At 40.9% G+C, this 144,179-nt stretch overlaps 2 protein-coding genes across 3 annotated transcripts; both read left to right on the plus strand.

Moving 5' to 3' along the window:
• Positions 1 to 19,495: 19,495 nt before the first annotated feature.
• LOC121949071 (arginine and glutamate-rich protein 1-B) lies at positions 19,496 to 30,103 on the plus strand. Its single transcript, XM_042494667.1, has 4 exons — positions 19,496 to 20,045; positions 24,399 to 24,624; positions 27,704 to 27,787; positions 29,341 to 30,103. The coding sequence occupies exons 1-4, from the start codon at positions 19,714 to 19,716 to the stop codon at positions 29,503 to 29,505; spliced, it is 807 nt and encodes a 268-aa protein (XP_042350601.1). The 5' UTR covers positions 19,496 to 19,713; the 3' UTR covers positions 29,506 to 30,103.
• Positions 30,104 to 38,310: 8,207 nt separating this feature from the next.
• Positions 38,311 to 77,693, plus strand: efnb2a (ephrin-B2a). Of its 2 annotated transcripts, XM_042494008.1 has the most exons (6): positions 38,311 to 38,997; positions 39,116 to 39,681; positions 52,851 to 53,134; positions 67,727 to 67,819; positions 70,387 to 70,497; positions 73,364 to 77,693. In XM_042494008.1, exons 2-6 carry the CDS (start codon positions 39,569 to 39,571, stop codon positions 73,768 to 73,770), a joined length of 1,008 nt encoding a protein of 335 aa, XP_042349942.1. In that variant the 5' UTR covers positions 38,311 to 38,997; positions 39,116 to 39,568; the 3' UTR covers positions 73,771 to 77,693. The 2 variants fall into 2 exon arrangements, with proteins under 2 accessions (XP_042349942.1, XP_042349941.1); XM_042494007.1 differs by having other exon boundaries at positions 38,311 to 39,681.
• The last annotated feature ends 66,486 nt before the right edge of the window (positions 77,694 to 144,179 follow it).

A 144,179-nucleotide genomic window follows, 5' to 3' on the forward strand; every position in this document is an offset into this window, starting at 1 on the left:
CTTTCCTGCACAGGTGCTGGAGCTCAGGATCCATCCATCAGGGCTGACTTATTATAAACAGTTTCAGCGTATAAACCTGGGATCTGTGTGTAACAGCCGACCTATGTTGATATGAAGCAGAATACTGAGCATTAATTACCATTGAATTCTGGCCCATCCTCTTATTGAAACAACTGCAGCACAGCCTAGGTCTAATTCTAGAGACACCTGTACATATAGTGTCCACTGCTGTGAGATGCTGGAGCCAGCTACAGCACACAGCCAGCTGTGGGCAACAAAAAAAACTGACGCTGTGTTCTGAAATATGAAGAAAAGCCTGAAACTTAATTAGTCAATTAGGCGCAAAAGGAGGGCAAATTGTGCTGATTTGCCAAACTTTGTGAGCGTGATAGCGCTGGCATATAATTAGTGCTACTTCTTCGGTGGATAGTCCACGAAAAACAGGGCAGATTGGCGATGCTAATTTTACGCAAATCATTGTGCTGTTAGCGGGTGCAATCCATTCTGCTTGGATGTGGCCCTTAGAGCGTAATATGTAGCTGCAGAGGTCCATTGCATAGCAGCAACACATGACGACTTGGGATGAGAACATTTTGGTTTGTGAGTCTCATTCACGCTTGTTGCCATTTCTGTGGCTATTTTTCTGGATCTTGAAAACTTAAAACCTGATTGGCTGAATTAATTTCAGAAAAAAATGAGCACAAACTTAATCACACCCTAAAATCTGACGGGTTGATCTTATGTGAAATAATCTTTCAAAAAAATCCTTGAAAAAGGTCATTAAATATAACTATAAATCTTACTTTGTTTTTACTTTATATCTAAGTTTTAAGTTTACTTCAAATTTAGCTGTATTTACGTAATTTTGTGAAGTTGCTGCAACTTAGACATAAAAATTGGAATTACCTTGCTCTTTATGAGTGTTAGCAATTTCAGTAAATTAATCTGACTTAATTTGGCCATGACAAAGGATTTTGCTGATGATGAAGTTCGGAGATCTGCGAGTTCTGTTTTGTGAATATGTTTAAGAAAATACAAATACGACTGACTTGTTTGCAACCAGTAGAATGCAGATATATAACACAGCAAATTTGGTTTACTGAAGTTGTTAAAATTTAAGAAGATTGATTTGATTAAACTTGTCATTTTTAAGTTACAACAACTGCACAAAATTAACTAACTACTAATTTAACAATTAGATATAAAGTGAACATTAACTAAGATTAGTAGTTATATTTACTTAAATTTTTTAAGGCAATTGGTTTCCTAGATTTTTTTAAGGTGAAATTAACTTGTCAGATTTTACAGTGCAAGTCTAGTCACTGAAAACAATCATGTATGTAAGTGATCTGTGATTGTGTATTATCAGCACCTGTTAGACGTATCCAACAGCACAACCCGACTAAAGGCAGCGACGCTGAGAAAACTGCTGTGATCTGTGAAAATATTTTGCAGTGAAGCACGTTTTCAGCAGAATGCATTGACACAGAGGGTGGTTCCAAATTGATATCGACTCTGACCTCATGCTGACTACGTGATCACAAAATCTTATTTTCCACTCTGCGTCAAAGTTATTTCCTTTTCCCTTTGAGGGGCAGAGACAGATTCACTGCACAAGGCAGGAGATGAAGCCGGCCCGCTCAGCATAAGCAGGTTTATAACAGCAATTGTTGTCGGGCAATCCTGTGAGAGTGTTAATTAAAGAGTGCTTGTTAACTCCTAATTTAACACCTATGGAATGTGCCGGCTGTCTCAGATAAGACCTTATCTGCTGGAGGCTGTAGGAGTGCTGGGCGGTGAACATTCCCCAGAGTCTGAGCAGCTAACCTGAGACATGAAAGTGAGTCAAGGGTCAACAGAGGGCCACATAGTGGGGTACGCAACATGAATCTGTGTGGGTCGTCTTACAGTAGGAGAGGCTTCAACTTGGGGGGCTGAGTGAGTAAAATAGAGGAAGACCACAGGAGGAAGAGCAGGAATCAGAATACGGTGGTGAGAAGTCAACAGCAAAGGTGGCAGAACAGTAGTTTTCCTCACAGCTGGAAATAAAAGAACTTCTTGCTGATTATTAGGCATGGCACAGGAGGTATATGAGAGACAGAGACAGCTGTCCCATGCCTGGCATGCTGCTACCACCTAGCAAGAGGCGATCTGAGGTCACAGAGAAAAGAGAGAGACGCACAGTCACACTCACTCCAGATGGTGAAAATGTATTTACAGTAGCACTGCCTGGCGTGCGATGTGCCTGGAGACTTGGCTTGCTAATGAGATAACTTTGAGTTTGTGTTTGCCAAGAATATACAACAAGAAGTGGCCAAATATGCATTTTTGATTAAAGGCATGTGGTTCTATTTGATTAAGTGTTGAAGTGATAAATGGCTATATTTGTCGAGGAGACAATTGGAATTTTTCAACATTATGTCTTTGTGGAGGCAGGGTAATTGCAGGGCATGCATGAGAAGACTGACTTTGTGACAGTGTGTGTGTAGAACACAGGTGCTCAACTTGTTTTGTGTAGGGGCCACATCGGCAAAATGACAGGAGTCAAGTCAAGTCAAGTCAATTTTATTTCTATTTCTTGGATTCTCTGACATTTCTACCGTTGTAGGACATTTCTAGGATTTTAGGACATTAGGGGCTTAGCTAGGACCTCTGTAGGGGGGTGTGGGGGACCTCCACTGGCACTTTTTTTGAAAACCAGCTCTATGTACCTAATGTATACTGAAAGCTGTGGGGCCATCCATCACCCTATCTGCAGCCAGATTTGGCCTGCGGGCTGTAAATTGGGTATCACTGATGTAGAGTTAAGTTGGAGGTCTGCAAATCATTCAGTGTATGCGTGTGTGTGTGTTTGAGTGTTCGTATGTGGTGGGGTGACTGCGCTAAACACTCTGTGTCACCCAGGAGGTGTCATAGTCATTCCAGTGGGTGTCATAAGGCCAATGGGTGTGCCCAAATCAGGCTCGTACATATAAAGAGCCAGAGTCACACCACTCATTCAGCTCAATACATCTGTCACTCACAGCAGCCCCATTTAAAGAAAGAAAGAGCGAGGGGTTGGCATTGGGAGGTTGGTTTCTGGAGTGTGTAGTACTGGAAGAGGGTGTGATGTGGGCTCGTTGGGTAATACTGATGAATCAAATTCCAGCTCCAAGCTTTGGGATTGGGGACCTTGTCCTGGTGGGGCAGGGGTCCTCTGAGGACTCGTGAAAGGATTGATGACTGCAAGTAAGAGTGTGTGAGAAGCGGATATGTGAGGCACATGAATCGACCAGTCAGTGCTTTCCAGTCTCTAAGGCAGAAAGTGTTATTCTACAGAGTTTGAACTCTGTCAGGAAAACAGTCTCTTCAGAAAGGACTGACAACCTGGCATCAGTGGTTTGGATGTCTCAGCTTTCACCGAGTCTCAGTATCAAACAATCAATGGTGTCTCAAGCCCTTTCCAGACATGGATTATCTAACATTGCTTTTTGCATGTATCCTTCTGTGTCTGCTGTGGATGTTCAGAGAAGCCACTATTGTGATGTCAACACAAGCATGTGGCCAGCTGACGCTGCATGGGGTTTTGTTTAGGCAACACAAACCCATGGCAACCAAAGTCAGAACGTCAAGCAAAGCAAATGCTGGCACTGATGGTTAGGATTAAGCAACAAGGGCACGTGGTAAGGTGAAAGAAAAACAAAAAACAATCAGATGGAAAGCAAACCCTGGTCTCCCGCTTGGTTTTTGCATCCATCCACCCACCAGCCCTTTCGCCCAACCTTTATGGCATGTTTCCATCAGCAGGTTGATATGGTTCAGTTCAGTTTAGTGGCATATATTTTTTTTTGCATTTTCATTGTGAAAAGTTGTGGTTAGTACCTTTAGTACCTTTGGAACCTTCACCATTTTGGTCACCCCTCTGTTTGGTAGCACACTGATCCAGTACTAAAGGGTGGCGCAGACTTCACTCTGTATCACTTGAACAAGGAAATACAGTGAGTATTAGTATAGCAGTAGTATATTGGACAGAGCAGTGAGTGACAACAAACTTGCCCACATGTAAGATTACTGTACCTAAGTACCTTTTTAAAGCTGACACTTTTTGCTCCAAAGGTACTGTACCAAAAGCCTTTGATAGAAATGTGGTTTTAACGACCATTGCGCTCTTTATATTACGTCATTACCAGCTGCATTTTAACCTTACTCCATCCTACCGTGTTTCATGTGGACGTAACAGATTCTATCTAGCCATTTGCAGCCGTATAATAACCATAGACCGTATATAAAGATGGACAACATGTCCCCATTAACCCCCACTATGTGAAGCTAAAGTATCTTGGACCCTGCCAACTTGCGCTGGTGACATCATGGAGAGCCGGAGTCTGCGCTGTAGCGATATCCATAACACCTGTCCGACCAGCCATGAGCAGCCCTAGTGAATCAATTGACTGACAGAGCTGTCAATCATCGCAGAAAATCCCCCTTTTGTATGATTTAATAACTCATTTAAACCGAACTTATCAGAAAAACAAACATCAGGGTGATGAGAACTACCTTCAGTGACAGAAACCATCTTTGGGAAAAATGTATTTAACGTTATTTGAATTTTTAGTTTGGCTTAAGTCCCATTGACTAACATGGAGGGGCGGACTTTATGACCTATACTGCTGCCAGACACCAGATTGAAATCTTACACTTTGTGAGGAACTGTTATGTTGTCTATCTTTACAAACAGTCTATGATGATAACACTGTGACCAATTTTGTTTGGCCACGTTCTCAAGTGACGCCATTCAGCAGCATTTCATGCAGACAGGAAAGGTGGCTTTTGGTGTCATGATCTTATGCCAGCAGCACTGCTAAAGCACCGGTATTTTACGAGTTCAGAATGAGAACGGGCTGGAGGAAGGTTACACTCCTCATCACACACACAGATCTGATGTTTCAGTCTGATTTTTTTCAACTCTGCAGTGGAGTGGATGTTTGAGTTAAATCTGAGTTTCATCTGTGATTTACTTGCCAAGTCTGCTTCTTGTTTTTATTTTTTATTTTGTTTTTATTGATTCATCAACTCTACCTAAGCTATTTCTGGTGTTTTTTAATTAACAAATTGAACATGTGCATAAAAACAGGTGAATGGAAACAAAGATTTGGCCTGACTAAGAAATTTGTTTGCCAGTTTTACAAACTTAAGAAAAAAGTGTGTTGACCTGAGGGAGATCAATACAGTAAATAAAAGCCTCTGGATGTCAGACAGTGGTGCAGGATTTATCTCTTGTGCTTTGACAGCAACTTTTCCGGTGCACTTGTCCCTCAAGACTTTTATACCAGAGTTCACATGGACAGCTTTGATGTTTTGCAAATACCAGATCTAATTAACTTTCCCGAACATCAACATCTTTGGCCAACAATTCTCCAGAGTGGAGTTTTTACAGATTTTCACTTTTCCTTTACCCCTCCAATTAACAGTCTTTACAAGACCAGGAAGGGCCACATACATGACCGCGGGGTTTAGAAGATTTTACACTCGGAGTCAGAGGTCAGCTAAGTTTAGTTGCGCCCTGGAGAGGGAGCGAGTGCTTCACCAGAGACTTTGAGAAAAGAAGCCATCTCTTGCAGGAGCAGGTTGCTCCATATTGAATGTGAATCAGGGCGGGGCCCATCCACCTCTATTGTCTGCATAAAAGAATAGGTTGTCTTTCATGTCCTGATGTTAGCAACCCTCTGGCTCTCCTGCCCTCAGCCCTGCTGATCTCTCTGCTGCTGCAGGGAGGGACTCCGACAAAGCTGCTGCTGCATGATACTGATATGATTATTACCATCAGACTGAGCTCTGTCCGAGCAAAGGCTTGACGAGAAAAGGTTAAAAAAAAAGTAACAAGTATGTAGACCTCTGAAACCTGAGAAAATAATTTCTTTCAAAAACACAGGAAAAATGGCCACAAGGAAATGATATGAAAATTATCTGGGGAAGACTATCAGATAGATATTATCCACTGATATTAAACATGGGAAAAAAAATCCAGAAAGCTTTTTTGTTGCTTTTTCCCACGTAATTTTCTTGTGATTAAAAAAAAAATCTTGCTTATTTATGGGCCATTTCTTGTTTAGTTGCTGCTCACCCTTTTACCAAGTTTTTGAAAGGATTTAAGGTAAACTGCTCTGGTTTCAAATGGTTAAAGAAAGCTTAAAGTAAATTTGCCTCCACAGCCTGCAGAGTGATGACAGTTTGCAAAAGCACCTTTTTTTCCATTTGTCCCTGTCCTCCTGCACTTCACTCTGCACTCTTATGGAACTCATTACCAAGTCTGTCTCTCCACCCATGTTTCCCAAACACACCAGGATCACATACCTTTTGTCAAATTAGTTCTCACATTTTTTTTATTTTTTTTTAACCCGCAGGGAGAAGTAGATGAGGGGAGAACACTGCATCATGACAGCTCTTGTGTGGGGTCGCTAAAAAACTGCCAGAAGGATTTTCAATTGCTTTCCTGTGATTGTCTCAGTACTTGGCACTTGCATTGTCTTCTTTTTTCAGAAACCCCACCCACCTGGAACTTCAGGCAGGTTAAAACAAACATGCAGAATGATGCGAACACCGCAGACACTTTGTGACCCAGCTTTGCTCCTGTTGCTTTTTATATGTTTTCCTGCTTCTTCTTACTCTGAATCCTTCACTGAATCAGTAGCTGCCACCCACTTACAATCTGCTTTAGATTTTGTTTAAATGTAAAGTAGCTAACATGAAAACTAACTCATAGTTCATCGGGTCATGTCCAGGAGGAGCCAGGTTTGTCTGTTGCCTATGTTTTTCTCTTGCATGTCATGAGCACAGAGACAGACACAAGAGGAAACTTCAAATTTATGAATGTGTCATTAATAAGAAGCAGTGGACCTTTTCAGAGCTATCACTTTAAAAATTAAGAAAAGACTAAATCAATAGGTAGGTTTCAATTAACCCTTAAATTGTGCAAATTGAACATCAAAATAAATAATATGCCTAAAGGACACACTTCAATTAAAAATCTCCCATTTATTGCAATAAGTTTCTACACTTGCATGAGGTGGTATTTCAGGTGATTTGAAAAAGCTATTTCTTGCAAAACTGAAATGGAAACACATTTTTGTCTTTTCTAGCTCACATGGTGCTATGGTTATGTGCTTGTTAGCAGGAACTGGCTCCCTCATGATGCAGCAGGAGCTACAAGAGCTGTTATTACATCACATAGCTCTTCAAAAGTTGAGCGGATCATCCAGAAGTTTTTAATCCACAATTCCTCTGTGAAATCGTGGACTATCACCTCCCAGAAATCCCTCATACGTGGCCATATCAATATTTCAAAAATATCCAAGAAGTTTTACACAGATCTATAATGTACTGCATTTCCACATTTATAAGCATGAATTCCACTCATTAATCCTGCACTGTGAACAACACATTCCTGCAAATATTTCATAATTAAATGCCTTATGTCAACAACTGATGGGATTCTGTCAAGAGAGGCATTGTCAAAGGGCTTTTATTTTGAAATGGAAGCAGGGAAGTTTGACTAAAACAGATATGTTTGTATTTCTTCATCTCTGTGATGAATAAAGACATTGAAACTGTAGTAAAAGGTGGTTTCGAGTCAGTATAATTATCAAAATGCCATTTTCACTGTTTCTCTAGATGTGCTGCGGCTGACAAGCAGCTGAGACGCGCCTGACAAGTGCTGCTCATGCAGGCAGTGTGGCTTCTCTAAATTGTCAACATAGGTGCAAATAAACAGGTTTTGACTACGCTCATGCACTGCTTCTGAGTCCAGTGTGAATCTGGTGTAAGATCCAGGTGTAGCCTAAAATTGATGGCACACCAATACACGTCTGAACAAGCCTGTGTATGCAGGCACCTAAATACCAGTAATATCTATAGTATGTGTACTGTACATGTCCGTTTTGGAATTCATCCTGCTCTTCACAAATCTTTAACTACTAAAGATTTGAAAATAAAGATTTAATATTATAATAAATGATCTGTTTGGCTTCATTAACCTTTATTTGTACACAGTAACCTCTAAATATATGCCATAAAAATTGAGTAAAAGAAACACAATGATTACACTGTGACGTGGAAATAGCCAACACAAAGTGACAGGGTTATTTCATATTTCATGCTTACTCTAACAGCACAGGATGAATTAGTCAGATCATCTGTATTGGTATCATTTACAGCTCAGGAGAAAGGTGAAGGGCCATGGAGAGGTGTCACAGAATCCAGCAGACAAATGGGTTTGGGACCTGGCAGCTCAATTCAGGTCCATATAGAGGTCAACCCAGTGACGGTGGGGAGTCCTCAACAAGTTAACCCATCTGTGAACAGGCTTCCTCCAGAGCACAAGGCCTCCATACAGAGCAGGCAGGGCCTCCTGCTGCTAGCTGAGGGCCCTGTAGGAGCGCTCAGGGAGGCTACTGTTTCTGCCACTGTCAGTGAGATGGATGAGGAGGGAAACACAGTGAGAGGGAGAGTCCATTTAGGCCCAGTGACATCTTAGACTGTGTTTGACACGTGAACACATAATCTCACAACCCCCCAAACTTCACTACCACTCACACAATGAACATATGGTGTCCCCAAACACTTAAACACACATGCAAAAGAAATTAGATTAGCACTGACGATGATGACCAAATTACATTTGTCGCACTCTCACATGGGGATAGAGAGTGCTTTCACAGAGGAGGCGGGGAACACACATGCATGCACACACGTGTGCAGCACAAAGAGTGGAATTCTGCACAAAGGAGCACAGGGATAACACCATACTGTGCCACAGACAGACAGAGTGATGGATATGATGGATCAATCACCCTCTCTGTTTAATCAGGACATCAGTCACCAGAATGGATGTGGGGGATGATGGGTACAGAGGGAGAGGAGGTTGGGTTGAGAGGAGGGGGCGGGGGAGAGCCAGGGGCTCTTTATAACAGCATTTAACCCCTGCTAGGAATCTTTATGGGTTGATGGAACAAGCACACGCTGGTCCTATAGAGTGCAGTCCTGTTAACAAGGGGTTAAAAAAAAAAAAAAGGATTCCAGAGTCACAAAGAAGGTTAGCTATACCATTTTTCCTCCAAAATTAGCATGTGTAGCAGGTACATGGAAAAACCCACTAAAAATATGCAGCAGATGAATATGCCTCTCTGTTTATTTATTTATTTTTTTTTTACCATTACTTTTTTTACTGTGTCATCTTCAACATCACCAATGGGCCAGTAAACAGGTGAGTAAACAATAGAAAGCAGCATGGAAGTCAGTGAAAATGTTACGGCGGTTTCTGCTTTTTTATTATCTGTTAAGCCCCTTAACAGGTCACAGGCCTTTCCTGCTCCACAAAACAACCACTAACATTTGGCTTTTTAATGGGAGAGGTGTCCATGGGCATTCACACCCGAGTTCAATGACTCTGCAGTAGTCTCGGGTATTTATCAACTATGGCACCAGTGGGCATTGATGAAAACACAACACCTGGGTGAATGTGTTATTTTTAGCCCCGCTACCAGCAGGTTGCAATAACACACCACCACAAAATACAGTCTGACTCCATCCAAGCAGCATTTAAACATTGTTCCAAATTAGTCTTGACCAACTTTGAAAGAGAGATTGAAGAGATATATAAAAAGAACATTTTCATTGGCCTTCATGCTGCTTTCTTCTATATATTAACATGTTTTCCACCCGTCTGTGATGTCAAACATAACACACCAGGACAACAAAAAACAAAACAAAAAACAGAGGCATTCTCGTCAGCTGCAGAGCTGTGCACACAGGTCTAATCTACTTGCAATGGGATAGACATCTATTGCCTATTTTTAGTGATATATCCCATGTTTAAAACAAAACACTGCACACGTGCTAATTTTAATGGAAAAGGGGGCATTACTTATTCAGTCTCTCTTTCAAACTCTATGCCAACTCATTTGGAATGATTGGAATGATTTGATGTCCAAGCACTGCTTAGATTGAGACAGATGGTATTTTGTTATAGGACGTCATGGCATCACATGAGCAAAGTCCACTACATTTCCATCACTGCAAGTCAGAGTTGAAACCAGTAAATATCCGTGACTGCTGTGTTTTATTTGTGCTGGGAATGAATGCCATTTGTAACTTTTCCCATTGAATAAAAAAAACCAACAAAAAAAACCCCATGTTCTTATCTCAAGTCATCACATGTTGCTACTTTACAGTGGACTTCCACGTCTACATATTACACTCTAAGAATCCTTCTGCATCTGTTGTTTATGCACCGGGATAGTGCTACCATGATGGAAACACAAGCACATAGTGGGATTACGCTGCATGTGGTTATGTTTAGACAACAAAAGCACATAGCAACCAACACCAGGATGTCAAGACATGGACATGCTGGCACAGATGGTTAGAAAAAGAGGCACATGGTAAAGTGTAGAAAAAACATTGCATTCAAACAGGAAGGAACACTGGACTCCTGCACGAAAGTCTGTGCTTTACTGGACCCATCCAACACCCTTCCCGCCTTTTCAACCTGACACAACAGGTGGTCCTTGGCTTCCGGTTCTTACGCTGAAAGCACTGTAAAAACAATAGTATTTGACCACTTCCAAAATGAGAATGGGCTAAAATTACACCAAAAATTGACTGGATTCAGCTTTTAGTAACTTTTATAACTTTTAGAAAATAATATTTAAAATGAGGGCTATTTAGTGTTCGCACTGGAAAGTTGATGTACCTCAAAACATTAACAGACATCTCTTTCACAACCTAAGTCTAAGGGGAAAAGTCTTGATGAGGCTCGTGGCATCACGTGATAATCCTGGAAGTTGCAGTTACACGATTTGACCTGCTTTGTCAAATCAAAGCTAGCTCTGTTCTTGGGGAGGGTCATGACAGGATAAACTGTATGTTGTCTGAGGGGGAAAGTTTTGAGAAAAAGGCCCACAGATTACTCGCTGCACCACTTGCTACTGCTCGTTATGTTTTGTTTCTGCTGCTTTTAGTGAGGAAATCTTCCTTAGACTCTAAAAGTGGAGGGGGCAAACGTAAGCATTTGAAAAATGAGAGAAACATGTGCTTCCAATCCCCAGTGAAAATAACCTTCTTACCCAAGCTTACTGAAGTTAATGTTGGGGCGGTGTTTTTTCACGGCCTCAGCAAACAACCATCTAGCTTCTGTGCTGCAGATAACACCTTTCCCACAGCGCTGAGAGGTGACACACAAACACATCTGCCCTGAACACATGCAGCCCCTCCAGAATCCCTTCTAACAGACCGGACAGAGCACCGTGTGGGTGGATCAGTGAGAGGTGGCATCTTTTCATACTTAACCATCACGGCTGTCGGTGCCTTGTGAGAATGACAGGGCAGCTTCTTTTCACTTGGAGATGACGGAGATGAGAGCTCGCCCGACAAAGAGAGGCATGAACCTGACAAGACCTGAGGGGCACAACACCTTGTTCACTCTGATGTACTTGCTGTTGCTCCAAAGATATCAAACTAATAGAGGGAGTCTGAACCCGTCAGCGCTTGGCGCTTTCATCTGGGTATATGAATAATTATCCCTCCTCTGACCTGATGCTGAATGTACTCCCCGTACCAGTCGAGATGAAGTGATTCTTGAACAGCAGCCAGTGAGTCCATATCTGAGAGGCAAAGCTGTTCCGGCCTGTGAGCAGATAGAAATCACTGCTGTGTGTTTGCACTGTGCTGATTAAACTGAGTCATGCTGTATTCAGAAGCAGCAAACCAGTGAGCTGCACCTCCCTTGTGGAACGTTTGTGTAATGCTAAGATGATGAGTGAGCAAACATATGAAAATTAAATGTCTTGTTGTGCAGGCTTCTGGAGAGAAGCCCTCTGAGCGATGATTGGCTCAGTGGCGCAGTTGCAATAGGTGATATAGGGTACCTTCCTGAGGGGGGCACAACATTTTGCCCAGAAAAGAACAAGTCTGAATAATGCGCGATGTGTGAGTGATGACAGAGGACTATTGTCTCGCTGTTCACCGTAAAAACTGACAAGCTGATCTTACTTAAAATAAACTACATTAGACTGATTTCCTTGTAAAAGGAGAGTACATTTAACTACAAATCTTAATTTATGATTACTTTATATCTAAGTGTTAAGTTTACTTGAAATTTAATTGTATTTACTTAATTTTGTGAAGTTGTTGCAACTTAAAAATGACTATTGAAATTACGTTGATTTTTCAAAGTGTTAGCAACTTCAGTCTGATGTAACTTGATCATGACAAAGAGGATTTAGCAGGAGATCTGAGTTCTGTTTTGTTAATATGTTAAAGAAAATACAAATATGACTGACTAGTTTGCAACCAGCAGAATACAGATATATAACACAATAAACTTGGTTTACTGAAGTTGCACAAATTTTGAAAGATTGATTTAATTAAAGTTGTTATTTTTAAGTTGCAACAACTTCACAAAATTAAGTAAATATAACTACATTTTAACTAAACATGAGATTTAATGTGGAAAAAAAATACTTAGTTATATATACACAGTTACATTTACTTACATTTTTCAAGGCAGTTTCGGTTTCCTTGTTTCTGAACATCCTCATGTTGTGTTCAATATAATGTTATAAAATGTAGCTTTTTGTGAAAAAAATACAGCTGTTTTCACACAAACATGAAATAGATATTAGAGTTGTTAGAGTTGTGATATATCATTAGTAAAACAGCTTTTTCTTTTTTTGAAAAAAAAAAGATGTTTTCAATGTGAAAGGTTATTTTAAAGGTTGTTTCATAACTGTGTATGATTGAATTTTTGCTCATTCAATGGCAGTGTTATGAAGGGCTTAATGAATTTTAAAGTTATTTTTTACAGAGTAGATTGCTTTGTTTCCCTGTTGTAATCAAGATAAACAATAATATAAAAACACCAGTATCAGCTGTAACCAAATTATTATTTGCCTAGGGGACCAAATGTGCTAGAACTGCCACTGGGTTGGATGTTGAGTAAGACCTTGGCTCCTTCCTTTTCACCACTTCTGGAGCTTTCACACACTCTTGCTCATAACGTCATTGTGACCCCAGACTTCAGGAAACATCCATTGTTACATTGGCGAAGAGTGGCGAGCGAGGAGAGTGAATTGTGAACTGTGTGTGTGTTTGGTGGCGGGGGGGGGGGGGGGGGGGGGCATGCTTGTGATGGATATGTGTCTCTTCCTGTTTGTAGTTTCTCAGGAGTGCACTTTCTTCCCATGCTGTGAATCACACACACTTGCTCACACGCACACACTGCCATGCTTTCTCTGCGCATGCTGTGGGAGAAAAAAAAAACGGATGCAAGAAGACAGAGAGGAGGGAGATGAAAGAGTGGCAGAGGTAAATCTCATTCCCCTTGGACCAAAGGATATGCCAAAGACACACTCAGGAGGGCTGGAGAGTCTTTTAAGTCAAATTCTTTATTCCCTCCCTGTTTGGACATGAAGCTGCAGCCTCAACAGTGGAGGTGGTATGCCGGCACACAGTCCAGATCATGTTCCCACCAGTCCTTTGCACCTTTCATGCATCTTTTCAGTCGAGCAATCATGGACCAGTTTTTAATTTCAGCTGATAATTGCTAAACTCAGTTGACTTGCGAATGGCAGGGCGGGGAGGGACCTCCGGGGTGCTGCGCCAAGACGAGAATAGAAGCCCATCTCAGATAAAGATAGAGACAAGAGCTTAACCGGATCAGCTTCCCCACTGGCCAATACTTCAAACCTGACCTTTGACCTTGCTGTTTGGTCTGTCACAATCACCTGTCCTCCTCTCTCTCCTCTTGCCTAGTTCTACCGAGGAAGATGATCCTCAGTGCTGATCAGTGCTCGTCACAAATACCTGGTGGTGACAGCTAAGTTCCCTCAAAGTCTTTTGTCAGAGTTCATCTGTGAAGCTCCTCTAACACTTAATTACATGTCTTAATGGCAAGGGGACATGGCTGTCACATGCGAGGCGGACTCAAGCTCTTTGGCCTTGACACAAACAAATCATCAGGAGGAAGACATTAGGCATATGGTGGTCGCACTGAATGGGGAGCTCTTTTAAGGGTTAGTGAGTCTGAATTGAGGGAATTGTTGGGACGTCCGTTCTTGAGTAATGGTCAGTCAGGGGATGGACATCTGGTCATTGGTTTAATGGAGGATGTTGGGGTCACATGGTAGCCAATAGTGTGTGACGATAAAGGAAAGTGACAGAACAAATCAGACATCAACAGCAGAAGAAGATAAACCATCTCTTTAAAACATTAAACTTTAGGAACAGTTTACATGGCAACGGTTCTTACCTGAAGTGTTAAACTTTTGTTGTAGTTTGTCCTTTTGTTCACACGTCAACAGCATTCAGGGACCTGAAAACATTTGGAGCCAGGTTCCGGAATATAATCTTCTGAAAACGCCACCCCTTACGTTGCTGTATATACTGGCAATGCGTGGATCCTGTGCGGTACAGTGACATCATGGCCATGTCATTGGTGTGTCATTACAAAGTTGCACTGCCAACTACTTGCCTGGCATGCTACAGCGTTTTCGGCTGTTTTTTGCAGATCCATGCACACAACGATCATGGAACATACAACAGATGTCACCATGATATGAAATGCAGTGAGGCAAAGCACTCAGAATCCAATACAACTCAGTTAAAAACCCAACATGATTAAACACCCAACTGCTGATTGGACAAAAAAGCTCAGATCTATTCAATTTGGCCCTCCCAGGAAATATAAACCTCTTGCTTGATGGCAGCATCCAGAACTTTACATGGAGAGGGGATGACCCCTAATTTCCACCAGATCTGTGTTCGGTCTGGCTCTGATCCGCCACGGCAGATGGAGCAAATAGATTACATTCTAGTCTGTGTTTACTTCCACTGGCTTCACTGCGTTGCAAATCAACTCCATCCAAGCTCCAGCAGTCCGGACCCTCCAGATATGCAAGGGGACTATTGTTACTGGATGCCATAGCATTGTGCATCAATATATCCAAATTCAGCACAGAGCAGACAGGAAGTCAGACAGCAGCACAACATTAAAACATCTGGTTAATTTTCAGAATAAAACACTTAATGTTGATATCCGATCGTATTTCAAGTACTAACATCAATAAAACATCACAATGAATGGATCCAGGCCTGGAGTTAACAGGTCAGAGGTTTTCAGGCGTCACTACAACATGGACAAGGAGAAGCTAATTATGGAGGTGGAAAACTATACAGTTACTTATGACTCCACACATCCTTTTGATAAGGCAAACCATAAAAAGGAAATGGTGTAGAACACCATATCAGAAGTTATGGGAGTGTGGGCTGGGGTAAGACTTTTTTAAAATGTAAAATAAACATAAAATACTAACTTTCCAAGTTGTATGTCCCTCACCTGAGCCAAAATTAAAAACACAAGTCCCCTCCTCAATGCTTAATGCCTGAGGAGGGACTTAATTTTTTATGCCTGACCTGTTTTGCAGCACCCCTTCCCCCCTCATTAATAACAGTCCCTAACTACCGAGGGAGGCTGGTGTGGCGACTGGGAGCATGTGCAAAACACGTAGTCTAGTTTAAGTCCAATGGAGGTGTTTACATGACTGAATAACTCGAGTTCCAATCTAATTATGTTGGTGTGTTTGTGTTTGATTCTGAGGAATCTGATTTTGTCAGTCCGACTGAAATTGGACTCACATGTTTAGATGATTTTAAAAGTCTGGTTTTAAGCGGACTAACAATAACTTGACTTTCTCTTAATTTTGTGTAAATGCACTGACCGACAACAGTATTTGTCACCAACAAGCAGCTAAAGTCCAAAAAGTGATACATGCCATTTTTCCTGCATTTTACACTCTTAATCTCAGTACAAATAGCAGAGTTTTCTGCTGTGATGACAATGGCGTACCTGTCACATTCCCTCAGGTATCAGACACGAGACTGGAAAAGTGAACACCTCGAACAATAAGCAGTTTCCATTTAAACCTCAAAAATAAATCTCTCGTCTCTAAGTGAAGGTGACTCAGTAAGCTGTAATGAGGGGTTTATGATTGGTGCAGAGGACTCAGTGTGTATTTCCCAGCTCTCACTGGTCAGTGCTGCAGACTCCCTGCAACTCTCCACTCCACTGACTTCCTAACCCACCTCCTCCCCTCCTCTGCTCCTCATCCTCAATCTCCACCTCCACCATCCTCCCCCTTTGTCTCCCTGTGCTCCTCACCTCTCCGATACCCAGCCCGAGGTGAAAGAACTGTTCTCATTCGGGCAGTGGAGGGGGGGGTTCTTGCTTTCAGGTCTCCTTCCTCAATGGCTCTTTATGCCAGGACCCCTGGGCCATCAACATGACAATGTGACAATGTGGCGGGGCTTTTTAAAAGAGATCCTGTGTTTGTTAAGTGTTTTTCCCCCTGAAGAGCAACCACAGGGCAGGGTCAGGGGATCTGAAAAGTGGTTGTGAAAGAAGAGGGCCAACTTTGATCACACAATGTGAAAGGGATGGACTTTTTGATTAACTTGAGCCGCAGAGCTGAGTTCTGTTTCTTCAGGTTTTAGGGTGAAGTAAATCTGAGTTCTACGGATAATCTACAATTCATCATCATAATTCAATAATTTCATGAAATTTTAAATCACAGGAAACCTTTACAAGTGCAAGGTAGATGTTCTTAAAGAGTACTACCCAGAATATCTTCATGCACGCTGAATACTTATTTGATATTGAGGAAACTATTATTTTTTTCCACACTCAAGAATGCCTTTTGAGTCTCTGTGTGCTGTTATAAATGATGTTGACTGGTGAGATTAAGGTTTAGCTCAGTATTTGGATGTCAAAGGGATCAGTCAAGCTTCCCTCAAATGTTGCAGCATACACTGTCTTTGTAACCACTGCTGCAGCGGTGGATGTGCGTAAAACACAAAGTGGTGAAATCCCATTTTAGTTCATAATGAAATTTATTTAATTTACCCCCTCTTCCACTGCACAAACTGCTAACACAATGCTAATCTGGGTTTGTAATATATATATATATATATATATATATATTATATATATATATTACAATGAAAGAGCTGAGCAGGTTTAGAAATTAATTATTTTTGTGCAGAAATGTGCAATCAGTTTTTTTAATGTACCCTAATTATTATTATCTTCTTAATTCAAACCTGATTCTTTGAAAAGGTAACAGCACAGAGCCATCAATAACACGGAGAGCAGGTGGAATGATTTTATTCAGTCTGTCAGACTCTCACAGCTAAACTGACTCTGATAAATATTGCCCATCACTGATTATGTGATCAATTTAGTCATCATTTGGGCTAAAACTTCTCCCAAAAGGAACAGGTGCTCCTGCGAGGCATACACCTTAAAGCTTTGACTGACATGTGATTATAAGTGACATATCTAAATTGTTTCTCCTGAGATTACCTCTATATGGCATCCTTTTAAAAATGGATTAGAGAAATAATAAACCTGCTCTTTGAACCCCTCTTTAACAACACCATCTCCATTGCTCATGTTATTGCCTCTTCTTTGACACTCACCCCAAACCACCCAAGAGGAACGCAGACAAACTCTGCATTTCTTTCATTTACACATCAACCGCTCCTTCAATTCGACTTCTTTTTTTTTTCCCGCGGAGTCGCACTGGAACTCTCTTCCTCTCCACCTCCATGAAACATTCTCTATTATTCATCAAAAGAAGCTTTAAGCACCTCTCCCTTCCCGTTACACAAGCGAAAAACAAGACATCGCGGGCTCTTTAATGCCAATTCCTCTCATCTGCGGGAGCAGATTTTGTGGATCGTTAAAATAAAACACAACCACTAGTTCGAGAAAATCGATTCTTTGGCTTGGAGCAGAGTGAGAAGAAAGAGCGGGAGGAAGGGCAGATGGGGGGAAGCAGTTCCTGGATGGATGAATCAAGACTTACCCTAAATTTCTAGCACTGAAATCACATAATTTCTCTCTTTGCTTTAATTCAGAGGAAATGTGTATTTCTGTGACTCAATCTGATGATACAGCTCACACATGAATGCACAGTTACCCAACACAAAGGCCCCTTTCATCTGTGAGGGTACCAAAGTGACTCATCTGACAACTCTTAACAGTTTGCAACAACTAAAAGTACTTGATCTACAATTGCAGCTACACACAGCGTGACTCCGAGTGAACAAATTATTGCTTTCCACTAAAATTAGATTGAGAGATGCTAAGAGCTGCAGGTAATTAGAAAAAAAAACTAAATGACAAAAAAATCCTTGTGAAGATGGAGCACTTTCATTTATAGCGTGAGCGTGGTGACCTTTTTGAGGCTGATTCACTGGGCTTTTGAGTTATGTGTTTTTAAATATAGTAATGGCAGTTTATTTCGAGCACAGCACTCCGGGGAGAGTTATCACAATGGCCTCATTTTGCCAGAGTAGGATGGCAATCTTTTAGCGCAGGACTGTGTCATTGTCAAGTTTTTTTGTTTTTTTTTCTGCCTCATTCTGTCTGTTGATTGGTTATCTGATGTTCTTGGCACTATATTTACATGCACTGATAAAAGCATCATTTTAGCCCCTGATAGTGCATGAAAACAATGTTTAAAAATGGACACAGGCAAAGTTAAATATGAGTTAAACAGGGACAAAGGGGAAATCAGTGTAGTGCTGCTCCACTGGCTTTCAAAAAAAGGCAGCAGAGCAACACATGCAAATACCCAACATCTGAACCACTGAGTGTGTCCAGGGAAATATACTTTAACCCTTTGAAATCTGAGCAAATTGATTTGATGTCTTTAAAAAAAAACATAGGGAGAAGGCAACAACAAGACATGGCCCAAAACCTTACAAGAAATTAATGAAAGCTGTCAAGAAAATTACCTGAAAAAAGTGAAAATGACTCCAAAAAGGGCTTAAATTGATAATAACTGTATACATACCTTTTTTTCTGTGATATAATTTTAAATATAATGTCCCATTTAGCCGCTTGTTAACAACTGCCTTTACACACAGTATATACATATATATATTGCAAAGAATGGATAAATGGTCACAATACAGTAAAATGACCTGAAATTAGTGGGAGTGGGATTATTAGATATTATCAAAACCTAGGAAAAAATGTCCACAAATTTCATACAATGCTATATTTAAAATTGTGTGACAGAAGACAAAAAAGTTTTTTTTTCTTTTTTAATGTAATTTTCTTGTTTTCTACTTTTCATTTTTTGCTTAGTATCAGATAATTATCTTGTTGTTTTTTTTTTTTTACCAATTTCTAATTTTGGGGCATTTCACCTAAACTGCCTGTCACCTTTCTCAGTTTTCAAAGGGTTAAAAATGATGATATACTTTCCAAATGTACTCCTTTTGAGAAGGAGAGTTTGGGGATTGTGTGACTGTATGTTTGACCCATAGACTGTGTGGTTTGACCCCTGGCTGCACCGGGCTGCATCAGACTGCAGCTCTCGTCGGACAATCCCGAAGGCCGCCGGAAAATGCCGAAAGCTGCGGTGCCTGCCGGGAAACTACAAACTCGACAAACCGCCATCTTTCTTTATAGAGAGTTAGTAGGACAAAACAACAACCAGTTTTGAATGATTATCTCTCCAAAATACAATCGTTGAAGCAGTTGTTTTTGGTCCGTTGTTGTAAATAATAAGTTAACAGAGGAGCGGGTGAAAGAATTCCAGATATTGGCCACAGATAAGACATAAGACACAGTAGTTTGGTGTGAGCGCTCGACTAGCGGAGGTGGTCACCATGGGCCGATCCCGGAGCCGCAGCTCGTCCCGGTCAAAACACTCCAAAAGCAGCAAGCACAGCAAGAAACGGAGCCGGTCTCGGTCGCGTTCCAGAGACAGGGAGCGGTCCAAGAAGCGGTCCAAGTCCCGAGAATCGAAAAGGAACCGTCGCAGAGAATCTCGTTCTCGTTCCCGGTCCACGACAGCGTCGTCCCGCAGAGACAGAGCAGCCTCGCCGCCGGAGCGCATCGATATCTTCGGCAGGACGCTGAGCAAAAGGAACGCTCTGGACGAGAAGCAGAGGAAGGAGGAGGAGGAGAGAAGGATAGAGATGGAACGGCAGAGGAAGATGTGAGTACATTTTAATATATTACCCGGTACCTAAAATATTACATAACGCAGTTTAACTGCAAGATGTGCTAAGCTAATGCTAGGCTACGCTAGTATGGTTTAGTTGTATGGGTAGCGTTAGCTCTTAGCATTAGCACGCTAGCAGCCAGAGCATGCTAACGTCAGCTAGGCTGTACAGGGCCTGACTACCTGACCAACGTTGCATACACAGGGAGGATTATTCCTTATGCCAGAGCAGAGAGCTGGACCTAGGGATAGCTCACCTGCTAAGCTCCTTCAGCTTAACTGTTAGTTAAACTGTGAGGCCAATCGGAATTCAAATTGCAGATATTAATTCTTTAAAGAGTAAATTAATTTCTTATCAGAACATGGGAAATGGGCTACCCAATGATTCAAATTTTAGTAGGAAATAAAACATTTACAAGAAGGTGAAAATGTGAATTTATCAAAATAAGTGAAATAACGAACATTTCCCATGAAAGGGCAAAATTTAAAAAGAAAAATTGTTATTTTTTGTAATCTAATTCTAAGTATTTAACTATAATACTTCTAAATGCAGTGTAATTGATATTTGTTCTTGCTATTTAGTTTTATAATGATTTTCTTTGTCTTTTAACATAATTTTCAGGTCGTTTTCTTGGCACCTTTAATTTTTTTTGTCATATTTTGTTATTTATTTTCTTTTTTTTCAATTTGCTGTTTAAGGCCAAGTTGTTAATTTTATGTTTTCCCATGTTTTTAATAAAGCCAGTTTGGTCAGGTTTTAAAGGTTAAAATGGGATTAGGCTCATGATGCCCCACATTGCACCAAGGTGTGGTCTTCTTTGAGTTGGACTTTTGGGGAATGCAGCCCAAATTGGGTGGTTAATTCCATCTAGACTAAATACTGTATTGAGACTGGCAACTGTACTGTAAATGCCAACTAGTATCTGTGACAAGTCCCTTTGCAGCATCTTGTTTTAGCAGGAAATGTATAATAATGCAGAATAGGAATATGCTAGCCATTTCATGAGAAATTATTTACATATTGAGTGCATGCAATAGCATGTTATAGTATGCATGCAATAGCATGTTTGTTAATTACCCTTTCAGCAATGTGCAGTATATAATATTGAAACATTGCCTGGCAGTGCATCACTGGTTCTAAACAGTTGCTGCAGCAGAGGAGTTAGTGCTTTAAAAGGTGCTGAAAAAAGTGCAACACTGTCACTTTTCTGCATCTTAAAGCACTGCAGTTGTAGCCACACATTATGACCACAGCCCGTTGATTGTCTGCTGGCAGGATCTGTCTGTTTGACAGGGAAGCGACTATTGTGAAGGTGTGTGTGGTAGCCAGAGGCACGAAGACACCTGAGATCTGAGGCGCTGCCCCACACCTGGCCTCCTGAGTGGCTCTTTTTTATTGCTTAATGGCCACAGGGCCATTTAACCAGGTATACAAACGTAAATGCCACTAAACAGAGAGTGGGTTGATAAGGAAGTACTCAGGCCCGGGCTGGGTAGGGTCTCTGGTTTCCCAGCAGCTGACTGAATGAAATCAGATCCAGGCAGGGTAGCTTGTGTGTTTACAGTTGTGCCAGAAGCAATGGGGCAACACACCTTCCAACTCTTAATAGCTTCCTGTTAAGAGTGGAGAAAAGAAGAATTTAAAAGCGTTTCCAACAGGTAAACAGGATGACAGGTGACCTCCATCAGTGTGCTGCTGCAGGCTCATTCAGGCCAACAGGGTACAAAGCTGCTACAGTTAGGCCAGTTACACATTTTTCCAACACCTGGACTGTGCTGTGCCGTAAGGAGCCCACCCCAAGTTTGGCAATAACATTGGTGATTTTATTCATATTGTATTAAGGGCTTGGTTAAAAGTGTCACACACTTATGATGATATGTGGGAGATTAGAGCTAGTTAGTTAGTTCCCAAGATCCAAACCTTTGAATCCACCCACTCCACAGAGTTCAAGTTGACAAATAAGATTTTTTTTGTTGTAATTTCTATTTTTTAGTTATTTATTGAACCATTTATTCACCATTTAGTGCATACATATAACCAAATACAAAGTCAACAAAGCAATGATATTAGATTAGATATTGGATAAAAATAAGAAAGCAACAACAATAATAAACATAAAGATACATTAAAAAGGAGAAAAAGAAGGGAAAAACAAAAGACAATGAACAAACAAATTAACAAATAGAGCATTGATTGCTTGGGTTTAGTTACTTTTTGTCCTATCCTGAGTTTTGCAGGATAGGTTTGGTTTGGTTGTTAATTCTTTCTGTTCATTTGGCAATATGTCATGAAACAGCGGCTTCTCTGCAAGAAAAAAACCCAAAACATCTAATAAGTCTTATTTCTGATTTCAAGGGCTGGTCCTTGAAAGTGGGAGATTTGAATCATCAGTTAGAGACCCCTCAGATGACTGATATTACTCCAAGTCAAGCAGTCTTTTGCTTGTGAGTGTGCTGTGCAGTGTACTTCTTGGGACATTTTGGTCCCCAGATATTGCTGGCAAGAAGGTGCTCTTTACTTTCACGCTACTTTTTGGTCAAGGGAGTTGCGGACATGCAGGCAGCAGCACAGAGGGAGAGAGAGACTGCACTGTAAGGTGAAGAAGTGGTGAAATTACAGCTCACAGCAAGTTAAAACGATCCAGTCTCTGGCTTTTGTTTGATATCTATTGTCAGCAAAAATGTTGTTGCGCATTTCTGATCCATCGTTAGTGTTGTTAACCTGTTTACTATATTACCTGAATGCTGTTATCACAATGAATACTGAAAAAAAACTCAAATTGTTGAATGTTTGTGTTGCACTGCCAAATATGAGTCGACTGGCATAATTCTGTGTTGGGGACATCACTAGAAAATTCTCTCATATATCAGGCAAAGACAGCCCGACTCAGAATTATTTATGTCTAATCGGATTTGGCTGTTCAATATGAATATTCTACTATTCATTCATTTTTTTCTCATATAGAGTTTGAGAGATTGAACAGGGTGTGGTGTGTTCAGGGTAGCAGTGAGATTCATGAGATATAGTTAAAAAGTCAAGCCTGCCCTCTGAGCTAAAGTGTGCTAACTATGCTAACGACCGATCAGAAATGCTCAACAACATTTTTTGCCGACACTAGATTACAAACAAAAACCACAGACTGTTGTATTCCTGTGAGTTGCTGTGAGCTGCAATTTCAGCACCTCGTAGCAGAAGGCAGAAAATATTGTTATCCCAGAGGCTGACCAGGCAAAGCCTCTCCTCCTCTGGACAACTGCCTTTGTCTCACTCACCCTGGTTCTGGGCCTGCAGCTTCCTGTACTGCAGAGCTGTGTGAAAGTGAAGATTGCTCACTCTTGCAGCTAATTATGGGGACTTCTCGTGTCCCCAGAAGTACACTGCACACTGACTGACAAAAAAGGCCTTAAGGCAACAGTTAACATCAACAGCACAATCCAAAAACCAGACTGTTTCCTGTGTGAACACTTCATACTCAAAACTGCTTAGAAATAGTATGCAGATATAAAGTGATAAAATATTAAATCCACATCACCCACTCTTAGTTTGCTGTCACTGTAACACAGCGACAGACTCAACATCAACCTTGATAGCTCAGCAAAGGAGAGCCGAAACATTTAGGCTCTAACTGTTGGATGAAAGCAAGAACAGAAATGTAGGAATGACACATGCTTTAATGGAACGCAATGTTACTCAGGAGCTACAGTACTCCTGACACCTAAATATAGTGAAGGTTTAAAAAACGGCACTTTGTGTTCAGTTTCCTGCATGAGCAGACATTGAATCAGTTTGTCTGGAGGACAAATGTGGCCTGTGTGGTGCTTCTACGCCCTGACTGAGCGCTCGCATTCAATGGGGAGTGACCACAGGGACCCGCAATATTATGGCCCTGTGGTCGACCCTGCTGTGAGAGCACAGTGGAAATGCAAACAGAGACAACACTCCAGTATGCTACACCAAGCCAGTGGAAAAATGACACTAGACTCACTGTCAATCAAAGTCCAAAATGGTAATTGCAGTGACACCACGTCATTTACATTACAAAGATTGCTAAGATTGATATGAAGAAAAAGTGATGGGGTTCTTTTTCGGGAGTTTTTCCTTGGGTGATGTGAGGGTCTAAGGGCAGAGGGATGTCGTACACTGTAAAGCCCTCTGGGGCAAACCATGTTTTGTGATAATGGGCTCTATAAATAAAACTGACTTGACTTGACTTGATGCAGATTAAGTTTTGAAGAGAATGTGTCTTTGGTATGAGAGCAAATCAGCGTCATGATTTCCTATGACCTGTCCCTCTGTGTATCTCCTCGTATTTCTCCTCTCATGCATTTCCCACCTCTGTCCTGCAGCCGGCAGCAGGAGATCGAGGAGAAGCTGATCGAGGAGGAGACGGCGCGGCGTGTGGAGGAGCTGGTCGCAAAGCGGGTGGAGGAGGAGCTTGAGAAGCGGAAGGACGAGATCGAGCGGGAGGTGCTGCGGCGCGTCGAGGAGGCGAAGCGCATCATGGAGCGGCAGCTGCTGGAGGAGCTGGAGAGGCAGCGGCAGGCGGAGCTGGCGGCGCAGAAGGCCAGAGAGGTAACGCTCGGTCGTTTGGAACGCAGCCCCTCCTTTCCCCTACATGCTCCCCAAACCCCTCAACCCCCTGTCCCCATCTCCCTCCCAGTCGCCTCCTCTGACTGGTGCCTTTAGGGGAGGTGGGGATGGCGGAGGTGAAGGGAACTCCCACCCCCTCCCAATTTACGTTTCAGACTGTAATCTAGCCATGGTACAAGTTTCACTGCAGTGAGGGTATATGCAGGAGGAGCCAGGAAGTGGTTGGCCTTTGGCGAAATAATAAAAAATATAAATCAAAACATAAAGAGCAAGAGGAACCATGTCAGTCTGACAGCCTCCTGACTGAACGTACTTCTGTTCATCCACTGAGCTGCAGCAGCTTAAGTGTCACTGTAACTGTTTATATGTTCATTTTTTACAATTTCATACATGTAAGATGAAAAGTTTGGAACTTTATACAGCATGCCCATGCTCATATCTCCTGCTTCCGCAAAACATCAATTTATTTCGCAGTTACTGAAGCATCTATTAGGGATTATACCAATTAATTGATAAATTCATCAGTCATTCAGAATTTAATAAAACATATTAAATTTAATCAATTAATCGGCTATGAAATGCTTTCAGAATATATGCAATATGTTGCTGTAAGCTTTGACTGAGTAAAAAACGCATTTGGTTTTGTTCAAAATAAGATTTTTTTTTTCAAATAACTATCAATAATAACTAACTATTGATTGTTAATTTTACTGAATGATCAAATAAGGAAAGCGCTTACATTTTGCAACCCTAGCAACAATTTAGTCTTTTTGTAAGGCGACTATCTGTTTCATACTTAAAGGTGGAATGTGAATATAGCCACTGACAATTTTCACGTCACAGGGAATTACCTAACTTGCCAGTGAGAGTTTTGCCATGGTGGGGTTATAAACATTGCATCATCTTTGTCCCTGTTTTGGCTTGATCTTTCACTTTTCATATTTGCAAGCATTTCTGTATGTATGTGTAATAAAGAGCTCCTTTTTTAAAGATGACACTTCTGTTTTACAGCCACTGTCTCAGCACATCATTTCTCAAATTCCTAATATTGACAGCTAGTATATTAACTCTTTTAGAAAATGATTTTTTGAATGTATGGGGCTAGCCAAGCTTTAGTTTGAGCTCTAAGTAGAAGCCCAATTCTGTAGCATTCATTATTATACTTAACGGTCCCTAATCAGACATGTGTAAAGTTAGTCCAAGTCCCTGTGCTCCTTTTATCTTTCTTTTTTGACAGAGTAAGGGCAGACAGCTGTCTGACTGAGCCTGTGCCCCACCTCCCCAGGCTTCATTAAGAAGCGGGGGTTTGTTTACACTACAGTAATGCTGTATTGTGCATGAGAAGCCCAGCAAAAGCCTAGTGACCCTGTCTTGTACAGGGAGCAGCCAGTGGCTCGGTACTAATAGGCTGAGAAATGTTGTCCGAGCATGCCTCCTTCACCTCCGTGCACTTAGTGGGTCACTCCTCTCCCGCCTTATGCTCTGTCTGTACGCTCTCTAAATCTCTCAGTCTGACACGCTGTTTACGGGACAGGTAGAGCTAGTTGTATAACCAAAAGGTCAAGATCAGCCGTAAAGCATTGAGCTGAAGTAGCTTCAGCTACATGTCATAACTCTTGTAGGAGTTTCTGAACCATGAGAGGAGATTTCCTGTCTCTGTTACACTGACGTTTAGCTTGTTGTTCAGAAATGTTAATCACATTTGTTTAATTCACAGACAGTTTGTCCTGCACAGGTTTTCTTTACCTCCCCTTACCTTCTTTTTAACAATCCTTGTTTTGAGAATCTTCTGTTAGATCTGCTCTTGGATACATAATGATGGAGCATCACATTTCCTGTTTCCTGTTTGACAAGGTTACCTATCTCTGGTCTAACCTTTTATCTGTTATTTTTTTTTTATGATTTTATACATTTAAGAGCCTTTTCTCCCTATCAAAACCAAATGTTGTGTGTTTCTGTACTCATGACTTGCTTCTCCTATAGGGTTGCTGCTCAGACTGATATTGTTATCTGTAAATCCATTTGTGTTGTTTTTTTATTTTGGAAACACAACTTCCTAACTAGCACTTGACCCCGAGCTGGCCTGCAGCCTTTCAGCTCAGCCGTGACTCTTGTCCTGTACTGTAAGTGTACCGTGGTGCGGTCCTCCTCGAACACACGCAGACACCACTATGTCCTGTACTCTCCTCCACTCTGCTCCTGTCTCAGTGGGGACCGAGCCACTGTAAAGACAAAAGGAAAAAAACATTAAAAATGAACATGAGCTGTGGCTGCAGGCGCAGGCTAAGCAGTACAGAGATCAGAGTTATAAAGAGGAATGCTGCCGGCGCGGTATGGCAGAATCCCCCCCATACCTACCCCCCCACCCCCCCCCCCCCGGAGCGCCTCTCTGTCTCTGCAGGGGCCACACAGGCCGGACGAGACAGTAAATATTCAACCGTTTAATGCCGAATGCTTTCACCAGTTGTGTAGGTACACAGGCAAGGAAAATGCGTAGGTATACGTGCATTGGTGAGCCAAAACTATTCCCTCCTTTATTTGTATCCTTTTTTCTCTTGCTTATAATGATGTTAAAAATCAGCAATTGTATTTTCCTCTAGATTGTATTGTCTGTCATTTATATCTGTCTTTCTATTTATGAGTGTGATGAGTGGGGTTCCCCCTTTTTCAGTTCTTGTGTTTAAATTTTAATGTCTTTCACAATAATGCCCTAGGTGTGGCTTAGCTTTTAATTTTTTCTACGAGGGTGTTAACAGCAGTAGAGGGAGGGAACAAAAAGTAGCGGGTTCATTTTTCCCCCACAATTTCTTTATGCTTTTTGCCCCCTCTTTGTATTTTTAAACCAATTCAGGCTGACTGCAAAGAATGCCACAGTGTGGTCATGTGCGAGAAGCTAAACAAACTTCTCTGTGGTGTAATGAGTTAGCTGTGTGTGTGTACGCGTGCGTGCTGGTGGCGAGTGTGTGACAATTAGAGGGCAAGCGTGTGTTTGTATGTACATAAAGTGCTCTGTGGCTGTAGCCTGTTCGTGCGCTAACATGGCACCGTGTCACCCGTCTAGGAGGAAGAAAAATCTAAGCGGGAGGAGCTGGAAAAAATCCTGGAGGAGAATAACCGCAAGATCGCCGACGCTCAGGCCAAGCTGGTACGCCCTGCTCTGTGCACAGCACTGCTACTGCTTTGCCAGCTTCTGCACACAGCAAGCCCAAGTCACTCATATTCATAACTGCATTAAAGGGATAATTCAGATTTTTTGAGGTGGGGTTGTTATCCATACACACTATATTAACCCTTTAAAACATTAGCAAATTGGCTTAATTTATTTCAGAAACACAGGAAGAAGGCAAAGGGCACATTTAAAAAGAAATGACCCAAAAATTAGCAAGAAAAACTCAAAAGTACAAGAAAATTACCTGCAAATGAGGGGGGAAGGGAATGAGGGAAAAAAGTGCTTAAAATTATAATTCTGTTACGTTATTTAAACAAACAGAATTTCCAGAGATGACATAGCGACATCGCGTTTCTTTTTCTGCTTTCAGATGCCTTTCACAAGTATTTCAATCTTTGAACCCTGAGCTCATTGAAGTTAGTCGATTTAGAAAGTTGTTTTTAAAAAGCTACGGAAAATAATTAGGGGGAAAAAAGCTTGGGGGGAAAACTAAATATCATATTGAAATATTTAAATTATGTTACAGAAGTACTATCATTTTTAAGCAATTCTTAATTGTTTCCTTATTTATTTGCCTTTTTACTTTTTTGTGCTAATTTTCAGGTAATTTTCTTGTACTTAAACTAATTTCTTGATAATTTGGGGTAATTTATTTCATTGCTCATTGCCCTATCCATGTTTTTTAAAGAGGTCAAACCATTTTTCTCAGGTTTCAAAGGGTTAAACCACCAAGGCCACCAAGGGTTTGGTGGCTAAAATTCGTTTCTTGGTGGCCCTCATCCACTGCAGTAGATCGCCTAGCTTTCACGTCAGACTCAGTGTGCTGACTGCCAGCTGCTTTATGTGATACACTGACTAACTCAATACAACAACCCTTCATCAAAAAATCACAACTATCCCTCTAATTGTTTTTGCATGCTCATCAATCACACACAAAATGACCAAATAGCACTTTTCATCTGCTTTTAATGCAGCACTTCAATGTTTAACGTAACACAAAACTGGCATTTTCTTCCGTGATTTGCTCTTAATGTTTGCATCATATTGATTCCCACTAATTATTTCTTAAATTTAACCATCCTGATCACATCCACCGATAAATAATGTCAGTTTTAAGTGCAGTCAGAAAAACCGACACACGTAACGTCTGGTTTATGTGCTTTTAATGTCACTTATGTGTCTTTAATTCCAAATCTCTGTCCTCTGCTGATTGAGACCTCAAGGCTTTCACCACACCGCAACATGACCGAATAACTTAATAGTCCTCTGGCAGGAACCACTTGTATTGAGTGGCTTTGAATTGATGGTTATCAGCCTTGGTTAGAAATCCAGTGGCTTTTCTTTCCTGTTGGCTGTATACGCTAAAGTCTGGCTAATTTGTAAAGCAGTGTTTATTTGATTCAGGCTTGATTTGGACAAGCTGAGGCAGGAGTAAACAACTGCGGCCAAAAAAAGAGAAGCGGGCGTTTGAATGCTCAAAAGATGATTTTTTTCTGCCCCTGTGTGACCTCACTGTCTTTGTCCGACAGGCCGAGGAGCAGTTGCGTATTGTAGAGGAGCAGAGAAAGATTCACGAGGAGCGCATGAAGCTGGAGCAGGACCGTCAAAGGCAGCAGAAGGAGGAGCAGAAAATCATCCTCGGCAAGGGCAAGTCCAGGCCTAAGCTCTCCTTCTCCCTCAAGGCCGCTGAATAAGACTGCTCCCCCTTCGTCCACATGTCACGCCCTGCCTTCATCCCCATCCAGCTCTCCCTCCTCATCACTCAAACCCCCCACCCTCCTCCTCTGTGGAACGCTCGCTTCGTTTTGGAAGTGCCGAAGGAAGGCCGAGGAAAAGGGACACAACCCGGCGTGTTAACTCCCTGTGAAAGGCCCGCGTTGTCCCTCTCGGCCTCGAAGAGGAGGCAGCTCTTCGCCCTAGAAGGACCTGACTGCTCCCCCCATCCCTTCTCATCCCCACTGCACAGATGATTCTTGTTTGTGCTTTTTTTTTTTCATTTTTAGGGAACTTGAACTTTTGATGTAGAATGCTATAACATGTCCCTGGCCCCATTAAGTCTTAACTCTGGTGTAACAGCGAGTAACTGTGCGCCTGTGCTCTTCTTACATGTCTTCACAGCCAGCAAACCACAATAGAATGCCAGTCCCTGATTTAGGAGAGTGTGTGTGACTTTGTCTAGTTCAGTCTACTGTAAAAGCTCGTGTGCAGCTTGGGAGTTGGCCTGTGGTTTTCCTGTTTTTTTTTTTTCTTTTTCTTTTTGAAATAAGGTTCCTAAAGTGGCTGACGCAGTGGTAACAAATCACAGCCCAGCCTTTAAAAGCACAGTTCACTTCCCGTCCAGCTGACAGCTTTGTGTCTTCCACCTACGTTACTTCCTTTGCCCATAAGCTCCATTCACCATATAAATCTACAGCCTCTTCTCTCCCTGCTCCAGCTCTGTACTCCATGTATATCATTTTTTAACCCTTTGAAACCTGGAGCTGCATCACTTTACTTGTGCTGCTGACACCTTTCACAAGTATTTAAACCTCTGAACTGCGAGCAGATTGGTTTGATTTGTTTTGAAAACTTTGGGGAAAAAGGGGCAATTAGCAACTTGGCAAGAAATGTTCAACAAATTGCAATATCATTATCATAAATTTAGAAGTTTTTTTGTCAGGTTATTTCCCTGTTTTTTTCAACTTTATTTATTTATGTTTTATTCTTTTTTTTGTAATGTCTTTCCAAAACACAAATTATTATGTTCCACAAATTCATACTTAAGGAAAGCTAGTTTTAAAAAAATCTAGGGGAAAATAACTAGGGGGGAAAAGAAAAAGCTAGAGAAAAGTTGTATTTATACCTATCAGAAGTATGGTTTCAAAGTTCTGTTACAAAATTGTTATAACTTTTTTGGCAATTTTCCTGTGTCATTTGTCTTTCTAATTTTTTTTTTGTAAACTAATTTTCAGGTAATATTCTTGAACTTTTTACTAATTTCTGTTTAGGTGTTTCACGTAGAAGAGCAGAGCAGAGTTTTCTTTCGTTTTTTCAAAAATTAGGGAAAAGTGTCAAAGGAAAAAAGAATAAAGCTATGGAAAAAACTATTATCATAATAATATATTTAAAATGATGATACAGAAATATTACAGTGTAAAGCAAGGCTAGTTTGCCATGTTTTAACAATGTTTTCTTTTGTTTTTTTAAACTAATTTTCCTGTGGTTTTTACTAATTTCTTGCTGATTTTGGGTCATTTTCTTTTTTTGCTCATTGCCTTTCTGTGTTTTTTGAAAGAAATCATGCCAGTTTGCTCAGGTTTCAAAGGGTTAAGCGTCAGCAGCACATCGACCTGAGAGAAAAGCTTGTGTTCGATCTGAAGTGGCTACAGCGCAGGTGAACTCAGCCTTGACTCCCGAGCTGCCCATGACTGAACCACAAACCTACAGCAGGATATGCGTGTCGTCTCTGATAAAGGGGGCCTGTGGGTAACGGAGGAGAGAGGACATTTCCTGTATGATGTAATTTTATTAGCCTTGCTGTGATGTGCTGAGTCCCACTCCTCCTCCTCCTCCTCCTTCCCTCCCCCTCCCCGAGTTCTGATTGTGTTATGAAGTGGATCCACAGCAAACAAAAAAGCGTCAGTTATGGTAAATCCTTGAGTTTTGGGAAAACAGTGAAGCGTAGGAACACAGCCGACCATCCAGTCCGTGTTCTGTCCCTGAGTTGTGTCGTAGTAAATTAACTCGCCTGGGAAGTCTTGATTCGTTAGGATGGACAAGTTCAGGTAAGATAAGGTGTGAGGTCAGCAGCGGTGCCAGTGTGTCAGAGTGAATGAGCAAGAATGTGTGTGTATGTTTGTGTGTGTGTGCGTGCGTGCGAGCGAGCGAATGCGTGTGTATGTGTGTGTGCATGCATGTGTGTGTGTCTGTGACGGACAGGCTGACCTCAGGTGGGTATAATGAATTTTTTGTTATGTTGTGGGATTTTGAATTTGTCGTGTAATTTCTCCCCAATTGTCAAGGGACTGAACAGTCAATAAATCCATTGAATGCCTCCGCTGGTGTGTGTGATGCTCTTAATCCTCGTCACATTTTGTTCATCAAGGGTTAAAGCTTTGAAACCTGGATTGACATCACTTTTCTTATGCTTTAAGTCTTTGTAGTGGAGTATTACCAGAAAATATACAAAAATTAAGTTCAGATGAGAACCATAGAAGAAAATTCATTTTTAACAATCATTATGCTCAGCCTACTTACAAGCAAATGACAGTATGTGGTGTCAAACTGGAATTCTTTAGAGAATGACTTATCTATAAATAAAAATAAAATATAAACACCTGTGCTGTAATTAATGTATTAGTTGTGTTGATATGTGTATGTAGCTGCTCTATTTTTAATTATTATAACTACTTGTTTATATTGTGTGCGAATAAATTAGAATAAAATTAATTTCCAAGAGCAGATTACGCTCCACAGAGGGGGTGATGTGGACAGGTTATGTCCGAGAGAGCATTTTTGGATTCACTCCTTAGTGTTATGAGCACATTTTAATAGATCTATATGTTCTATGATGGCTGGAGCCTGATGTCTACACAGCATCTATTTCTATTGTCATTATTGGATTGTAAATAAGGTTGATTTTGTAAATATGTTGTTTGGTGTTTGACTGGCTTTGTAGTTTCACTGTGTTCATTTTGTACTCTTCCAAGGACTACAATAGCCTTGATGCCTTGCTAGTCAAGACTCAGTGACTGACTCAGGTGTTTCGCATTAAGGCTAATCAAGTGATGTTTCCTCAGCTTTTGTTTTCCCAATTACTTTTTACTAATTTTGTTTTAATTTCTGTGTCATATCTTCCTAAATTGCTCATTGTCTTCTTCCCTTGTTTCTAAAAGAACGCAAGCCAATTTGTTCTTAACGTTGAAGTATGAGCAGAGTAAACCCATCTGTTACGATGAACTTCACTTAAAACTGGCTTGATCGAGAGTTCGAGCTCTCACAAATAGGTTCAATTGCTCTCTGCCATGGCCTTAATTCAAACTGAAGTCGCTTAACACAATAGTTTTAAATAAGTAGTGGTTTGACCTGGTCAATGACAAATTTTAATGGCATTTCTGGCACCGTCTCGGATTTTGTCAGCGGGTTATTACACACTGCGATCCATTTTGTCCCCTTGAGCCGTGCGGGACCAATACATCAACGTCAAGTTAACCAAATCCCTGTAATAACAGCATCTAATGAGTTGGCAGCTCCAGTCTGAGACTTGTTCTGTTACTGGTTTGTTTCCAGCTCGTGAAGGCTGTTGTAACAAAGACTGAGATCACTGCTAATTGACTGTTCACCAGGCCTCGTGCTGCTGTTCATGGCATCATTAAGGTGATGTGTGCAAATACACACTGATTTCACTGAAGCAGTTTCACCCTCAATATTCAAATATGCTCTAATCACATTCTCCAGGCCTGGAAAAGTCATGAACTGGTTAAGAAAACATTGGAACTTTTGGAAAAGTCATAAAATTTTGTTGTGTGCACAGAAATTGTTACAGTAATCATCTGTGGATAACCTTCCAGCTTATGTAACATAACAGGAAATTTATATCTGTAGTTGTTGACGTAACATAGTTCTAACCCAGCTAGCAATGTTCGGTTCTAAAAATGTTCTGAGAATGGTGCAATTCAACCAATGCATTGTTTTCAGTGGCAAGTTTTCTTTTAGTTCTCAGAATATTCTTCTAGAAGTTGGGGTAACATTCTATAAACATCAAAAGATTAAAAATGTTTTGTTTTTTTTAGTTTGTTTGTTTTGGTTAACATTACATTTTCATTTTTAAAAAAATGGTCTGTAATGTCAGTCCTCAACAATATTGTCTGAATGTTGCTTTCAAAATGTTCTTCCTTTGTTCTTATGTAACATTGTGGGAAAGTTTTGTAAAAAGAACATTCTATGATCTGCCACCTCTCAACATCACCATAATATTCTCAGAATGTTGCAGTTAGAACATTGCGTCTGAGTCAGTATTAAACCTTACAGGAACATTATTTGAAAAGATAAACATCCCTAAAATGCTCTTTGAACATTATTTAAAATGTTTTTTTTACAACATTATTGCAACTTGTAGGTAATGTTAGCCAATGTTGTGGAAACGCTTCCCTGCTAGCTGGGAATATGCTTTGATGCATGACGTTTAGTTTATCATCCCATACATCTCGTCATGCTCTCCCTGCATTTATCTTTCCATTCATGTGTGCCGTCTGGCTGAAATTATGTTTGAAAAATGTTGGGCAGAAGGAGCAAACAAACAAACAAACAAACAAACATTATAGATCCTTAAAAAAAATTATGTAAAACTTTTTGAAACTTTATCCATGAAAATGTATGGGAACCCTTGATAAAATTAATTCTATTTTGCTAAAAAGTATTACTCGTCTAGCAGGGAAGGTCCCCACAACAACGGCTAACGTTACCTACAAATTTTTATAATGTTTTAAAGAAAGCATTTAAATGTAATGTTTAGAGAACTTTTTAAGGTGTTCATCTTTTCGAATAATGTTCCTGTGAGGTTAAAAGCTATGACGTAACATTTTCACTGCAACATTCTGAGGATGTTTTGGTGATGTTGAGAGGTGACAGAATGTTCTTTGTAAAATGTTCCCACAATATGACATGAGAACAACGGAAGAACATTTTAAAAGCAACATTCAGGAAATGCTTTGAGAACAAAAGAGACTACGCATTTTTTAAATTATTTTTTTAATGAAACGTTCCTGTAATATATGTTTTAAAAAATGTATATATCTATTTTAAGCTATTTTAAGATCATTTATAGATGTAGATACTATAGATAATTACCCTAACTTAAAAAAAAAAATGCATTATTCTCAGAACGTTTTTAGAACTGAACATTGCTAGTTGGGTGGAGACCACCAACCCCAACCACCACCTTGGTGGGTTTGTCCCAGCCAGTGTTGACTCTAGCTACGGCCCTGGATTTAACCACTGTTTGAGGAAACAGTTTGATTTTACATGAAACTTTCAACCAATGAATCCAGTTCTAACTGTTGGCTGCATTTAAACATGCGAGTGAATGAATGATGGATGAAGACATGAATGTTTGAATCATGTAATAAATGGTTAAACTCGGGACCCCAGATTAACCAGTTCACCGAGATCAGAGCGCCAACGCTATTTTCATTCCTTTCTTATTAAATTATGACTCATGTCAACATTTGTGGCTCAGACTGGAGTTTAGAGCTCACCACCGCATTCCATCACCGACAGCCCGGTCGCTGGCTCCGGTGGCTCCGGTGCGCCGTGGAACAAACAGCTCCAGTGTCCGGCGGCCTGTGCTCTGTGTCCCGCTGCTGCTGTTGGTCTCTCCGCGGAGCTCTGCGCAGCTCTCTGCAGTCAGATCCACTCATTAGGAATAAATTTAAGTTAGCTGGTGCAGACAGGAAGCTGGCTTTGGAAACCTCCCCACAAAATAATTTTAGAGATAAAATATAAATGCCTGTATTCTTTCTTAAAATGTGGAATTAGTGAAGCTGAGTTTGTGTTTTTTCTGTCTGTGTTTAAAAAGTTTAAAAGTGGCTGAAAAAAAAGCGCACAATGCATTTTAAATGTTTTTTTTCTCTCCATGAAATATTCCTAAAACATGCCTGTTTTTTCAATTATTTTCTGGCAGAAGGTTTCTTTCTGAGCTGTTAATTGCTGCCTCAAACTCACATAGGCTACTTTAATTTCATGTATAGTTAGTTTTGTGTCATAAATGTATTATTGAGGTGGGAAAAGCTGTGGATGAGAGCGCAGAGGAAGTTTCGAGTTTCTTCATTTTTAAGTTTCTTCCTTTTTCCTCTGCGGGGCTAAAACCAGTCCGTCAGCCCGCCGGCAGCTGCGGAGCGTCATTCCTGAACATCAACCCGACCCTCTCTGTCCCCCTCTCTCTCTCTCTCTCTCTCTCTCTCTCTCTCTCACACACACACACACACACACACACACACACACACATTCACACTCAACTGTGGATCTTTGAGCTTGACACTTGCAAACAGGAAAGTAGTTTGGACAGGACTTTAACTATTGTTGTTCCAACAATGTCAGAAGATAAAGTGGATTACATGGAAATTGTCCCAATGACAGACAGAATAATTCATTTAGAATCAATACTAAACGTTTGAGAGGGGCAATTTGCATTGAAAGTTTTATTTGAAATAACTTGAGAAATATAACAGTGATAAGCTAATAGCTCAAACTATTACAGAAGTTGATTTTACTTTACTGGAAACTGATTGCCCTTAAAAGGGAAAGTAAATATCACTGTTAATCTTTGTTTATTTTATATCTAATTATTATTTTTATTAAAAATGTATCTCTAGTTACGTAATTATGTGAAGTTGTTGCAATTTAAAAGTGAAATGACCTTGTTCTTTTCTAAGTGTTAACAATTTCAGTAAACCAAGTTAGACTAACTTATCATGACAAAGAAGATTTAGCCAACGATGATGTTAGGAGAACTGGTAGTTTTGTTTTGTTAACATGTTTAAGAAGATACTAATGTGATTGACTAGTTTGCAACAACAACAACAACAACACACACACACACACACACACACACACACACACACACACACACAAGAGAATTGTTAGCCAACTTAAAACAATTACTTCAGTCGGTGCCTTACATGAATTAAGCGTCCTCAACTCGGCTTCTAAGCAGTTGTGTTTTAAGCAAACTTAAAGGGTTACTTAGGTTAACAATTCTCTTTTTTTTCACTGCCATATAATGCAGATATAGTACAGTAAACTTGGTTTATTGAAGTTGCTTAAACGTTGGAAGATTAATTGAATGAAATTTGTCATTTTCAAGTTTCAATAACTTCACAAAATTAAGTACATATAACTAAACTTAAGTAAACTTCAGAATGAGATAAAGTCTACATGAATTAAGACTAATGGTTATATTTACTTACATTTTTCAAGGCAATCAGTTTCCTAGACTGTTTTCAAAGTAAAATCAACTTGTCAGATTAGATAGTGTTGCATATTCATCTTTCTAAAACACATTCCAAAGTCCCTACAGAAATATTCTAAACTCTCTGATCTTTGCTCTGCAGCAACTAAAGAAGCCCCTAAATATTTAGAGAAGGTGCAGCGGGCCGTGCGCACAGAGCCGCGTGTCAGTTTTGATAATCTAATCTATTCTCTATAGCTTCCTCTCACCTGTTTTTGGATGGCATTAATCTCATGTTCACACTACTGCAATAAACACGCAGAGTGGTGCAAGCCTGTGCTTTCTCCGTGTTTATTCCAGGCCGGGAGGAGTGCACAGGGTCCGGGATCACCCGGTCCTCCGCCCGGTGCTCCATTAGCCCGATCAACTGCTAAACACACAGCCGCAATCCACAGCGCAGACTCAAACAAAATCGAATTAAGTCGTTAAAAAGTGTCAAAACTTCACACGCTGAATTCAGGCAGTTGACAGAGGTGTCTGTGTTGGTGTTGGTGTTGGTGTGTGTGTGTGTGTGTGTGTGTGTGTGTGTGCGCGCGCGTGCGTTAAATTAGAGGCCATTGACTAAAACTTCAGCAAAGTGTGAATGTGTAACATTTCAATTAGACTGAAGGAACTTTAATGTGCTGTAAAATAATGTTTTAACAGCTCAGGCGGCGCTTATAGCCTACAGCACTGTAATAGGTCTAATAATATAAATAATAATAACTGAATAGTTTTTGTTCGCCAGCCTGCTGTAAAAAATAAAAAATGTAAAACCTGTTTAAACGTCTTTAAAGTTTAAAAAAAAAACATGTGGATTTTACTTTTAACTCTTTGAGACCTGGATCGAGGTCTTGTGCTTTGCTCAGACGTCTTTCACAAGCTGTCTGACCCTTTGAAATATGAGCAAATGTGTTTGATTTCTTTCATAATAGCATTGAGCATTTGGCAAAAAATGTCCCACACATTAAACTGTGACAAGAAAAAAACTTTATTAATTATTTTTAAAGGGGGTAATTAAAATGAAAAAAAAGAAAAAATGTCCAGAAAATATATTCATAATTAGGCCACGCAAAATTATATTTCAAAATTATTTCATTGAATTAAAATACATATTTTTGAACTAAAAGCACTTTTTGGGTCATTTCTTGTTACTTGTTAACCTTTCTTTTTCTTTTTGCTTACTTTTAGGTAATTTTCTTATAACTTACTAATTTCTTGCTCATTCTTGTCCATGTCTTCGGTTGCTCATTGGCCTTCTCCCCGTGCTTTTGCAAGAAATCAAACCAATTTGCCCCGGTTTCGAGGGGTTAAACGACCTCTAAAGTAGGAAAAAACATCTGTTTTGATATTAAATTTAATTTTCTATCATTTGATACATTCCATTTTGTGATTTCTAAGTTTGATTTAAATGTAAATGAAACTCCTTTCGATTGTTTCTGACTGTCCTCAGCTGTGGAGGAAGGCGGCTTTTCCGCTAGTGGGCGCTCGTGCCTTTCGCAAAAAACTTGAGCGATAAAGCGCTGTGAATGGGGAGCCGTGCAGCAGCACTGTGGCTTCACAATACACTCCTGTGTGTATGAGCCTGATGGGGGAAAATGTTTTCTCGTTGCTTTTATTGTGTATTTGGGGAATATTCCGAGCAATTATAAACACGTGAGAAGTGCGCGTAATTCGTTGTTTGAGGGCTGTTAGGAGGAGTTAAAAAACATTATTTCTGAAGTTTGTTCTGTTTTGTGTATGTTTTGTTTTTTAGGTGAGGAATGGTTTAATATGTCTTAATTATAGGGGAATTCGCCTTTATTATCACTTTGCGTCCTATTATTGGACTAGTTATATCTGTTATGAGAATTTTAATCGTTATAATTAAAAATAAAAATTCAGGTTGAAGTTATCTACCTGTCTATTGATAAAAGAATAATTCAACTGTATTTTCCCCCGTTTCGCTCACCACTAGTCACCGTACTGAACCAGTTGCCCCCGCTGACTGACAGCTCAGCTCCGATTGACTTCCCCACCGAGGGACCAATCAGCGGCGGCGGGGGGCGGGGCCTGGGCCAAAGCAGCTCCACCAAATATTATTCCCAGTCGCGCTCCCTTGCAGTTACTTTCCATCCAGGTTTCGGAGCAGCGCTGAGGCATCATCCCCTCCGTCTGTCTGCGGCCGTTTTGGGGACGGGATCTGCAGGAGCGAGCCGCGGCACTTGTTGGGGACCTCTTAGTATGAGAACTTCCATCCCAGCTCCTTTGATTTCTTTCATTCTCATATTTGATCATTTGCTTCATTTTGACCATCCGACCTCATTGTTTCGCCATTTTTCTGCTGCTGTCACCCACAGTTTGTTGCTCACCACCACCAGCAGCAGCAGCACCAGCTGAGAGGAGAATATCTCACCATTCCACCACCAGCCATCTCTGTCCTCTTCTCCGCTGCAGATCTGGATTTTTTTGTTTGGCAATGCTGGACTAGAACGCAGGGGGATTTATATTTGTATTGATTTCCATCCACTTTTTCTCTCTGAGGGATGTATTACAGCGGCGTGAAGTGTGCGCTCTGAACAGGGGAGAATATAAACCCACTGTCCGCTGAATGAACCACTGCCGTGCGCCTTTGGTTTCTGGAGCAGGTCTCTCTTCTGGAGATGCTCTGATCGGGGCTCCGTGCGCACTGGATCGGGATTTAAACTGAAGAAATTGTTTTCTGGAGCGCTTTATTTTTTTGCGTGTGGACATATTTGGTTATTCTGAAAAAGGATTGTGCACCCCACCCGGAGGCGCGCAGCCGGCTAACCATGGGGGACTCGATGTGGAGATATTATTTTGGAGTTTTGTTTATTGCCTTCAAAGTGGACTTGTGCCGTGCGCTCATCCTGGAGTCCATCTACTGGAACACAACAAATACCAAGTAAGTGGAGCGCGAGCCGAGCTGATTACTGGCCCCAGTAACGCCGTCCGTACGCTATCCCCGTGCGGCGGCGAATTCACGCCAGACTCAGTTGAAAAATCACACAATTAAACGTTTGCTTGCCTGCCGCCCGTGGCGCATATGCGTAAAATAACACTAGTCATCATGAGGTAGTTTTACAGAAACAACTCTTGAATTCGGCTCACAGTGAGCGGAACAAAGAGCTCCCAGAGTGGCGTGATCATAAATTTAAATCGATCTTCGCCTATTATTCTTGCATTGCTTTTTCTGCGAAAAACATCTGCGTTTGGAAAGTGAGATTTTGACCAAATAAATGCAGCCAGAGAGCCTTCATGATCGATGTGTACTCCGTCTGCCGCTTCATTCGCACAATTTTGGAGCTGAGTTAAGGTTTGTGTTCTGGGTTAAACGCACGGATAATACACATAAACTAATAAAGCCATCAATCCAAAAAACACACCTGTCAAGATAAAAGACACTGCATTCAGCTCTGCTCGTTGATTTGCTGCTTTAACTGAGAGATTTACTGTTTCGCCGTTGGGGAATATTTACGCGCAGCGGACGGCGAGGGCCCGCTCGGCCGTGCGTTACTGTGCCACTCAAACCCGCCTGAGAATCAAACGACTCATAGTGTGTGTGATCCATCTGTTATTTACTTTTCACTGGCATATTTCTACTAAATTATTCACACCTGTGGGTCATTTTGGCTATTTTCGGTAAATATTTTTTAAACTTTACGCTTCGCGTCCTCGCTCAATAATAACTTGGACTAATAAAAATTCATGAGTCTGTAACAGGTCCGATTCCATTAAAAAGAGCAGAGCTTTGACGCTGTATTGAGCTCATTAACAGGCCCGTTTGTTCCCTCGCAGTTGTGTTTCCACGGAATCACCTATTGGATGTTATTTTTTTTAATCCTCCGTAATGAAGATAATATTAATGAAGCAGAAATGAAGCCTTGTGCTTAACGTGCCGAGGCGGAGGCATCGTGGAGCTGCTGGGACGCACCGCCGGGCCTCTGATGCTCTGCTGCGGTTCCCAACACTTTGTGTTGAAATAAATAAATAACTCACAGAGCAGTGAGCAGTTTTGGGGCGGATTATGCTGAAAATATGCTTCACGAGACAAAAACACGAAATAAACCGTCGTGCGCCCAAACCCGCTGCTCTCCAACCATTTCTGCTCCTGCCACGAGACTGACGTAAAACCCCCAAAACAGCAGAGCTGGCTGCGTCATTATCAGGATGTCCCATACGCTTTTTAGCCCGTTAGAATATCACATTCAGCAGCCTGAAATAATTTACACCCTCCATCTGCCCCCTAAATCTCCCCACAGGCCAAGAAAGGCGGTTAAACTCCTTTCTGCAAATAAAAAAGGTGTCTTTCTCCTCCTCTACACCCCTGGTCTGAGCCCGGCGGGGGGCGCTCCTCTTTGTGGCCGTTTCGTCACGGCCAAACTCGAACTCGCTCAATAATTCAGCTTTTGGCTGGGATGCAGCCAGAGAGCCCCTTTCCTCTCAGTCTCCCGCACCGAAACACGCACAATGGAGACGTTCTGATGCACTAACAGGTGTCTTTTGTTGCGTGGAAATTAATCTTAAATTGCGCTCGGGGCCTTGCCGTCCTCATACCGTGCATTTCAGTGTGTGTGGATGGTTTTGTGGGACAGAGCTCTGGTGTTCTATATGCAGCACACTCGGCCTTCTAGCCTCTTGACTGCCACAGCCATCTGTGTGAATTTGAATCCTGACTGTGCGCGCAATGACGCGCTCATTTATACCTTTAGCTCGGTTCAAGGCACAAAACGGCACTTTGCGCACCTATATTCCAGTACACATGTCGCTGTGTGACCGTATCCCACCCAGTCCTCAGACTGGTGCCCTTTGATGACCATTTGGCCCTAAATAGAGAGGCGGTGATGAGAAACCCCCCCCCCTAAACGCTTGAATCTTAAGTGTTGTGGCATTTTAAGCCAATGTAAAGTTACACATCATAGCAAATATGAACACTGCTTAGAAACTGAAAATATATAATGCTAAGTATGTAGATCAGTTTGATTCCCGATTAGGCTTTGTGACTATTCACGGATCAGCCAACAAGTCATTCTATTCTTTTCAAATGTCTTTCTGCCAGAGCCAGTTCATGATCTTCTGTCCATGTTGGAGCTACAGATTAGTGTGTCATTTCAATTGGCGTGTCTCTTTTGATTTTGAAAAAGAGGACAGAACCAAAAAAAAAAAAAAAAAATCTGTCCAACCTCAGAGCAAGTATAGGCCTTGAGATGCCACAAATGCAGCGGGCATTCCGGTGGAATTAGTGCGTGCATTTGCGCATTCTTTGTCTGGGTGAGGAGTTCAGAGGTAAAAGGCCACAGAGTGATATCATTGTGTGAGCGCGCGCCTCCTTCTCTTTAGGTTAAAGCAGCTCAGTGCGCTTTTTGGAGCAGAGCGAGAACAATAAGTTCAAGTTCTCTGCCTTGAAACTGTTTCATTTAACAAATTTAGGTCATTTCACAGAGACACTGACGTAATTTTTCTCATTGATTCTCCTCATTACTCATTACCACGCAGGAGGAAGAGCACAGTTAGTTAAACTGCTGCACCAGTCACTTGGTGCCTGTGTTTTGTCTTAACAAATGAATTTAACCTCATTATTAATTCTATTAGACATCCCAAACTTCCAAAAGCTGGAAAATTGCGAAAAAAAAAAACATTTAGAAAACATAAAATGTATTGTAAAAATCAATGATTTCAGAGGTTAAAACTATGAAAACACTTTATTATTTGATTTTTTTTTTCAGAACAAACACCTTGAACTAAGGTCATAGCAACAGCTACTTGTATACACACAAAATATCATTTCTCACACGTTATTTAGTCCCAAAATGTTTTGTTAACATAATATTTTGGGACTAAATAACTTGTTAAGAAGGACAGTTTTGCAGTGAACAAGTACTTTGCTTTCACAAAATTGTAAAGAAGTTGGTTTGTACCAGAAAAATGATAAAATGTTTTGATAGTTTTAGCCTCTGAAACCATCAATTTTCACAATAAACCTAACATTTTGCCAAAACTTTGATGGAAAGTCACAGTCTCCCAGGTCTCCTGATGTAGCTTTGGAAAGTTCGGGGTCTCCAATAGAATTAACATGAGCTTCAATGGATTTAAGTAAATGGAAACACAGGAGGTAGAGATTGGTCCAGCCGAGTTTATTAAGGTTTGAGACCATTTTCCAGCCAGCTAATGTCTGATAAATAACTTTGCTGTGAGTGTATTATCCTCTTTCACAGCTTGTTCAAAGTGCCTGTGTGTCACTTATTCCTCCTCGGTAACAGAGGACCCCGAAGCGTGAATATCTTTCTGCAGCAGGTCAGCAATATGCTCAACAGCCCGAGTTGTCCCTGCCTCTGCGTCTCTCTTTGAGTTTGCGTTAGTCCTCCTCTTTGACTATTCAAGGAAGGATGAATGTTAGAAATGTGAAGGCTGTAGGCCAGTCTCATGCCTTTGTGTGTGTCAGCCGGGGGAGAGGATAAAGAAACTCTCTCACTGTGTGTGTGTGCGTTAAAGTGTGTGCATCTATCAGGAAAAAAAAATCCCTCCACAGGGCCCACGGCTGTGTCGATTAAACCTCATTGTTGTTTGCGCTTTACTACTTTACTGCCCTTATGCATGAACCTTCTTTAAAAAAAAAAAAAAAAAAGGACCCCACCAACCCTCCTCCCAGTCCCTGCAACACACACACACACACACACACACACACACACACACACACACACACACACACAACACACACACACACACACACACACACACACACACACACACCTCCTTCTCCTGGTAATCCATTTTGTAGTTGGGAGGGAGAAACAAAAGAGAGGCCTGCTTTACATGGTTTATGTAAAAGGAGCGCTCCCTCTCTTCCACTGCAGTTCATTAAGAGATTACATAGAAGCCCAAAGGCCCTTTGTGACCGGGCAGTGACGGGGGCACCTCTGTGGGTCCTTTTGTGAATGCAGGGGGGGTTAGAGAGAGAGAGAGAGGCATAGAGATGCAGGTCCATGATGAATGAGTGAATGGCCTTGTGCTGAATGTTGTAACCTCCCTCTTCCTCTAGCCATCCCTCCTTACCCAAAAATCCCCTGCAGTGCCTCTTATTTTGCCTTTTTCCTCGTCTTTTCTCTCCACAGCACGGACACAGAAAAGATCAGTTGCTTTAATTTAGCTCCATCGATCGGCGGAGAGGGCGAGGGAAAAATGGAGGGAGAGAAAGTGAAATCCTGCCATGTTCGACAGCGAGTTCACGCTGCCGGGGTTATGGAGGTTGACGTGGCTTTTTAATGATTACTGCCAGGAGAAAAGTTGATGATTAAGATTGTGTAATAAAAGAAGAGGGAGCGAGGAGAACAGGAGAGAAGTGAAACAGAGAGGAGAGAGAGCGTCGAGGCCCCTTGGGGGTAAGGAGGGTAATTATGTCTAGGCCTGCTCAGAACCCACAGGCCTGGATTACTGGATGAAAGGTACGGCTGAGGGCTCGCAAAACCAGGGAGAGGGTGACAGGCGGCGTAAAGACCTCTGTCCCCTCGGCCTACAGAGGGCGAGAGCCGGGGTGCTATGAGGAATCGCGGGGTGGATTAACCCTCTCCATGCCCAGGCTTGGCCTCTTTGTCTGCCGCCTTAATGAATCCTTGCATTGCAGTTGGGATTCAAACAGTTGCTCTCGATCTGCAGCAGAGCAGACCGTTGTTTTCTCATAACTCCGGGGCCACAGGAAAAGACAGGGTGGGATTCGGACCAGGGATTACACCAGGGAGGCCACACATATCCAAGAATCCAGTGGTTTAAATAGAGACAGAGAGACAAGAGGGGGAGACACCCTGTTACATTTTTAGTTCCATGTAACTTTTCAAGTTCTAAGACTAAAATCTGAGTTAACATTACTGAAAAAATTTAGAAAACCTTGCCTTGAAAAATGTACTCTAAGTATATATAACTATTAATCCTAATTTCTGATTACTTTATATCTAAAAACTGAAAATTTACTTATATTTACTGAATTTTGTGAAGTTGTTGCAACTTAAAAATGACAAATTTAATTATATAGTATATAGTCATATTTGTATTTTCTTATGCATGTTAACAAAACAGAACTCGCAGATCACCTAACTTCATCAATGGCAAAATCCTCTTTGTCATAAACAAGTTAAGTTAGACTAACTTAGTTTACTGCAGTTGCAAACACGAAGAAAGAACAAGGTCATTCCACTTGTCATCTTCAATTTGCAATAACTTCACAAAATTCAGTAAATACAGCTAAATTTCAAGTCATGTTAACACTTAGATATAAAGTAAACTAATTAAGACTTGTAGTCATCTTTAATTTCCTCTTTCAAGGCAATCAATTAATACAATTTAAAGCAAGATCAGTTTGTCTGATTTTAGAGTGTATTTGCTTTTTCTTACAAAAAACAACAAAACTATAGTGTTCAGCCTGCCTTAGAATTTTACGTTGACTGAATTTAAGAAGACAAGTTGAGGTCATTTTGTAATGACTTAATTTATCTCCTCAAATTCAGTTAACTTCAAAAAATTAAGGCAGCCTGGACACTAACTTTTAAAAGTTAAAACAAATACTTTATTTTAATAACATCCAGCGGTAGACATTAAAAGGTTAATTATACATAATAAGGCAAATTCTCAAATTCATTCAACTTAAAAATGTAAGGCAGTCTGAACACTAGCTGTTTTAAGTTAAAGCAAATATTTTCTGAAAGCTTCAGACTCACACGAGAACTTTTTTTGTTGTTTTTTACTGACAGATGCAGCGGTCACAACCTCAGGAAGTCTGCAGTCCTCCTCCTTCTTTCCTTTTGCTCCTTTTCCCCCAAACGTTTCCTCTCCCCTCGCCAAACACACACTAAAAAAGACACCAAACGTAAAGGTGAAGAAAGGTGGTTAGAAGATAAATGAGAAAAAACAGATGTCACATGGTTCTTTCAAGTCTCCAGCAGTCACCCAGTGTCGCCCACATGTGTGCTTGACTCAACATGCTTCGTCACGTATGCTGAAGAGACACACACTTGATTTGAAAAGTCCCCTCAACCCTTAAATTTACAACTCCATATTTCACAAAAGATAATTTCACCGTTAAGTGTGTTGCCTTTTAGTGAAAGTTTGCGCCATGGACGTCCTCTCTAAAGAGCAATCACAGGCGCAAGTCATTGCTTTCAAACCTTTTTTTTTCAGAGAAAAGCAGCGAGGGCTCTTTGTGTGGAGAAAATTGCAGCTGTCTGATTTTTGCTGTTTCATTATGAAAACCATCTCAGTATAAAAGGCTTTATTTCTGGCTCTGACAGACGCAGAGATTGTGAGGAGAGAGTTCAGGCACCTGTGGCTGTTCTCACCTTCCCACCAAATGGCCCGACGGTGTGCTTAGAGATGAGAGCAATGAGGCCGGCTTATAGAGCCCGCAGCTCCGCTCGGCTTCTCTCTTAACTCTTCTGCTGGTTCTGTGGGTGCGTTTGTTTGTGGGGGAGGTGGAGGAGGGCAGATAGAGGGAGCAGAGAAGACGAGTGCTACTGTGTGTCTCTGTTGCTTTCTTCTGTCTCTTTCCCGCTCCCATCACCTCCTGTGATTACACATTCTGCCCGAGTGCACTGTTGGAGGAGTGCTGGCCTCATTGTGACAGGGACAAATCTTTTAGACATGACAGAAAACTGTAGCTGCAAATCACAGTGATTTTCGCTTTATATATCTATCCAAGTTAACTATTTGTTTTAAAAAGTTTAAAATTTTAAGTTGACTGAATGTGAGAAACCAAGTTGAGGTAATTTTGTAATGATTTGTCTACTTCCTAATAGTCCAAAATGAGGACTATTATCAGCATAAACACTTAAGGTAGCCAGGACACTATTTTAACTTAAAACAAATGCTTTATTTTTTACAGTGCAATTATTTTTTTTCATGTATTCGATTAATCATATAATTATCAAAATAGTAAAACATGCTCATCACAGAGCTTCAAATTTCCTGTTTAGTGTGAGTCCAAAGACCAAAGATATTCAATTTACAGTTATATAAAACAGACATAAGCCATAAATCCTCAGGAAATTTCAAAAAAGAGAAAAACCCCATCAATAGTTAATTGCTTCTAAAAGTTAGCCCATTCAATGACTAGATTAATCATCTATCTATACTTCAGTGCAGCCAACATGAATACTATTAGATTGATAACTTTTCTGAAGCCATACATGACTTGTTTCTATCTTTTAAAGTAACAGGAACAGCTGTTGAAGTAAAGTTGTTAAATTTTAATAATGATACAAAAGTGTTCTGAATAACCCTGCTCTCCCCCATTTCATTTTACATTTTTATGTAACTTTTCAACTTCCACATACTGCTTTCACTGTAAAAAGACAGCATATGTTTTAACTCACAAAAGTTTGTGTCTGGGCTGCTGTAAAATGTTAAGATGACTGAATTTAAGAAAACAAGTTGAGGGCATTTTGTAATGAATGAACTTGAAATTCAGTCAACTTAAAGATTAAAGGCAGCCAGGCCACTACTTTTTTTTAAAAGTTAAAACTAAAAGTTTATAGGGCAACCAATAGTGTAGATAGTCAGTCCAAGGAAGTAAATGAATGTCTTTACATCACCCCCCAGTTGTTTACACTCAGTCTTTAATGTGTTTAATGCCTGATCTCCAGACTAGCTCACACCGCTGTGATGAAGTGGGCTCAGCTCTTTGGTGCAGGAATATTTATGGTGGGGGAGTCTGACTAAAGAAGGGTTTTTTAGGAGGGGGGACAGGAGGGGTGAAGGGCCAAGTGTGCCTGAAAGCAGAGTGGGGGTGGGGGTCAAATTAATTTACAATCATGAGATGGCAGGGAGAGCTTTTATGTATTTAGAGCTCCCCCCTCCCCTGTATTCATCCTTACTATTTGTGCTGCGTGTATGTGTGTGTGACCTTGTGTACCTGTTGTACCTGGTGCTTGGTTTGACTGGCTGCCACTGGGCAAGGTGTCTGGTATCTGACACACATTCAGCCATCGCAAAACACCGGCAGGGGAGGAGACGGAGCGCGGGAAGGGAGGCGCCCAGCTAATGAATGAGTGTCCGACTTGACAGCCTCCCTGTCTTCATCTCCTCTCTCGTTTATGCCATCTCTCCCTCTCCCTTTGTGTTTTTTTCTAAGAGACAATCCAGAATAGCTCATATTTGCCCTCAATCAGCCTCTTGGCAGCTTATCTTTAAACCCACATTCAAACAGTTTTATTCCTCTTTGTCAGCAGTTATTGAATGCTTTCATTATGCAGCACTTTGCTGTAAATCAGCTGGCGAAAATACAAGAGTGTAACAGAGAGGATGGTGTGTGTTAGTCTTGTTTCTCTTGCCCCTGGCTAAGGCAGATCTCGATTTGGAATAGTAAAGGCAGTGAAAGAACAGGATACAGCCATTATGATAGCATATCTCATATTCAGGGAAGTAAAACACACAGAATAGACACCCGGCGCGTTTGTGTGTGACAGAAAGAGATGAGGATGTTTCCTTTAGCTCCTTCACATCTGTGTGTGTGTGTGTGTGTGTGTGTTATCCAGCTCTCTCTGTGCATTAACATTGTGTAGGTTTTGTTTGATCTCCTGCTAGTCGCCCACTTCCTTTAAAGATAGCGTTCAGGCTGGCAGGGCACAAGTTACGACGCCCTGGATGATAGTATTGTCAGAAAGGTGTTGGCGAAATATGTCATTAGAAAAGACTGGAAATGATTCACCTGTTCACCGTGTATGCGTGTGTGCAGTAGGTGTGGACCTGTGCCTGCTTGTGTGTGTGTTTGTGGGTTGTGTTATATTTTGACTTTTAATCGGTTCATGAGATTTTAAGACACTTTTTATTTTTCTGTTTGAAAAAATATTTATGGTGTGGGTACCTTCATCTTGAAACTGCCCCTCAAACCCATAATTTGTCCTGTGTAAACAAACAACAAGGCTTGGAGGGTATGTAATATTTCAGTTCCATTCAATTTTATATTTAAAACCCATTATGACAAATCCCAATTTATCTTAGAGGGCTTTATAGTATATGATAGTCCTCTGTGGCAAAACCCCCAAAAACCCTATAATGGGGGAAAAAACAAACAAAGAGAAAAATGGTGCAAACCTAAGGAAGAGTGATTGAGGAGGGATCCCTCTTTCAGGATTGAGAGATGTGCAATAGATGTATTTCATCCTAATATTGACAGAAAAAGTGTGTGGAGCTACAACAGCATGTGCGCTATTTACTTTAAGCTTTTCAGACTTACAAACACATGATAGAAACCAACAAAATGTTATGAAAAGTAATATTCTCACAACCATTTTCCACCTATTACCTATTTTACATAGAGAAATACAACTGTACAACTTTAAAAATCAGGTGTCTCTCAGTTACAGAAGTCGGACGAGGCTTTATTGAGTATTGCACTTCATGCAAACTCGACAGAAACAAAATAAGACTATCTTGGTTACTCTTGTTAGTAATTGAGGAAGTAAGTCCACTGTTCCAACAATCACCAACTTAAGTGTAGTTGAAATAAATTCTTAATTCATCAAGTTAGATGTAAAAAAACATGCAGTTATTCCCCATAGTCTCTCGCTGCCTGCTGGCTGCTGGCTGTTTACAGTCCTGTAACTTCTCCCTCCACCATTGGTGTCACTGTGTCTTTCAGCTCAGCTGCCTGTTCCACCAGTAGAGAACAGAGACTAAGCTCTGGTGGTGCATGCTGTGCACCACATACAATGAGCTGAACAGAAAGAGGAGCGCCTTTATTTATGGAGGCATTGAAAAACATACCTTCGGGATTTCTAAATACCCTGGTATACTGTGATACCACCAAATCCTACAAACAACATGCAAATTGTTTGCAGGAGTATATTTTAACCGAGAGCAGGCTGAGTGTTTCAGCATGCCTTTAGCCTTAAAGATAATCCAGGCTGAACCTGTCCTGACTCCAGCATCAAACTTAATGACAGACATGAGACTGGTATCAATTTTAAAGAGCACAGCAGATTCAGAATACAAGCAGCTTTGATACACATGGATCCTGAGTAGCTGAGCATGATGGGACAAGGCGATAAGGCTGCGGAGCTGCAGGATAGGGATCTGCTGTTGTGTTGTCAGCAGAGTACTGAAGCACTTCTAGATTAACCTCTTTAGATAAATAACGGCCACCACAAGCAACACCACGCTACACACACACTGACCGCCGCGCACACACAGACATTTCAAATAAGCACATGCATGCATGCTTTCACCCCTGTATAAACACACATGCCACCTTGCACGCATGAATGGATGCTTCCAACCGTGCTCACACACACACACATACACAAACACACACACACACACACACGTACACAAGGTTAATGCATACACCTACAGCTGCACAGTGTTTGTGTAGAAGCGAAGCCCCCAAGGCTTTTCTAAGGACCTTTCCTCTCTCTCTCTCTCTCTGCTCCAATTCCCCCCTCCCTTCCGATACACACACACACACACACACACACACACACACACACAGCTGATAAGATGATGCCAGATGGCGCTGCAATGCATAGACATATATACCCTTCCTCCATCTCCCTCTCTCTCTCCCTCTTTTGCTCTCTCTCCCTGTGTCCGTCACTGGACACACTGTACCACCGCTGAGTGTGTCCCCAGGGGGCAGAAAAAATATTTTGCTCGGCCTAGTTAGCCACTGCGTGTGCACGTGCGAGATCTGGCGTGTGTTTGTGTGCATATCAGTGTGCTCGCTCGTTCACAAGTGCACGCTGGAAGCAAAGAAGATGATGCACGCTGTTGGGGAAGGAAGGAGAAATAATGTATGTGTCTGCATCTGAACGCTCGAAACTGTGTTTGACAGAGATAGACACAAGAAGAAAAATGCTACTGTGAGAGAACTAGCAGCCAGTATGTTGATTGTATATATATATATGCTTTGAACCCCCCCCCCCCGCTATTTCATTTAGAGCTCTTTGTTAATTATGAACCGACAGTGCCTTGCCACCCGTCCCCTGTGTGAAGGCTCCCCTGCTGCCCTGAGGTGGCTGTCTTTGTAGTCAGAAAAAAAACAAACAAAAAAAAAACAGTAAAAGCTGTATGCCGGTGCTCAGGCCTCAGTATGATGTTTTGGGTCTCATTGCTTTAGTAATGAGATGATCTCAGGCTCTCTTGTGCTTTCTTCCAGGAAAAGAAGTCAGAGTTCACAAGAAAATGTTGATCCTGCGAAAGACTTTTGTACATACAGGATATATGTTAAACATGAGAGTTGAAATGATAATTTATTAAAGTAATCTATTTTTTGACCAATTATTAAATGAATCTTCATCTAATTTGATAATTGATTCTTTATTAACTTAGTTGAGTCAAAATTCTCTGATTCGAGTTCCATACATGTGAATATTATCTGGTTTCATTCTCTTTCTGTGAAAAAAGAGTACTGTTAACCAACTTCAAATGATTACTTCAATCAGTAAAACATAAATTATTTAAGATTATTATTGAATCATGTTTTCAAGTTAGATTAACACAAACTGCTCCGATATCCAGTTGAGAAAACTCAATTTTGTGTTTCCAGCTTATTTAAGTTGGTTGACCATTTTTCAGTGAACTTAATGGGTTGTGGACAAAACAAGACATTTTAGAATGTCAAACGTTGACTCCAGTTAAACTTATTTTGTTAACTTACTGACTTACAGAATTTGTTTACAGGCAACACATTTTACATTTGGCCTTTTAACATTTATTATGGACTTTAGGAAACAGTGATAGAAATTTTTCGCCATTTTTGACATTATACAGATCAAACAACTCATTGATTAATTAAGAAAATAATTGTTAAATTAATCAACAAAGAAAATAATTCTCAGTTGCAGTCGAATTACATTTGTAATTCACAATAGGGCTGTAACTATCAATTAATTTATTTTTAATTTAACAATTATTTTTTCAACAAATCAATTAATTGTTTGGATTGTTACATGGTGCAAAATGTCACATGATAATGTCGTAAAATGTTTTGTTTTATCTGACCAACTGTCAAAAGATATTCACTTTACTATCATATTAAACAAAAGCTGCAAATTTTACCCAGGTAATGTTTGGTGTCCATGCTTGACAAATGACAATTATGTGATCAAAATAGTTTCCATGAAATTTTTCTGTCATTCAACTAATAACTTAATCGATTTAGATGGTGGGTAAAGGCCCATTGTTTTGGTCTTTTGCTCGGAATCTGTCCTATTGTACATACGATCATCACGTTAAAGTGTAACGGTCCCACTTGATATTCCCATCATTTCTAGTAGTCACTTTTAGCAATGAATTCCTGTCTATTTACTGGAACCAGTATTTACAGTCTAACATAAAAAAGCCTCCAGGGCTTCCATGGTTACCATTTCAAATTGTATTCAAGCATCATGGGGCAAATTGGTTTAGCAGATAAATACAAGATTTCACCTCCAACTCGCGCTCCAACTGTGAATGTGTGTGTGCGAGTACGTGCAATCACAGGAGTGCTGCAGGGGCTCACAGCACTCGAAGACTAAATGGCGACATTATTTTACTTTTGGGAAGAATTTAGGGAAATTCAACTCCACTCCCAGACAAACCCCTCCAGGCTCTATGTCTATCTGTGTGCATGATTCTGCTGCTCTTCCTGTTGTTGTGATTTTGCCTCACCAAGCTGGGCTTTTATTGTTTTTTAATTTTCTGTTTTGTATGCCAAAGCTGTTCTGCCCATTTCCTTGGCATCCGGGAAGCGCATCGCCTTCTCCTCATTTATCCGCCTAATTATTCTCTCTTTCCATCGCTGCCACAATGCTGGAGAAAAGCTGTGATTTTATCTTCAGATATGGGGTCACTTTGCACCACATGCGTACACACATATACACACATCACACATTCTGCCATTATCCTTCATCATCTGAAATTAATGGACCCAATCAGTAATTACCACATCAATAATTAAGTCGACTTCTCTTTTTTTTTGAAAGATATGGAGAGGCTCAATGGCAAACACTCCAATCTGCAATGCATAATGAATGATTTGTCATCAGTTCTTCTGCAGCTAACTGATATTCTTCTTCTCCTTGTTCCCCGCCTTCCTGCGTCTCCTTTCAGATTCGTGCCAGGCCAAGGCGTGGTATTGTACCCCCAGATCGGGGATAAGTTGGACATTGTGTGCCCCCGTGTGGATGGCGGGGTCAGCGATGGCGTGGAATACTACAAGGTATACATGGTGCCTAGGGAGCAGCTGGAGAGCTGCACCATCACCAAGGCCGACACACCGCTCCTCAACTGTGTCAAACCCGACCAGGATGTCAAGTTCACCCTCAAGTTCCAGGAGTTCAGTCCCAATCTATGGGGCCTGGAGTTCTTCAGAGGAAGGGACTACTACATCATCTGTAAGTACTTGTCTCACTCTGAAGGGATAATAAATTAGGCCTTGCATAATTAAAGGGGACAAACAGCCTTTTAAACGGTTTTGCAAGGTTTAACAACCTGCTGTTGCTGACATAGCTTGAGTTTGCGGACTGGCTTTGTTGTGTGCTTCTGCATTTTTATTCTTTTAGTCAACAACTGGTCATACATGCACAGTCAAGTGGAGTTATGGCTATAGTTCAAAAAAGCCATATACTTGGACTGCTGTCCTTGTCCCAATATACAATCACTGGAGGAGAATCCATTTATTGACATAAGCATGTCTAACTCCTCCATGGTAGGTAGAGATATGTCCTCTTTCAGCTAGTTGCTGTTGGACCTTCTACTGGTTGGTCTATTAAGTCACATACTAAACAAGTTAGCAAGCAGCAAACAGGTCTCATGTCTCATGTTGGACGGGACCACATGAATAACTTTTTGGTGTTGTACATTTCATATGTTCTCTATGCTGGCTCTATACTTGGTACCTTCGTTTTGTTTTCTTCCCTTCCACTTCATCTTTTGTTTTTCACAGCTTTCTTTTACCATATAAAGTGGACTATGGAAAACCTTGTCCAAATCAAGTCCAGTTGAGGTGTATACATGAACAAATAAATTGAACCTCAGCTGCATTATGTAGGTGTGTTAGTCAAACTTTGAGAAATTCAATTTAGTACAATTTCAGTCAGATTATGACAATAATTTGACTTTTTCTAACATCATGCAAACTTACAGACTGTTGGTCTCTCCACCGACAAGTATACATTCCTTTGGTGGTTTTGATGGACATCCTGAGGAAATAATCTGAAGTTTGGTTTAGACTTTACTGGCAGATAAGTGAGAGAATTCCTTGAACAGCACAAATAGGCTATCTAAAGGATGATTCTTCCCAAGAGATCCTACACTAATGAGTATGTAAGTAAACATTCTAGGTCCATTTGAAATTATGTTAAAAGTCCATTCAAAGGACTGTGTAGTGTTTTCACAGATTATCCCTATGGGGTGTTCTTCTTGTATGAACCAAACATCTAGCAAGATCCACATGAGAGAAATCTTGAAGCCGTGTTGTAGTCCAAGTCCAAGTTGTAGAAAAACTTTGCAAAGAGTAGTTATGACATTTAAACACCTCAGTATACTTCAAACAAAGTTAGATAGATCCTGCAACAGCTTCTGAATACCCCTTATCCCATAGCCTTACCATGTCTACCTTTATATATGGAGGACTCTTTGACTGAACCATTAAAGGAATATTTCATCGATATAAGGAGAGTCCTCACATAAAACTATGCCATCTCTGCAGTAGAAATACGCAAATACTTTTGACATTGGTGCTACATGACCAGAGAAGACAGAGAAAAAAGAATTGAGGCATTACCTTTTGCTTAAAAGGTAGTAAATCAAAAACAACCAGTATGAATCGAACTTTCTGGTGGATGACGTAATGTAACCTCGTTCATTCAACACAATGCTGGCTGACGATATTTCATATTACACTTAATTGTAAGCTTTGAGGTGAGAAATTTTCAATGCTGTAACAGAATCTTAGTTTTTATTTGATGGTACTGTTTAGTTTTACCATTTGACAGTATTTTGGTCAAAATAGAAGAGCGAAAGAGTGAGAGAGACGTGCAGGTAAGTCTCTTTATCAGCTGTATCAGCTTTGAGTGCGTGGTGGCGGAGGCAGGGTTGGCGGTCAGTATGAAAATGCAGTAGTATAGCCTGTAGTCTGAGCTATTGCAAGCCAAAAATCATTCGGTGGTGTTTAGACGGAGGTGAGGAGGGATATCTTGGCACTAGTTTACCCACATTGTTTTATATAAAGCTGGTTGAAAATCGAAATAGTCCTCAGCTGTAAGACTTTTAGCAGCTTGTACTCTTCAGTCTCGTGGTGCAGGTGCAGTTGCTCTGCTTTGCCTGTGATGTACTAACGCCGCCCTGGGAGGAAGTTCTGATGGGGTTTAGTGGCGGCCCCCCGGTTTGAAACATGGGAGGTGGACTGAACCATCTGTGTGACGCTGATGGGGGGTGTGCCGCAGATTGGACCATCTGTGAGGCTCTGCCACAGCCATCTGTGAGCTGTCACAGTAGGGGAAGGCCATGTTTGTGACTGAGGAGAAGGAAGGGGAAGAAAGGAGAGTTAAGAGAGGAGGAAAGAGATGAGCAGGAAATACCGCTTCTTATCCAAACACTCTATAGCTGTAGAGGAAGTAGAATTTTGCAAACAAATGTGTGAAGCTAACAACTGATTGTACTGTATGGAATAAATCTACTTTAAACTACCTGCAGTGACCGAATCCTGTGAATTATGTTCTTTGGGCCCTCCACAGAAGTCCTGCAGAGAGAGCCGTCAAGCAGCTGTTTGAGAAAAACAGGTTCACCTAAACAATATGCTCATTCACTGAAGTTAGTTTAAAAGCAAACAGGCAACAGTGGCTGCTCTTTGTCATAGCTGCAGGATATTTGCATGGCGGGGCATGTCTCCCTGCGTTACAGTCTAACAGGTACTTCTGTGGTCTTGCAGGTGAGACATGTGCTCAGGCAAATATTTGGGAGGAAATATAACAAGTTAAATACCTGACAATGGCTTACAGGCAATACAACACTACAACCACATCTAGGTGGAAAACAAAGTACACGGGGCTAACTGGTGGATGCACACATAAATTCACCTCCCTGTGCACAAGCACCCACACCCACAGGAGCCCAACAAACCATTAGATGTGGTTTGTGTGTGTACTGAAGGACTACAAAGGCTTCTGACTGAAGAGACACCGACACCATCACCCTCCCCTCATCTCCTCCTCTACCCAAACGCTGCAGTTAATTATTGATGAGCCAGTGCTGGTGTTTACTTACCCTGGTTCTCCCGGTGCGCTGCATGAATCCCATCACACCGTGGTGAATCAGGAGCAGGGATGGGGATAACTTTAGGTTAATGCAGAACATGGATAAGAACATGTAGACCATCATACACTCTTGGAAATACAGGTGTTAACTTGAACCATGTAGGGTTCTTGGGATTGTTCCTGTATGAGAACCATTTTTGGTTCCCTGTAGAACCTTTAATGGAACACTGTCAGTAGGATCTGAATAGAACCCAGTGTTAAGGGTAAAAGCTAGAACCATCTGTGAAATGTCCCAGGACCTCCTATTAGAGGCTCTACAGAGAACCCTTCTATGATGTAACTGTTCCGCCCAGAACCCTGTCTGGGTGTTCTATCCAGAACCATTCCACCCTCTAAGGGTGCTAAGACGAACCCAAGGGATTCTACAGAAGTCTTTCATATTCCAATGCTTTCATCTAAAACCCACTCTGGCGTTCTATCGAGAGCCCTTTCATATTTTATTTAGAACCCATCCAGTATGTTAATAGTAGTAAGTAGTAATTAACTACATAACCCATAGATCTTCCTCCCACTAACCATGGTTTTAGTTCTCAATAGAACTCTTAGTCTTATAAAGAAACCCTGAAAAACTCTTCCTTTGAAAAAAATAGTACTTCAGAAGCAAATGGTTTCGGGTATGACGCTGATGGGTAAAAAGAAGAAGCCTTTTTGAATCTTTATTTCTCAGAATGTACATGCTATCGAGGACAAACATACACACCACACACACACACACACACACACACACACACACACACACACACACACACACGTTGTGTCTCAGGAGAGTGGAGCTGCAGCTTGAAGCAGCTTCTCTGTGCACACACAGCTGCACCGGTTCGGATGCCCTGCGACAACAGCAGCCCTTCTCAGCCCATCCATATATCTAGAATTCTCCATCTCCGTCTCAGCCAGAGCACACAAGAATACTCAATTTCCCACCACCTCATGCTAAAGACCCTCCTCTTAGAGTCGACAAGTTGGAACAGAAAGAGCGATGTGAAAGTTAAATTTGGAACTTTAAAAAGAGAGGTTGGAAAATCCAATTTTGCACTTCTTGCAAATTCCCTTTCCACTGACATCCTCGCTTCCCCCCCCCTACCACCGCCAGTCCACCTCCCTCCACAGCTCCCCAAAATGCTAATGTGTAGCCTAAAGAGGGGAGAGAGGGAGCTGTTTCTCCATTGGAGTGTGTCACGTTTTTGCTGTTAATTGCCTCTTCTTGGCTAGCTCTGGCCCCCAGTCCTGCAGCTTTAACAGCCCACTGCAGTTGCATTGTGGCACTGCGTTGTGTACTTAGTGCCGTTCCTTTTTTGTTGAATCGGCCGCTTGGAGAAGCTCCAGCTTTGCATGGGTAAACACCGAGAGTAAAGCACAAACAAACACACACACACACACACACACACATACACACACACAAAGAGAAAGAATGAGAGAGATACACAGAGGTGTGCGTAGGTGGAATCAGACTCATGGTTGTTTTTACCTTGCGGTGTCGGAGTGAGCCAATGTGTGAAGCTTTGCCTGTGGGCGGAACTGTGTGTGTCAATGTGTTGGGTGAAGAAGCTCTGGGAATTAACAGATACATATACTTAGGGCTTGACTCGCCCTGTGCTCCTTGACGTGAATGCATCTCCATCTTGTTATTTGTGCCCGTGTGTGTGTGTTTCCTGACCCCCGCCTTCCCTTGAGCAGCGCTGTCCAAGATCCATCCGAGTGTGACACCACCTCAGAAAGTTCACCGCGAGGATTTCATTAGTCTTTTGGAGTGAGCACTCGATACGTAATTAATTAACCAGCGTTTAATCCTCCATTTCTTCTCACAATTGCCAAGGCCCCCACATCAATGCTACGGATCTGAGTCTCCACCAATTGGATTAGTGCTGCCTTGTGTTGAGTATTGTGCCAAGGCTAGACCTAGATTAGATGCTCGACCCCCCCCCCCCCACACACACACCAACACCATTCTAACATCTGTGACATCAGGCCTCAGCATTTCACTGTCTCATCCTGTACTGTGATGTAGTAGACACTGACAGGCAGGTAAGAAAAGGATACGTGTGTAAGTGTGTATTCCACACTCTGCTTGTGTGTGTGGTTGTGAGAAGGCTTGGTTTTTAATTTTTCATACCTTAATCACCCTCCTTCAGTAAGGCCTACTTTTAGCTTTTCAGACTAATAAATACACAACAGAAGCCCATAAAATGTTAAGAAAAGTAATAATCTCACACCTATTGACCTTATTAACCCTTTGAAACCTGGGCAAATTAGCATTACTTTTTTTCAAATACATGCAAAGATGGCAGTAAGCAACTTTTAGAAGACATTAACCAAAAGCAAGCAAGAAATTAGAGAGTATAAAGAAATTACGTACAAAATTAGGAAAACAAACAAAGCAAACCTCCCCCCCAAAAAACAAGAAAATGCTACTTAAATTTTTAAGAACTCTGTAAAATAATTTTAAATATATGATTCTGATAATAATCATAGTTCTCCAGACATTTTCCCTAACTTTTTTAAAAATTATTTTGTAAATCAACTAATTTCTTGGAAATTCCGGGGCATTTCTTACCAAATTTTTTGAGAAAAATCAAAGCAATTTGCTCAAAGGGTTAAATACTTGTGAAATGTGTCTGAATGCAGCACAAGAAAAGTGGCGTTGATCCAGGTTTCAGGGACAGAGTGCGTTTGAAAATACTCACACTGTGCACCAGCGTGCACTACGGCACAAACTGGACTGTTGATACATTTGGAGTGCTGTAGGATTATACAGTTACGTTTTGCACAGCAGTGCACTCTGGGAGTGGCAGAGCACACTTTAGGCTCTCAGTCTGGGTAGAGGAATGGAGTGTGATCAACCACACCGTTTATTCATCATGTAAAATAGAATGCTCTGTTTCTTCAAATAACAGCTCTCTCATTTTCGTGTAGAGCATGACATTGAAATAACGAATGCACCCTTACTTGCCTCATTAACTCATAATAAAACACACTTTATTCAAACTTGACAAACAAAATAAAACTGTTTTGCTTACTGTTGCTAGTAATCTAGTTAGTAAGTCCACTGTTCCAAAAAAATCACTAGCTCCAATTTGGTTGCAATATATCCTAAATTCCTAAAAGTTCAATGTAAAAAACATGCAGTTATTCCCCACAGTCTGTCGCTGCCTGCAGGCCGCCGGCTGTTTCCAGTCCTGTAACTTCTCCCTCCACAACTAGGTGTCGCTGTGCCTTTCAGCTCAGCTGCCTGTTCCACTAGTAGAGACCAGAGACTAAGCTCTGGTGGTGCGTGCTGTGCACTACATACAATGAGTTTAATAGAAAGAGGAGCGAATGTATTTATGACGGCATTGAAAGACGTGCCTTTGGGATTTCTAAATACCCTGGTACACCGTGATACCGCGACACTGTCCAAGCCTGATTTTGTACCCTGTGTTTGCTTTCGTGCATAGAAAAGGGGGGCTACTGTATATGTGCAAATTCCTGTCACCGCGTCTACGTGTGGGTGCGTTTGTGTATTTTGTGCCCGCACACGTGTATGTGTGTGCGTCTCTGTGTGTGCCTTTTTAAAGTGGCCACTGTGCACAATGCTGCTCCAGTTGAGAGCAGATGAGTTTGATGTGATTGTTTGCGGCAGCATGGCCTGCAGCCGGGAATGTAGTGAGCTGGATGATTACATGAGCTAAAGAGGGAGAGAGAGAGGGGGCGAGGGAGATAGAGGCATGGAGAGAGAGAGAGATACGAACAAGGAGGGAAAGGGGGCAGAAAGAGTGACGAAAGCGAAAGAGAGCTAATGAGAGAGGGAGGGGATAGAGAAAGAGAGAGAGGAGAAAAGGAGCCAAAGGGAATGGGGGCATAGCAAGAGACAGAAAGAGAGAGATGATGAGCTAAAGAGGGCAGGAGAAGGACGAGCCTGAATTTACAGTCAGAGCAGACATGCAGAGGGAAATTTCATCAAGACTTTAATCACCTTTTGCCTCCGTCACAACAGAAAATAGTCCCATCACCTCCCTGCCACTCTGATTGTCGGCTGAATCTAACGGGAGCTCTGAGGATGAAAATTCCTCTCATTAACTTTGAATTTAAAATGCACTCTCAGGTTTGTCTGATTCAAACTATCAGTTCTTTATTCACCCCAAATACATCCTGGTTCATAGTATTAGATTGGTGCTGACATTATTATCACATTATGGTAATGGCAGTCAGGTTTATTCAGCCGCTGCGGTGTGTAAAATATAATAATATTTGCTTTCAGTCGTGCCGTGCCTTTTCCACCCAAAATTCTAATTAAAGCATTTATCGCTGCTGTAATAATTAAGTGTTAATTTAAGTAGATTTCAATAATGGATTTAAAATGTTTGTGTTTTGAAGGAGCACAGTTGGAATTGGCAGGCAGCTTTGGGTATTTGGGGCGACCCAGCTTTGCCCTGGCCCGATTTTTGAGGTCACTGGGGTCCCCGAACGCCGAGGCGCCCCCTGTCACGGCTGATTAGGGCACACAGAGATGACGGGTATTAACCAGCCTGTGACCCCGGTGCTGTGACGATGGCTTTACGCTCCACGGCAACCCGACGGATGGCAATTACGCTTTACATCATAACGTCCTTTGTCTCTTCTTCCTCTCCACTTTCTGGGACACGTCCTCTCTCCGTCCATCCACTCCCTCTTTGATTCTCTTGCTGTGTGTGATACGCTTCCTCTCCCATCCTATCTGTCTCTGTTAGATGCCTCTTCAGTCTCCTGTTGCCATGCGGCTGCGTTGTTCCACCATTTATGAGTGGCCAAGCATTGTCTCTCTGCAGTGTGCAGCAATTGGACCAGCACAATTTGAGTTAGCAAAGCACCTTTCAAAGTGCCCTCCAGAGTCGGAACTACGAGAAATTTCAGTGATACACGAGTTGTCTAGTTGTGACGTTTACGTGACATTTCAGGGCAGCAGAAATGGCAGAAAACATGGGCATAGAGTTAACAGATGACACTAAAAAATTGTATATTTGGTTATTTTGTTCGTAGTAGCTATTATTTACTTTTAGTAGTGTTGCATTTTAGTAAATGCATCTATCTACATCATAAATGCAGAAACATGGCAGTAAATGTTTGGTCAATGGTAAGAAACTTTTTTTTATTCACGTATTAAATATATATTTTTGATCACATTTATGTTAACTGCTGTCCATGTAGTGACCTTTATTAAATACAAAAACTTGCAGGCATCAAGCCCATTTATTAACAGCTTTTTTTCTTTTTTAACAGTGTGCCTTGGAATTTTTTGGTTTTGACTTATTGACTAAAGAAATAACAAGTCTAAACTCTCCCTCAATGTTTTAGTCATTTTTGTTCTTGAATCCAAAGAGCATCTATTTTTTAAACCTACACACGTGAAGTAGCACTCCTCAGCCAGACCTTTTCAAACATGTCTTGATATATTGGGCACTTCTCATTGGTCTCCCAGTAGGCTTAGTCTTGGTTGTACAGGTACCATTGAACCAAACTAGTGTCTGCGTATTGTAGTACTTTCTTCAAGAATGGTCAAACACATTTACAAACCCCAAATCACATGAAAAAAGGATTTTTTTCCAAAACAAATATTTGGTTAGTAAGCCCATCCTGTAGCGCTGAGAGGAACAATAACACCTTTGTCTCCTCTGAGCCTCTGTTACATATTTAACAGTATTTGATCATATTTTAAACCATTCTTCATTGCTCAGATAACACCCTTCATCCTTCTGCTAAATGATCCTTTAAAAAATCTTTTTTTTGCAATCATTAGTTATTTGATTTGATGAGTCTAATCTTTTGTATTCAAGTGTCTTTATGATTTTTTTAGGTTTTCTTTTTACTTTCCGTATTTGCTTTTAAAGTTAATTGAGACTATTCAGAAACTGACACAACTTTTTAAAAGTAAAAATCACATTATTATATGTTAACTAATGTATTTTATGAACGTTTGTTTCTGCATGACTGTCCAAAGATCAGCTCATACAAGCTGAACAACATTCCTTGAGTAACTTTTTGGAAAAAACCCCAAAACAAAACAAAACAGAAATGTGCTGTTTTAATTTTTAATCTGCAAGATTTTTAAGTGGATTTATTCCTTGTTAAAGATTATGTAGAACATAGCTTGCGTCCTATATTAAGAAAAAACGCCATCCCTGGACTGCATGTAATTATTGGCCTTTATTTATACAGTCTTTAATTTGTAAGTAACCTTTACTTTCCACTCTTGACACTAGTACAGATATTCCCCTTTTTTCACTAACAGTATTAAAGCTCAAACCTTGGACCTGATTTACTATCAAAAAGCACATTAAGCTGTCCTCTAAAAAGCACAAAAAGGACATTAAGTTGTCCTCTAAACCTAGCTGTAAATACCATCACAGCTATCTGTAATAGGCCTATTGCAGTTTTTTTCTTGCGATTTGCCCGCTCCATCAGGAGGAAGCAGGAAACACAACCCACAGTCTTAGTCTGGATTCACAATTGAGTGTCTCGTTAAACACAGGGTGATTTTCCACTCTCTTGATTTGATAAACAGGAGAAAATTAAGTTAAGGAGGCTAAATTAAGTTAAGGAGGGTGGGAAATCACCCTGTGTTTAATGAGACACTCAATTGTGAATCCAGACTAAGACTGTGGGTTGTGTTTCCTGGGTCGTCCTGGGGGAGGGGGGGGGCGGGGGAGACAGGGGGTGTTTACGACGCGGGGGTGGGGTGGGATTGTGGTCGCAGTGTGTGTTCTCAAAGCTGGCACTAATTTTACAGGTGGCTCTGACACACACACACACACACACACACAATGACACACAAACTGTCAAAGTGGGGACACTTCTTTGACACACTTCTGCTATTTGTTTGAGACTACATGTGTGTGGTTGAAGGGGTGTGTGTATTTAAGTGTGTGTGCTGGAACATTTTTTACAGAGCCACTCAAGCTGTCACTTTGGTCTCAAGCGGTACTTTGTCACAGCCGGTGAGTGATTTTTCCTGATGGCCTTTTTCCCCTTTTTTGGGGAGCTTGTTTTTGCATTTCAGTGTGTGTGTGTGTGTGTGTGTGTGTGAGCAGTCTTCTTCAGCCCCAAAACCCCCATCTTAACCACATCACCAGTTGGAGAGCAGTGAGAAAATAGACTCTGTCATTCACAGTCAAGATGGAGTGAACGGTGAGGGAAAATCAGACGGAGCTTTTTTCCTTTTTTTTCTCCGTGTTTCTCTCTCATTGTTCTTCTGTCCCTGCAGAAGGTCACACACAAGCTCAAGCAGCGGGCTAATCTTCCTCACTATTTTTTCTCCTTCTTGTACTCCCCCACTTCTCTCTCTCTCTCTCTGTCTGTGAGTCTTCTGCCAGCTAGTTGGTGACGAAATCCATTTGTGAGGCTCTTGTATGAAGCAGGTCTATCTCACCCCTCCGTTCGCCATCATGTCCCCCCTCCAGCATTACGGATTAGCAGGTTAACTCTAGCCAGCTCATCGGTGAGCCGGTCCAGCCTGGCCTTGTCTGGCTGGGCCGAGGAGGGCCAAGTTGTTCAGCCAGCCTTAGCCAATTCAACAATCACATTCTGTTTAAATCCAAGTCAGGCTTGCCGGCGCTGCAGCCTTGGCATAGCGAGTGTGTGTGTGTTTTACTCTGCATTTAAAGGGGAAGAGGAATTTAAAGTTTAAAATGACTCCAGATTGAAGGATTTTTTTGGATTTCTTTTAAATGTCAAGGAAATGTTGGCTGAGTTAAAAACAGATCTGTTTTTGGAGGCTTGACAAGGAGGATGTTTCTGTTCTTTTTTTTTTTGGCTTTGGATGGATGTTGATGTTAACCCTTTGAAACCAGAGTTAATTGGTTGGATTTCTTTCAGAAACATTATGAAAAGGCAATTGGGCACTTAAAAAAAAACACATGGCCCAAAAATCAGCAAATTAATAAGAAGTTACAAGAAAATGACCTGAAAATAAGCAAAAAAAAAAAAGAAAAGAAAAAAGGAAATGTTGAAATATCTATGTATACTTTTTCCTTGCTGAAAATTAAAAAAAAAAACAAACAATCTATGTACACATGTTTATCAAAAAGAAAAATAAACATTTCCAGAAAACTATATTTTTCATTTTTGATATGTTATGTTACGTTATGTGGAAGACTATCCAAGGACGATTTCATTACACATGACAAAATCCATGACTTTTCCAAAATTTTCAATGATTTCTCATTAATTCCATGACTTTCTTAGGCCTTGAAAATGTGATTGTGAAATTCCATGACTTTTCCAGGTTTGTGGCATTGAGAAATGATGTAATTTTGGCAGGCCTGCAGGTTCAAAAGGCATGGTTTCTTTTAAAATCAGCAAAAAAAAAACCATTCAAAGAGAAAGAGAAAAAAACTGTCAATTTTTAAACAAGAAATTAAAAAAACATCTTTAAAAAATTGATATATTTTGTTTAAATGTCAACATTTTTAAAAGAAAAACAAATTGCCCATTTTTTCCATGACCATGGGAACCCTGCAGGTTGGTTATTGCCTTTTTCCCCATGTTTTTTTCCCCCAAAGAAATCAAACCAATTTACTCAGGTTCCTATGGGTTAAATAGCTTGTGAAAGGAGTGTAGCACAAGAAAACTGATGTTGAACCAGGATTCAAATGGTTAAATGATTTAATAGGACAAAAAGAGAGAGACAAGAGAGACCTAAAAAAGGAGATGTAGCAATATGTGTGGCGGACCTAAATCCATCCTCTGTGCTGTTGGGCCCCTCCACACCCTGTGACCTCTGACCTCTCACAGCCTCAACATCCCACAAGCCCTCAGACACAAACGCAGTGTCATCATGCATCTCACTCCACAGTCAGTGTTACGATGGTTAATGACATCCTGCAGGATTGTTAAATTCATGTGCAAACAGGTTTATTTGAAATGAACACATGCACAGACACATATGCACACACATGCACACACACACGCGCGTACATGCATACAGGCACAGAAGCACAAGCCTTTAAGGAGCTTTGTCTGTAATGTGCTTTTCGGTCTCCGCTGGAAAGCCATAGGTCAGCGAGAGAAGGAGACAGAGGGAGAGATGGAGGGAGGGAGGGAGTCCTTGTTAACATGCTCTTTGTGTCCGCTCCCATCACCGTCTTATTGAAGCAAGGGGATTCGGATCAAAATGATTGGTAGCTGGGAGGGTGGAAGAGGAAGAAAAAAAAGGGGCACCAGGGAGGAGGAGGAGGAGGAGGAGGAGGAGAAGGAGGAGGAGAAGAAGACTATGCAGAGGCTCATTTTTCAGAGCAATCTGGATCTCAGCACCTGCCTTTCAGTTCAGCTGATGGAAAAAAGCTTTGAGATGTCTTGGGGAGCGTGTGTTCAGGGGTTTAGGTGGAGGAGGTGGCTGCTGCAAGGTGGCCGCCCCAACAGAGGAGGAAAACTGAGGAGGATAGGGTGTTGTTCATGGGAGGGTGAAGAGGAGGAGAGGCAGGAGAGGAAGCAGAGGGGAGGGGATGGGGGTCAGTGCGGTGGCGGGGGCGGTCGCAGTGAATGCGGGCCACTGGCGGGAAGCCAAGCCGCTAAGCCCTGGCAGCTCGTTAGCCTCTGTGTTACTGACCTGATATGGCACACACACACACACACCCTCCACCCCCTCCTCCCCTTGCTTGTTCCCTGTCCCACTCATGAGTGGAGTGCAGTTCCTCCCAGCAGCCTCCAGGGGCGGCGCTGACACAAAACAGAGAGGTGGCATGATGAGCATCCATCTGACTGAGCTGTGGTGTGTGTATGTATGTATTTGTGTGTGTGTGTGTGTGTGTGTGTGTGTGTGTGTGTGTGTGTGTGTGTGTGTGCCACATGTGTACAAGCAGTGGCGTTAGACCTGGAAATCAGTGGCTGTTTTATAAATAAATAAATATATATGTTTCTATAGTTTCAAAAATAAGAGTAGGCCTAAGGGACTGCTCTTTATTTATCAGAGGAGGGGAGTGGCTGGGTTTTTATTTTTTTTACCCTCCCTAAAGCTATAGATATTTTTTTGTGAGCTGCCCTGAGTTACTCAGAAAACTGACTGAATAAAAATTAAAAACCCACAATAATTCCAATACAAGTTCTTACAGTTTCTGGCTTTGATAAATAGTCTAATTTGGTGGGCCTGGGGGTTCGGAAGGCAAAGAGAATTTTTTTTTTAAATCACCAACATTTTAAAAAAATCACCAAAACATGTATTAAAGGGAAAAAAATGCCAAAAAAGAAAAAAGAAAATAAGAAAATAAACAAACTATTTTTTAAATCACTAAAAATTATGAAATTAATTCCTAAAATTTTGAAAAGAAAAGAAAAAAATTAAAAAGATCAGCAGTAAAATAAATTTAAAAAAATATTGTATACCCTTCCCCTGGGCCAAAATAAAAACAAACACAAGTCCCTCCCCATTGCTTAAATAATTATTTGACGTGCCTCCCCTTTTTAAACCAGCCCTTCTCCTCTCATAAATACAGAGCAGTCCATAATAATGATAAAAAGACCCAAATCTAATAATCTGTCTTTACCTGTACATGACTACTTATTTTGATTCTGCCACTTAAAAAAACCCAGATTATTTTTCGAACTCTAGATAGTTTAAGTTTTAAAAACAGTTTTCAGGGTAAATAAGGTGCCAGAGTGCAAAAACAAAAAGCATCAAAATACAGCTTGTTCATTCAAAAGAAGGCCTCCGCCCTGGGCCCCCAACAGATGTCTGGGCTAAGCCCCCAATGTTCTCAAATCCTAGAGACGGCCCTGTGTACAAATTTGAGTGATTTCTTTTATCACAAGTGCAGTTTCCATTTTTAAAGGCCCTCACAGCATCTGCTTACAGGGCCCGTTTTGCTTCTCCTGTCACATGTGGGACATGTCGCGCCGCCCCTCCAGATTCGTCTCCAACATCTGCTGCCGTCCCTTAAACACAGTGTTTAGCGCTGCACTTCTGTTTTCTGCTATCTTTAAATGTTTTTTTTTTTTAGCTCCTTTAAGCTCTTTTCATCTAAGGGCCATTGAGGTATTTATCACCTCCCTCTGTTCCCTGAATTTCACTGCCTGGAAAAGTGCCCTATTTTTTTTCTCAAACTATTTCTCATCCCCCTCCTGTTTACATCCCAGAATATTTTTTTTTTCATGTTGTCAGCAGGTCTTTCCTTCTTCTTAAGCCTGCCAGCCAGTTTGGCTTTCAGATCTGAGCATTTGCAGCCTTTTAAAATCCAAAAAGTGTGTTCTTTAATAACGGGCTACCTCTCTCTGGAGTGTCGTTAGTGTTAATGCACGATAAGCCACCGAATTTCCCGCGGCTTGCCAAGATGGCCGCTGTTGTGGCAGTTGTGGCTGTTTCCTGCTCCCTCCCTCTCCTCGCCTCCCTTTACTGCCTCCTTCATGAGGCCCATCAGCACAGTTAGAGATATTACAGTCACAATTACTCAAGCTAATTGACTTTGGGGACGTGAAATATTCCTCTGGAGCGCAGCGTGCGAGGTGATGAACAGGTGAATTGTGATTTTATTAAAGGGGATATGAGTCATATCCCTCCTCAGTGGAAGCCTTTCACTGCCTCTGTTGTCTTTGGGAACTGGCTGTTTTTCCGAGATAGGCTTAAGGCATATACGCAACACAATTTCAGATGCTGCTGTAGCAGATGCTGGCAGTGACAGCTCATTCTAACCTTGTCCCCGTCTCTCTCTTTCTCTCTCTCTGCTGCAGCTACATCTAACGGCACCATGGAGGGCATCGACAACCAGGAGGGGGGAGTGTGCAAGACCAAGTCCATGAAGATAATCATGAAAGTGGGACAAAGTGAGTATTGTATTATTGAATTATGGCTGTGAGCGCCTGCAGGCATGAGCAGGAGGACACAATACAGCGCTGCTATGTTGTACCAAACAGTAAGACAGTCTAAAAATGCCCTAATAAGGTCAGAGGAGGCTATGCAGCATACAGCTTCATCGTCTCCATGACACCCGGGGCTGCGAGGGGGCAGGAGATGTAATCTAGCAGAAGCCTAACACGCTGAAACACACACACACACACACACACACACACTATCGCATATGCTTGCATGCACACGTGCACTGGAAGCATCTGCGGTTGTACTCTCTTTAACTGGAGGGCTTTGTACACATGCAAATGTAGCTCAGAGGTACACTAACACATGCAGTGATACCTACACACACACTGTCCACTGAGTGGGCACACTGGCTGTGGTCGAATAGTCATGACCCGGAAGTATCTGAGCAGCTGCTGTGATAAGAGCTTCCTAATATTAAGGAAAGAAGCTTCAGTGCTTCCTTTATAATCTCCTTTAGCAGAGGATACACTAGACCCTTACTAAAGGAAAGGTGGTAATTCCATCCCACAATTCCTTGCAACATCTAAAGTGATGCACCACATCAGTGGTTCTTTAGGGGAATTTTGGTCACACCACACATCCACAGCCTGTATGAGCCTAAACTACTTCAAAACACAACAGGTTAATATGTAAGGAGTTTACTGAGCTGTGTGCTGGCTCTTGTGTTGTCACATACACAGGCTTATAATCATGTCTTTGCCCTGAAAGTATATATATTTTTTTATTGTTAAAAACCTCTGTGTTATTGCTTCTTATAGACCCATTTTGTTATTATCACATTCTATGTTTTAATGTATATTTAATCCTTAGAGACTGTTTGTTGCATTTTATGTGCTTTTCATGTCACTTTGGGCTTTTGGAATTTGTAATTTTGTCTATTTTCCAACTGAGTACATCATTTTTTCTATATTTGGCATATGGAGAAAATACTTGCTATTTCCATTAGATGAACTGTCACAATCAATCACTGACATATCCCGGACTGTGATCAACATTCAAAAAAACAAAATCTACTTTACACGAGTTTATTGATAAGTACTAATTTTGTGTGTTTTTTTAGTTTAAAACAGCATGACATCATGACAAAAACCTGGCATTTAAAGTGTTAAAAATCTGAAAATAAATGAATATTTGACATTTATGATAAGGACTGATGTTGGTAAAAAAAAAGGAAACAAAACAAAACAAAACAAAAAAAAACACTTGATAAAAGTAGAAAATCATATTAATGTTTAATATTTTTTATGGCCTGATTTTGAAAAGCACATTTTGGGTGCAGAGCGATACAAGTGTTTGTGATATTAAACTGGGCCTTTAGGGTTTTAAGAAGGCAGCAAATCATCAGGTTTTTAAAAGAAAACAGATAAATAAAAAAAACAATAAAGAAAGAAACTATTTGGTACTAAGAAACAATACAGAAAGGATTTTGGTGGTTTTTCATCTGAACACTGTAGTTTCAGCATAACAGACCCACATCAACAACATCTGCTGTCGCATCATTACAGAGCAGAGGAGACGTGCCATCAGATTCTCTAAACACCACGGTCATCTTTTCCCAAGTCCTTATGAATTTTCCTTCACATCTTTCCTTGACCTCATGATGTTTTCCAGTGAGGAAAAGTAGTTTGGAAAGGAGTTTGTTTGGACTTTCCAACCCAAAGCCACTGGATCTAAAAAACACACTGCACAGTCAGCCCTGAGCAGTCACACACAGATCAGCCCCTATTCTTAATTATAGCAATAATTATTCATAAATCAGCTGCCCGGCTGCCACCCAGAGTGGTAATTTCCAGGGTTTGTCCCTCTCTTCAACACCAGCTCCAGTGGTATTGAGCATCACTGAAGGTCAGTAAACTAATCGAAGCTGCTGCACTCGCAGGAAGAAAAGAACAGGTGCTGAAGAGGCATGGAAATTGGCCCTAGTGCTAAAAAATCAGCTCCAGTGTTTAGAATTGCTTACAAATCAGCAGCTTTATTAAATGAAATGTTCTGTTAAGTGTGGTTTTGGTGCAGCTGAGCTCGACGGTGCTTCGAGTTAAACCTTAGAGTGATTGGAACAGCAGATGCACGGTGAATGGCTGCACCATTTAGCACGAGCGTGGAGTCGGCTCAACGTTAGGACATGTATACAGACAAACATTTTAAAATCATTTAGAGCCAAATGGACTCATTGCACAACCAAAAACAATCATTAGTTGCTCTTTATGGCTGATTGCAGTGATATCTGGGTCATGAAGAGCGTCATGCACAAAAACAGCCTGCTTTTATCTGGATTCAAAGAAGTCAAAGAAAATGTGGCTGCCAGGAGCTCTGTTTTTGTAAACATGTTTTTTTTGTACAAAATACTTTTTTGTGTTTTGGTATTGACATCAACAAACTGCAAGAAAAGTGGTTAACATCTCTCATTCACAGACGGACTTGAGTGTTTATAGGGCTGAACCTGCGTATTGTGGTTTAGACAAAAATTCTGAAGCAACAAAGACATACACTAAAAATTTCTGCATTTGTTTTTCAGATCCCTCTGACCCTATTTCACCCAAAGACAACCCCACCAGAGTACCCTACTCTCCCAAGCACTCAGACGGAAAGGACACCTACAACCCCAATGATGTGCTGGAGAAACCAGGTGAGATCAACTAACTGCAACTTAAAGCAGCTTAAATCCCGAGAAATCAGTGATTGAGTGGAGGATTTATCGAAACAATTTGGCATTTGGGCAGGCGTTTGTTGTGCCAGCTCAGAGCAGATCGCGCAAAGTAAGTGCGCTTGTGTGTGTTTGCGGCAGTCACCGAGGTGTGCGTGTGAAAGTGAAGGAAAGAAAGGTCAGCGATTCATCAGCCAGTAATTGAATGTTGCCCATAAAACTGATAGGCATCTCCGGCCTCTCAAGGACTTATAAGGTATCTCCACGCTGGCCCCGTTCCAGCCTCAACCCCGTCATTTTCAAGAAAGTGATCCGATCGCCGTCTGCCATCTTTTTAACGACCTGCTCTTAGCACAGACACACACTTGTTTCTGTTGTGCGGCTACGTGCGGTGCCCTCTTATCTCTGCTATTAAATTGCAGTTAAAAATCTCCCAAGAAAATCAGACCAGCAATTTCCGCAGAGAGCTGTGTTCAGAGAAAAGAAACAGGAAGAGGCTGAGAACAAAAACAAGCTGACCTATATTAACAGTCCCTTCATCAAGGGCGTGGCTTCACATGACTCTTTGTGTGTTCTCTCGTCAAGCATGCAGCATTCCACCTGTTAACCCTTTGAAATCTGAGCAATTTCTTTCAAAAATATGGAAGAAGGCAAATAGCAACAAAAGAAATGACCTGGAAAAGTGATTACAAATTGTAATAATTTTGTAACATGATTTTAAATGTATTATTTTCCTAGCTTTTTTTCCCTAGCTTTAAAAAAATAATAATTCAGAAGGCAGAAATGAAAGATGAGAGAATGTAAGTCACCTGAAAACTAGCAACAAAAATAAATAAATAAAAGTTAAAACCTAAAAAAAAGTGCTTAAAATTTTGGTCATGTTGTACCATAAATTTAAATATGTAATTATGATCACGGGAAATATAATTTTCCCTTGCAACTTATTTAAATGATTTTCTAAACCTATGAATTTCAATTTGTGAAACATTATCAAGTTGCTCATGGATTTTTTCACATTTCTGAAAGAAATCAATTTGCTCAGGGTTCAAATGTTTCTGAAAGGTTTCTGAAAGCAGCACAAAGAAAATGATGTCACTCTCAGAGGGTTAAATCCACATCGACACCATTCTCTGCAGACATTAGCATCTTGCTCTCTCCATCTCCTCTTCCCCTCTCCTGCTTTTTCATGTCCCATCCTTCCATCCCGCCAGCCATCAGGAGCATATGGGCTTCAGAGTGCTATGGGCAGAGCGTCTGAGGCAGCATAATCCTCTTGTAAAACAACGGAAGGGTCCTTGCTTTGGGCTGCCTGCCATCCTGTATCCACTCCCTTTACCGTAGCAGAAGCACTTTTAGGCCCTCAGGAGAGCAGCGGCGGCAGGCAGGGACGCACAGTAATCCCGCCTGCTCGGGGAACTCGCTCCTGTCCCGGGGAGACAGCTCGTGCCCGCCCTCGAGGTGCTGGATGAGAACCAGAATGTCCATCGCTGGGAGTCAGAGCACAGCTTGGCTTTCATAATTGATGTCTCACAATGACATCAAATATTTCTTTCTTATTTTCTTCCCTCTGGGGCTGTTAGTTAGAAAATGAAGTTACTTTTTATATCTCTCAAAATGCAATCTTTCTGAGTGCCATTTGCGTGTATCTACCCGGGCCATTGTATATCTCCTATCAGGCTGCGCTCGCCCTACTTTCAAGGTTGCAGTCTTCACCGGCTGAATTTGAATAGCCACCGATCGAATGTGACCTTTACACAAAAGCCCTCTATGGGCAGGCTTCACTCTCAGCCCACTGTGCTGCTGGCCTGCTCCCTACACCTTTACTGTGACACCATGAAAAGATTGACACGAATGAAAGGGAAAGGCAGGAAAAGACTGTGAAAAACACTGTTTCTGTTCCCCTTTCTTTCCTCTCCTGCGTCAGAGAACTTCAAACGTGTTTTTTAGCCTGTCGAACAACATCTGAGACCCCCTTCCTCTACACTTTCCTGGTGCCAGAATCACATTTTTGTAACTGTCCAAATCTGACAATCCCTAAATTACACCCTCTTCACACACCTCTTCACAGAGGTTCTCTCAAGCTCTTTTTATTCTTGACACAATTTCTTATTTTCTGTGAGTTAAGTACAAAAGCTACACCATGAATACCTTTGTTGAAAGAGCAGGGTTTCCCACATGTTCAATTATTTGTGGCGGCCTGCCATGATTAAAACATCTGCTGCCACAAATAGAGTTTCTATTTTTGAAGCTGGACTGTTCGTTAGGAGATCTGTTGGAATATATACTGTATATCTTTCAATATTGCATTGCTGCATGTTCTCGGAGAACAAATAAATTGTCCACCCTGTGAGTTACAGACTGTTGCTGAGGAAAAAATGGACTCCGAATTTAGAGAGGAGACACAGGTTGATACAAAGGGACGCACATGCATTTAAGAGAAAAAAAGAAAAGTAATACTGTCCTACCTATACCTCAACCATAAAATTACATTGATTTATTGATTAATGGGGTACCAGAGTTACAAACAGCAAAACTATATCAAAAAGTGTCACACAAATCCTGATTTATCCAGTTGCAGTTCTTCCCAAACACGTGTATTTTCACAAAAACCTTATGACTTAAAACTGAACTGAAAGTGCTCTCTTCAAAGCCAGACTCCTATACTAAAGTTATTTTAGTCATTTTCTGTGTAGGCATGAAAAAAAAAGTTTCCTTAATGAATTCAAGGAAACACAGTATGATTAAGTGATTTACAAATGGTCATTTTGTGGTTCTTTAGGTGCATAATTGAGGTTGAAAAAGATGGTAATGTGGTCATTTACTCACAGTGCTGATGTCTGTGTCGCAGGTGTAGCACCCAGAGAAAGCATCGACAATGACAACGGCGGGAAGTCATCCAGCGTCATCGGCTCCGAGGTGGCAATCTTTGTCGGCATCGCTTCAGGCAGCGTCATTTTCATCATCATCATCATCATGCTGGTCTTGCTGTTACTCAAGTACCGGCGGCGGCACCGCAAGCACTCGCCGCAGCATGCTGCCACACTGTCTCTTAGCACCCTGGCCACGCCCAAACGGAGCGGAGGCGGTGGGAACAATAACGGCTCGGAGCCCAGCGACATCATCATCCCGCTCAGGACTGCTGACAGCGTCTTCTGCCCGCACTACGAGAAGGTCAGCGGCGACTACGGCCACCCGGTCTACATAGTTCAGGAGATGCCACCTCAGAGCCCGGCCAACATCTATTACAAGGTCTGAGGGGGACTCTTACGCGTAAAGAGACGAACTGGAACAATCCCGGGCAGAGCGGGTTTTTAGTTTGGCGCGCCAGCACACCCGCGGTCACTCTCGCTCTTTCTCTCTCTCTCTCTGTCAACTCCTCCTCCTCATCTCTGATGTTTTGTCACTATTTTTTTCTTTATCAAAGTTTTGCTGATACCTTGTTGCTCTGGTATGGTCCCAGTCGGTGCGGACGGGATGGGTGGAGGGCCGGAGAGGAGGCTGCCACTGCTGCTGCTCCCGGGGGCTTCTGGGAAAGAGAGAGGACGATCTCTTGTTTCGCTGGTGTTGCTCCCTGTTTTGTTTTGTGCACCACAGCCAGCATTTTGGGGGAGAGTGTTGTGGGATCAGAAAGTTAGACAGATGCACAGTTTTTTTTCTTTTTTGGATGGGATGGACAGACGTGAAGGTTTACTGGCATGAAATTTCGGCCTCACCTTTAGAGAGACTACTGCTTGGGAAAACAGAGGGAAAGAGACACAAAGCGAGTGAGGAGGAGACCTAAAGGAGCATACGGGCTGACCATGAACTCACAAAATGGCGGCCCTTCCTTGATGCTCACTAGCCAGAGAGACTCTGTGGATTAACCAGTCGGACGAGGGAAAAGGAGAGCGATCCTCGCAGTGATCCTCTCCGGGACTTTCCTGACTGACTCACGGAGATCACCCATTCACCCTGCCACCCACATGCTCACCATCACATACACACACCTTCACCCACACACACAGACACACCGTCTCACCAGTCAATGTGAACTGTTTGGGCTGTGTGGATTACACCATTTCTCCTCATTCCCACATTCAGCAAATCTTTCACATGTTACTTGAAGGTTCTAAGGAAGAAAAAAAAATCCCTTCTTTTGTACTGTCAGCAATGACAATGTTAAATCTGAAAAGTTGACTTTGTTTCACAAAATCAAGGAAACTGATTGCCCTAAAAAAATTAGGTAATAATGACTATTAGTCTACATTTATTTTTACACCATATCTAACAGTTATGTTTACTTAAAATGTAGTTATAATTACTTAGTTTTGCAAAGTTGTTGCAACTTCGAAAAGGACAAAAACTTTTTCTTTGCCGTTCTCTTCTAACTGTGGCCTCATTTGCAACAACTTAACAAAATTAAGTAAATACAGATACATTTTAAGTAAAAATAACAATAGGCTTAAGTAAATAAAACATAAATTGAGATTTATAGTTATATTTACTTTACTTTTTCAAGTCAATCAGTTTCCAAGATTATAATGAGTAAGTTCAACTTGCCAGATTTTACACTGATGTGGTTTTCATATCCTGGCGTCAGTCAGTTCCTTTAGTGACATGTCGTTCAAACACAAGTGACCCAAACAGTGGCTCGGAGTGGCGACAGCGTGAAAAGAAGGAGTGAGGGTTTTTATTTTATTTCAATTTTGCGCCCTCTCGCATGTCAGGTCTGCCCAGTTGACTCCTGGGAAGAGTGGAGGACTTTCATATACATAGAGCAGCACTTTTAACCCCTTCTTGGTACCTCCACTCTTCGCAGAGAGAGACACAGTGAAAGCTCGAGATGGGAGAGCAGCTGCATCCCGTCAGATTTCGTAGTGAGGGCTCGACTCAACTTCTCTAGAACCTGGGCTACTCACACGGGAATGTGTCTGAGGCAATAAGAAATCCAATTCGCCTTATAGCCGTTTGTTTTTTTTTCCACATCAGGAGAAGAAGAAGAGGCCCGAGATGTAGTTGAGGTTAGCATAGCTGGCTGAAACAGCTCTAGGTACTGTAATGTTTACCCCTGGGGGTCCAATGGTGATTAAGGGTGCCCTAAGGGCCCAAAATCAGCATGACCGGTGCTCTCCTTTTCTTGTTTTTTAAAAAAAAGCACAGGGACATCTTACATTGTCACTGTCTCTCCATTAGCATTTCCATATTGTTAGTTTTTGATTTACTTCTTTTTTTCTTTTTTTACAAAATAGATGTACATTTAAAAAAAGGAAATTACGACAATTAAAAAAAAAAAGTAATGAAATAAAAAGCAGAATTTATTTATGATAGACACATAGAGCACAGGTGTTGTCAGGCGGTATGGAGAAGAAGTAATGTTAATATATTATGGTATAAGTGCACATTATGCAATCTAGGTTTTTGATTATTTGATATCTCTCGACCCACTGAGTCCTGTATTTTCATGAGCTCTAGTCCACAGAGCTCGGTCCTAGAGAAAGAGGACCAGGGGAGGGCAGCCTGGGCCCTGGGCCCCCGAGGAGAGCAGAGGTATCTGACCCTAAATAGCTCGCATTGGTGTACACAAGGGCAGAGTAGCTGTGTCTCCCACATTCACTCAGTGTAGCATCTCCCAAAGGATTCTCATCAGTGCCCCCGATTCTCCTCCACCCTCCATGTTCTTTGTGCATGTGTGTATGTGTGTGTGTGTGCGCACGTCTGTCTAAATTTCAGTGACATCTCATTCATGAATATCTTCGGCTTAATCTCACGACTTAAGCTGTTTTCCCGGAGCATGTTATCAGCCAATCATCGTCATAAAGAGCATCAAATTTCACCGAAAAGCCAAGCCTTGTATGATCTGAGGTTTGTGCCTCTAAGAGGCTACAAAATCTGCAAATATGCAATTCTTATTTATTTTTTTAATCAATTCTGAGAAAAAAAAAACACCTATGGAAAAAGTGTTCTTAACCACTGAAAGATGTAACAACAAACAAATGACACAAAACTAGCAAAGTACGTCACACAAGCCTGCTGTTAGTTTTTTTATTTTCCTGCATTCTTTGTAGTATTATTTGAACCTTTTTTTTTCCCTGTTTTAACGACGTGCCGTAGTACAAGAGGTAAACTGTGAAAAATGAAACCATTAAAAAGCATATATATATCACACCTGGACAGGTATTTAGGAGAAAAAAAAGACACACATCAAACAAAGAACTGGCTGTTTAGTTGCTGTCTGTCTGCGGCAGAATATGACAATCTTATTAGTTTCTTTGAATCTGACGTCCTTTTCTTAGCTGCCGCTCAACTAACGCTCTCCCAACATTGACCAGGGGGTTCGTTCAGACCTGGTGTGAAGTGTCGTAGCGATGCTGTGAGAGTCTTAGTACAAAGGCTAGGAGAAGCACCTCAGGCTACTGTAAAATGCCTTGCTCGTATGGTCAGCCCTTGGTCACTTGACTCAGTAATTTTGCACCGTACTTCTGTAGGTAAGAAACTGTAAATACATTAATGTTTGTATTGTATATGGATCCTGGGTTGTTACAATAGCCTTATTCACCTTTTTAGGAAAGTAAATGGAAAAAAAAAGTACAGAAAAAATGGAATACACTTCAGTAAAAACAGAGCATACTACTTTTTTGGGAAATAGCTTATGTAAATATTGACCAGAACCCAATAAAAACATTTTTTATAAACTCTTAAAGTAAGATGTTTTGTATAAAATTTGAATTTTTTGCTATGTATTTTAGCTAGCGCTCGATGGAAAGCCCGTGTCCTCCCCACTCCCTCCCCTTTTGCACTGTTTCCATGGTAATTTGGTTTTTAAAAAAAAAGAGAGAAAAGTTGCCAAACCGACTGCTGCATATTTGTGCCATAAGTGTGTACCATAAATATTTATTGAATTAGTTTCTTTTTTTTCTTTTGGTCTGTTTATGATTTAACTTCAGTCCAGTTTGTAAGTAACACAGTATTATATTTGCATTGTTTGTTCGTCTCCCCCTGGTTTTCTTTAGTCATGTCATGGTTAGCGGCTGGCTGTAGCCCTGTTCTCCCCCTCCCTGCAGTATGAGATGGCCAGGCTGTGAAAAATGGTTTTAACATTCGAAAATTTAAAACAAGTTCAAAGTGAGGATAAATGACACACATTCCACCAGTCTGTTACAAACTGAAAATGTTTTTCAATAAAATGTTTTTCCTATGGACACGCTGTCTGTTTGTGCTGCTTTGTTCTATTCTATCGCTGCATGAATAAATAATGCCACAGTTTTATTGTTACACGCAGCTTGACAGTGAAACAGTTGATATGACAGTTTCATTTACTTATTTTAGGTATTATTTATCTCAGTGTGGAATCACAGCTGAGGACAGACTTCATACAATCCACCACTTCAGTCCTATATGTTAAAAAAGTCATACCATAGTATGTTGTTCACATATGACTAAAAAGTCAAAGAATAGCATAGTGTTCAAAAAATGACATTAAAGTCATTTTATGTGTGTAGTATATTGAAAATAATTATTTTTGTATGTGTGTGTCATCATCCAACAACACAACAACCAACCTGAAAATGAATGAATGTGTGATACCTGTGATTAGGAATGATAATTTTTAAAAGATTAACTTGAGGAAATTAGAAAATGATATAACTATATATATCTTTTTATAAATGTAATAGTATAGTATGATGTCCAAAATATGACATAGTCATAGTACAGTATGATATGTCTTTAAATATATGTTAAAAAAGTCATACCATAGTATGTTGTTCACATATGACTAAAAAGTCAAAGAATAGCATAGTGTTCAAAAAATGACATTAAAGTCATTTTATGTTGTCAGATGAATCAAAAACACATTATAGTACAGTATGTCATCCAAAAACTGACAAAAAAAAGTAATGGTATAGTAAGTCATCCAAAATATGACAAAAAAGTCAATGCATGTCATCCAAAATATACCCAAAAATGTCCAAAATAATTAAAATGACATAGTATAGTATGTCGTCCAAAAATAATCAAAAATTACATAGTATAGTATGCCATCAAAAAATCTGCAAAAATGTCATACTATAGTATGTCGTCTAAAAATATTAAAAAATAACATAGTATAGTATGTCGTTCAATAATAATAAAAAATGGCATAGTATAGTATGTCATCAAAATATCATCAAAAATGTCATACTAAAATATGTCGTCAAAAATCATCAAAAATGTCATACTTTCGTTATCTTAGGCCAGTGAGGATCACTTGGAGAGGACTTGTTGAGGACTGATGGTAGTCAGAGAACCTCACAGCCACAGTAAGGGGTGGCTGCATACAATAAGGTGTGATATGTTAGCAACAACCCCTGACCCTGTTACAAAGTTGAGGTGGGAGAACTATATTTACCATAATGTTTGTAATATTACTTTTGATTACTTATAAGACCTGCCCCCATCTGATTGTACTGTTATTTTGTTATTCTGGGATCCCCTAGTTATGAAAATGTTTAATTATGGTTGTCAGATAAATAATCTTAGAGGGGATATTTATGTTTACCAAATATCATTCTGATTTATGACCAGAATTGGAGGTCACAATATATACATTCATGTGCCTATTTTTGTTTCCACCTGCACTTTACTTTGTCTTATTAGTTTGGATGAAATAGGGGTTTCTGGCCAGGTGTATGTTTTACTGCTGTGAGCTACCCTGACAGGAGGGAGTTAACTGTTACAAGGGAGGGATAGATAGGAGTTTAAAAAGTCTTGCTGAGCTGCATTATGCGGAAGTCATACGGGTCAGAACCACTGTTTGGGGGGTTGGAGGAAGGGCGGCGGAGGGAGGGGGGAGGGTGGGTATCTTAGTTATGACTCTTACATCAGGGTTAGACTGTTATTGTCACACCTGGAGCACTAGGTACCAGTTTCGATAATGGTTAAGTTATCTACAGTATATTGAGCTATAATGTCTGGGGTATTAATGCAAAAGCTAAAAGAGTGAAATGCTTAGACTTACTCCGTCGCAAGCATGTGGATGTAGCATTTATTCAAGAAACACACCTGAGGGTGGAGGATGTATCACATTTTCACCTAGTTGATATATGGCGCATTCAGAACCAGGGCATTAGAGACTATATACATGCTTTTCCACGTATCATGAATCACAGTCCAGAATCGACTAATTTCTGCTCTCTTGGAGTCTGAAAATGGGTGTAGATTTGATAGAAACAAAAATAGGCATATAAATGTAGATTTGCCGGCGACACTATCTGACCATTACCCGCTGTTGATGACGATAGATCGTAGTCACAGATTTAATAAAACACCGAGATGGTGCTTTAATATGATGCTTCTGCAGGATGAGGTATTTGTAGCACAATTTAGGAAAAGGATTACAAGATTCGTAGCAAAAAATATATGTACAGTAGATAATGCCTCATACATATAAATGGCCACCAAGGGTTGTATTAGGGACTTTACATCCTCTTATGCATCTGACCTCAAAAAAGGGAGGAGCCGCAGGATCTGCGAGTTAGAAAGAAAATGTCATATACCTGAGAAGCGGTTAAAGGGTAAAAATGCTTTAACCGCCGTTCATATCCATGCCCATCATTCTCGGTCTTCCCTGGCTCCAAATCCATAACCCGGTTGTTGATTAGGCAGAAGGGAAAATCACGAGTTGGAGCTCATTTTGTCATGCTAATTGCCTGCAGTCTGCCCAGCCTATGTTTGACACCAGACCCAGCTCTACTCCACCAGAACCACTTGACCTGTCCTCAGTCCCACCTGAATATCACGACCTGGCTGACGTCATCAGCAAGCAACAAGCCCTCTCACTACCACCCCACCGACCTTACAACTGCTCCATTGACCTGCTGCCAGGAGCTCCTCTGCCTACCGGTAGGCTATCTGCACCGTAACGGGTTTCTCCGGCGTTAAGAAAAAAGACAAGACTCTCAGACCTTGTATTGATTTTCGTGCATCTTCTCCAAACTGGACCATAGGAACGCCTACCATCTTGTTCGGATAAAAGAAGGCAATGAGTGGAAGACTGCTTTCAACACACCGCTGGGACATTTCGAGTACTTGGTCATGCCCTTTGGGCTCACCAATGCCCTGGCAGTCTTCCAGGCGCTGGTAAACGACGTCCTCCAAGACTTCTTAAACAAGTCGGTCTTCATGTATCTCGACGATATTCTGATCTTCTCCCGTAACGTCTTGGAACGTGTGGTACATGTCAGATAGGTGCTGCAGAGGTCACGTGAGAATAAACGGTTTGTCAAGGCTCAAAAGTGTGAATTTCACACCTCTTCCACCTCCTTCCTCGAAAGCGGGCAGGTAAAGACGGATCCAGCTAAGGTACATGCGGCTATGGAGTGGGAGGTCCCCACCTCCCGGAAACGGCTTCAATACTTTCTGTGATTTGCTAATTTCTACAGGGGGTTTGTCAGAAATTACAGCATGGTTGTGGCTCCTCTCAGTCGTCTCACCTCTCTCTCTGCTCCTTTTATTTGGACAACCGAGGCTGATTCAGCATTGAAAGAACTCAAGAAGCGGTTCTCCTCTGCTCCGATCCTCTTCCAGCCTGAACCAACTTGCCAGTTCATTGTCAAGGTGGATGCTTCGGATATTGGTGTTGGGGCAGTCCTATTTCAGAGATACTCAGGTGATGAAAAATTACACCCTTGTGCGTATTTTTCTCGTAAATTGTCCCCCGCAGAGAGGAATTATGATGTCGGTAACCAGGAACTGTTGGCAGTCAAGCTGGCTTTGGAGGAATGGAGACACTGGTTGGAGGGAGCTGAGAGACCCTTCTTGGTCTGGACCGATCCATAAGAACCTGGCCTACATCCAAACCAGGGGTTGAATTCTTGCCAGGCCCAGTGGGCCTAATTCTTTGGGTGGTTCAACTTCACTCTGACCTACCGACCTGGAAGCAAGAACGTCAAGCCCGACACACTATCCCGGAGCTTCCAGACTGACAGTGAGAGAGAAGCCACACCTGACACCATTGTTCCCGCCTCCTGTGTGTTGGCAGCTGCTGAGTTCCCCCATTCAGTCTGTGGTGAGAAATGCATGACTTACACAACCAGATCCAGGTGGGGGCCCTCCTTACTGTCTCTTTGTCCCTGACTCATCCGTTCCCAGGTGCTCCAGTGGGGGCATGATTCCCATATCGCTTGTCATCCCGGAGTTTCTAGGACTTTGACTCACCTCCAACAATGTTTCTGGTGGCCATCCATGGCCCAGGACATCCGAGAGTACCTGCTCCCAGGGGAAATCTTCCAACCGTCCCCCTGCTGGTCTCCTCCAACCACTCCCAGTACCTGGACACCCATTGTCGCACATCGCTGTCGACTTTGTGACTGGTCTACCCCCCTTAAGAGGTAATGCAACCATTTTGTCGATCGCTGATCGGTTTTCCAAGGCTGTCCATTTTGTGGCCCTGTCAAAGCTGCCCTCAGTGGCTGAGATGGCCGACATCCTGATTAACCATGTCTTTTGCATACATGGCATACCTGCAGATATAGTTTTTGATTGGGGTCCCCAGTTCATATCTCAAGTTTGGAAAGCATTCTGCCGAGCTCTGGGGGTCACCAGCAGTCTCACATTTGGCTATCACCCTCAATCCAACAGCCAGACGGAGAAAGCCTATCAGAGTCTGGAGGCTGCGCTACGGTGTGTCTGTGCCCGCAACCCTAAATCCCTGGTGTTCACAACTGACCTGGATTAAGTATGCGCACAATTCACCCACCTGCTCTGCCACTGGTAAATCTCCATTTGAGTCGTCCCTGGGTTATCAGCCTCCACTCTTCCCTGTCCAGGAGGAAGAGATTGTGTTTCCCTCGGTCCAGGACAACCTGCTCAGGATGCACAGGGTATGGAGAGAAACACGTGCTGCGCTCCTGCGTTCTTGTTAAAGGAATCGGAGGATGGCGGACCGCCATAGGATGGCCTGAGGATCGTAGCTGGATTCCCCGGTCCTTTATTCTGGATCTCTCTCTGACTTTTATCGGTGACATCCTGACCGACCTGGTCGCCTGCCTGGTGGCAGTCGTTGAGGGGTGGGTACTGTCATGATGGCTGCTGTGCAGTCCCCCTCCCCCTCTCCTTTGTTTGTTTCTTCCTGTCTGCATACCCTTCTGTGCCCTAACCTGTGTGTGGGAGCGTGGGCGTGGTTTGTTCTTCCCTAGGCAGGGTCAGGTGCAGGCAATCTCCTGATGAGCTGGTGGTGTACTTAAGTTGTGGCTTCAGACCTACTCATTGCCAGAGTATTACTCCTGCCAAGTGGTAGATGTTCCTCACGGCCTCTCAGTATTTTTGCTGTTTCCTAGTATTCCGTTTTTTTTTGCCTGTGCGGCTTACTCCCTTGTGTTTTCCCCCTTGTCTTAGAGTCGCCGCAGCTCCTTCCTTCCTGCTCCAGCCGTTGTGGTGTTCACTTGTCTGTGCGCCTGCCTGCCTGCCTGCCCGCTTGCCTGCCCGCTTCCCGCACTCATCCGAGCACTCAAGTCCTCACGGAAGGAATCCTCACCTTGGTTGAACAGGTTTGTTTGTTTCACGTGGAGATCGCACTGTGCATTCCCCCTCACGTCACCTATCGAAGGACGATCCAACTGCACTCCTCTCCCCCAACCTTGCTTCCAACATGTCCAACCCGTCACAGATCCAAAAATAATAAAAAATGTTATAGTATAGTGTGTCGTCAAAATATCATCAAAAACGACATAGTATAGAACTGGAGTGGCATCTGCCACAACCCCCGATATTGGAACTAAAGTGGCGTCTGCTGGGACCTCCGACAACAGAACAGGATTACGGTCAGGAGAGGGCAGGAAGCTAGCCGGCCACCAGGAAAGCTGATGGCTGGCAAGCTGGGTGCTGGGGACCTTGGGCTGGGGCTTGAGCTGGTTTCTGGGAGGATAAGAGTGGACCTTCTTGAGTGGCTTGGGAGTCCTTTTTAAGGATCAAGGACCCCCCCAAGACCAGGTGGGTTCCCCAGAAAGGATTGGTGAAGGGAATGGCAAGCAGTTGTTCTGCTGGGTCCATGATAGGTCAGTTTGTTCTGTCAGGTATAAGGCAGGATAAGGACCCAAAATGCAGAACAAACAAAAATGGAGCCAGAAGTACAAACTAAAAGCGCGTTATACTGCTGAAGATTATCCATAAAAACACCAACAGGTTAACAAATATACAAAGTACAAATAAAATGAAAAAAAAAACTAGACTGAAACAAACCAAGTTGATAAAAAGAACTTGGGTGAAGAACAGTGCAGGAACATGGCAGGGACAACAGAAATGAAGTGGCAGGGACAACAGGAATGAAGAAGCAGGGACAACAGGAACACCGCGAGGAAAACAGACGAACTGACAAAGGACAAAAGGAAACACAGGTATATATAGAGAGAAGAACTAATCAAGACTATGGCACACAGCTAGGTAGGTGGACACAGGAACAGGAGGGAAACACGGACTGGTTAACTAAAGAAGGTGTGACTGGGAGCCCTAGGGTGGAGCAGACGAGACTTGAACAGAAGCAGATGTGCAGGGGAGACTGACAGGGAAGGACAGACCAGACTGATTACACAGGTGACACAAATCAGGGAATCAGACAGAGAAACAAATTCAAATTCAAATTCAAATTCAAAAAACTTTATTTGTCCCCAGGGGGCAATTCAAGGCACACAGAGCAGCATGACAAGCAATAAGGTAAAGATGAAAGTAAGAAGGAGAGAAAAAATAGAAATCAAATAAAGATAGATTAAATATAAGAATCAGAGAAACACAGAGACGGGGAGAGACACACAGATAGACAGAGAGACAGGGAGACACAGAGAAAAAGCACAGGTGACAGATTAGAAATAAAAATACAAAATGAAACAGGAAACACAACATGAGAAACTGGAAACAGGGAAAAACTAGAAAACAAAGTCATAGTATAATATCTAATCAAAAATATGACAAAAAAGTCAGTATGTTGTCCAAAATATCACAAAAAGTCATACTATAGTATGTCTTCCAAAATATGACTAAAAAGTCATCGAATAGTATATAAAAAAAAATCCCCAAAAAGCCATACTATAGTATGCCTTATGAAATATGACAAAAAAGTCATAGTATAGTTTGTTGAACAAAATAAGACATAAAAGTCATTGTGTTGTACATCTCCCAAAATATTACTAAAATGTCATAGTATAGTATGTTTTCTAAAATATGTGAAAAAGTCATATAATAGTCGTCCAGTATATGAGAAAAAAGTCATAGTATAGTGTGTCTTCCACAATATGTCAGTAAAGTTATATGTTAGGATGTTGTCCAAAATATAATAAAAAAAGGCATGTATGTCGTCCACAATAAGTCAACAAAGTCATAGTAGCATATGCAGTAAAAAAATATGTTAATGAGACATACTATATTCTGTTATCCAGTATAAGATAAAGAAGATAAAAGGTAGATTTATTTGTCATTTAAGTTGAAAAAATGAAATTTATATTTGTCCTTGATCCTGCTACATCTTTGAAGATGAAGGATAAGTGGATTAAAATCAGCAGCTACTATGAAATATTCCATCTGGTTGCTCAGGCATGTTGCGGCTGGTGGTCTCATTCAATTCCTGCAGCGCATTTTTTGAATGTGCATCGGAATCTTGTGTCCTGTCGGCTCCCAACAAGGTCTGCCCATCCAGTGCAACAGCTTGATCCAGGATGTTAGGGGTTAACCATGTCTCTGTGAAGATGTGCGCAGAGCCTCAATCACATCTCATCCACTTTATTTCCCTAGGACTGAAAAAATGTCATGGTGCAACATTTTGTTCAAAATATGACAAAAAATTCATAGTACAGTTTGTCATTCAAATTATGACAATATGTTATAGTATATTTGAAAGACAATCTATGCCATGACTTTTTTTAAATCATATTTTGGATGACATACTATACTAGCACTACTTTTAAATTATTTAAAAAAAAAACAACTTGTATCTTGTACCTTGTATGTATGGACAGTCATTTTCTCACGTCAAAACCCTTGGCATTAATGTGCTGGTCCTGGTTTCAGTCTCTCCACTTCACATTGGAACCTGCTGCAGAGATTTGTTCCTATTCAGCCACAAAACCATTAGCGAGGAGCAATGCTGATGTTGTTCACTGAGGTCTGGCTCTCAGTTGGCATTTCAGCTCATCGCAAAAGTGCTGGAATGGATTGAGTTGAGAGCTGTGTGCAGGCCAGTCAACTTCTTCCACATGACGCTGAGAAACCATGTGTGCATGGGGTCATTGTCATGTTGAAACAACAGTGGAGAACCTTCTTAAAACTCCAGCCACAATTTTGGAGGCATGCTATAGTTTAAAAAACATTGTATGCTGTAGCATTAAAGAGATAAATCAGCAATTTAACACAGACATTACATAATGTCAGGGGACTTCTGAAAGATAGACATTTTTGAAGGTTAAAAATAATGGAGCACAGGATGGCATATCCTGACTTTAATTTCCTAAAATGGGGGTCACTGAATATGCCTCCCTCTTTCATTTCATGTATTGCAATAAGGTTCTGCTTCTCAAGCCAGATGGGTTACAACAAAGAACTGGATTTAAAGTCAGGTTTAGGTTGTTGTTTGTGTTAAACTTTAAATTTAAGGGTTTGGAGTTGAGATTTTTGTCATTCTTAAAAGTAATTTATCAAGAAATGTTGCTCTCTCTGACTATTCCAGCCATTGGTTTCCATATGTGGTGTTGGATCAGACTATTCTCACAAACTGTGTATATGTTTTCCTACAAAAAGTACTGCACTGAAAATTGTGCACATCCCCCGTATTCTGAAAGGCTGCCATCATGTGACTGATGCGCTGAAAGGAATAAACAAGGAAACAATCCTGAGTATAAGGAGGCAGGTTGGGGCAGTGGATGGGTCACAAAAATCCAGACTTTCCCCTGAAGATACGCGTTTGAAACCATGAGAACTTACAGTCATTATAAGATACATCCTCACTATGTGTCTTTTCCTTAACCTAACCATAGTAACTTTACATCAACTATTTTACTGTACGTACAGGAGGTAATGTCATTTGTGGGCCGAAAATTCGTAGGATATCATATGAACGTTCTAAGAAGATATGTCGGCTGGATGCAAATTTAGATGCACAATGCCCAATGGGAAGAATAGATAATTCTAGACTATTTGTCATTGACGAAATGAAACATAAAAACAGTCAGTCCGTGTCTTTGAGATGCAGGTCTTTGATAACCTTATAACCTAAGGGGCCGTTTACAGCGCACCAGTTCTTCTATGAAATGTTAAACTTTCGTTGCAGTTTGACCTTTGGTTCACATGACAGCATGTGATGCCACCGCTGCACTTGGCGCATGTGTGTGATGTTCTTCTATGGTGTGTCATCACAAAATCCCACCGCCAAAAGCTGGCCTAGCATCCATACTACAGTATTATCAGTTGTTTTTGCAGATCAATGTTATCATATGAACACAGTTTGTTTTTTTTTTAAAGTCAAAAAAGTAGGGCTGTTCTCATTTAAACGTACCTAAGAGTTTAAAACATTGGAAGCCCTTGACCACTATTGGACCACTTTTGCTGTTCTCCATTTTGTGTCAAGTCTATGATAATTAAAGACAACGCCCTTAAATGTGGGGTCTGTCTCCCAGGAAACTCCAATCAGTACCCATGATGGATAAATTGAATTAAAGACAACTGGTGGAATGCCTCTTTTAGATGTTTTCTGAATTGAAACTAAGAGCTGAGACAACTGAAACCTTTTACACATCCTGAGACCAAAGGATGTGGACTGTGGTGTCGACATAGTGGACCAGTGAGTGGTGAGCACAGAATGGGGAAGTTGTGTCTGCTGTGTGTGTTGATGTAATATGGCAGCAGTGATTAAGGGATCCTGTTTCCTATCAGTGGCATGATGGTTGCTCTCTGAAACAAAACCAGCACAGGGCCAAACTGTCACTAAGCCGGTGAGTCACTCTTGTTTCATGGGCCAATCCATATCCAGGCAACTAGCCTGTCTAACCAGCCCTGCTGCCAGTGAGTCAGGACGACATTCTGCCAAAACATAACCAGGCAGAGACACAGCCATCTCAGGCCAGAGAGCCCTTCCACTATAGCTTACTGTTGCCAGTAAACCAGCCACCAAACCAGCTCTTATAGCCCATCAGTTTGCCACCATAACGCTCTGTTCAGCCAAAGAGTCTACAGGCCTACAGACAAGATTATAGCTGTAACAGCCAAGCACCCAGCCAGCCAGCTTTATTGACCAACTCGAGATTAAGGCTTTATTGTAGCGTCAACACTCGGTCACCGTCTGTAATATCTTTGTAAAAAAAAAAAGTTGAACCACTGAAATGAAAACCTGGTCGATCTTCATTCTTACGCTCACCTATGGTCACGAGCTTTGGGTAGTGACCGAAAGAACAAGATCTGGGGTACAAGCAGCCGAAATGAGCTTCCTCCGTATGGTGGCTGGGCTCTCCCTTAGAGATAGGGTGAGAAGCTCAGAGTAGAGCCGCTGCTCCTCTGCGTTGAGAAGAGCCAGATGAGGTGGTTTGGGCATCTAATTAGGATGCCTCCTGGACGCCTCCCTGGTGAGGTGTTCAGGGCACGTCCTACCAGGAGGAGGCCCCAGGGAAGATCCAGGACTCGCTGGAGAGACTATGTCTCTCAGCTGGCCTGGGAACGCCTCGGGATCCCCCAGGAAGAGCTGGACGAAGTGGCCGGGGAGAGGGAAGTCTGGGCTTCCCTGCTTAGGCTGCTGCCCCCATGACCCGACTCCAGATAATCTTCACAAAGGAACATCGCCTCTATGATTTTTGGAGCTTAAATTCAATCACAATTATTAAAAAGCTACTGTTAGTGGTTATGGTGGTTATTCGTTGTGGTTATGTTTGGATAACAAGTCAGGGCAACCAATGCAGGCATTATTGACATGGATGGTTAGGTTTGGACAAAATAGGCACATTGAAAGGTGTTGGGGAAAAAAATCGCAATCAGACAGGAAGCCAACACTGGACTTTTGCATGAAAGTCCAGGATTTGTTGAACGCATCCATCTTCCCTTTCACCTGCTCTACAGGGCCCACCATGCTTATATTGCATTGTTACCAGCAGTGTTTCAACCTGATGCCATTCTGCCATGTTTCATGCAGATGCCACAGGTTCTGTCCGTCTGCATTCTCAACTGACACCAGCAGTCCATGTGTAATGCTGTTGTTGCAGGTGCCGTCTGGCCATCTAGTGCCATATAACACTGCAAACACTTTTGTCTGGCCACGTTCTCCGCTGACGTATAGAAGTGCAAAACTGCTAACTCATTTCCATGTTTAAGGACTCATGAAGCTACAGATAGGAGCAGGTTAACTGGAATCAGAGGGGAAACAGCTACTACCACTTTCTCCAAGGCAAAAAAAAAAAAAAAAAAAAAAATTGCCTAATTAAGACGATGTAACCGGGTGATATCGTTTTTTTTTTTTTTTTTTTGGGAAGGATTAACTAGCCGCTCTCAGTCTTTGTGCTAAACGAAGCTAACTTGTTGTTGGCTGACGTTACACATTTCCAGGTATTAGAGTGATACCAGCCTCCTTATTCTACTCTTGGCAAGAAATCAAACTTTTGTGCATTTCCAGAACTTTAAACTATTTCCATAAGCCTTGTGTGTTTTAATCAACACCTGTATTGCATTGGTAGATTATTCCGTCGCAGGTCTTTATTTCGGTGCCCTCTGTATTTGACATTCAGCACCTTGAGCCTATGTGGCCATAACTGTAAAAAGCCTCCTTGTTAGTCCTGAGAGAAGCATTATGGATAAAACCTGCAGTTAAAAATTCCTAATGAAGCGCAAAACCTCACATTTGAAAAGCACTCCCCGTCTCTTTCCTTCTTTTTCATCATTATCTAATACCCCACTCTATCCTTTGTCACATCCACAGCAAGTATTAGAGATATTAAAGCCACTGGCTATATATTCATCATTTCTAACTACATTGTCTTCACAGCCCTCTGTTTATGAGGCTGCAGCTGAAAATGAAAATATCTTCACGGTGCTGGAACTCAGCTCTCCACTGTTTATCAGAAAAAAAATTCCTAAGAAGCCAAGATGAAAAAAAAAAGCAGGAAACAAAAAGAGAAAACAAATTGTGAAGCTCCCATCGCTCTCTCTCTCATGGTGGTCCGTCATCGCCTCGCATCTCGCTCGCACACTTTGATGAGGAAGAGGGAGGGTGGGGGGGGAAAGAAATTTCTGATGTTTTTCCTATTTAACGTTTCCGTTTTATCTCCCTCGCTTTCATGCCTTGGACCGCGGAGTGCTGTTGAGAGGCGACGAGGCGTTGCGAGTGTTTAATGGGTTTTTTCATTTTGAGGAGGCTGAAGAGTTTATCATTGGGGAGTAGTCAGTTTTTAGGCCCTTAACCTATCTCCACATGTCTGTAATTTCACATTGTTCAGAAGCACAGGGCCAGTGTCTTAAATACCCAGGAGGTTCCTGTCTCAATGTTGATTGTGTTCGGTAGGAAGGCGACTGCTGGGACTTTGTTGGAGTTGTTTGAGTAGGATGAGATCTTTCCTAGGCTGCTTTGAATGCAGACCTGTGTGTGTTGGCATACTGCGCATATCTTGTTTTGGGGGAGTGAAAAAGAGAGGGAAAGAGAAAAAAAAACAAGAATGCTGAACTCTTTTTGCATACTAACATAATGACTTCAAATACACTCATGTCGATCATTGAAAAATATTCCTGTGTGATCTGAGATGCATACTGGGTCTGATGCTCCTCGGCTGCAGTCGTGGGCAGGCAGAAGCACTGGAAACATCGGTGCAGATCTGCTCCATTGAGTAAGTTAATAACCCAGTCATGCATGCAGCTGTGTCATATGAATGTGGAATTCTATCCTAGTTTCTCATATGCTGAGGGAGTAAACAAATAAGTCATAAGGGTGCACCAAGCTTGTACAATAAGAAGATAATCCACATAGATTCCTGCTGTGTGACTCATCTATGGATTCTGCTCGTGGGTGTGCTTACATGGGAGATATTCATCATTTCAATGAGGATTTCACATGACTGTTTGAGATCCTTGAATTACACATATATCAGCCTGTTGGGCTAACAGGCAGAAAAAAATGTTGCCATTGTATGTTTCGGCAAATCACTGTAACATTTGCATTTTATTATGTGGCAGACACTCTGAAACTTTCAATCTCTGCAGTGCTTTGGTTAACACATGGTTAGGTTTGGGCAACAAAAACATCAACAGGTTGCTGCAAAACATACCGGTATGGTGCCTAAAATGTTGAAAAATGTTGAAAAACAGTGACAGGTTGCAAGAGATCACCCATATTTTGTGCTTAAAGGGCAGCTGGATTTTGTAGCAACGGGCCACTACTACACACCTGTGTTTGGTGGTTAAAATCCCTCTGTAAAAACACTGATGGTTTGGTACAAAACACCTTTAGTGGCAAAAAAAACAGGGAAAAACAGCAACATGTTGCTACAGAACACCCAAATTTGGTACTTAAGAATAACACTGACGGGCTGCAACAGAATTTTGAATGAGCCACTGAATTTTGTTCAAGTTCATACCAAACACTGTGTTTGATGCCTAAGGAAACACTTTAAAACAGTGATAAGACCCAACAAAACACTGATGTTTAGTGACTAGAAAGCTGCTGAAAATACAGTGATGACTTACTAAATCACAAAGCCTTTTGGTCTTTAACAGTGGTCTTTAGTAGTCTGAAGCTTGGCAGGTGTTTCACCTAAGTGATGCACTGTCCACCATTCCCTCCACCTTCAGATGACAAAGTCAGCTTAAATAGTATGTTACAGTCAATAGTTATGATATGAATCATATGAAAAATGCAAATGTTACATATTCATGGTTTGCAGAAACACACACTTTCCTCCAGCAACTGGGCTGAAATCATCACATTTTGCTGAATTCATTTTTGGGTTTTTGCATGTTAATTGCAAACGTATAGCACGAGAGAAGTACAGTTTAATCACAGTAAACATAGACAATGGGCTTTTTGAGGTTTTGCTGAGGATAATGTTTTGCATCTTTAAGGCAGGATTATTTGATTTCTGGAAACTTGGGGTCAGCAGTACAAGCTGCTGAACACACAACCTTGCAAGTTGTCACGATAAATTCATTGGCAAACAGTTTACACATCCAGCAGACTCAGAGCAACATTAGCATTCATTTGGATCGGTGTTTGTATCCCCCTGATGAATGAGCATCCCAGGTCTTTTTGAATAAAAGATATAATGGTCGGGGAGAAATTGAGCTCACAATAAATAAGTACAAGAGCACATCTTTAAGTTTTTATGTTTATTTAACACTACATACCTAAGAGAGAGAGTTTCAGTTTCAATATCACATGCCGGACCAAAACAAACTCTACTCATGAACTTTTGGGTGTTGACCTTGTTGACGTGCTGCAGAAGTATGTAAACACTGCCAACACCTTCAGCTAACAGGAGAGTGGCCCGACCGCACATGTACACACACTTCTCAGAAATGTATTTCCCGAGCGTCTCTCACCTGTTGCTCCACTTTGCTGTTGCACAGACAAATGGCTCCACCCCTCTCCTTTGTGTGGATGAATAGAGGGTGTTAGCATTGGTGGCTCACAGTATTACGTGTAGAAAAAGAGAACAAAGCAAGAAGCTCTGAAATCTCTTAATCCTCTCACCGTGACTCCTCAACTGGCTTTACCCACTCCCAGCCTGTGATTCCATTTTTCTCCATCATCCTCCCACGTTTCCGTCATTTAGATCTCCAGGCACAGCCCAGAATCATCATCCCTCTGTCTGTTATCAGATTTAGTCATACAACATGTGTCTGACACAGTGAAACTCAAGGAGGACCACACCCACAGTGCCTAAGTAATTTCATAAGGATATAAAATTTAAATTGAAATTTGAATTGGATGTTAGTCAATACTTTTGTATGTGTAACTATGCGTGATTATCCATACCTGTGTACCTTGTAAGTCATTTAGCTGTAAAATATGCACTAGGCCTATGCCAAAATAATTTCATTCTGAGTTTTATTTGAGAGTTACAATAAGAAGAACATCTGTGTACAAATGGATATAATAAAGTAATGTTATGTTTTAAGATTCCTATGTCTGAGATTTACCCCAATGCAGTGAAGGTGAATGGATTCTTATATGCATTGTCCCAACAACAGTTTCTATGGGGACTGTTAAACTCCTCCAAACTAAACAATGACACATTTTATTTAGCCTTGCCCTTGAAAAACAACTTCTGAGAGCACTGCCGGGCATTGTTACCTTTACAAAAATCTTTTCTATATGTCCCCTGTGTGTTTAGTTTTTTTTGCCACATATTAATAATGGACGTCATTATTGTTTCATCACCCATTGGTTTGAGGACTGTTGTTTTGAAATCTCTAGTTTGGCATTTTGGCTGTCAACATTTTGTTTGTATGAAGCCAGAAGTGACAGCTCATTTTCATTCTGAACTTGTCAAATATCACTGCTTTGACAGTGCTTTTGGTGTAAGATTGCCACCTTTTGCATCCGCAAATATGCCACTGGATGGTGTCACACAGCCAGACAGAGCCTGAGGTAAGAAAAGGTCATTTCAAAATGACATGATTTTTTTGTGGTCAGAACAACCTGGCATTGAACTGGTAAGTAGAGGTCTGTGGACCAAGTTGTTGTTTCTGGAGAGACATACTGCAATACAATACAATGTTTGTCACAAGGCGGGTTTCCATTAAATCACGTTAAAATTACGAATTTAAAATATCCCTAATGGAAACACGTCAATTATGAAAAAATACTTGCAAGAAAAGTTTATACAATTGGTGGTATTTCAGGCGATTCAAAAACAGTCATATTTCACAAAACTGCATTGGAAACAATGATACTATTGCATCACTTGTCAGTATGAACTGGCTCTCTCATGATGTAGCAGGCACTACAAGAAGTGCTATTGCATCGCATAACTCTTCAAAAGTCGAGCAGATCTTTGGGAAGGTTTGAATCCACAATTCCTCTGTAAAATCATGGACTATCAACTCACAGAAATCCCTCATACGTGGCCGCTCTGGCGTATAAGGGGCTTGCCTTTCCATTATTGCTCGCATTATCTTTAGCTATTTACATTGCCATTGTCATTTGTTGTTTTTGTATGATTATCTTTTAAACTGTTATTTGTTTGCTTGTTGAATGTTTTTAAATGTCTTGTCCACACTAGTGTGGTGGCTGCAATACAAATAAAGCTGCTAATGTTTTGAACCTCCATCACCATGCTATTTGGAATGTTATCATCAGAGGAGAAGCCACAGAGCATCACTCAGTGGAAACAGTCATCTTGCAATTGTGTTTTATCAACATTTTGAAGATATCGCTCAGGTTTTGAGCAAATTTGTAATGGAAACCCAACTACAGTCTCAAAAATAAAACTACATTATGTTATTATTAACTAGACTCAAACCCATCAGACCTGTCTGATCTCTTGGTTCTCCAAGCTGAGGGTTGGACTCTAAAATGAACTGAGCTGACATCGTGTCCCCATCACATGTCAATCAAGCTCACAAATCAAGGGGTGCATCAGTGCAGGAGTCCCTCCCTCCTGCTGTCTGTGATGACCCAGGAGCTGTCAATCATCCTGTTGTCATGGGACTCTCCTTGCCTTGAACTGCTCAACTACCGTTGTTGCCAGACTCAACCTAACATCATTAGAACCATGTCAGTCCCACCATAATGGACCCTGAGGAGCCACTGCACTGTTTGAAGTTTGCTGTGCTCTGCTGCTATCCCACTGGTGACAAACACACTCACACGCACGCATGCACGCACGCACACACACACACACACACACACACAGCTGTTGCTGTTTTGGAGATTTTTGTGATTTTGTTGCAGGGGTGAGATTTTCATCATGGGGCACGAAGAGAACTCCTAGACATTTTCAGATTTTCAAAACCTTTTGAATCTGTGCAGAGTCATCAAGCAGGAAACACAACTATTAACTAACTTCCTGTAACAAAGTTGTTTTCCCTAAATTCTATTCATCCTTTATAAACTGGCCACAAATATATAGTTCTATTTATCAAAAGTAATTTCCTAAAAACAGCCTGACACTAGTTTTGTCAAATGTTACTCAAACAAGACGACATTTGTTAGGGACTATTTTCCACAGTGGATTAATCCACAATTGGTGCTCTAGACCATATTTATGATGGTGGATGTAGGGCTGAGTGAAAATGTGTGCTAATGACGGAACATAATACCAAATATAGAGAAATACTGAGAAACCTGAATTTTTGAAACAGTTCACTTCCCATTCCCACATTCTCCTCCCACTGAAATAACACAGCTGGTAGAGAGTTGTGGCAATAAAATCCAAAATGTTAAGGTACACACATGCAGTGTATCTTAATGGATTATACAAGATTACTGTCAACATTTGACACCTTTTATCTTTGTGTTTCAAGAGTTATGTGTTTTTATGGACTCATAAGGACTTGTTAAGCCCGAGAGCCCCTGGTTCCGGGGCGTGGCAATATTCTGAGATGAATGAGTTTCTAAACACATGCTAATCATGTAGCAATCTCGACATAGAGCATACACATATGTCTGTATGACCAGAGCTTGGATTTTTGGAAGATTTACGTGTTTTGGAAGATGGTATGGAAGGAATAAGAGGATGTTTACTGTTGAGGAGGTCCTTGATATGGTGCTTGCATTTTTACATTCTTTCTTTTTCAATAAAGCTGCTTCAGTTGCAGTCAAAATGTTATTTCCCTTGCATGTGTATTTATTTGTAATGGGGAAAAATATGTGCTTAGTGGATTTTCAACAACACACCCCAAAACAGTTGTAATATGATGTAATATGTGACATACAAGTGGAAAAAAAAAATAGTTTTACAGTTTGGTACCTGAGGAACCTCAAATGGCATACATGGTGCAAAAATGTGCCCAAATGGAACAAGTAGGGTCCTTACCTAGACAAATATCCAATAATATCTCTCTAGAATTCCTCTATTTCCCTTTTTTACCATCATTTTTGGCAGGGGTAATGGTCACATGTTGTGCCATGGATTTCAAGAGGCTTTGGGTTGCAACTGCATCATTTTAGAGGCATATTCATTCTAAAAGTGAAGAAAAAAATAGGGCAGAAAGAAAATTTTTCATTTTCTTCTGTGTGCCATCATCATTTACTCTTACTCAGTAACATAAATGCTGATTCTGACGTTCTGAAGTAAGAGATATGTAAAAAGAAGTAACCACCATCCATGCTATCTACTGTTAACAATTTCTCCAGCCTGACTTTGACACTGAATGTGACATGCCCCCCTCTCTATTGGCAATGGGAAATGAGTGAATGGCCAGAGAAAAGGAATTTAGCGTAGTCTTGTAAATAGTGACCCTGCGACATCCGCAGTCTTTGAAAAACTCATACTTTTTACATGAATACTCACATTGTCTTCTGATGTGTCAGATTTTAATCTTTCAGAAGTCCAGAATATGGAAGGCTCACTTGATACTGTACTTCGGAGGTGCACATTCCTAAACAAATGAACAATTATTCAAATGACATATGGAGCGTGGGGCTTTTGGGCCCTCAGGGAGTCTGGGGCCCAGGGGCAGCTGCTCGCTATGCTCGAATTGTAATCCAGCCTGGGCAACACTAATGTACTTTTGACTAGGAACGTATGTTCACAGTGGTAGTTTAACTATTTCAAGCATCTGTCAAATACCTGCAAGTTGATTTTCACTTTGTTCTCTCCATGAATGGAAACTAATGGCTCTAAGAGAAGGAAATGGTGTGCAGTCATTTCACACGCATGATATTAAAAAAAGGCTTCATTTGCTGTAAGGCTGAAGGCTTTCATTGATTCATTGTACTATTCATGTGAGCATTTCATATTAGAGGGAGTGAAGGAAAATCTGAAGTAAAATGGGAGTGAATGTTTCATGGCATTATTTAAAGACTTTCTGTTGGGCACCGGTGTTATTGAAATTGAGTGTGACCACTGCATTGTGGCTCTGGAAGTTAAAAAAAAAAAATTGGACTGGAGCGTAAAGTGTCTAAAAACATCTTAGCCCCATCACCATGCCAAAACTAATCTCCATCAGCTTGAAGAGGATGATCTCACAGCAAGCAGAAAGACTGAATGCTATTTGAGTTGCAGCCTGACTGCTTAGCTTTCACTCCACTGCTCTTCCCGGTCTCTTCTCCCCCTCATTTCCAAAAGTGGATTGACCTTCTTACTCCAGTCAGTGCAGCAGAGTCACTCCCCATTCTTTCATCCAAGGCTCCAAACTCATCTCTTCAAAATGTACCTCGTGCTACCCTTTTCACATGTAATCATATCCCTTCACCTACATCTTCCTCTTCGACTGCTTCTAATGTGAACGTGACAAAAGACAAAATCCCTCCTCTGTACTTCTCTGCTTCTTACCACCTACTTTTTCCAAATCTGTTCTCATCACCTGTCTCTGAAATCATCCGTTGAGGCTGACAGTTTGTTATTACGCTGAAATCCTTAGTCCCGTTCAGACTTACTATGATGTTGTCTGCACTCAGATAATAATTTCCTCCACTCAGATGTGGTCAAATGGAAGCTTCCTGAGATTCAGACTGTAGAGGACGTGGCTTTAAATTGCAACATTTGATAAACAATTAAATAAACCTGGAAGACCTTCAGGATATTTAGCTCCACTTTAATATTTTTAGCTTTTAACTTCAACTTGGTCAGTGATTTTGGGGTCAGACATCAACATCAACCTTCTGCATGTTGTATTATACGGAGCTGGAAAGTCGCTATATAGGAGGAACGGTGGATGGATCCAACAAATCCTAGACTTTCACCTGGGAGCCCGCTGTTCACTTCCCACATGAATGTTGAGCCAAAGCATGTGCAAAAGAAAATAAATGCAAATACAAGGTGTTTTACTGACATTATAAGTGTTTTTGAAAATGACCGTATGAATGTAACAAGCAACTAGAACAACAAAAACTATGATGAACAAAATGGGACCCTTGCATGATAGTATAAGCGTGCGGTGCTAGCACCTCTTGAAGTGCAAGCCAGTCACTGGAAAGAGTACGGTAAGCTCCACAGGACAACAGTTCAACAGTGTTACTTTCAGCTTTTCTGACTAATAGCTACCTACAAAATGTTAAGAAAAATAATGTTCCCTTGCCAATATTCAATTTTAAACAGAGAAATACAGTTGTACACCTTTTGAATTTAGCTTTCTTTTGGTCACGTAAGACTAACCAGGCTTAATTGCCTCGTTACCTCATCATAAAACACACTTCATTTAAACTTGACAGAAAAAAAACCCCCAGCCAAACCATCTTGGTAGTAATGTAGTTAGTAAGATCGCTGTTCCAACAATTATCAGCTCTGGAATGGTCAAAATAAATCCTTAACTCACCAAGTTAGATGGCAACAACATGCATTTATTCTCCACGCTCTCTCTCTGCCTGCAGGCCACCAGCTGTTTACAGTCCCCTAACTTCTCCCTCCACCACTAGGTGTCACACTGTCACATCTGTGTTTCAGAAGCCTTTCCACTAACCAGAAAACAATTAGAGTGGTAAATCCAGGTACACTCTATTCTTGTCCCCATTTCCTCTCAGCCCAGGTAGTATTTCTGGCTCCAGGAGTGATTCCTCTGTCCCCGATGCTCAGATCATGGACCTCTTTTGTCAGTCTTATCAGCTCACAGAGGTTTTGTTATTTCCTAATGTTCAGTGGTGCATGACTAGAGCACAAAGGTTCAGATCATCTATCTAAGGTTTTTGGGGATATAGAAAAAGAGCAGAAATTAACAAAGCATCTCAATTCCATTTGCATTGTTTTAATGGCAGAGTGGAAGGGGTTTTGCATACATAAATATAAATGAATGAATTTGCTCTTTTGGCTCAAAGAGTGCGATCGTCACTGACAGGTTTGGTCCATTGTGGTGGAAATAGAGAAAGGAGGAGGGAATCCAAAAACAATAGCTCGCTTTTTGCTCTTCACTCTCCAGCCGGATCATCGGCACTGATCCGTATGATTGGCTGATGATGAGGTGTTTCAGGCACACACACACACGTGTACACGAGGAGCTGGGATGCAACTTGAATCACACACGATGGGATATTATGATGAAATAATAAGGGGACTTGTGGTGGACAACGAAGATTGGAGATGAGGCAGATTTGGAGCAGAAATGAAAAGAAAGAAAAGATAATGGAGGAAATCTTGCCATGTAAAAAAAAAAAAGGAAAAAAATTAAGATAGCAAGGCTGGATCAAGCTATTAAGTGTATTCCTGGGCAGAGGGGTTTTCTTAGGCCCTGTACACCCACCCAACATCTATTTTTTTTTTTTTTTTTTTTAACCCTGTCCAGTTTTAGAGTGGTAATGGGGATGATCAGTAGCTTAAAGGTCTCTATGGCTTCTCCAGATTGAAGTCAACATTTAGTGTAAAACATGTATTTGTACAAATATATGAAACGGTAGCTCAAACAATCAATACTGCACTTTGGACATGTCTTGAATGCAACCTGGTGTAAATACACAGAAGATTAGTGTTGTAAATCTCATATTGTCTGACCAATAGAGTTCAAGACATCCGTGGGAAGGGAGGTCACACTAAATACTTGACAATTTAAAAATATCATATGTTAAAATGGCATATATTATTTTGAAGAAATCATTATTACAGACGCTAACATATCTGAGGTGGCTGAGGTAACATCGAGGCTGTACCGAGTTTGAAAGCTGGAGTGGTGATATAATATTAGTTTCATATGAAACCGGAAGACCTTAGGAATAAGGTAAAATTTTGGCAAAAAAAAGGCATATTTCATTGGAGTCCCTTGACCATTGACCTCAGGATATCTGAATGAAAATGGGTTCTATGGGTACCCATGAGTCTTTACAGGCATGCCCACTTTATGCTAGTACCATGAATTTTTTTTTGATTCCTTATCAAGACAATCTGGTTAGAATTGCTTCAACTTGTCAATATGGACTTCATAACTGTTTTGTAAAGCAAAGTAATGAAATTGAAAACATAATTTAACAATGCAATTAATTGTGATTAACTATTGAAATTCTGGGATTAATTGTGAAAAGTAAAAAAAAGATCATCTTGCAGCATGAGTATTACCCACAAAAAACACAGCCTGTGAAAAGGTAATTGTTCTGGACAAACCTCAGTCGATACTGTGTTTTAATGCTGCACATCCCGAAACTCATTTGCAATTACTCAAATGATGTACAACCAATTTCTACAGAATAAACTTGGGGCTTTTGTGGTCCCTGAAGTTTCCCTTTTCCTGGTTACTAATCCAGCTTTGACAAACAGGGAGAAAAGCAGAAATAAATCAATCCAACAAGTGTAATAAACAGGACACAACAGAACGCTACAACAAGACAAATGAAAACTACAAAGACAAAGAAGACAAAGGAAGGGACGAGGGTTCATGTCTTTATTGAATGCATCCATTATGTATGAATAATTTAACATACATCTACGTGTTGGAGGCTGCATCGACTCCAGTGGGTGATTGAAAAAATACAGCCATAAAATGACGACGTCATATATGTTGCTTACTGTAAATGTCATCCTTAGTGTTGTGTGGCCTATCTTAGCTAGTGTAATCTTATAGAGTAACATGTCTAATATGTCAGGATCCCCAGAGCCTATGCAGCAAGAATCACTCCCCCCTCAGTGTGCTATGTTAAAGCAAAAATAATCCAGGCTAAAAGTGGGTTTCGCATACATTACTGTGTTGAGCCCAGTCTGCTTGATTAAGTTCATATACAACTGTGGCTGGCTCATGCTGCAGTCCACAGGGCCCAAAGTTCATCTGAGATGTGACCTGTGGGATGAAATGTAGAGCTGCTCTACTGAGAATCAATTGGAGGCAGATTGGAGAGTTATGGTGTTACACCAAGGATTTTTTTTTCAAACTCTAAAGCTCCATGGAATAACCATGTCTGCAAATATTGGTTTCAGTTGTCTTTCACTCTTTCTGTTAGAGTTTTATCCAAGCCAATGAGGCAAACACAACAGCAGACAAATAAGTGCTGACAGGTAAAAGGACACAGAGGATGGTGGGATTTCAGGTTACCCAAACGCTCTCTCATAAACAAACTGAGTGACTCAGAATCTGAACTGTTTTCAGATGAATCCGGGCACTTTTCCACAGTGGATCTTACAAAGGACAAACAATATTTACCTGAAATTTGGTTGCATTTTTATTAACTCTTAGGGACTGTTTGGCGCAATTGAGCACTTGTCACCCTTCTTCTAAGTTTGGCTGGGTTCATGCATATGGCATAAATTTTGGCGAGATTGTGTATTATTGTTTAACCTTGAAATTTCCATCTTAGCTCCTACAATAAGTCTAAAATACAGTCATACTGTTCAATGCAAAAATGCGCAATTGAATCCCATTCAAACTGACATTTTTGATCCTGCAGCCATCAGAGCATAAAATCGTGCATTGTTTTGTTTCTGGGTGTCATTCTGGGGTTTTGCCTTGGAATTTTTGCTATTTTCTGTCTGATGATGTCATTTTTACCATATTTGGCATATTAAGAAAATACATGCTATTTCCACTAGGTGCACTATCACAATCAATGTTGCTGCTAATCTTTGACATATCCGAGACTGTGATTTAAAAAACAAAAATCTACTTTACCTGTAGTATATTGCAAAAAAAAAATTAATTTCCTTTATCTTATCACATAGTGGCATTATGACAAAAAACAGATATTTAAAGGCTTAAATTTCTGAAAATTAATTTATATGTAATATTCATGATTAGGATTGATGTCGGGTAAAAAAAACCAAACCCTCATATAATAAATATAAATATATAAATATATAATAAACTCAATAAACTAAAAATAAAGTAGGAAACTGTATTAATATATAATATTTTTTAAAGCATGATTTTGAAAAGTGCATTTTGTGTGCAGAGCGATACGAGTGTGTGTGATAAATAAAGCAAGCCCTAAAGGTTAAAGATCTATCAGATTCTAGTCACAAAATGTGCCTGCATCAACAATAATATCTTTCTGTGCAGCAGCACAGCAACCACAGAGTCTGACTGACTGTGAGTAGTAGCAGTTTGGGGATTTATCCTGTGATGACACCTTCCAGGAGCACTTACAGTAAAGCTAAACCTTATTTCAGCTGGGGTTTATTATTGATTATCATAACATTGTACTTACCAAAGTAACTGCTGATCTGGGAACAGAGCAACATTGCTAAAAATAGATCTGATGGGACTACAAACATAAGCCATCAGTGGCTCAGTAAACATATTTTTTAAGAAGTCGAGTCTATAAACTGTGACGGGTGTTTACAATTGATCATCCAAAAAAAACTGGCTTATCTGAAGGGTTTTGAGATTCCAGCTATACCAAAATAGACACAAAATGTAAGATTGCAGAAGCAATAACTATTTGTTTTGGCCAGTTGGGGGCAGCAGAAAAAATTATGAGGACAATATTGTTATGTGATTGCCTTATAAAGTTGTTGTAGTGAGCTAAGCAGCAAATACTTTAATTTACTACTACTTTATTTTAACATTATGATTCTTTTGGAGTTGTGCTTCTGTCCAGTATTCAATTATCTTTTAGCTCTATTTTGGCCCCCATCAACCTCTGAGATTCCTCAGACCAGCCTGCTCTAATAGAAATATGTCAAATGGACCCAATTCTCACATCACATTACATGGTGGTGGGCACGCAAATTTGTTACAGTGGCTGGGAGTGATGGGGAAGTGGCAGTAGTGGATGAAGTACCTGAAAGCCACACTTGAGTAAAAGTACAGATTCCTTATCGGAAAATAACTTTTCTACAAGTAAAAGTCACCTTTTAGAATATTACTTGATTTAAAGTCTTGAAGTATCTTAAAAGTACAAGTAAATGTTGATAACATAAAAGCAATCAGTTTAAATTTCGAGAATTATGAAGTTTACCTCTTTGTTACATACCCCTTTTTTGCAACTTAAAGGAGCTAATATACTTAGTGAAACAAATATATATATATATATATTTAGGAATTGTAGAAGAGTAAAAGTGAGAGGTTGACAGAAATATAAAAAATCAAGTAAAGGTACTCACAACATATACCTCAGTACTGAAAGAAAGTATTATCACTGTGTTACATTAAATTACTGGTAATTGGTCAAACAAACTTGGACTTTTAACCAGGAGACAGCTGTTCATGTCCTGTGTGTATGTGTTGGAATATCAATGAATGGAATTATTCCATGATTTTTCAATAATAGTCCTGCTGGTCTCTCACAGTGGCATTTCTCTGATTATATGTTATACATGTTTTATTTTGATTTGAAGCATACCTCTCTGTGTGGATACTGTAGGCAGGTATGCATAAAAATCAGATTACACAACATCCACTGCAGTCTCCTAATGTTCATAAATCGTTCATAAACCCTCAGACTGGCACTGTGTCCACTTGAGGCTCTGCTGTTAATTGTGCATCTGTTCCTTTCTCTGTTGCAGGGAAAAATCTTGCTTACTTACAGCAGTGCAATGTCAGTTTGAGTTTATCCTAGTTTTTAGTTTATTTTATGTTTGTGGAATGAAAACAAACTAAGGATAAAAATAAAGCACCACACAGACAGAGGGGACAAAAAATAACAAATTGACTCAGGTGAGATTGGAATACTCCAGGGGATAATGATGGTGCTTCAATAAACAAACTGCACAACAAAACAAGAACAAACATTTAAATTAAGATGACAAATGTAGATATAAACAGCCAGGTGTTCAAAGGGTTCTTATTTTGAGCAGCACTCACAAGTTCTTCAGCTGTAAAGTGAGAACAAATAAAAAGTAGATGTATTTCAGTTATGTCAAATTATGGAATGGACTCAGTGGTGAGCTGAAACTGTGTTGCTCTCTGTTGAGCTTTAAAAAAGCCTTAAAATGTAAAATTATTACAAATTATAACATAAAATGATTATAGTGAAAAAAATTATTCAGGATTGATTATAGAGTGAAATAGTAGAGGATTACAGTTTATTTACATATGTTTTTTTTTGGGTGTTGCTGTTATTCTGGGTTATCATTTTTTTGATTTAGGATAGGCAAAAATAAGTCTTGGGCTTCTGCCTATTCCTTTTTCGGTTATTAATTGAAAAATATCAGTGAAATTATCTGCTTCTTGTGATGCATGTAACTGAAATAAAATAACAATTTGTTAATTCTTTAATTCATTTAAAGCTCCCAAAGCATTGTGGTTATGGTGGGTTCTGAAAAAGGGAACCAGGGATGATAACAGTTCATCGATGATTGATTAATCAGCCATTACGAATTTGTGAAATTGAATCGATAGGCTATGCAATGCCCTTAAAGTAAATAAAATATGTAGCTTTGGGCTTTAATTGAGGAATAAAATACATTTGCTATTGTTTGAAATAAGCAAAGTTTTTTATGTTTGTTTTGTTTTTCAAATGAGGACTTATCGATGAATCAGTGGTTAATTTTACCAATAATCAGACCTAAAAATGACTCCAAAGAAACTCTTTCTGTTTTGTGTGTGTGTGTGTGTGTGTGTGTGTGTGTGTGTGTGTGTGTGTGTGTGTGCGTGCGTGCGTTTGTGTAGTGGAACCCTCCCCACTCACTGATACACCAATCTACCCGTTGAGTGTCTGACAGCTCGGTGTCTGACAGTCTGCGGCCATGGCTGACTGAGCTTCACCATTGATCCTCTCTCTGCTCCTGACCAGCTCTGGCACATTCTAATCTATGCTTCACACACACACACACACACACACACGTACACAGAGGAATGGACAGGTAATTGATGTGAGAGACAGAGAGCTGGTCTCACAGACAGCCCAGCACGATTACAGGACCTCCTCACCCCTAATGACTCGACTCTCCTGTCATGGAATTGGATCAGACACCTGTCAGTCGTCCTGAAGGCGCTACAGCCCTCCGGCCCACTCACACACACTGTGTTCACAGACAGGCCCTGAAAAAAGAGCAAGCACAGCAGAGTGTCACTGCGTCACTCCAGCCAATATTCATTTTGTCTTTGTTACCTGAATCAGTTGGGAATAAAGATTATTGCTACAATGTTACACCTTTAGACCTTTAGTTTCTGATGTCAATATCTTTTTTATTCCAGTAACTAAAATACTGTTTTAGTTACTGGAATAAAAAAGATATTTTGGTGCAGATTTTGGGGCACTGGGCAGCATGGTGGCATTGTGGTTAGCGCTGTTGCCTCACAGCAAAAGGGTCTCTGGTTCGAAACCCGGTTGGAACGGGGTTCGGTCCGTGTGGAGTTTGCATGTTCTCCCCGTGTCTGCGTGGGTTCTCTCCAGGGTCTCCAGGGACATGCAGCTTAGGTTGATTGGTGACTCTAAATTGCCCTTAGGTGTGACTGTGAGCGTGTATGGTTGTCTGTCTATATGTGTCAGCCCTGCGATAGTCTGGCGACTATCCCACCTTCCGCCCGATGACAGCAATCCATGTAAGATTTATTGTGAACATAGAACCGAGATTAAGCCTTTAATTCTGTCGTGACATCACTTTTCTTGTGCTGCTTTCAGATGCCTCTCACAAGTATTTTAACCATAATCATTCATCTTTTTGTCTTATTAATTTCTTTATTATTACTATTATTATTTATTATTTTTAGTTATTTTTTAACTTCTTTTTAACTACACAGCTTAGACAATACAGGTTTTACTAAGCCAGCTAGGGTGGGGAGAGAAGGGGAAAGGTAGACAAAAGGTTAACTTTTCTAATGGAACATCAATACCCACAAAATGTGTAAAACATGTAGACTCATATGGATGAGATGCAGCTTTGTATATTTGATTTATTGTTATACCCTGCACAAAATTAAATAAAAATTGTATTTAAAAAAAATATCTAAACCTTTAAACCCTGAGCAAAATGATGCAATTTATCTAAATAAATAAATAAATAAATAAAGGAGCAACTTTATAAGAAATGCTTCACAAATTGTAAAATCTAGTAGACTGAGAAACAAATATTCTTAAAAAATCAGGGAAGAAAGAAAAGACAAAAAAAGATAAATATAAAAACTAGGGGAAAACTATATGTATAATTGTCATAATTACATATTTAAAATTATGTTCCAAAATCTTTATCATCAATTCTTTTTACAATTTTTTTTACTAATTTCATGCTAGTATTACAGTCATTTCTTCTGTTGTTGCTCAGTGCCCTTTCCCCATGTTTTTGAGAGAAATCAAGCCATTTTCACCCAGGTTTCAAATGGTTAAAATGCAGTGCTGTTGTAAATATGTGGTCTGCATTAACATATGTAATACTTTAGCTTAATCACACACAGATTTTCTTTATCAACAGCCAGTGAAACAGCAGACAACTAGAGTTATAGAATAAATAAATCAAGCATGTGAATCAAGGCTAAAGCACGTCGAACAACGTATATCATGTGTTACTGTGAATGTGTGTGATATCTGTGATATCTGTTGCTGATCTTGGCATCAAACCCTCCAAATTTTCCTCATTTCCATTCAGATGTTGTTCCAGAGGATATCGATCATTTCATAAACTCTAATGCACTCCAGCATTAACATCTGCCTCATGTTAATACTTGCAAGAATGAAATGAGAACATCCTTTGACTAATTTCGAAACACACATGAGTGTAACAAGCTGGCAAAAACAGAGACATGCAAATCCCAGAACAAAGTGTTTGTTTTTTTTTTCTTTTAATAGCTGTGTGTGAGCTTTAACAAGGAAGATCATTTCTCATTGTGACAGCTTTTGCAGACATTAGCCCAGTCTAACCCAGTTTAAATATGAATTTCAATAGGATCTCTGGGAGATGCAGCGTGCCCTGGTTGTGTACACTCATACATACAGATAATATGCATCAAAGAGGAGGTGGGAGAGAGACACTGAGACACAGTGAGAGAGAGGGGAGCCTAACCTTTCAAGGCTCATAACTCAAATCACAACAGCTACTTATTGGCCCAAACTTTGGGCTGGATAGTAATGTATGCAGGCTGGGACGGCAAGAGTGCACACTCATTCAGCAGCTGATTTATGTGTGGAGCATATTTAACATGAATGCTGGTGTTAAAGGCACACTCCACCAATTTCTCAGGTCAAAGTGGATTTGCATATCACATGGATGCTGCTCATCGCCTGTAGTGCACTGATACTCAGCTGGCTACTAGTGCTTTCCCCGTGCATATCTTCTCTGTCTCCATCACTAGCAGCCATAAGCTTTTGAAGGAGACTGCTTCCTTCATTGAGAGAAAATTACTTTCATGACATGATTTCCATGTTCATGCAGCACTAGACTCAGGTTGCCAGCTGAAGGCAAACGGTTATTGCACAGCAAAGTATTGTAAATATAGTATATAAAAAGTAAATAAATAAATAAAATTTAAAAAGTTTGAGTAAACAATAGTTAGAAAATGTTTTCAACTGTTGTCATGTATGAAAAGACCCAAAATTAACACTGTAAATTGCTTGACATCTATAAACAAATTATTGAAACAGCAACAATTGAAATTTATTTAATTGTTTTTTCTACAAACAAGCTCTTTTTTTGCACTTTGTCACCTTATTTACCCCCCAAAAAAAACAAACACAAAAAGAAAAATCCCAGTGTAAATTATTTTATTGTCATTGTGAACTTGAAAATGTTCAGCGGGCCTTTAGGCACCCACATGAAAGGACTCAGAAGCCGCATTTACATGCCAGTTATAGCTGGGAATGTCACGCTGTTATGCTGCCTTGCCATTCTGTATATAACATTCATTCGTGGAAAGAGGGTACAGAGCGGTCCTGCCCCTGAGCCAAAAACGGAGGTAGTGACAGCTCCATAACGAAGTCTGTGTAAAACGTAAAACCGAGGTCTGTGTAAAACGTAAAACCAGAAAGATGTGACCAGAGATGTGATTTTAAAATCAGCTGTTCACATAATGGCTAATTCAAATAAGACGAACAGCGACCATAAATGTCCACAAACTGGGAAAACAATAAGATTCAGGAGCTCCTTACTGTCCAAGCAGATGACGAGATCGCCCGTTATGGCTCTTTCGATTGCAAGATGCCACGATGCAGTTTATAATCACACACTGAATGATGCCGCCATTGGTTGGTTCTGTGTCCTATAACGCCATCTCTGTTAAAGCAGCTAGTGGGGTAAAGTGTTACAGGGGAGGATTCTTGGTCTGAGAAAATAACCCAGAAAGATGTCATAGTGATGTCATCATCTCAGCTTGGTTTTTTTTATGTATATTTTACATAAAATGCCCCGAAAACACACAAAGAGAGACTAGTTTTATATGAAAGAGGAAGCCCTGGATTTGATACAACTCATTGGTTGCATATTGTCCAGGGAAGTGTGGGCGTGAGGCTTCAACCGTGTGAAAATGCTCTGGTGGTATTTTAATGCACATATAAATTCCTTGAGGTTAGGTAATGACTTCATGGAGCGGAGCGGAGGCTTATGTCTCCTGCAGTAAAGGCAGCATGTTTAGTGGCTTCCACCTATTAGCCGGTGTAGAGACGAGTGAGTGATGATAGTCCTCCTGGTGCATGTGACTGAGACTTTTCTTTCCTTTCCCACAGGGACAAACTCATCGGAGGATGCTATCACTGGTTGTCTGTGCTTTTCATCTGTCCCTTTAGTATCCTGTTGCTCTTTTCTAAAGTCATTTTTTCAATCTATTTAAGCACATAAGACATGTTTGTGGCTTTTAACTTGGACTCTGGAGTGTTTACACTTTTTGTGCCGTTTGTTTGGCCTGTGGAAACAATGACATTTGAATTGAATGGCCTCAAATAACTGAAAATAACTGAAAAGTCTCCTGTGAGGAAGATGTGGCATGGCTTGTTAGAAGTGACAGTGTAAATAGAGGGCAAAAGTTCACGAGTTTTCACACTGTGCCTCGGATATCAATTTCCTTGACTTCTCCATACAAAGTATGGAGAACTTTCCATAACTAAGTACAAGTGCTTAGTAGGTGAGGTAAGCATACAATTCTGCTCCACTCTTAAAAAAACCCATTCTTTTGTGAATCTCCTTTATATTCCCCCGACTTCCCCTGAGGATTTCCAAAAACTGCTGATTTTCTCTGTCTTGATTTACACCTCTCATTATTCCATGTTTCAGAAATTCCATGAGCAACGAGAAACCTGGTGAGTGAGCACAGAGAAAGCAGAGGGGAGAGGAGGAGGAAGAAAACAAAGCTGGGCCTGTGCAGCGAGCAGTGATAGCATCACCGCCCCAGTCAAAGACCCCGTCTGTCTCCCTCGACTCTCAGAAGCCCGGCCAGCAAGAGAGACAGAGAGAGAGAGAGAGAGAGAGAGAGAGAGAGAGAGAGAGAGAGAAAGAGAGAGAGACACAGAGTGAGTCCAGATTCGCTCTGACATGCTGTTGATGACATGAAGACCTCATCAGTTCATCAGTTATCATTTAATTTGAATGTGATCTCAGCTGGTTGGCTCCAAAGTTGAGCAGTTTTCGTCTCTGCTATGGAGAATACAGCAGCTGTTAGCTTCTACGCTAATGTTAGCCATGAAACATTTAGCAAACAACCACTGGTGGATTTAGTGTAGGTAGCAAGGCCAAACTGTAATAATACTCTTTCACAAATACAAAAGCATCATCAGCAACATACATTTCAAACTGCAGTTTTTTTGGGGTTTTTTGGGCTGGCTAACATGCCAGCAAAAAAATGCCGTACCATATTCACAAATCCAGAAGATACAGAGCAGCGTTAACATTGTCTGCATATTACACTATAGATATTTAAATCTACTGTTAATTTTCTGGGATGGCGCTACCATGATGTCAACACAAGCACATTGTGGGATGACGCTGCACGTGGTTGTATTTAGACAACAAAAGCACATGGCAAGCAATGCCAGGACATCAACAAACGCACATGCTGGCATGGCTGGTTAGGATTTGGCGACAAGGGCTCAAGGTAAGGTGTGGGAAAAAAATCAACGCATTCAGATGGGAAGTGAACACCAGACTCCTGCATGAAAGTTAGGGGTTTGTTTGATCCATCCACTACCCCTCCCGGCCTATAGAGACCTAGAGATGCTCCTTAGTATTATGTTGTTGCTGGCGGCATTTCAACCTGATGGCATCCAGCAGCATGTCATGCAGACTTGACAGGTTATGTCTGACCACATTCTCAACTGAGGCCGATCGTCAGTATCATGCTGCTGTGGCAGGTGCCATTAAGTTGGCTACCAGTGTGTTATAAAAGTTCTGTCCAGCCACGCTCTAAGCTGACGCCATCCTTCAGCATATCACGCAGACGTAAAAGGGAACTTTTGGTGTCGGGATCTTACACTGGAAGACCTGGAAGAACTGCGAGTTTGGAATGTTAAGTAACCCAACATTGTGTACATACGTCCCCTGAGTGATGTGAGAAGACAATCTCCACATGGAAATTATGTAACTTCATGTTCAAGCAACAGTGACTTAAAGTTTCACACAAACTGATCTCCTGTCTAAAAGTCAGTGAAATTCCATTTTTGTTTGACACATGCAACTCTATTCCTTCCCACATAGGGGGCTCACAGTTACTACGCATACTATGTGCTTTTGCGTCATTGTCACAGATACATTGGAGTAAGTTGAAAGCCCGATGCGTCCCATACAGACACCAATGTCGATATCACATGCAGAGGGTTGCGACAAAGCATTGGTATTTGATGACCTGGGAGTGGGGACTTCTTTAGCTCAGTTTTTGGTTTCCACCAAAGAGAAAAAGATCGACCTTTTGAGCTGCTAAATGCTCCATTATGTACAGTTTGTAAAAAAACAGCTATCTGGAATTTGGTGGTCAAACCAAAACAATGAGCTGAAAGACTCTAAAATACCCAGCAGAGCTGAGGGGAACATTAGAGCCAAATGCTAATTCTCTGTAGGTTTGTCACCATAACTACTTCTGATCATACTACACATCAACATTTGATTGTGAAATAAAAACACTGATCTGTGCAGCTTTGAAGACAGTAAACAAGTCTACTTCGTTACATTACACCACTGCTTTAAGCAATGTGATTTGAGTTGTGATTCACTAAACAGTATATGATTGAAGTAAATGGTAAATAAACTGTACTTGTAAAGCACTTTTCAAGTTTTTTTGACCACTCAAAGTCAGTTCATCATTACCAAATACACAGAGCAGTCCTGGCTGTATGTCATGTGGCCATTATTGATTGTCAAGACAATGTTTGGGACATATTCACTGGAGGTTTTCCATAATTGCAAAAACAAAATCAGCTTTCTGTAAAACAATGGCCATTCTGAGGATTTACAGAATTGATTCTGAGCTGCGACAAAATAAAATTGCAGTTCAGTGGAGTATTGATCCCTTCGCTTTCTGCTTCACTTCACTATAGTTAGACAGAATTGTTTTGGCAGGCAAAAAAAAGAGACAAAAGAAAAGAAACATTATTTACTGTTTACATATTGATTCAGTGTATTGTTCATTATTTTGTTGTCTAATGTGCGTAGTTTGTGGATATCTGAGTGGAGAATACAATCCCTTAACTGAGTAGTTCTTCTTGGTGATGTGTGTACTGGGTAAAATGGGGTGGGTGGTTAAAAAAAATAAATAAATAAGGCATAAGGCCTGGCACACTCTGAAATGCCCACACTAAGCTGCCAAGAAAATTCTGCGAGAATTTTTTCTCTTGCAGACAAACCAATCCTTTTGAAGCAGGAATTAGCCATCAGTATCTTAATTGTTTATCCTCAGCATGAGTCACTGTGCTGCCCAACAAATTGAGCTCCATTTGACTATCTCTGCTCTGTCATCTTTGACGTTGGCAGACAAAGAAATCTGTTTATCCCCGTCAAAATGTGTGCTCCCTGCAAAACCAATTAAATGGCCATTTACTCAATTGCTCCAACAATGTACACTCACACATAATGCATGCAGACACTGTTCAATTTTCTTAAACGGTCCATAGCAGATGATGGCCATTTCCTGTCTACGGTCACACTAGGAAAGCACTTAATAGTTAAAGTTTATGAGGGGAATTCCGCACGATCTGCTTCTGTCCAACCTCGAATACAAGGAAATTCAATATTAATGTTCACATATGAAAAAACTACCAAAGAATGTACTAATCAATTTGGTAATTCAGGATATAATTTGAGAACATTGGGCATTTGACTCTCAAGCTAGCAGCCCTCACTCTGGTCCTATTCGGCACCATGCTCCCTCCCTGACTTTGTAATAAAACCTTAACATTAAAGTAAAAAGGCAGGGTCCTGGACAGTGGGTTTTGCAGAACAACAACACACACAGCAAAGTATTGGCTTTCCGAGTATGAACTTCTTATCAGGCAGGTTTCCATTAAACCTCAAATTATGCAACTTGAAAATGCAAATATAAAATACACCTAATGGAAACACGGCAATGCAGCAGGAGCTTCACGAGGTGTTACTGCATAACTCTTCAAAAGTGGAGCGGATCTTCTGGAAGTTTTGAATTCACAATTCCTCTGTGAAATCATGGACTATCACCTACCAGAAATCCCAAGAGGCAGCTGGAAATAATGACGGCTAGTGCGGTGGCTGCAATAGAAATAAAGCTGCTAATGTTTTCAATATCCATCACCATGCTTCTTGGAATGTTATCACCCGAGGAGAAGTCACAGAACATCACTCGGTGGAAATGCAATCATCTCACAATTGTGTTTTATCAACATTCCGAAAATATTGCTTCAGTTTTGTGCAAATCTGTAATGGAAACCCGCTAATTGTCAAATTCAGATGATAAAAACAAATTTGAGGCTTGCAAAGGCATGATGACAAGCTTGAAGCAAACATTTTGTCAGCTGCACTCTGGTCCTTCTAAGCACCACTCTCCCTTCTTTCTTTTATGTTTCCTTGAAATTATACATTAAAGGAGAGGCATGGTCCAGGACGGAGGGTTATCATGTGATTTTGAGTAAACAAAGTCTTGGCTTTTATAATTTTAAAAACCTCTTTGAACCCACCCAATCTGCATTGGCCTCAGCTAGATCTAAGCGTCTTTACGTTGCACATCAAAATATAACCTGAAATGTCAAATGTTAAGTAAATAGGGACATGCTACACATTGTTAGCTTGCTTAAATTCTCCACAATTCACTTGCTGTGTTCTATTTAGTAAAATTCATTTAGACTTACCGGGATGGTAAACGAAAGACTCGGAATTAAAGTGGTGACTCTACCATAGAAGCGGCCATATTATAAATTATTATCCAGTCCTAGATTATTTAAATTCCATTTGTTCATAAGGGTCTTTTAATCAAAAGAATCAAAAGGATTTCATAAAATTATTCAAAGTCATAAATATCATCATTTGATGTCCAATGCTAATGTATGCTAACTTCCTTTATTAAACAGACCAAAGTTCTTCCAATAAAAACTTTCTTTTTTTTTGTCTTCCTGGACAGTGTTGTTGGGTATGCTTGCTTTTGTTACCTTGCTGGGTACAAAACAATAGTTTCTCCAAGCTCTTCTGTGTGTTTTTCACAGGACATGTCCCAGAGTACAGCACGCACTCCTACCAAAGAGCTATGTGATGTATCTTTGTGGCCATTGTACTACAAACGCTTAGACCTTTTTTTCCCCTCCCAAATCATCACATATCGCCGCATGTTCATCAGACTTTTGACGTCTACATATGATGTGCTAGGTATCCTGGGTGTGTCATTATTGATGTTCTGCGCCTCTTACATGCATTGTTTCTTTTCAAGTCTGAAATGTTCCTCAAATTCCTGCACCCAGTACTTGCAAACCTTTTTGCCCACTCGACAAAGTTATTGGTACATTTCTCCAAACACGACACTGGCTGATCCCCTCTGGCCACAGTGTTAGCCCAGATATACGGTCTGTATTCTTACCTGCCTCTACAGGGCTCAGAGGGACAAGAAGGAGAAGAATAATCCTTGTAATTAACTTTAAGCTGAGAGGAACTCCTGTAAAGAGGTCTCCATGTCTCTGGGCTCTGTCATTCCATCAAACACAATCTCACACAGTTTTGTGAGCAGAGGCCAAACTGTGCACACACTCACACAGGCTTGAAGTTGAGGGTGTAATCAGGGTCTCACACATGTGATTACATCTACTGAGGTTTTAATGCAAGATATCAGAAATCTTGTCATGTATTGTATGTGTGTGTTGGGGCATTTTATTTCTTTTAATTTCTGTCTTTTCAGCCATGGTGACCGCTGGTGCTCATGCTAATGCAGTTCTTCTGCTACATTTACAAAAAAAAAGATTTCACTGGATTTTCTAAAAGGAGCAGATCAATTTAAACTGACTTACAAGTGAAATTTATTCCCCATCATATCCAAAAAGATCATTGGCGCTTGTAGTTGTAAACTAAAGAATTATCACCTGAATCTGCAGATCCTCACAGATTTAGCAACACGTTTTAATCCCAAATTGTCACGTTGCAGCTTTTCCATGGACATCCAGTTCCAAATATTTGGTTTTATGTATCCTTCTGATGCAGCCACTGTGATGTTATTAAATGCACATGTTGGTGTTTAGGCATGTTGACATGGATACAGCAGGTGCTGTCCGCTGGTGTATAATCACACTGCGACCTATTCTGTCCGCTTGGGTTCCCACTTGACACTATTCAGAAGTGTTTCAGGCGCACGCAAAAGGTGCCTTTCAGCACTGCAAAAAAGCACTGTCAAAGAAGCGGTATTTTGCGAGTTCGGAATGAGAAAGGGTTGGATTTAGACAGCTTCATAGTTAGTTTCTGGTTATTATTCATCTGTGTGACTGCATCTTAAATGTTTATTTCACTCTCACTGCTCTCATATTGTTGTTTTTTGACAGTTTTTATCAGAGAAAAAAAAACTCTAAAAACCCATTATAGACTACCCGCTCAGCACCAATCTGAACTGATGTTTTAAATGTCACATATACGAAAAACCTGTGTTGTAATAATGGTAGGGGGATAATGATTTCCCCTGCTTGATTTGTTGGCTATTTACAGAAGTAATGGGATTCCTAAATAACTCAGGAACAGAACAATCAGGAACAGCTATGCATTTATTCTTGCATTAAAATAACTAAATTTAAATCTGAAACTGACCCTGATGAAAAGTTTGTACATTCTCTGTGCTTTACTTTAAATGTTGATACCCTTGTTTTGTATTGTTTTTTTCCCTTCACTTTCCTCTTTTGTTTTTCACAGCTTGCGTCTACAAATTTATGCTGTTCGAGGTCAAAGCCCGGGGTGGGGACTATGGAGCAGACACACAGTACTTATGCAAGTTCAGGTCCAGTTGAGGTATATATATATACACACACATATAATCAGCTAATCAGCTAATCAGCCCCCAATTGCATTGTCTAGGTGTGTTAGACTGACCTCAAGAAACTTAACTTAGTACAATATTAGTTGGACTAACATTTACATGTATTTTAAAAGCCCAGTTTTAGTCAAACTAACTTTACATAATGTAAATATACTGAGAGATGTAAACACCAAGATTTCAGTTTATCTACCATCTCCACCAAGGACCTATTGATGGGCATTATTTATTTCCTGCTTCTTCCCAAATTGGATATGTATTTGATTTTGGACCACATCTAAAAATGGCCTAGATCTGAATGGGAAAAAAAAAAAAAATCAAATTTCTGAGTCCAGACTCCCTTTAGAAAAACCCAGATCTGTGTCACATGAGAGCAAAAACTATGAACATAGCTTAAAGCAAGTTTTGCTTCTGTTTTTCTTAGAGTGGACTCGAGCGGACTCTAAATCTTGCGGAGGTGAAATCCTTAATCTCTATTGTTCCTTATCAATAAAAAATGAAGAAAATCAAAATGACATTTATTCATATGAAAAGCATGCAGACTGGTGCTTAAACTCTCAGCAAATTAATAGACAACTCTCTGCAGGTTGTGTTGGTGCGACGCCAATTTGAACAAATAAAGCAGAAGAAAAACAGTTTGGAGGCAAATAATGCCTATGCACAGCCATCAGTATAGATGTTAATTGCTTGGAGATGATGCGCATGCATCTGAAGAGGTAAGGCTGTGTGGGTGTATGTAAATGTGTGCAGGCAGATGAACCTCGGAGAGGATTTATTGTTTGCACAGTATGACCATATGCTTTCCCTCATTTGATGGGGTTTTCTGTGTAGCTGCAGCAACATATTTATACATCTCTCCTAATAATACACACCTTCTGAGAGCCACACCCATTGACAGACTGGCACACACATGCAAAATACATGCTTGCAAGTAACATATGACACACACATATGTGTGTGCTGATGCCTTGGTACTTGAGTCCTACTGTCTGAGTGTGTGCACCCTATGTATACTTTGCCTGTGTGTGTGTGTGCGTATGTGGTTGAAGTGTAAAGTGGGGGTTTATATGAGTGGTTCTGTGCCGCAGGAGTAAGTTGATGCTGGCGGACAGATAAGGGTCTCTGTCGACAAAGACCCCCTTTGTATGCCAGGACGGCTCTCAGCCGATGCAAGACGATCTGCCGCAGCCCCCTGGAGCATGAAAAGCCTGCCGTGTCCCAAACCGAGCGAAACAAAGTGGCTCCAGACCCTCTAACAAGAGCCAGGAGCCACTTCCGTACACTCGGGGCCAGGGCTGGGCTGGGAGGGAATGAACGGGTGGCTGGACTCTGCTTCCTCCGACAGTGGTGGGGCAGAGGACAAAGCAAAGTTGGTGCGTTTTGCTTGTGGGTCAGCTGACTGGTTTACTTTGGTCCAGACTGACATATTTCGACAACTACTGGATAGTTTCTTTGGAGATCCATTGATCTTTCAAGCAGGTTGAAATTTGCCTTTACTGAAACATCTCAATAACTATTGGGTGAGTTTCAATGAAATTTGGTACAAGAATCTATGGTACATAGATAATAGCAGGGCTTTATGAGAAAGCGTGGGTGATGGTTGACCCAGGGCCCACTCTCATCAAGGGGGCCCATCAAGGAGCCTATAAAGGCCCAGCCACACCAAACCAACATCAAAGAACAAGGGGAAATGAAGGCAGACTGTTGTATTGCTTGTGTCTCAGCCAAAAAGTTGCACTTGAACACATCACAAAGACTACAGTTAACGGCCAACCATGACGTGCGCCTGCATTACAGAAAATACCAGCGGGCAAAGTAATCTGTAACCATCATTCAAAATTGGGAAACTGAAAGACCGACAGGATGGATTCAAGAAAAAGGTTAGCTGGTTAGTACATCAACAACACTAGACGGAAACACTTCAATTCTGAAAAAACTCACATTTATCACAAAAATGTTTATTACGCTCACATGAGGTGGTAATTCAGGCGATTTTAAAAAGCCATATTTTGCAAAACTTCGATGAAAACACTTTTGTCTTTTGTAGGTCACATGATGCTATGGCTATGTGCTTGTCATCATCCCTCATGATGCAGCAGGTGCTACAAGAGGTGTTATTGCATCACATAACTCTTCAAAAGTCAAGCAGATCATCCGGAAGTTTTGAATCCACAATTCCTCTGTGAAATCGTGGCCTATCACCTCCCAGAAATCCCTCATACATGGACTCTCACACGTATAAGGGGCTTGCCCTTCCATTATTGCTCCATAACACCCCTACATGGCCTTGGATCGTAAATAATGATGGCTGATGTTATGTTGCCTCTCCAAGAAAAAACATCTTGCTTCTGTTTTGCCTAGTACTTTGTAAACTCTGTTTTAAAATGTGCTATATAAATGTAGGTATTATTATTATTATTATTATTATTATTATTATTATTAGTAGTAGTAGTAGTAGTATTATTATTATTATTCTTTTATTCAGAATGGGAGTCCACAAACCAATGGGCGTCCTCCACCATCACTTTATACAATCTATGGTCAGCGCCCGAAGACTCTACGTTCTGTCTTTTTGAGCATGAATGTAATGTGTTTGAGATTTTTTTGTCTGTGTGCTGTTTTTGACTGATTTAGAACACTTGCTGTGTTTTGTAAAGCAGGTGCTGAACATACACAAGGTAGAACTGTTTGTTTTGAACCAACGCTGGCAGGATTGTGGGTTTCACCCTGCGACAGTTTACAAGTTACGTTCAGGAGACTGCAAAACTGGAAAAAAGAAAACAAAATCTGGTGCTTGAGTCCGGGCAGAGAAGCTTTTGTTGTTGTGTGTTCCTCTGTCTATTTGTTTAAGAGCCACTGGCAGACAGTATAAGACCGGATGGATCAACATCTAAAACTGGAAAATATTTTGTTTTTTTTTGAAGTTACCTGAATAATTCATTACTGTGGAGTTTAACCAGGCATCAGAGTATCACAGACCTAGGTAAGTAAAAAATATATCTTAGTGAGTGTGTTTTGGGTGGTTACTGGTGACAGTAACAGAGAAATTCTTTATTTTCGTCCAAAACTGTTGCGCTAATCTTATCCCAATACATCTCTCACTCGAAAGGATATATTGCTGATTTATAAATACTGTAGTCTAACTGTTGGAGTGAAGATGATTTCTTGCTTCCAGTTTCTCAAAGTGAGATCTTTTTCTATTGACGAATTCAGACCCGTGGCGTGCTCTTTCCGAGAAGCCGAAGTGAAGCTAGTGTTGTAGATTACCGTCTTGCATGACCTAGACTTTCTCAGAGGTGAACTTGGAGTAAAGGTCAGGTACAGTGGCGCTGAGGGATCTGGAACAAATTCAAAGTGAACAAGAACAATTAAAAGCTCTACTGTAAAAATAAAATACACATTGGCTGGTCTAATAGACAGCCTACATATTAATGTTGCATGAAGCATTGCTCCCTGCTGCTCTCTTCTGTTACAAAGGTCATCTACAATGCTTTTCCATCTAACTGGTGGGCTGATATGTTGCCATTGGCAAAGGTCACTTTAATCAAAACATGCAAATGAAGTTATGAAATGTTCTAAATAACTATTTAGAAAATGTGAATATATAATAATATATACAAAGTAAGTAACTGTTTTTCATTTGTATTATTACATTTATATCAATCTGAAATGCTAATGAAACTGAAAATTGGCTTGGGGGTTGGAGGGAGGTTAATATGTAATCCTGTGTCCTTTAGGTCAAATTATAAGATGCGTGGTTGTGTTAATTACAGCTTTGAAGTGGAAGGCACAGGGAAAAAAGAGCCAAAGTCCCTGGTTACCATCAGTCATTGAACTGGAACAAATCGCCCACAGGGTGAGCTATTTCTGCATGTCCAACCAGAGAAACAAGCTGTCTTGAGGGTGGGATATGAAGACAGGGCAGGAGAGGTGGAGGAGGGGATGGGGTTAGGTGGAGAGAAGCGCCGGGTGGGAGTGTCATAAAGGAGTGCCGAAAATCTCTTTATGCAAATTCATTTTAAAGTTAGATTAGGAACTCAAGATTATAATAGAGCAACTAAACTCAAAAAAGTAAAGAGTAAACTGAAAGGACAACAATAGAGTCTCAAACATTCCACACTAACTAGACTAGACTAGGTGAATCTGAGTCTGCAGGAAGGATGGGTCCCACAGACAACCGACTTCCGTGTGAGAGTTCGGAGTTCAATTGCCATGTGGATGTGTGTTTGTTGTTTTGTTTTTTTCTACACTTACCATGTGCATGTTTTGCCTAAACCTAACCATCCATGACTTTGTTGCCTAATCCCAACTATCATGACAGTCCACTTTGGTTGCCATGTGCTGTTGTGTAAACATAGTCATCCTGGCCATATTCTCAACTGATGCCAACTGTGCGCTTATCATGCAGACATGGCAGCAGTCTGGCTGTCCGCTGGCATATAATAACACTGCTGCTGGCTCTGTTCGGCCATGTTCTGACCTCATGCCATCCACTGGCGTGTGCGCATGCGAAAGGTGCCTTTTGGAGTTGCATACTTATATTAAAAGCACTGACAAAGTGGTGCTATTTTAAGAGTTTGGATTTAGAACAGACTGTAAATGAATGGTAGAGGCGATATGAATGACATCACCTAATGAGACTCCTGGGTGACAGCTGGTGTGGCAGAGCAGACATATAGGTTGGGACATATAGGTGCACTCTTCATTCGATGCCACATGTCATGTTCCACGCCGTATTGTCTGGCAAATACAACCAAAAAAATAATGACAAATTGGAACAAAACAAATGTAATCTGTTCCCTCCCCCACTGGTCATTGGAGCAAAGAACCAAAGCCACTCTAAAAAAAGGGGCCTTCCCCACATACCAACTTGTATGTGGCTGGCAAGAGACTAAATTTCACATTTTTTGGAAGTCTTAAATATAATACCATCACAGCTGTAGGGCCCGAAGAATAATCATCTGGGACATTATACTCTCTGAGCCTCAGGGATGTTTTATTTTTATCTGACTTTCTTAAAAGGATTCAATCTGGAAGCGGTGGATGGGAATCTGGACTTCGGGGTCTCTGCTTTTTTTTTTTTTTGTAAGATTTTGTCACAAAGCCTGAAAATACATTACAGGAGTTAAGTGCACTGCCTTATAGGATAGCCACCTGTTTTCAATGGAATTGTCATCAGGCTCATACAGTAAAAAGCCCTTATTTGAGCCTGTGATTGCAGTGATGCATTAAGTCTCACATAAACACTCTCACATGCACACCAAAAGACTCACACACACACACATGCACATGCACACACACACACACACACAAACCCCCACATGCCCACTCACAGATATGGCGATGCACTTGAATGAAAGCATACATAGGGAATAAGATGCACATGTGGAAACACACACACACACACACACACACACACACACACACACACACACACCGCACACACATTGTAACTGCACATGTCATGGTGCATTCATATCCACAGACACACACACACACACGCTCAAGACAAAAGAAATACACGTCTAAATACACATGCAAGCATTTAGACACTTGCACATGTGAGTGCTCTTGCAGCTATGCTGAAAAAAATAAGTGTCCGTGCGATGGGTCAAGTTTGTGTGTGTGTGTGTGTGTGTGTGTGTGTGTGTGTGTGTGTGTGTGTGTGCATGAGCAGTAAATGGAGCGTGGTGGCTGTGGAAAGCTATAGTGCTTTGGGGTGTTCTGCTACCGCCTACTGCCCTGATCCCTTTGAACTTTGCCATCCGCAGAACACAAAAGTGTGACTTTGTTGTTGGAGAGAGTTAGAGAAAGACAAAGAGAAAGTGAGACAAAGACAGAGAAGAAGAGAGAAAGGAGAAGGAGGAGAGAGAATGGAGAGAAATTATTTTGCAAGTTTTCAAAGGCACAGACTTATGCTACCATCTGCATGTGTGTGCGTGTGTTTTTTTTAATGCATTTTGGCATTAGATGTGTGTGTGTGTGTGTGTGTAGCTGCGATGGAATGTGTGGGCTCTCATCCAATAAAAGTTATTAAGATGAAGGAATACATAAATTCAAATAAAGGATATTTTTTTCTGTTTTGAGAAGTTGCAGGGTGACAAAGGCAGAGGCACACAGGTAACTGTATCATTCTTAGAAAGGAAACTGTTAAAGATGATGTCATTAAAAGCATCCCTTAGTTACATAATTGGATAGTAAGTTTTGGCTCAAAGTTAACAACTGCATTGTTTTGGTTCATTCTCACAGCTCTCATAGTGTAAGTGTAGTGTAATTTTCATATGAAGCCCCACAGATCACTACCTGCTTAGCATTACATGTGCCTTATTGCGAAATTCAAATGTTCATCAAAACTTTCAGTTTTCAGCATTGGGGTTGAATTTATTTCTCACATGATGAGAGCAAAGCAGAAAGTTTGGTGCTGTAATATAGAGTAACACACTCCCTGTAGGGAAGAGGCTGTGGTGGATGGATTGGTCAAACAAACACAGGACTTTAATCAGCAATGACTTGTTTTAACCCTTTAAAACCTGGATTGACATCAGTTTTGTTGTGCTGCATTCAGACATCTTTCTCAAGCTATATGACCCTTTGAAACCTGAGTCCATTATTTTGATTTCTTTAAAAAGCATGGGGGAAAAGGCAATGAAAGGAGTAAAATGATCCAAAAAAATAGGGACAACTATATTTATAATTATAATATTTTTATGTTTTAAGTTATGTGGCAAAAATCATATAAAATAGCTACATATTTTCAACACGTTTTCGGGTAATTTTCTTGTTTTTTTTTCTTCTTTTTTTTGTTATTGCTTACATGCTGGTGACTTTTTTTTTTTTTTTTCAAATTGTTGGGCCATGTCTTGTAAAGTTGTTAGTTGCATACTCCCCATGTTTTTTTCAGAGAAATAAAGCCACTTTGCTGAGGGGACCAGACCTCACCAAGATTCTTTTTAAAAACTAGGTAGGAATGCTAATTCACAAGATATCACAGGATACAAAGGACTATCAGACTGTGTGTTTCTCTGTTTTCTTGTCAGTGGTCTTTAATATTTTTCTTCCCCTGGCTAGCTACATAGGAAGCTTTAAAACCAAAGTATGAAAAAAAGTAACAGTCCCTGAAATAGACAGGCCTGGGGAGTGGGGCAGGTGGGAGGTGTGGATGTGTCTGGCTGTTGGCCCAAAAGAAGAGAACAGTGGGAGAGGAGATAAAGAAAGGAGGAAGAGCGGGCTGATGTCTTGTGGTGAATTAAAAGACAGACTCTCAAGATGAAAGACGGGCATCTGCAGAGAGGGAGGACAACTTAAAAAAAGCCAGGGCACTGGATTGGAACCAGTGTGGGATATCATTGAGAGGCAGCCCCTCCACTACTGTGAGAAACACCTCCTGGTTTTTGTGCCGAAACAGAACGGAGCATCTCTGACTTTAGAGATGATAACACTGAGACAATGACCCTGACAAAGAAATGGAAGCCCATTCATCAAGTGTAGTTATGCTTTATTCAGTTTACAGAAACACTTTAGGAAATATTTAGTTTCTGTAAAATATGGCGACAAACACCTCTCACCTATTTAATCAACAGCATGTGTCTTCTTGTTTGCCGTCAAATTCATGACTTTGTACTCTCAGAGAACATTAAAGTTGTTTTTCCTTAAATTTGTAAGTTTTTTCTTGTAAAGTTTAACACTTAAATCTCTGAAAGTCTGCAGCCCAGAAGCCAGAATGATGGAAAGCTATATATACAAACCACAAATGTTACATTTGTACATTTCATCAGCATCAATTCAAAGTTATGCAAGTGACATAGTTTATGAGCTGACTCAATCATCTGGAGGGGAAGGGGATGGAGGATGGTGTTAAAGATGAGATGCCTGCCAGGCTGCAGACCACTGTTCAAGACCAGTAACGGCCCTAATACACTGTCATATCTTTTAACCTTTATTTGAATAACAATAAACAAAGTTCAAAACGACATTTTATGATTTTATGGGGAGTTGTGTTAAATCTGGGGCTACTTCAGTTACAGTACCTGGCTACAGGGTGAGCGGTCAGATATGGTCAGTGAGCTTCAGTTTTGGTCTCTGTATGGGCCAGACCGTTCTCATTCTGAAGTTGTCAAATGCCACTGCTTAGTCAGTGATTTTGGCATCTAAGGCCAAAAGCCACCTTTTGTGGCGGTATGATAGTTTGTAACTGTGGCCACAAGGAACCTTCTGCTGTGTTATAATACAGCATGTTCTCATCCCAACTCATCGCATGGTGCCACTCTGTCAGTGATCTTCCACATCTACTTATGACATTTAAGGTATCCTACTGCATCAGCTGTTTACGCCCTGGGATGCGATTACAGTGATGTCAATAAATGCACATGGTAGGATGAAGCAGCACAGTCCTTATGTTTACAAAACAGCACATGGCAACCGATTTCGGACCATCATGATAGTTAGAATCAAGCAACAAAGTCAGGGATGGTTAGGTTTTGGGCAAAAGAGGTACATGGTAAGGTGTAGAAAAAAACTACACACATTCACATGGGAAGTGAACTTCAGACTCCCATATGAAAGTCAGTTGTTTACACTCACGCTCCTTATATTACGTGGCAACTAGCAGTGTTATTATCCGATGCCGTTCTCCAGACTTTCACCTGTGAGACTGCTGTTTGCTTCTCACATGAAGAGCGAAATAAACAAGATTTGGCTGATTCATGTGAGAATTCAGCAGACGTACGAGGATTCCTAGAGCATAATATGTAGACCCGACAGTCCACCAACAAAGCAGTAATGTGTGATGACACGATGGTTACAAACCTAGATGTCTCACTCTGCCTCCGGGATGCTGAGCTAGACCATCCACATCCTTACTCCGGCTTGATGCTTATCACACAGACGTGACATTGACGTCAATATTCTCATCTTACTCTCAGAAAGAGAGCAAATACACTTCAAGTGGCTGAGAACTAAAGTTCTATATTTACTATCCGACTGTGTGTTTTACTTGTATTAAAGATGATGTCCAGAGTACAATTTGTGAAAGCACATGTTTAAATACATTTTGGAGTGTGTCATATCCATATGTATATAAAGAACACATCTGTCCTGTGATCCTGCTGATGCACAGAGGAAAAACAGTCGCTCCCCCCCCCTTAAAAAGGCCAAATAAGTTTCTGACTTTCTGTCTGTGCTTTTTTGTCCTTGAAGGTTGTGTATCAGGGGTTCCAACCTGTTCACCCACTATTTGCTATTTTAACTTTCAGATCAATCGAATTTAATCTAATTGAATCTAATCTAACCTAATTTACATGGCCACTATCTCTGTCCTGTGTCTGTCTCTCAGTGCGGACCGGCCAAGGTCGTCCAGTCCCTGAACTCTCTCTCTACTTCCATCATTTCCATTCTATTTCTTTTCTATTTTCTCTCCATCAGAGTAGTGTAGTTACATCTCTTCTCTGTCAATTTGACTTTTTGTTCTGTCACTAGGTGGGTTGTCCATTGCAGATTTGCACAAAATTTAAGCAATATTTTTGAAATATCGATAAAAAACGATTGCGAGATGACTGCATTTCCACTGAGTTTCATTTTCTACTTACAAGTGTATAGCCATGACATCATGTGACCTAGGAAAGCCGAAAAAGTTTTTCAATTGCAGTTTTGCAAAATATGGTTTTCTCAAATTGCCTGAAATACCACCTCATGTGAGCCTAAAAAAAACAAGCTTCTGTCAGCTTTTTCAAAACTGACATGTTTCCACTAGGCATATTTCATATTTGCAATTTCAAATTGCACAATTTGAGTGTTAATGGAAACCCTCCTACTTGTTTTTGTCTCCTTCTTTTGTCTGTTACACACCCTGCTCAGCACCTGACCTGTTCATACACACACACACACACCCACACACACACACACACACACACACACACACACACATATAAGTGTTCATTGGTCATTCTAGTGATTCTGTATCAAACAGCAGTAACTCAACTCAAAGATTAGTTGGAATAAAAGAGAGGCAGTGTGGATCAGAGAACATTCCTTTAATGCTTCCTTTAAAGAGCTCCTTGTGGGACCATAAAGAGAACAGCTACAGAAAGAACCATTTATTTTATATTTTAAACTACAGTGCGCACACAAACATGCAAATATATGTATTACTGTGCTTCTGAGGTCCTTTACCTTTGCTCTAACAGAAAATAATCCTGTAATCCTTGTAAGATGAGGCTCACGCTATTCTCTATTTGTCTTACTTTCAACAAATCCCATAAAAGACCCAAACCAACAATAAATTGATCCCACTATCAAGTACTGTGTTTGCGTGGCTGAGGAACTCCCATGAAAACACAGAAGATGCTGCATCTGCACATCCATACTCAAATGCCAGCCACTGAGGAGGTGCACACAGTGTTGCAATGACCACAACTGACTGATTACTCTTCTGACTAATTTGGGTTTGGTAGATGCCAGTCTGAGAAGTTACAGTAGCCTACAAGTAGTGTAAGGTGATACATTATAAACATGAATTATAACACCATACGCTGATATGATGCATTTCAAAAGAAAAAAAAAACAGCTTATATACAGTATGATTGAAGTAAGTAAATGAAGTAAAACTTTCACAAATTGCAACAATATATTTTTTGTGTTGGTTGTTGTTAATAATGCATTCTGGAAAGTTAACAAGCAATATGATTTGAATACATGGCCTTTGAGGGTTAATTTCCAATAACCCTCAAATTTTGCAGACTGAAACTATGAATATAAAATACACCTAATGAAAGTCAGTTTTGAAAAAACTCCCAATTATCACAAAAGAAAAGGTTTTATGCTTGCATAAGGTGGTAAAAGCCATATTTTGCAAAACTGCAATTGAAACACTTCTGTGTCTTTTCTAGTTCACATGATGCTATGGTTATGTGCTTGTCAGTAGGAACTGGCTTCCTTATGATGCAGCAGGAGCTACAAGAGGTGTTACTGCATCACATAACACTTCAAAGGTTGAGTGGATCATCCAGACATTTTGAATCCACATTTCCTCTGTGAAATTGTGGACTTTCACCTCCCAGAAATCCTTCATATGTGGACTCTCTGACAACTCTCTGTGTTCTCATGTAGTTTTACATAACGTACTAGTGAGGACCCTCATTGACATACTGCTGTGCATTTCCTAGTCCCTCTCTGAAATGTCCTCACTTCTTCATATCTTACAATTCAAACTTGTCCTCACAAAGATAGGACAGCAGAATATGTTCACACAGAGAAACCAGGTCCTTCAAGGACAGACACAGAGACGATGTGGAGAGAGGAGGGAAAGAGCAGCAGATGAAGGTGGAGGAGGAGGGATATAATGATAATTCTGCAGACATGTCCCCTCACCCACTCGCACAGTTGCATACACGCACACACTGTGGTTGCCATGGGGACCGGCCAAAGCTCAGATTGCTCCATGGGGCAGCCAGGGGTCCGGCTGAGATCAGAGAGCCTGACTGTCGTCATTTAAGATCAATGTGCCCCCCTCCCCAAACTCTCTCCTTACACACACATTTTCTTGGTACTCACCCAACCTTCAAGCCAACCGCAGCCCACTGTCTCTGCCTTGATATCATACTCTAGTAAACTCTAAGTGCAAAGTCCCATTCATTCACTCATTCATTCACTCTGCACTAACCAACAGTGTTCAGTAGGTGCTCAGTCCCTCTGATCATCCTCTGATAATCCATGTGAATCTGACTTTGTAAAATGGGGTAATTATGTAAAGGACCAGCCCGTTCTCATTCCAAAACCATAAAATACAGCCACTGCAGTGATTTTGGCGTAAGATCCCAACGTCTTGAGCACAGCTAGGCGGCGTAAGCTGAAAAAGTGGCTAGACAGAGCCATTCACGGTGTTAAGATACGCTGCCGGACGGTCAGGTGGCACTTGCTGCAGCAGCAAAACACATGGACAGCTGGCGTCAGGTTGAAATGCTGCTGGTAATATAAGGAGCACAAAAGTCCCTATGGAGAAGCGGGAAAGATGGTGGATGATCAAACAAACCCTGGACTTTCATGCTGGAGTCTGGTGTTCTCTTTCAAATCTCACTCAGTATCTCACTATGGGGGCGGTGCCCTCAGGTGCGACCATGATTGTTGATTTTGTATGTCTCAGTTTAATAAATTGTAACTGTTTTTACTAAATCTCTTGTGTGGCCCCCCTTGTTGTCACATTCACTGAGCTGGTTTTTAACGTGCCTAATCCTAAGCGTGTGCGTTTGTTGCGATTCTGGCGTTGGTTGCCATGTGCTTTTGTTGTCGAAACATAACCATGTGCAGCATAATCCCACCATGTGCTTTTGCTGACATCCCGTTGTCGGTTGCGGCATCCTGGAACGCCAACAGCAGCAGATGGATACCAAGGGCATAATATGTAGTCGTGGAGGTCCACTGACAAAGCGGCAATATGTGACAACTTGGGATGAGAATGTGTTGAGGTGACAGTGCTCAAGCTAAGGTCTCAAGCTAAAAATATCCACATACATGATGAAATACTGATAGGGAACAGGAGGAATGGGGTGTATTTTAAACCCTCCTTACCTTTCGTTGTGCAGAAATAAAAGGCTGTGTTACTGTGAACGCTGACATAAATCTGCCTTTTAGCTGACATCACAGTGAGCAGCTTCAAAGTGATGCAGGTTCTGTGATGCTTCCTGGGAATGTCATTAATTTATGTTTGTAACGGTGCTCACCTTGTAATTTCTTCTAATTAATGCTGACTGAAGGCAGTAATACACACACTGTTATTTACAATACATCACACCTTTTAGACATAGGTAGATGATAATGATAGAAACATTCTCTTTTCTCTTTTGTCCTTAGTGATGGATTTGAGAATGTTTGCAGTCACAAGAAACCCAAACCTTTTGCTTTGAAAGCAGATGTTCACCATTTTTCTCCCTGTTGAAGGCATAATTAATTGTCATTGTGGGAGTCTTGCCTGCTGCTCACTCTGGATTTCACAAACAAATGTAATAATGTCCATCAGGGACAAAGCATCCAATGACAAGACTCATCTTTCATTCTGATTTGCTCACATGCTGCAGCGCTTTTGTGGATATTCATATTCATAGTCTCGGTCATGCACATCTTAAAGGGTTGGACAGCATTTTGAACTTATAAGATGCATATTAAAAAAGAAACGGTCCTGAAGCAGTATAGGAAGAGATACCCGGAAATTACAGCCCGGAGTGTGGGTCAAGCTTCAATGAGAATGGAACCTACAATTACATAACCTTTATTTAACTATCCAGACAAACAAAAGCACATTACCGGGGAAAATTACATCACTTAAACATTTAAAATCAGTGGGATGAGGCATTTATCCCACTTACAGGGTGCAAAGTATTGGGAGTTCAGTATGTACCTGAATGGGAATAAGAGTTAACGTGAAAAAACTGCAGTTCTACTAATGGCCACTTGAGGCTGGCTCTGAAAACAGAGTCAATCTCCAACGTTAAAATGAACAGCTTAACAAAAGTAATTAACATGTTTACAGCCTGGTACAAAACAAAACAAAACAAAAAAACTTTTAGTATCTATGGTTAATTTCAGCATTCATGACAACTGTACAGAGGTTGAATTTTTGTATAACTGACTCGTTTACATTTTATTAAGGCTTTAATTAATGTAATTATGCTCCTGCACAGCTCAAGCCCCTCACCCAAATATGGTCACTTCTGGCTCCAAAAAAATGGTGATCTCAACGTAGCTGCTGTATGTCCATTATGTTATACAGTCTATGTTTAAAACCCAAGCTGATTGGACTTTAATTCTGGCTGATGCACAGTGTTTGGTTTAACACACTGATTTTCTCCTACTTTTCAGTTTATTTTCTTGTTTGTAACATTACAATTTAAACGTACATTATGCAGGAATCGCTTGCATCGTTTTCCTCCCTCTCCCCCAGTGAAAACCAACCCTAGATATACTCTTACTTTGGAACAAGTGTTGTTTGACTGGCATTTGGCCTCACTTCTTTGTTTTTGTTTTCTTCAATGCCATGTCTGCAATTTTTGTACCTTTCTCTTGGATATGTGTTCCTACTGACTGATTGCTAACTTTTTTTAAATTCCAGACTTCACCTGTGTGTTGTTTTTGGCTACACACCTATAAATGATCCAGCCAAAGCCAAATAAAAGAAAAATGAGTAAAAATCCAGGCAGAGGGCAGAATCTGTGCAGATAAATACACCACCACACACTTATAGAGTATCATTATGATTGAGTAATTAATTCTGTATGCGTCTATACATTGTTTTTTATAGAAAAGTCCTGTAGAATATACCTGTAATCTTCTCTCTGTCTCCCTGTTTAATTATATCTTTCTGTGTTCCTGTTCCACAGTTCATATTTGTGCTGTGTAATCATTAGATTGTCAGCCACCTGTGGAAGACTTTGAACTGCACTAACCAGTATGATTGGTGCAACACAAATGCAGTTTGATGATGACCAGTAATTAAGTGATGCATTCATTACAGGGTTCTCAAGATGATGATTCAAGACAAGTGTTTCATCTCTTCTGTATGCAAGCTGACAGAACGGTCCCGGTACAGCTGGAGTTGTGATTTTATGAAAAAATGACTCTGTACTTATTCAGATAAATAGATAGATAGATCAGTTTCTGTAAAACTTGAAAGCTTAACACAAGTAAAAATAAGGAAAGACTGTGAGAAAAAAGAGGGCTATAATTGCAATTCATTTCCAGCCCGGGCCCCTGGGGTACCATGAGCGCGTTTGATCCCAAAGGCGAGCGAGTGTGGAAATGGAGAGATGCAGTCATATGTATGCAGAGGGAGAGAGAGAGAGAGGGGAGCCGGGGAGTTGGAGAGAAGCAGAAAGCCTTTTAATATTCTGGGCCATGGGTTGAGATGAGAGACTGCTCTCATACCTTCAGGTTCATGAGCATAATGAGATTTTTATTTTGCTGAGTGCAGTCTGTGAGCGAGCGAGTGTGTGTGTGTCTGTCTATCACGCACAGAATGCTTTCTGATCAGTTGTGTGTGTGCACATGACCGTGTGTGTGTGTGCTGCAAACTCTCCCTGTGGGCCTTATACACTTAAATTTCAGCATCTGTGAATGTGCATTTGTCTGTGTGTGTGAGTGTGAGTGTGTGTGTGTGTGCGTGTGTGTGTGTGCGCGTGCATGCGTGCGTGCGTGCGTGCGTGTGTGCGTGCGTGCTGAGACACAGGCACACATGTCAATTAGGAAGCCAGGGTCATTACTCTCAACACTTTCCCCTCAGCTCAGATGACATTCATTGACTACAATTGACTTAAGGTCTCACAATAAATACTCATAACATTAGCACACTTCCATACTTCCCTATCATCCTTCCCAGTGGGTGCTTTCCCACAACACTATCTCCTACTATTCCCACAATCCTTAGGGCTGAAAAATGATCGGTGGCACGGCACAGGGCTCGCCTCCCACACACCTGACTCATGGGTGTGTGTGATGCATCACTGCGAGCACACACAGGCGTCCCCGTTGAGTGTGAGTGTAGTGTAGGTCTGTGTCCTTGTTTGGAATCGCCTGTTGAGCTCTTTGTCAACGGGATAAAAAACAAGACAGGACTCATCTTTCTCTGTGGTGAGGTTTACACTGCACTACACTGGATCTTTTGTTCAGGGTGTGTATAGGTATACATGCATGTGAGTGTGATAACAGGCCATTGCTGTATTGTGTGGGAGAATGTCTAATGATCATGATGTGTAGGGGTTTAGGAGGAACTGACCAAACAACTAAAAAAAATGTTGTACCTTTCTGTAAACCATGGATATGTTACATATACATATTATTATGTATCAGAATGTTTAGTTTCACAATGCATGTGGTTAGTTTAGGCATTAAATCCACATGGTTATGTTTTTTTTGGGTTTAACCTTTGGCATATACCTGATTTTGGAGGGGCCAGTGGAAACATAGCGTAGGGTTGCTACAAAATACCCATGTTTGATGCATATAAAGATGCAAATAATAAATGTAAATAAACAAAAAAACAAAACAAACCCTTTTCATTCCACTATTTCAGCATTTGAAGCAGCGATGTCTCTGTAAAAAAACAATGACTTTTTGCCCCTCCAAAAGCCGCTGGAAACACAGTAAGGGACTGATACAAAACACACATGCTTGATGCCAAAAATGCCATTGGGAAAACAGGAAGCAACAAAAAACTGTCAAAACCAATCCATTTTTTCATGCACTGAAGCCACTGGAAACACAGTGTAGAGTTGCTTCAAAATGCTTATATTTGATGCCTAGAAAGATGCTGGAAAAGCTGCAAAAAACTGTCCTGAAAAAAAAAGTATATAGTATACTACTATATTCATGCTACTATCTCACCACAAAAAGCAGCAATGTCTTGGTGGAAAGAAACATCTGCTTTTCATGCCTAAAAGGCCATTGGAAACACAGTGATAGGTCACTATGAAACACCCATGGTTAGTGCCTAAAAGGCTGAAAAAACAGCAAACTGTGAAAAAACAGTCTTGTTAAAAAACAATCACCTTTTGTGCCATTAGCCCAGCAGAAAAAGAGAAGTCTCGGTAAATAATAGCCACTTTCGTGCCTAAAATTACAAAACACCCTTGTTTGATGCCTAAAAAGCTGCTAGAAAAACGGTGAACTGCAAAAAACAGTCTTGATATGACAGTCGCTTTTTGTCTCACTAATCCAGCAGGGATGTCTCAGTGAAAATCAACCTTTTTTGCCTTAAAAGCTGCTGGGAACAGTGATGTGTTGCTATAAAACACCCCCATTAAGGGCCCAGGAATCACTGGAAAAACAGCAAACAGAAAAAAAGTGTTGTGCCAAGAAAAGAAAAGCAACAATTTCTGGGTAAAAAGCAACATTCATTGAAAAGACAGCACACAAACAACTGGTGGTTTGTCGGTCTCAAACAGTGGTCTACAGCTTGGCGAGTGAATACGTCACTTTCGAAACATTGATATGTACAAATGTAATTTAATGTGTTTTGCATAAACAATTTATTCTGGTGACTGGTTTGGACCAAAACAGAGGAAACAAGCCAATTAAAGGAAAATTCTAGTGTTTTTACAAGTTGGATCTTATATTGTACTTTTGGTGACAACAGTTTTACACCAAGACGTGAAGACCTGTACTGTAATAATGTAATATGTCCTTGAACATGTCTCCTATGACCTCATAAGTCAAACTGAAACTGGGGCTAAAATCAACACGCCTCAAAAGGAAGGAAAAACTAATGACCAATTTGTGTCTTTTACTAAGTCACGAACCACATCAAAGAGTCATTCCCACCGCTGTGTGATAGACAGTAAGATTTTTTTCTTAGTTTGAACCCGTCGACGCATGAACAGAATGTTGAACAGTCTGCTTGTTATCAAGTTAATCTTATACTTTGCAGTCTGTCAGTTATTCATCTAACCAGCCATTCATAATGCCAGAACAATGCACGCACACAGTTTTCCTCTGAGTTTTTATGTTACATATACAATACACATGCATTTCATTTCTTTGCCTGCCAGACTAAGCCTTAATATATATGTGTCTGTGTGTGTGTGTGTGTGTGTGTGAGTCCTTGATGCGAGGGTAACAGCCTCTCAACACTCTCCACACCTGGCTGTGCTTTACATAATCAAACACCCCGTCTCTCCTTCCTTTTTATTCTCCGTCTGCGCTGCTGTGCAGCTCCTCTTCCTCCTCCCGGTGTGACTCTTATTTTCATTTTCAACCTCATGTTCTGTGTTTCAACTCTACTTTCAATCTTAATTATTCATCTTCATTTTCTCCTCTCAGCCTCCCAGTCACCTCCCTCGGCTTCGCTCCTCCCCCCCCCCCCCCCCCCCCTTTTTTTTTCTCCTCTCCAGAGGTGCTGGTGCTGCTGATGTGTGTGATCTCGACGTGTCATCAATCCTCTGTGAGATGTTGAATAATTAGGCCCTGCATGCATTACCCATGCATGTGGAGCCCCTAATCCCCTGGAATTGTGCAAAGTAAACCATCACCTCGGCAGGCCCCCCATGACTCCGTAACTCCCCCTCAAACCCTGTTTAACCCTCGGTTCGCAGCCTTTTTAACCCCCGCCCACACCCAACACATACCATATTTCCTCATCTCCACCCACTTTCCTTCAACATGAAAGTTCAGTTGGAAAGAACCCAATGTCTTTATTGCCGAGAGTGCAGTATGTAAATTTTAAATTCAGTCTGAGTGGTGAGAAAATCAAGTCACACCTTCCTAAATCTCCCAAATCTTGGGTGAAAGACTGGAGAGCTGTTCCCACTATCCAATTGAAAACTTTTCCAAACAACAAAAAAGTGAAAATAATGTAAGCCGTGTTTTGGGGAATCACATTTGTGCCTCCAGTGGTCTAAGATCAAATCTCGCCAATGTTTGCTCTCCTGCATCTCATAGTCTCCTTCTGCTTTTCCAGTAAGGAAATAAAAGATTAAATGGTAATAAAAACAGTTTCCTTTTTAAATCCTTTTTTTTTTGCTGCCCTACTTGACTCTCTCCCTCCCGGTCTCCTCCGAATGGAAACTTACATGGATGCAAAATCAAATATTTTCTTAGCATTCACTGCAGCATCAGTACTTTATTTATCCCTTCTAAGAAACACTCATGTTTGATTCCTGAAGAGACAAAAACAACTTCTTTTTGTACAGCTATCCTGGTGGAAAAAGCTGCAACGTGTCAATGAAAATCAAATGCTTTTGTGTCAAAACATGTCTTGAAAACACAGTGACGAATCGCTGAGAAACACCCATATTTAATACCCAAAGAGCCAAAAAAACAGCTCTAAACAGTCAGGGGTGAAAAACTATTACTTTTCATGCCACTAAAAAAATTGTGCCACTATCCCCGCAGGAAAAGCAGTGATGTCTAGGTTAGAAAAACAACAACAACAACAACAACAACAACAACAACAACAACAACAACAACAACAACACAATGCCTTTTGTGCCTAAAAACCCTCTAGAAACACAGTGGTGGGCTTTTACAAAATACCCATATTTGATACTGAAAATGCTGCTGGAAAAAGAAATGAACAGTCAAAAACAGTCTTGGTAAAAGAAAAAAGAAAAAAACAAAACCTCTTTTCGTACCACTAGCCTAGCTGACTATGCAGCGAAATCTCGGTGAAAAACAACCTTTTTTGGTGCCTAAAAAGCCACTGGAAAAACAGTGATTGGTTGCTTCAAAACACTGATATTTCATGCCTAAAAAGCTGCTGGAGAAACAGCTAACAGACAAAAAACAACCCTGGTAAAAATGTCATTATGTGCCGCAATACCAACAGCAAAAGCAATGATGTCTGAGTTAAAAAAAAAAAAAAAAACAGCTGGAAACAGTGTCAGGCAGCTACAAAACATCCATGTTTGATGTCTTAAAAGCTGCTGGAAAAATAGCAAAAAAATAACACCCAAACAAAGAAAAATCTGCATAAAAACTAACCTCTTTTATGTTGGACTATCCCAGCATGAAAAGCTGTGATAGTCTTTTCATGTCTAAAAAGCCTATTGGAAACACAATGTCAGCCCGCCATAAAGCAGCCATATGTGATGAAAAAGAGCTGTAAAAACAGCTATCATAAAACAATCCTGGTAAAAAAAAAAAAAAATTCTTTTTGGTTTGGTGGTTATGGTTTGGGGAATCAGGATTGTGCCTCCAGAGGTCAAATATCAAATCTCTCAGTTTGCTCTCCTGCATCTCACAGTCTGCCATCTCTCTGCTTTTTCACTGAGTAACTAAAAGATTAAATGCTAATAAAAATGGCTTCCTTTTTAAATCTTTTTTTGCTGCCCTGCTTGACTCTCTCCCTCCTGGTCTCCTCCATGTGGAAACTTGTGTGGATGCAGACGCAAATATTTTCTTAGCATCCATTACAGCATCATTACTTGACTTATCCCTCCTTTTATCTTGAAATTTCCATTTCACCCTCCTTGCTCCACACTCTATCTTTCCACACTCCGCCTCCCTCTCCCCTCACTCCATTTCTCTGCGTCTCCCTGCCATCACACTGGTATTTGTCTTCCCCCATGTCTCCCCTCTTCCTCCACATCCCCCTCTTTTTTGGTTTATTTTCACATCCCATCACTCTCCTCTCTCCCATCTCTCCTTCCCACGGCGACACAAATGGACAGGAAGGGAGTGGGACCTCACATGCCTGCCGATCACACTGACCCTCCCTAGGGCGGTGCATCAGTGCATTATGGGTACATTAGGATGAATGTGTGTTGTTAAGTGAACAGTGTGATCACAGCAGAGCCGTGCAGAGGGGTGATATTAATGGGGTCCAGAGTGGCTGCCTCTGCACTACTTGCTCAATCGATGGGTTGCTCTCGCTGACTGTTAATTCAATCAATGGCGACAGCAAGGGGAGATACTGTGGTTTTCCACTCTTGTGTGTTTTTTTAAGCTCATCAAACAGTGTGCTGCTGAGCTCCTAACGCCTCGGCGTTTTTACCAGCAGCCCACTGTGTTTAAACTGTGGCTCCTGCATGAGCAGCCCCCACCACCAGCAGCACAGACAAAACAGAGAGCTGCCTCCAGACGAAGACTTCTGCTGCAATGTGTTTACCCCCAAATTAGCGTAAACACGACTCTGTGAAGTCTCAGCCTACAGCGTACGGCTGAGTCACTGCGAGCAGACGCTCAGCACCTGTTTGTGTTTACAGACAGCTCAAAGATATTAGTTCTCTCGCAGCATAAGATCATCTGAGCAAACAGGAGGGACGCTGCACTCTGTTGACCTCCCAGGATTTCTCTTTAGTCATGTGTATGCAAAGGTTGGACCGCGCTAGAAAATAAGTGATTAGCATGCGTGATGATTTTGCACCCAGCTATTTGTATGTAGACTCGATCAGCTCCTTGGAATAATGTGCTCGCGGCAAACACAAATTGAATTTAGATTACTTGCTTCCTCTGATATTCTTCTGTGTGAGTGGAAGAAATGTGTAATTTATTTGTTCTGATTGCTGGGTTTTGTGAGTCCCACAACAATGCAAATTTTGCAATCATGTAGCCCGCTGTAAGTCCTCCTCTGTACACGCATGCTGAGCTGTCACTGCAGCAGGGGCTACATTAAATCATTGCAGAAAACAGTTTCTGTTAGCAGAGGGATCCGAGATGCGACTCCCCGTGACTTCTCAAGATGAGAACAGTTGGTATCTCAGAGATGTGCACTCTTAGGTCTTCATCTCTTTCTTTTACAGTGTAGTTTACAGGAGTTTACAGTGAAGCATCAAAGCAAATATCAGGTTGATATGTAAAAGTCCTGGAGTTTTTACGGGCAAAAAGTAACAAGTGAAGGTTAGCATTAACATTCTATCCAAATCCTCTCCAAAATGGTATAAACATGCATTTGATTATTTCAAGAAATAACAGTCCCTCCATGATTTCGCAGGCTGTGATTTGTGTGTTTTGTGATTGTTCTCCTACACTGGTTCAGGTGATATCATACAAAAATGCACGCACAACAGCTTCTGTGATATCATACGTCATGGATAATGTTACGTCCTTTACATACAGTTACATACTCAACGTTAGTTAAGGGGGTTAGGTTTAGGAAAGGAAACATGGTGAGGATGTGCTGTAAAATGATCCAAAGTTCTGTCACCATGGCACAGTAACAGGACATAGTACAGTGTTTTTGAAATGATCCACCTCAGCAGCATGCCTCGTCACGGCATTGCACGGGATCGCTTCCTTGTTACTCCCGTTAGCGCATTGGTCACATCATAGCAGTTTTTCAAAATACATGCGATATGGACAAATATGGTGCATTCATTTTTTGTAGGAAAAGGTACAAACCATTTGTTTCACGGCAGCTTTCCTAAAAACTTGTGATGCAAGATTTAATATTTATCTGTGTTTTTTTGCAATGTAATTCTGGGAGCAGGTGAAAATTGTTGATAAAAATAGCTCTGATGCTGATACAGATTTTTAGCTCATTATAATGCAACACATTGTCATCCCAACAAGGTGTCGCTCTGTCAGCGACCTTCTTCCTCTACTTATGACCTTTTAGGTATCTGTCAGCTATTAATGCTCCGAGATGCCATTACCGTGATCAACAAATGCACATTGTTGGATATAGCAGCACAGTTCTTATGTTTACACAATAGCACATGGCAACCAATGCGCCCATCACAATGGTTAGAATTATGCAACAAAGTCATGCATGGTTAGGTTTAGGCACATTGTAAGATGTAGGAGAAGAAAAACAAAACACGCCACCAATTCCGTCCAAGCACATTCTCATCTGACACGGTGCTGTTTGACGCGGATGGTGGCTTTTGGTGTCACACTCATACGACGAAAGCACTGACAGATGGGAAGTTTATGACAAGTTGACAAGACACTTCATTATTCTACACAAGTTTGACAAGACGCATATGATGGTTACTGGTAGCCCTGTCACTGTGCATGTGACTGCAGTCACAGAGCTGCAGTCCTGTACAAACATTTTGAAAATAAACCCAGAGAGAAAGAGTCTGAGTGGATTAATATGCTGCCCGCAGTCCTACAATGAAATCTGACGAGGCTAAAGTTGCGTTCATTCTTGTGATCATAACATCACAAAATCTTGAATGGACTGAATCAATCCATCAGATCTTGTGGATGGGAAACACCCACATCATTGAAACTCCATGTCCCCGGTTGGACTAGCACTCTTCTGTCATAAATTTGAGGGTGGATTCCAAATCCCCTTCCCTCTGGACTTACAGACTGAGCCCTCACAGACTTTGGTCTTCACGGCAAAGTCTGGTGAAGTATGCACCCCAAGCACATTTGGTTTGTCCTTGGCAATTGTAGATGTCCTGGAACACTTTGCTTAAGTCTGTTGAGTGTGTGAGTGCAGGGAAATCAGTCACGAGCTCTTACAACCTGTTGGGTTGTGTGGATTTTGGAAAAGGGGACTCGGACAAAGTTTTGCAAAAAGTTAAAAAGCAGTTTTGTTCAGAGGCAGGTTTAGTGAGGGTTTAGAGCACTGAAACACAGAGAGGGAGTGGGATTAGTGGATGGATCATAGGCATCTAGGTGGAATGGCAGCAGCAGGAAAACAGAATGCCACGCCCATCAGACAGAGAGAGAGCGAACAAGGAAGACACTAGAAATGAGGGAGCGGCATGGCTGGGACAATGACACAACCCTGATGACATCATCAGGGGTTAATTTATTAGACTTGACAAGTTTCCCTCAGAGCCACAGAAGACATTATACAACTGTACACTGACCTTTGACATGTAAACCATGTAAAATAGTCTGCATGACCATTTGACTAAGTGCATCCAGTAACAAACACACACACACACACACACACACACACATATATATATTTACATTTTAAGATTCAATTGTATATTTTCTATTGTATCATACAGAATGTGTCACACAGTCCCAGTATGGTTTCATATTTCTGATCTAATTTAATTGTTCATGGATTTGCATGGTTTGCATGATCCTGTTGAAATAGATCTAAATTATAAACCATAATAGCAAGAGCATTCATCCTTTATTCTGGCTTCTGTTCTCCCGTCTTTGTGTCCTGACCTTATGTTACCTTACGTCACATGCTGTGCAAACATAGTATTTTACCCTAATTATGCCAGGATATCCACAGGGATTTCCCTGTAATGGCCATGGTAGATCATTGTTTGCATTATTCTGTACATACCATTTTACCATTTTACCATATTTTACACTTATAATGACATTATTCTAGCCCGCACGTTCTCTTTCCAAAGTCATCAGATACCGCTGCTATTGCAGTGATTTCAGAGTAGGATCCTGACAACAAAAGCCACCTTGCATAGCTATATGATATGGTGGCATCAGCTTAGAATGCAACCAGACGGAACTGGCTGGGGTGTTATGATAGGCCGCCGGATGGCCAGATGACTGGGTGGCAACTGTTACAGCAGCTGATACACCACTGGATGGCATCAGGAATAAACGCTGCAGGTAACGACATAATGTAAGTCGCACAAAGGTCTGTGTTAGGCGGGCAGAAAGGCCGGTTGATGGGTTCAACAAACCCTATAATTTAATGTGGGAGGTTTGTGTTCGCTTCCCTTTTGTATGTTATGTTTTTTCTACACCTTATCAGGTGCCCTTTTGCCTTAACCTAAGCATGTGCTTTGGTTTACATCCCAGCATTGGTAGCAGCATCACGGAACATCAGCAGCATACGCAGAAGAATACCTAGAGCATAACATCATGGAAGACCATGACAAAGCAGCAATAAGTGACGACTTGGGATGAGAATGTGTGGGTTATTGTGCTCAGTTACGGTGCAAACATGCATCGGCACCAGAGGAATGAATGATGTATCCACTACAACACTTTTGCGCTCATATAAATAAGCACATCTCAAAAACTAAATAATGACCATAGTTCAAATAACTTATGGAAAAAAAAGTTTATTCCTCTATATTTTCATTTTGTAAAACTAATGTTTTTTTTTTCTTAATGACACCTTTAAATACTTTTATCAATTATCATGGTTTATTGACAAACATAACCTTTTAGCTTAGGTTGCACTTTTTTTCAGCATTCAACGTTTTTGTTGTTGTTCAGTTGTTTGCAGAGGTCAAAGGGTTAAAGTACTTACCTCCAACATTGCTGGATTTTAAAGACTTTTGAATTCATGTTGAAAAAAAAAAAAAGATCTAAGCACCAACATAGGATACTGTGCAAACCACAGATGTTTATCTTTGTGTATATGGTCATGCATCAGGTGGCAGTAACAAGACGTCGTCACACTTGTCCAGTTAATCAAAGACCTCTCTCTATCTGTGCTGCTCAGTCTTTGTAGCAACCGTCATACGGGAGCTGATAACATGAGGGCAGTGCGGGTGAGATATTTCCATGACTGTGACACGAGATCAACCCCAAACACTGTCTTGCCACAGGCACTGTAAATGGAAATTCCGTCTTCTGGCCGAGCCAACTCCTCTTGAACCCTGTTGCTGGCACATTGCATTCTTTTGTCTCCTACATTTACCTCCGAGACCTTGTTTCATCGGGAAGGTGGCAGATTAAAGGATGATACAAGTTGACAGCTTCGTAAATGATAAGAGATCTGGTGAGTAAACAGAGGCAATAGGAAAGCAAAGATGTTTCTCTGCAGAAAAACACCATTATCTCCAGTCTTGATAAACATATTCACAGACAAGTGTTTAGGAATCGCAGAGAGGGATGCCAATTACCCATGAGCCTCCGTTCTTACCCCGCAGTCTTGGGTTTAGATTAGTTTTGCATTTTGCTTGTTATCATTCGAAATCAAACAAGTGCATCAGCCTCTGTCCATTTTGAATCGCAGCCAGATCGCAGCGCTGCTCAGTCTGACCCCGCTGGTTTCAGAGTGTGTTCTCTGTGCTGTGTGTCTGCTTTTTTCACACAAATCACCCGAGGGGGAGGGGGGCTGGGTTTTTTTCGTTTTTTTTTTTTTTTTTCTTTTGCGTGGTCTGACCCTGTGCTCAGATGGAGAGCTAATTATGCACTCTGTTTGTGTGTATGTGTGTGTGTGTTGTTGCTTAGAGTGTGTGCGTGTGTGTGAGGGTGCAGGTTGCCCGCGGCTGGTGTTTGGAGGTGGTAATAGTGTGTGTGGGGTCTTTGGGATACGTCTGACCTGGGCAAGCCTGCCAGCATGAAAGGCGCCAGTGTCTGATTGGCACCTCGCCCACACACAAGTATACACACACACACATACACACACGGGCGATCTTCACTCTAGAATAAAGAATAGTCAGGTGGTGAGGGATGACAGAAAACATGTAGAGATCCAGTGCGCATTATGCATGCAGACACATATGCAGATGCATACACAAACATTCATTTTGCACCTGAAAGAAAAGAAGAAAAAGAACTCCTCCTTTTGTAGGAGAGAACTTACAAATATGTAAATGTGCATCATGCGCACACACAAAATATGGCCAAGAAAAACATGAAGGCAACTCAGTCACCATGGAAACCCACCACTCCATCTCCAGCCACAACCATTTCCTTTCTGTATTCCTCCTTTTTACCTCACCACCCTCTTATCTCAGCAGTAGCTGCCAATCGTCCATATTTCCTGTCGTTGCTTTTCCCCCTCCTCCCTCCCATCTCTTTCTGCTTGTTACTCTCTTATGTTTTTTCAACCCTGTCCACCTTTACTGTATTTTATCCTGATTCAACAGCAAAACCTGTTGATTTCTCTAATATATAAAAATATCCTTGAAATAAGAGAAAATGCATTGAAACAAGTTGAAATACCTCAAACACATGGCTGATGCGTGTCGTTTACATCAAGTGAACTATCATGCCTTTCTGTATTTTCAGTCTTAAATACAGCGTTACAGGGAGGAATGTTCATATTAACCCTTGGATCCTTGAGCGACATCCCTTTTCTTGTGCTTTCAGACCCCTTTCACAAATATTTAAACCTTTGAACCCTGAGCACATTGATTTCCTCTAAAAACATGGAAAAAAGGGCAATGAGCAACTTGGTAAGAAATGTTTCTGAAATTGCAATAATTGCAATAATAGTAGTAGATTTAGAAAACAAAAAAACAAGGGAAAATGTCTAGGAATAGAAGAAAAATCTACGGAAAAAGTATATAAAAATTACAAATCAAAAACTGCTGTGTCATGTGCATGTGATCAAACGGCGCTGAGCAAACTGTGCCATCATTGATTAGTTTTAAGCCACCTTAAAAAATCAATATCAAGTTTAAGAATACCCTATATTAAGAATATTATCAGTGCTTTACCTGCAATAAGAGCACTTAACAACAAGGATTTGAAGCTCTTATATTAAAATTTTATCATTATATCAAAATGTCATTTTAATCCACTGAACGGTGGAGGTGCTGCTCTGCCGCTGCCTCCATCCGCCGTTGTGGAAGATAAAGAAGAGACAGGTGGCTAAAATATGTTTTGCTTCGTCCACAGCAGTACATCACTTAGCTTCCGTGTCAGTGTTTTGGGACTGTGTTGTATGTCCCTCACCTATAAGCTGACCCATTTTGCAGCACTGCTTCCCCCCTCATAAGTAACAAGGAGTCCCAATACCTAACCACCAAGGCAGCCCAGTGTGGTGACTAGGAGCACGAGCAGGACACCTCATCCAGTTAAAGTGAGTTAAAATGAGGTGCTGAGGTAAACAGCACTGAGGTAAACACTGGGGTGTTTACGTGACAGCATAGCTTCAACTTCAAATCACATTATCTGGGTGTGTTTGTCTGATTTCCAGAAATCTAATTTAGTCCGGTTTCAGTCTAACATGTTTAAATGTGTTTTAAAACTCCAGTTTTATTCAGACTAACACAATAATTCAACTAATAATTCGCTCCTACCTCTCATCCAAATATGGTCACCTCATGCAAAAAAAAAAAAAAAACATGCCAAACTCGAAGCTTCAAAATGGTAATCCACAACCCAATGGTTGATGTCACGGTAGCTACATCCACTATTTATAGTCTATGGTAGAAACCCAAAATACAAGTATGAACGTGAAAATGACTACTTATTATTTTTAACCTTAATTCTGTTTTACCTGCATTTTCTTGTACTTGCAGTAACCAATCCTTACATATTTTTTGCATAGACATGATCAAGTGGGTTTCTGGGGGTCAGTAAGGCAGAAAGGCCCAGGTTAGGGTCCTACAGGGTCGATAGACAGGCAGAAAAATGGGACCCAGCACCATGCCTCATTCAGTTGATCCAGGATAATACAGCTGAGGCCCGCCTGGCTGTGTGGAGGGTCGACGGATCGGCTTGTCCCTCCCTGCTGGAGGTCTACCTAGAATTCAGATACAGTCCTCTGAACAAAGAGGAGGGGGGCCCACAGTTAATCCTTCTGTGTGTGTGTGTGTGTGTGTTTGGTGTGTGTGTGTGTGTGTGTTTGGGGTTTTGACATAGCAGCATTTGCATGTGTCTATTTACCTGTATATGTACACATATGTAATATTTGTGCATGGTTTGGCATATTTGAGGCAGTTGGATGAGGTTCAAGTTCAAGTCGCCATCAGTACCAGCTTCTAATAATTTAGTTTCACATGTTTTTTTTTCTCAGCTGTGAATATATAAAAAATTAAATTCTGTTCAGCAAGCCTCACATGCAGCAAATGAGTCATATTTCCATCATTAAATGTTGATAATGTTTCCACCACATGAATAGACAGCACTGTGTTTATCTGACACAAATTTTCATGCACGTATACACAGGTTGGTGACAGGAGCTTTAGTATTAGCCTTTTTTTATTTCAAGAACCTAAATATTCAGAGAAATATATGTTTTCTACAGAGAGCAAACCAGCGGCACCAAAAATTTAGATATTTTTGGAGGTCTTGCAAAATTTCTTAAATGAGGCTTTTTGGGCAGCTGACATCACTTTCAGGGGAGCTGAACTTCCCATAGCTCCCCTGTATTTTCAACCATGAACACTCATACCAATAAGGTTAAATGTTAATTAATGAGAATTATTTAATCACATAAATTAAGTGTGCTATAAGCAACAACCGAAAAATTAAGCAAATGCCGAAGTGTCTAAAACTGCAGTTCCTCTAATGGCCACTAGCTCCAAGAGCGAGTCAATCTCAATAGACCACCATGTTAAAATACCAAACTTTACATCAGGAATAAACATATGTACAGCCCGGTAGAGAAAAAACACTTCTGGTCTCTATAGCTAATTTCAACATTAATGACAACTGCAGAGGGTGGAAGTCCGTGGTTAATTGGTCCCAATCACCAGCCCTCCCACCAGCCCTATAGGGACTTCCCAGGTCCTTATATTATGTCGCTACTGGCAGCGTTTCAACCTGAGCCTGTCCAGCAGTGTATTATACAGCTGTGTCACGTTCCACCTGTCCTGATTATCAACTGATGCTGCCCGTTCATGTATCATATTGCCACGACAAGTGCTGTACGATCAATCAGCACATCATAACACTGCGAAAGATTCCAAAAGGCCATGTTACAAACTAACATATCATATCATATCATGTTGCCACTAAAGGTGGATTTTGGCATTAGTATCTACCAAATATGGTCACTTCTGGCTCCGTAAAAAGAAAGCTGTTGACAGCCAAAATGCTAATCCTAGCAGTCTGCAAACCAATGGATGACGTAATGGAAGCTATGTCCATAATTTATATGGTCTATGGTTAGAAGACACTAAATTGCATTTCTTTGGCATGCCAGCGGATCCATATGATGAATGCTTTAATGTCTATTTAGTGGATCAAACAAACTAGCTATTAGTTCAAGCAGAGCACTGAAGTTAGGTGTCAATCAGTGGCTTATATAGCAGGGTGTTTTTGGTTCAGCTGACGAGTAATATGCAATCACATCAATGATTTTGTGCCAC

This window comes from Plectropomus leopardus, chromosome 10, assembly GCF_008729295.1.
Source record: "Plectropomus leopardus isolate mb chromosome 10, YSFRI_Pleo_2.0, whole genome shotgun sequence".
NCBI lineage: Eukaryota > Metazoa > Chordata > Actinopteri > Perciformes > Serranidae > Plectropomus > Plectropomus leopardus.

What these genes read in the sequence shown, in the direction of transcription:
- LOC121949071 (XM_042494667.1), top strand. Translation starts at nt 19,714, where the DNA reads ATGGGCCGATCCCGGAGCCGCAGCTCGTCCCGGTCAAAACACTCCAAA. An exon ending in ATGGAACGGCAGAGGAAGAT is followed by an intron (nt 20,046 to 24,398) that starts GTGAGTACATTT and finishes TCTGTCCTGCAG; the next exon opens with CCGGCAGCAGGAGATCGAGG. An exon ending in CGGCGCAGAAGGCCAGAGAG is followed by an intron (nt 24,625 to 27,703) that starts GTAACGCTCGGT and finishes TCACCCGTCTAG; the next exon opens with GAGGAAGAAAAATCTAAGCG.
- efnb2a (XM_042494007.1), top strand. Translation starts at nt 39,569, where the DNA reads ATGGGGGACTCGATGTGGAGATATTATTTTGGAGTTTTGTTTATTGCC. An exon ending in TGGAACACAACAAATACCAA is followed by an intron (nt 39,682 to 52,850) that starts GTAAGTGGAGCG and finishes GTCTCCTTTCAG; the next exon opens with ATTCGTGCCAGGCCAAGGCG. An exon ending in AATCATGAAAGTGGGACAAA is followed by an intron (nt 67,820 to 70,386) that starts GTGAGTATTGTA and finishes TTTGTTTTTCAG; the next exon opens with ATCCCTCTGACCCTATTTCA.